The sequence below is a fragment of the Pistacia vera genome, unplaced genomic scaffold, assembly GCF_008641045.1.
Source record: "Pistacia vera cultivar Batoury unplaced genomic scaffold, PisVer_v2 Contig783, whole genome shotgun sequence".
Classification (NCBI taxonomy): domain Eukaryota; kingdom Viridiplantae; phylum Streptophyta; class Magnoliopsida; order Sapindales; family Anacardiaceae; genus Pistacia; species Pistacia vera.
In genome coordinates this window covers 235,845-337,200 of record NW_022196649.1, presented here as the reverse complement: position 1 = coordinate 337,200, position 101,356 = coordinate 235,845, and the positions used below count along the sequence as shown (strand labels likewise).

The following is a 101,356-nucleotide window of genomic DNA, read 5'->3' as shown; positions in this document are numbered from 1 at the left end:
GTCTCGTCCGGTTTATATCCCTAAAATCTTTTAATAGTTTATTATGGGCCTTTCGGACTTTCAGCCGAACCGGTTCTACATTGTATTGGCTTGAAATTACGGGTACATTTGTTTCCCTATTTTTGTCCTATCTTATTCCTGTCATTTTTAAAATACACGTTTGTTTGCTTATTCTGAAAATACTATTATATTTTATTCAATTAATTTTTAAACCCCTTAAGTTTGTTAATTTATCTAAACACCCCCAAAAAAAATTTAGAACTGACAAAAACACCCCCACCCACCTACATTTATCAGATTCCGGCCACCACCACCTAAAGGTGGCCAAAATCTAGTATAATGACTCAATATCGATTGGATCTGATCGGTAGTACGTTGATATAGCCTTTTCCGGTCAAATCCACCATGGATCTAGCCCTAGTCATCAACAATGGCCAAGATATGGTCATCGTTAACCATTTACAATGGCCAAGATATGGTCATCGTTGACCATCAACAACGGTCATACCTTTAGCTATCGTTAACGACCAAACGCGGCTAGATCTAGCCATAGATCTAGCCTTTTTCAACTAGATCCACGGTGAATCTGGCTGAAAAAGGTCATCTCGATGCACAACCGACCAGATTCAGCCAGTCATGTGCCAATACGGCGACTCTGGCCACTCTCCGATGATAGTGGTCAACTGCCAGTATTTAATGAGTGGGTGGGTGGGGGTATTTTTATAATTTTTAATGTTTTATTACAGGGGTGTTTGATAAATTAACAAACCTAGGGAGGTGTTTTTGTTAATTTTCAAATCCTACCTGATTATTACCACCTAACTCTTACTTTTTCAAAAATACTAAAATAAACGCACCCACAACGTCATGGAAAATAGGTGGGTCTATATATAATTTCGGGATGAGGAAGTCATTTTAGCCCTGAGGATTTTATTCATCTTCTTCTTCAATATTTTTTCTTTAAAGCTTTTTATTTGCGGCTATAAACAATTGAATATAAATTTAAATCAATCAGAATTAGCAATAAAGCATAAAATCAAATCAATCAATATCGTCATCATATAATTATGAATTAATTTATTCACCTCAAAACTCTTACAGCCAAATAATCAAAATTAGTAATAAAGCATAAAATCAAAACAATCAATATCGTCGCCATACAATTATGAATTAATTTATTCACCTCAAAACTCTTACAGCCAAGTAATTACTTTTAAATCCATCGTGGCCAATATCACAAATTTTCATTAAAAAAATTTGTGATACCCAAACCTCAAAACTTTTACAATCAAATAATCAATTTTAAATATCATATTGACAAAAGAAAATTTTGGTTTCATTCTCAATAAAACAAAACACCTGTATCACAAATTCTCATTAAGGAAATTAATGATAGCTGGTTTGGTTGATTTGGTCTCATGATTTATTATTAATTCTAATTAATTTTAATTTACTTTTAATTTGATAATTACAAATACAAAGCTCTGAAGTAAAGGTATGGAATAAAAAACAAAACAAAAAACAAAAAAAAAAAAATTATTACAATTATATCCTCACCTAAAGTTGAAGATGGGGGGCTAAAGACAAAATTTGTGGGGACTAAAAATCACTTCTCTTTAGGATGAGATATTTTGACTTAAAATTTTTACGCAAACTTTCAAGCGTGAATTCAATATTGTTTAATAGTATAGGAGTTGCTAATATGAGAAAGAAAATAACGTACCTTAAAATCTCTTCTTATATCTATTGGGTTGCAAAATATCTATTGCTAGGAATTTTTGTCTCAATTTAAGTTAAAATTTTAAATTAAAAGATATTATCCCTATTGAATTTATTAACGTTTAATGGAATCCAAAGTACAAAGAAAACTTTGTAGAAACCCCCAAAAAAATAAATCAATGGGGTGTGTACTTAGAAGAACTATACCCCAGAGGTCAAAGTAGGTCGACTGTAGAAAGTAAAAACTATGAGGCCTTCAAGTTCTAAGGCACTGGTTGGGCCTGTTGATTTTGGGCTTACCTCTGAATGTCCAGTAGTTGATGATATTAGGACATCTCCAACCCAATGCCATGGTGTGGAAAATGTGCTCCAACCCAACACTAAAAACTACACTAAATTGGTGTAAGTAAACAGTATAACGCCAAATTTGGTGTAACATGTTCATCCATACTAATTTGGTGTGACACTATTCATCTACTATAAAATATATTGTATTTTCTTATTTTTGTTATTTGTATTTATGTTAATTTGATTATTATTTATATTAGTATTTATAATGATAAATTAACAATAATTATATAATTAAAAAAATGATGAAAAATTAAAAACAAAATTTTATTCAATACAAATATTAAACTACAATAACTCAAAATAAGAATTAACACTAATTTAAAAACCAAATTGGTGAAATAGATTAATTTTATTAAATTAGTATAATTTTTAAACTAATTATTATTTAATAAAAATATCATTTCTAATATTTAATTAATATATACAAAAATAATTAGTGAAATATATTAATTGTTGATTATTAATAAAAGAAAAAAATATATTCATTTTTGTGTAATATTTGGTGCAATGAATTGGAGATGTAAAAGTGAAATACACTAAAAATTATACCAATTTGATATGAAACTTGCACCAATTTGATGTTTGTGGTAGGAGATGGTCTTCCGGGGAAGAAATTTGATAATTAATGTTAAATCATTATTATAAAAATGTAGAAGAAAAACATAAATGCTTTTTATTATAGTTATAATATAAGAGGTGGATCGATTGGTGATGTAGCAGTTATTATTTATTTCAAGAGTAAACAACATTTTCCCACCCAAGGTTTGGCGAATCCACAGTTCCCACCCCTAGTTTCATGAATTGCAATTCTCACCCTTAAATTAACACACTTACTTTTAACTTAAAATAACCTCTATATCTCAAATTTCTCTCAAATAACCCATAGAGGATCCCGGCCAAGCCAAGAATTTAGCCTGATTCTGGCACCATTGGACCTCCCCGACACCATCATCAACATCCCCTCATCCTCCTCACCAAAACCCCTAACTTTTTCACCCAATTATATATCGGCGAGGTGCCAGAATTTGGTTAGAAATGTGTGACAAAATGCAAAAACCTAAGGGAGAGGCGGCAGCGATAGATGGGCAATTGCGGTTGACAATGTTGGGGTTTTGATGGGGGAAGCAAGTGGTGTTGGGGGTAGTTTCCAATGCTGGGACCCACCAGAATTTGGATGAAACATCGACTGAAACTAAGAGCATTGGTCGACGATTGAGGGGTTCAATCAAGCTGGGAGGTTAGGGGTTTTGATGTGATGGTTGAGGGGATTGTAATGGTAGTGTGGGGAGAGGTCGAATGCACTGGGAATAGGTTAGAATGGCCTAAAATCGTCGGTGGGGTAAATTTGAGAAGTCAACGTTATTTTGAAATGTTCCAGTGGAGTGAATTTGAGAAGTAAAGGATTATTTTAAAATTTTATTTTTAAAATGACTATTTTACCTTTTTAACTGTTAGATTAAACAGTTATCTGTTAATTTAAGGGTGGGAATCTGTAATTTATGAAACTAGGGGTGGAAACTTGTTGATTCGCCAAACCTTGGGTGGGAAAAGTTGTTTACTCTTTATTTCAAATACGCTAACACGTGATATTCAGAGTCAATTAAATTTGTAGGGTAGGGTGTTCTGTTTCTTCTGCTCAGTGGGGACCATCACCATGGCCATTGACTAATCACATTTTCACACCTACTCCTCAAGGGCATGTGCATCAAATTTAAGGTACCCCTTTACCCCTTCCCTTCCCTAACAATACCTCCATTATTGCACTTTCAATTTTTTTTCCGTAAAAATAAAAAAAAATATATAGATTAAAAAATAACTAAATTAATTTGATTTAAATAAAATGAAATTCAGGTTGCAAAATAGATATACTAATATGTAGGCGTAGTTTCATGATTTTTATTACCACAAAATTATTTCCAAGATATTTTATCCTATCATTTCTTTTACTTTATATTTCAAATTTTTACAAAAACAAATATGTTTTGAAAATAATTTTAAAAATATAAAGAGAATAAATTCTTTCAATTAGTGTAAATTATATTAAAAAAATCAAGAGTAAAGCTTCAATCCAGAATAGTGAAATAGGTTGTACAAGTAATAATAACAAAGTTGAAGTATAAAGTTATTTAGATGTAGAAAATGTATTTAGAGGGGTTTATAGCAATTTCCTCCTTTAATTTGAGGAAGGAAATAAGCACCCAACTTGGTTCTCCAAAGTCACAAACACACCCAAAGGTTAACACAATTTCAAACTTTGTTTTCATAAGATTTTAATTTCCTTTGTCTTTTATAATTCTCTCTCTTATTTTATTTTATTCAATTTTAATTTATTTTTTATATAATAAAGCCTAAATCTCATATCCAAGAATCTTCTCCTTCCCCAACTCCCATGAAATGCTTTGATGGAGAAATTGTGTGACGGTGATTGGTTTTCAACGGTGTGGATTGTACACGGTCACAAATAGCTGCATTGAACCTAAATGAAAGTTTTATTTTAATTTTAGTTTATTATATAAAAATAAATAATAATTTAAATATTTTTATTTTTATTTTAATTATAACTTATTATATAAAAATCTTTTAATAATATTACTATTTATATAGTTAAAATAAAAATTAAGAATATTATAATTAGAAATAATAAAGGAATGAATTTCACTTACTTCTAACGATGGACAAATACAATGCGGTTCGATTTTTAGTAGAATCAATACATACCGCACCAAAAAAATTGTACAAAAAACCGTACTATAACCTATTGTGTAAGTTTAATAATTGAACTATATGGAATTGAAAAAATTGGCATAGTATGGTTCAGTTTATTGGTTTTTTTATTAGGGTTTTTGGATATTTTCAAATGATTTTTATGATATTTTATAAGGGGTTTCATAACATTTTCTGGGTTTATTGGATATATTTAAAAAAAAATAAAAAATAAAAAGATAAACGGCTTGGTACGAACACGATATCCAAGTATTCGAGAATCACACTGTATTGTATGGTTTCGTGGTTTTTTTTGTCAACCCTTACTTACTTCTAGTAATATTTTTGGGTGTATACGGAGTTATTCAAAATCTTGAGGAGGAAATTGAGAGAGGTAGGGTGTAATGTGTGCATTAATTGGTCAACGTAAAATCAGTAGCCTGTAAATACCCCTTTGTCCATTGCGCATGCTTCATCTTTTCTTTTGATGAATGATGATTGTCAGAACTTCGTTTTCTGTGGCTTTAACCCTCCATCTCCATGTCTTCCCCTGAGCAACGTCTCTCTATTGTCTAATCAAATTTGAGAAGAATATAATTTAACCCATTTAATTGAATTAATGAATGAATATTTACTTTTTAGGTATTGGATTCTATTATAACATGATGGATGAAAATGAAATGCCGCAATCAAAAACATAAAACACGACAAAATATCACATCTCCAACTTTCTTAATGGTTAGAGAATAGTCCATGTCCCCATTATGAATTGCTTCATATTTTCTTGTATAAGTTCAAGTGTTTGGCCACCAATTATCGATCCTCTCACTATAATTGGAAAAGGGTTTTTAAGATTTCATCTATTCTATTCAACTTACCCAACTTTGTTGTATATATCCTCACCACGTTTCATGGCTTTACCTTTTATTTAGTAAAATCAAATTCTTTAGCTTTATAAACAATTCAATTGGGTTTTTTGGATTAACATATGGGAAGATGATTATTATGATTAGTGATAAAAATTTCCAAACATGAAATAATATTGTTTTAGATTTCCATGGGTGAGCAAAGATAATCACGAGTTTAAAGTATTGGGACTGGGAGATATCTTAAGAAGAAACAGAATGAAAAAGGTTGCATAGTAGACTACTTTTTATCCCTTTTGACAATCTTTTCTTTCAATCTACTCATTCACTTTTGCCATTTAATTAACATAAACTTGGTAATTAACATTTAATTGGATTATTTAAATAGGAGAAAAAACATGGCGTGTCGCCGCAATGTTTAGACCACGACCACGTGGAAACTGAGAGAAAGCATGATTAAAATTTTATTGAATAAGCAACCTGTTAATTAAGTTCCTGCAAAATTAAGTTAAGTTTAATTGTCAATTTTTAATGATTCATTAATTGGGTGCTAAAAACATGTTTATCTCACAGAAATTAAAGCTTAGCTTAGCTGTCTTAATTGATCATCTCCAAGACTATTCTAATCTAATTTCTTCATTTTTGAATCTTTATATTATATAGTGGAATTTTTAAATATTATCATCTCTCTTTCTATTTTAAATCTTTTTATTATGAAAATAATTGTTAACATGTCTCCTTAACTAACGCAACATCTTATTCTCATTAACATATAAAACATTTTTATTATTATAAAATTTAAGTTAAAAGCATTGACCCTCTCAAATATAATAGAATGACAAAATTCCTCCTATAATTTTCAAAATCGAGAGAAATACCAAATTACTCTTCTTCCATTTATCTTAACACCTGGAAAATTTATGTATCTCCAAAAACTGAAGGCTAGTTTTATTATTTAATCAAATCTCAGTATTTGAATGATTAGGTAGACAAGAAAGATACTGGAAAATTTGATTGCAGACGATGAGATGAGGTGTCCTTTGTTTTCCAGGTTAGTGAGGGAAGCAAAGTCAGTGATTTCAATGGGGGAATATATTCTTTGATCATTTTTTTTTTTTTTTTTTACTGCTAATAAATTACACACTCAACCTAACCCCAGATTAAACAAACACTTTGAGGTGGCATTCTTTTGGCTCACTATTTTTCTCCCATTAGAAGATAAATACAGTTAAAACTCTCCACTTAAATAAACCCTACTCTCTCCAAATCCTTTTCTATGTTTTTATATATAAGCCCATGGACTTAACTGATAACATCAACACCACCAACACCATCACAAACCCACATACAGAAACTCAGTCCCCACCATCCAAGTCTTTGTCTTTCACCAACGCCTCATTTCTTCAACCTCAAATGGTGGTTTCCTACAAAGAATGTCTCAAAAATCATGCTGCAAGTCTAGGGGGTCATGCTCTTGATGGCTGTGGTGAGTTCATGCCATCTCCCACAGCCAACTCCACCGATCCCTCCTCCCTCAAATGCGCTGCCTGCGGCTGCCATCGGAACTTCCACCGCCGTGACCCGTATGATCCCACCTTCCCCCACTCGTTGCTTCCACCACCGCTGCCTCCAGCATCAGGCGTTGCGCTTCCGAGGAGCTTAAGTCCGAGCACGGACCCGAGCACGGCGCCGAGTCCGGACACAAACTCACCTCAACAACAGGTGACATCACCGGCTCCCTGTTCTTACTACTCATCAGCACCCCACATGCTGTTGGCTCTGAGCACGGCGTATTCTGGGCCGTCCGATGATCACTACCCTCACCACCAGGGGTTCAATCTAAAGATGGAGAACGTTAACACAAGTGGAAGAAAGAGATCAAGAACCAAGTTTTCTAAAGAGCAGAAGGAAAAGATGTTTGCTTTTGCAGAGAAACTGGGGTGGAGGATGAACAGAGGCGAAGAAAGATTAACGCAGGAGTTTTGCAGTGAAGTTGGTGTGAGTAGACGTGTGTTCAAGGTTTGGATGCACAACAACAAGCAGGCTTTTGGGAAGAAAGGATTGGATTTGAGTACTGAAATTAACAAGAAGAATGAGATTTGCGTCAATGGTTATGCAGAAAACGGCAACAATCAGCGTGAAGAAAATGCTTCTCCTCCGAAATCGGAAGAATGAAGATAGCAATTAAAGAAATTAATTTTACAACTGTTATTTGTTTAAGTAGGGCTAAGTAATTAATTAATGAGATAATTAACTTATTATATCTTGTATTTGTGTATAAATTTGACTGGTTTGCGTTTTGGTTAATAAAAATATTATCCAAATATCTAAAGAAAGATTCTTCAATCCCCATACTTGTTTGTCTAAGGGGTTATCAAAAATTGAGGGGGGTGTAAGATATGTCATGTGCAATTCTGACTCCATTCATTAATAAAGAAGCAATACTAGTTCAACTTTTGCAGATATGTGCACCCTTGTCTCTTCTTGGGACCATGCCTCTGATACGGTCTATTGGATTTGGATTAAGCTTTAGAATTAGATTGGTTTGACAAATAATGAAGCTGTGAAGGGGTTTCTAATTGAGTATGTTATCTGAGTCTGAGCTTTAATGGCAAGAAATGAGTTTTGGGTAATCGAGGTTAGGTGACATAAGCAATGTGCAACCTTTCCCTATTTGGTCGGTAGATTAAAGCGGCAAGTTTTGTTTTTCTTATGCTTCTAATAATTTATTAGAAGTTTTTTGGCTTACTAATTCGCCACATGTCACTTCCATTTGCACTGTTATCTCTTTCTCTTAATAAATACCCATTTGAGCCCAAGTGAAGTCCAACATGGATTGGCCCAGTTTCTTGAATCAACATTCATTCACTATTAATTTAGTAAGAAGATTCGTATTACGTGAGGATCACTGAAAGAGAAAGCCAAATTACCAAATGATTTGTTAGATAGACTGGGGTGTTCTTGTTAGGCTTAGAAGAGTGATGGTGGGGGCAGAATAGATTTAAAATCTACCCACTCCATTCCTATAATGACTTGTCTTCTTTAATATAATAATAACATTGCATGGCCTATTTGGACTAGGAAACTTACCATCTATGGTTATTATTTTATTAATTTAGCGACTCTGGAAACCTTTCTGCTTTCCTTGAAATAAAAAATCAAAAGCTTCCATATCTAACAATTCAACAACGCAAAAATATAGCATTCCTTTGTGCAGTATGAAGCTTGAATTAAATGTTTATATTTATGATACAATTTGTAGATTATTAATTAAAGAAGATAATATATTGTAAGTGGTATATATAAAAATGAATGGACTAAAAACTAATCTCATCCGTTTACAAAATAGTCCAACAAAAGCAGAAGGGACAAGGCCATTAATAATGGAGGAGGAATAGATTAAATTATCATACCTTTTGCCAACACGTTCAATGGATGAAGACATCCTAATTAAGAACCCAGAACCGAAAATCAGAAAACTTGCATTACCCCCCACTTGTGTTTGAATTGCAAATATTCGGGTGGGCAATTTCATTTTCTTATCAAATTCTTACGTAATAGGAGAAACCATGATAATAATGATACTCAGGATTAATCCTGCAAGTAACCCTTGCCATGCAATTTCTGAAAGTATAAATAGATAACGTGTATCTTATCAAAGTCAGAGGTGAAAAGATGGTAAAAGCAATTTGTGTTGCTCTAATATATTACCAATAATACTACACTTACACCACTCCCTTACATTAATCTCTTACATCATGATGTGGCGGATGCTACCTTATCGTCACGTCATTTTCCCCAAAAATAAAAAAATTACAAACCTTAAATTTCAAATTTCACTCAACCCTAAATCAAACCCTAATCTCCACATTAATTTTCAAAAAATTTGCAAATCCTAAAGTTCAAATCTCCTTTTCTCTCTCTCTCAGCCTCTCTTGCCACCACTTGACTGCTCTTCACCCTTCAGCTCGTCCTCTCCCCTTTATCTTCATGGACTCTTGATTTATGCAGCCGCACTCGAGTTGCACATGCTTGATTGTTTGCATTTGGGATTTATAGGGTTTTCTTTATCCGCTAAGCAATGTTTTAAAACCCAGCCCAGACCGGCCGGTCAAATCGGTTCGACTAGGACCCGGCTGGTGAGCCAGGTTGGTTGGGGCAAAAAATCAGCACCTTCCATCTGCCCAATTACACCAATGATTGGACTGGCGCATTGTAGCAAATCGCCGGTCCAACCGTTTTTTTTCTTCAAAAAACTAGGTCTAATACAAATAAACCCTTTCATCCCCTAAACCCAAATTCTAGCAATTTCCCCCAATTTTTACGCCATTTCCCTTCACATTTGCTCTGAAAATCTTCCACCGTGACTCCCCTTCACCATTGATTTCCTCTCTTCACCGTGGACTTCCTCCTCTTCGTCGTCAACTGGTATTGAGACCCTCTTCCTCCCATTTGCGCGATCTCCTCTCTTCACCGTCAAGCTCCACCTTTTCGACGTTAGCTACAACTCATTTTCGCTAGGTACCATCGTCGGTGCTTCCTTTGTTCTCTACTCCCTGTTTACTTTAATTCACTATTGGTATGCATCTTCTTTTGTCAATCCATCATTTTGCGATTTTCTTTAGACAGTTTGACTTTGCCATTTCTTATGTTTACATAGTACACACACATGCCATGCAAGAATTAACCAAACATATTGAATCTCCTAATTGACTTAATTTAATATCTTCATTGAATAAGCATATATTCAAATCTCCTATTTCAATGTTTTAGGCAACAACAGAATTGATCAGCACGGTTCTGGCTATATAGGGTCAAATGTTGTTAGAAACTTTATAGTTATCTCTTCTAACATTATAAAACCTTTAATTTAATTTCAAAAGATATTTTCTTCTTTTATGCATATGATTTCTATAAATTCAGTAATAGAATATGTAAATTTTTGGTTTGTTATGTTGTTCGATTATTATCGACACTAACTTATTTGTGTAGCCAAGGTAGACATCAAGATTATTAAAGATAAAAAATGTCATCATTTGGGTCGTGTCAACAATCTTCTTCCATGGATGTTTCACAATCTTTTCGAGGAAGGAATGATATAGCATAGGGACATGTTAATGAGGGCATGGATGAAAATGGGAAGAAGATATTAACATGTCTTTACTGTGACAAGATAATCAAAGGTGGATGTATTTATTGAGTGAAACTTCATCTAGCGAGTATAAAGGGGGAAGTTGGAAAGTGCTCTAAAGTTCCTTTTGATGTTAAATTCAAGATTCAAGAAGTACTAAACGAAATTAGGGCAAAGAATAAACAAAAATTTGAACTTCGTAAGAATTTCAATCCTTATGGAGCTAGTGTACAACAATTTGACGGTGATATGTTAGATGAAGATCAAGATTATGAAGAGGTTTCTCCATTTCTAGCTCCAACTTCAACTTCAAGCACTAAGAGAAAAAAACCTATTAGCATTGGTGACTATTTTGCTCCAAGGACTAAGCCTGAGTCTCAGCCCTCAATTAAGAGTGGTTTAGTTGGAAAAGAAACTAAGTGGAGAGTGGACATGGCTGTTGCAAGGTTATTTTATGATTCTTGCATCTCAATCAATGTTATTAATTCAATTTATTTTCAGCCTGTGGTGGATGCTATAACTGCAATTGGTCCTGGGTATAAACTCTCAACTTATCATAGTTTGCGTGTAAATTTGTTGAGAGATGCTAAGAAAGAAGTGCAATTACTTGTTGATGGTTACAAGAAAACTTGGAAGGATGTTGGATGTAATTTAATGGCTGATGGTTAGACAGATAATTCACATAGGTCGCTGATTAATTTTCTAGTGTATTGTCCTAAAGGAGTGTGCTTTGTGAAATCAGTGGATGTTTTTGATGTTGAAAAGGATGCTGGAACATTGTTCAACTTGTTTGAGGAAATAGCTTTATGGGTTGGACCAAACAATATTGTCCATCTTGTCACTAATAATGGAGAAAATTATAAAGTTGTTGGAAGAATGTTGTGTGAAAAATATAACAGTATTACTTGGTCTCCCTATGCAACACATTGCATTAATTTGATGTTAAAAGACATAGTTGAGATGAATCACATAGTCAACCTTTCGAGATGTGCATCTGAGGTTACGAAGTTTGTGTATAATCATTCGTTTGTGCTAGCTTTGCTGAGGAAAAACCAGGTTATATACCTTTACCTCATATGTTTATAATTTACATTGTCAAGTCATATTATATATATACATTTTTTTTTTTTTTTATAATTTACTAAGTACTAACATCTATTATCTATCACTTGAATAGGCTTGGACAAAAATTATACGCCCAAGCACAACCCGTTTTGCCACAACTTTCATTGCATTGAGCAGCCTACATCAGGACAAACATGACTTGCAATCTACGGTGACAAATAAAGCTTTTGTGGAGTCTCAATATGCAAAAACTAAAAAAGGCAAAACATTTATTTCCATAATTCTAGATAACCGATTCTGGGATGACGTTGGTATAATTTCCAAAGTTGTGGGTCCATTGATGTATATGCTTCGGATTGTAGACTCAGATAAAAGGTCTTCAATAGGATATGTGTATGATGATATGTACAGAACGAGGATGTGGATCAAGAAGTTGTTTAAGAATTAAAAAAATTTGTACAAGCCTTATACAACAATTATTAAGATACACTAGGATAGGATGTTGTACCGTGGTATTCATGCAACAACATATTATTTGAATCCTGCTTTTAAATATGACGAAGATACTTTTTCCAAAAAACCAGAGGTCATGTATGGTTTCCTTGACACTATTGTGAGTAAAGCAAGTGTGTTCAAAATGAACAAGACAATGTTACTAGAGGAGAGTAGATTGTATCGAGACCATTTAGAAAGCTTTTCTCGTGCGCTTGCTCTTCAAACTTGCAAAACTACACGTCTTGGTATGAAATGGTTATTAACTTTTCAAGTCTAATTTTTCAGTTATGAAATTATGTTTATTTCTTATGTTTTATACTTTTATTCTCAATTAGATGAATGGTGGAGGACATTTGGGTTTAGTACTCCAAATTTGCAAAAGTTTGCAATCAAAATTCTAAGTCAAACTTCAGCCTCTTCGGGATGTGAGCGAAATTGGATTGTTTTTGAATGCATGCATACTAAAAAGAGGAACATAATGGAGCATCAACGGTTGAATGATCTGGTTTTCACTCATTAATTATAACTTGTGTTTGCAAAATAGGTATAAAGCCTTCATCATTTTTCTTATTAATTATTATCTCTTATTTTATTTTCATTGATGTCTTTATTGGTTATGATTTTAACATTTAATTCTGGTCTTTCAGGAGTTGTTACAAATATGATCCTATTGATTTTAAAAGTATTGATAAAACTTAATGTTGGATAGTTGATAAGGAAGAGGAGGTTGGTGAACTTAATTAAGATGAACTGGAACAATCATTATATGGAGAATGATCTATTCCTGTAGATGGTGGTGATTACTCTTCTTATTATGACTCAACAGATGCTTCAGAAGGTTGTTTCCAATTTTTTAAGCAATTTGAATTTGGTAGTAACTAGTTTAAATGGGAAGATTTAACTTATAGTTTTCCTTTTTTGTTGGAACTTTTTGTAGATGATGTTGCTGATGTTAATAATGATGATGATCATCTGTCAGATAGTGTGTGAATTGTGAAGTTCAATTGAGGATGGAATGATGGATTGAAGACCATTGGGTGAAGATCTTTTTTTGCTAGAATGTTGATCAATTATTATGTGATTTCTTCCTTAATTTTGTTATTTTGATTTGTAATTAGTTGTAATAGGGATTGTATTGATGTAATGATGTTTGATGATGCCTTGTTAAGGACTTTTTATTCAAGAATTTTTTATTTGATCTTGATTTATGGAATTTTGGACTCTGTGAATAGTAGTTTTGCTGACGTCAGCATGATGACATCACCGGTTGAACCGGTCAACCCGAGATCCGACCAGTTTGCCGAGTTTTACCTCGTGTTGGTTTTTAAAACATTGCCACTAAGTTTGAGGTAACGTCTCTTTTTATTCTATCATCATTATGATACACTCCATTTTTTATTACATAGCACTACTAGGAAAATACAACAAAGAAAAAAGAAGTCATAGATAATTAGTGTTTTTGTAGATATTATGCATTGTTTTGTCTTTTGAAACTACAAAAATAATACCTTGATTCACGTTATTTATTTTATTATTGTGAATGATATTGAGTTTATGATTTTATACTTCCTGCTTGTATTGAAAAACCACAAGAGCATATGGTTACATTATTAGTTAGTTTTACTGAAGTATAATTTTTTTTTTTTTTTTTTTTTTTTTTTTTTTTTTTGTAATTGTTTTGCAAATTATTAGGGATAGAGGCTTCTGTTTTTAGTTACCTAGGTTTACATTTGATTGAAAGAGGATTTTTGGTTAAGATTTTACCTAAGAAAATTATTTATGAGGTATCATGAAGGTTGAGATTGCGAGTGATCCTAGTGGGAAAGTCAATGGGGAAGAGGATGTTTTCAGTTATGATTTGAGGTTGGCAAGGTGATGGAAGAGAAGGCGAATTGCCTCTGAAAATTTTAGGCTCACTCGCTGTAGCCATAAGGCTTCAAAACAAATTGTTAACAGTGATATCAAAAACAACAAGAATAAAGGGTCTGTTGCAGAAGGATAGTAGTTGATCCAAATTATGAGGTGTTTCTAAATGATATGGTAATGTATATAATGATGTTGGGTGTGCAAATAATGTTAATGATGCTGATAAGGCCCGCTTGGCTCGACCGGTTGAATCGGTTCGACCGTGAACCAGCCTCTGAGTCAGGCCATGATGGCATAAAACCCGGAGGGGGGGGGGGGGGGATTTCACCTAAAATAGCTCGCGATTAGACTGAGGGCACTGTAGCAACCCGCCGATCCAACTAATTTTTAGGAAAAACCGGGTCAACCATTACCCCCCCTCTTTTATATACTAAAATCCGAGTTTTTCACCAATTTTCCCCAAATTCTTCATACCGTCGAATCCTAACCCATTTTTTCACTCTCCTATTTTCAATCTCTTCATTTCACCGTCAATCTCTTCATTTCATCTCTCTTAACTTTTTCATTTCCAATTTTCCACTTCAGCAACAGCCGACATCCTTGTTTCATCTTCGGCAACAGCTCCAATCACATCAAGTACCAATCAGTTTTTCATCTTTTTTCGATTGCTTTCATCTTCATTTCATGTCTCTGAACTTTTTCATTTCATATCTTCATTTGTGTATCAAGTAACACTTCATTGCATATCGTCACCTCTAGTCAACGCCAGGTACACTTTTTTAGCTCTCTCTTTCACATATGGTGGATGCTATAACTGCAATTGGTCTTGGGAATAAACTCCCAACTTATCATAGTTTGCGTGTAAATTTATTGAAGGATGCTAAGAAAGAAGTGCAATTACTTATTTATGGTTACGATAAAACTTGAGAGGATGTTGGATGTACATTAATGACTGATGGTTGGACATATAATTCACATAGGTCATTGATTAATTTTCTAGTGTACTACCCTAAAGGAGTTTGTTTTGTGAAGTTAGTAGATGCTTCAGATGTTGTAAAGGATCTCGCGACATTGTTAAGCTTATTTGAGGAAATAGCTTTATGGTTTAGACCAAGCAATATTGTCCATTTTGTCACTGACAATGGAGCAAACTATAAAAGTTGCTGGAAGAATGTTGTGTGAAAATTATAGCAATATTACTTGGTTGCCCTGTGCAACACATTGCATTAATTTGATGTTAAAAGACATAGCTGAGATGAATCACATAGTTAACCTTCTGACACATACATATGAGGTTACAAAGTTTGTGTATAATCATACATTTTTTATAGCTTTGCTGAGGAAAGTACAAGTTATATACCTTTACCTCATATGTTTTTAATTTACGTTGTCAAGTCATAATATAATATACATTTTTTTTTTTTTTTTTATAATTTACTAACATCTACTGTCTATCACTTGAGTAGGGTTGGATAGAAATTATACGCCCAAACGCAACCCTGTTTTGCTATAACTTTCATTGCATTGAGGAGCCTACATAAGCACAAACATGACTTGCAAGCTATCATGACAGATAGAGTTTTTGTAGAGTCTCGATATGCAAAAACTAATAAAGACAAAACATTTATTTCTATAATTCTAGATAACCAATTCTAGGATGATATGGGTACAATTTCAAAAGTTGTTAGTCCATTGATGTGTATGCTTCGGATTGTAAATTCAAATGAGAGACCTTCAGTAGGATATATGTATGATGGCATGCACAGAACAAGGATGGGGATCAAGAAGCTGTTTAAGAATAAAAAAAGTTTGTACTAACCTTATACAAGAATTATTAAGATATGTTGGGATAAGATGTTACGCCGTGATACTCATGTAGTAGCGTATTATTTGAATTATGCTTTTAAATATGACGAAACAACTTTTTCCTTCAAACCAGAGGTCATGTGTTGTTTCCTTGACACTATTGAGAGTAAAGCAAGTGCGTTCAAATTGAACAAGACAATTTTACTGGAAGAGGTTAGATTATATCGAGACCGTCAAGGAAGCGTTACTCATGAGCTTGTTCTTCAAACTTGCAAAACTACATGTGCTGGTATGTAATAGTTATTAAATTTTTAAGTTTCATTTTTGAGTAATGAAATTGTGTTTATTTCTTATGTTTTATTCTCAATTAGATAAATGGTGGAGGACATTTGTGTTTAGTGCTCCAAATTTGCAAAAGTTTGCAATTAAAATTCTAAGCCAAACTTCAACCTTTTCAGGATGTAAACGAAATTGGAGTGTTTTTTAACGCATACATACTAAAAAGAGGAACAGATTGGAGCATCAACAGTTGAATGATCTTCTTTTCATTCATTATAACTTACGTTTGCAAAATAGGTATAAAAGCCTTCATCATTTTTCTTATTAGCACTTATTTTATTTTCCTTGATGTCTTTATTGGTCATAATTTTAACATTTAATTATGGTCTTTCATGAGTTGTTACAAGAAAATTACTTTTGATCCTGTTGATTATGAAAGTATCGATAAAACTAAATCTTGGATAGTTGACGAAGAAGAGGAGATTGGTTAACTTAATTATGATGAATTGGAACAATCATTATATGAAGAAGGATCTATTCTTGTAAATGGTGGTGATCACTCTTCTTATTATGACTCAATAGATGCTTCAGAAGGTTGTTTCCAATTTTTTAAGCAATTTGAATTTGATAGCTAGTTTAAATTCAATTAGTTTAAAAAGGGAAGCTTTAAATTATGGTTTTAATATTTTATGGAATTTTTTGTAGATGATATTGATGTTGATAACGATGATGATCATATATCAAATGGTATGTGAAGTTCAATCGAGGACGGATTGAAGACCATTTTTTGCTAAAATGTTTATTAATTATTATGTGTTTTCTTTATGAATTTTGTTATTTTGATTTGTAATAAGTTATAACAAGGTTTGATGATGCTTTGTTAAGGAATTTTTTTAGGAATTTGGAATTTGGAATTATGGATCTTGGAATTTTTTTGCTTATGTCATCAACATGATGACATCACCGGTTGAACTAGCTCAACGAGTCAACCTGAAACCTGATCAGTTTGCCAAGTTCTAAAACCCGATCAGTTTTCCAAGTTTCAACCTAGGTTGGTTATTAAAACATTGCTCAAAATGTTTTTTTTTCTTTTTCCCCCTTTATTGACGAAGAGGCTGGTATCTATTTTTATATTTTACCGAAACATCCTTGTAATAGTTTTGCACATTTTATTTAATTAAACCATCATTGAAAGATCCTATAACTGGAACTGAACTGTCGGCATACTGGAAATGATGTAAATGCCAGGCTATTTTATAGCTTTTAAATGCAATGTCAAATTATAAGCCTCTTCAAATTTTAATTTCGTTGGGTATGCCGTACCTGCCTTGAATCATGTTTGTCTGTAACTTATGAATTTACTGCATGTTGATTTTCTGCTGATTAGTTATAGTATATTTAACCAAATTCTTTTTATGTTAGTTCCTATATTGCTTCAATTTGACTTTGGAAACAAGCTGTCGGTTGAAATTTTGTCTAAAGTTTTTGTTAAGCTAACTTCATTTTTTGGGTTATTATTGATGCTGCTTAAAGCGAAGTAGCAAAGTCAAAATTCTTCAGAAGGAGATAGTCATTTAACTGCTGAGATCACTGAACTAAAGAACCAGTTAGAGAAAAAAAAAAAAGCACTGCAACATTCGGAAAGCCTGAATCAAACACTGATATTTGAGTTTAAAGACTCCATGAGTAACCAACAGTTGCAAGATGCTCGCAAAGAATCGATCAGTAGTATTTCCAGTAGCATTTCTTTATGGCAAAACTTCAAAAGCCTTCTAACATAACAAACTATGAAGCTCTTTTGCAAGATGCATCTCAACAAAAGCGAAAGCAGGGAGCAAGAGAACTGCGTGGACGGACAGTAGTATTTCCAGTTGATTCTGATATCGCATCACATCTTGAGCTACACAATAGTAAGTTTATTAATATGCATTCATTTCTCTGGCTGTACTAATGCCAATCAGTTTCTAATTTTGATTAAATTGCAAATTTTAGGATGAACTCAACATTCAAGCCTTATCTTAATGTTAAACATTTTTCATCGTCCCCGTCTATTACTTCCTGCATTAGTCAATAACTCAATCAGAACAGGGCAAAAAAAATTATCATGTTTCTAAACAAAATCACGGTTTGAAGATGAACCATTCTGGAAGTCGGTTTTCTAATGAATATTATAATAATAATAATCATTTGACTCAATTAAGGCAATCGATTTCTGGATCCCAGTAGAAGTTATGTAATAATATTCAACTTAAGGTGAAGTTATATCTGTTGCTCCGGGGCACAAAATGAAGTTTAGAGAGACATGAATGGTGCATAGGTAAATATAAGAGTGGGTTCAACAAAACATATTCATCCACATGTCTAGCATATAAAACAGCCCCAGTGATCATCTACTTCTTGATATTTTCAAACAAAACTGAAGTTTCAGAAGGGTATGGATTAATAGGTTTATATACATACCTGCAGGTTGCCTTGGATGCTGACTCTCTTGAAAGGAGACCTGTGAGGATCCCCCATACGTTCTTCCCATGATGAACATAATTGAGCAGATTTTGCCTGCCAGTCTCCATCAGCGAACTTCAGTGAGCATGCATGTTGAAAAGATTTTATATCAATTTCACCCATTCTTTTAATCGCAAGTTTTGTGCGGCCATCAGACACATCTTGCAGAACCTGCATTGTCAAAATAAGGGAAGCATTCTCTGTAGCACCTTTGTATTTGCTTGCATAATTTGAAGATGGATTTCAGTAATGCAAAAGGTGAATGATAATTTAATTTCAATTTTAAACTATATGCAAAATATAATTTCTAAAATACACTAATTGATGCCTTCCCTGAGATGCATCTCGCAAAAGAGCTTCATAGTCTGTTATGTCAAAAGGTTTTTGAAGTTCTGCCATAAAGAAATACTACTGAAAATAGTACTGATCGGTTCTTTGTGAGTATCTTGCAGCTCTTGGTTACTCATGGAGTCTTTAAGTATCAGTCTTTGATTCAGGCTTTCCGAATGTTGCAGTGCGCCTTATTTTTTTTTTTTTCCTCTAACTGGTTCTTTAGTTCAGTGATCTCAGCAGTTAAATGACCATCTCCTTCTGAAGAATTTTGACTTTGCAACTTCACTTTAAGCTGCATCAATAATAACCCAAAAAATGAAGTTAGCTTAACAAAAACTTGTAAACAAAATTTAAACAGACAGCTTGTTTCCAAAGTCAAATTGAAGCAATATAGGAATTAACATAAGGAAAAGAATTTGGTTAAATATACTATAACTAATCAGCAGAAAATCAACATGCAGTAAATTCATAAGTTACATACAAACATGATTCAAGGCACATACCCAACAAAATTAAAATTTGAAGAGGCTTATAATTTGACAATGCATGTAAAATCTATAACGTAGCCTAGCATTTACATCAATTCCAGAATGCGAATGGTTCACATCCAGCTAGAGGATCTTTCAATAATGGTTTAATTAAATAAAATGTGCAAAACTATTACAAGGATGTTCCGGTAAAATATAAAAATAGATACCAACCTCTTCAATTTGATCCATTAAGCTTCTTTTCTCTGAATCTTTCTGGGCCAGCAATTCTTCAAATCCTTTGGTTCACTGCTCAAACTCTTTATGAAGATATCAAAATGTCAAAAAAAGAAAAAAAAGAAAAAAACATTTTGAGTGAAACATTGAAAACTTCATTTTACAAAATAGATTTAAATGCTAGACAACTTTTAGCTTCAATAATCAAAATCAAATCATTCATTCATTATTCATAAAAAATACTCGTACCTTGGCAGGTCTCCTTGTACTTCCGCTCCATCTTAAGCAACCGTATGTCCCTTGAAGAAACATGATCTTCAATATTTTCTTTATCCAATTGACTTCTCAAAATATTTTCAATTTCTATGTTCCCTTCACTTTGATGGTCTTCAAAATTCTCCACAACAAGCTCATTTCTAGAACCATTTTCTTCCTCATACCTTACAACTACTGAGGTCCCATTATTCGGAGCAAAATCAAGCATGTATGATTTCCCATCTTCTTTTAAATTATCTACGAACATCATATACTGAGAATCTAAAACCTCACCAACATCATCCTTATCAGCATCATTTACATTATTTGCACACCCAACATCACTATCTACATCAACATACTGTACCATATCATTTAGAAACACCTCATAATCTGAATCAACTACTACTCCTTCTGCAGCAGACCCATTATTCTTGTTGTTTTTGATATCACTGTTAACAGTTTGTTTTGAAGCCTTATGGCTACGGTAAGTAAACTTTTCAGAGGCAATGTGCCTTCTCTTGCATCGCCTTGCCAACCTCAAATCATAACTAAGAACACACTCTTCCTCATTGACTTTCCCACTGGAATCACTCGCCGTCTCAATCTTCGAAATCTTCATGATACCTCATAAACAAATCTCTTAGGTCAAATCTTATCCAAAAATCCTCCTTTAGTCAATGCAAACCCAGGTAACTAAAAACAGAAGCTTCTATCTCCAATAAACAATTACAACAAAACAAAAAAATTATACTTCAATAAAACTAACTAATAAGCAATCAAATATACAATATTATGGTCCGTGTGGTTGCTGAATACAAGCAGGAAATATAAAATCATAAACTCAATATCATTCACAGTAATAAAATAAATAGCCTGAATCAAGGTATTATTTTTGCTAGTCTTAAAAGACAAAACAATGCGTAGTATCTACAAAGCCACTAATTATATATTACTTCTTTTTTCTTTGTTGTATCAAAAATGAAGTGTTTCATGATGATGATAGGGTAAAAAGAGTCGTTACCTCAACCTTAGCGGATAAAAAAAAACCCTATAAATCCCAAATGCAGACAATCAAATCGAGCATGTGCAACTTGAGCGTTAAAGAACAATGATACTACCAATCAATGTTTTAATAACTGAACCGGTCAATGACTTGGTCAGGTGACCGGTTCAACCAATCTAACCATCGGGTCGGACCGATGACATCATCATGCTGACGTCAGCATAAGAAAAAAAATCCAGATTTCTTCAAAATTCATAAACATTATTTCATTCCATTTCTTATGGCTCTTTTTTATGGTTGATTGATTTTATATAAGCAGCTGCTGCTTGCAAGTGGCAACTCAAACTAATACACAAGGGAAAAAGGAAATGACACCCAACCATAACATTATTTCATTCCATTTCTTTAAGTGCAGTTGGATCTGTACATAGAGGTTGAAGGACAATCAGCATTACATAAGTAGAAACAAAGAGTGATAAAAAAAATTACAAAGTTACTTGCTAAACACTTAAAAGAATTCTCCTGGGACATGATATTTGGAGAGCTTCAACTTCAATAAAAAAATAATGAGCAGAAATCAAAATATCCTCCACATAACATCCCAACTACTCTAAATCACAACCTCATATTCAAGCAATACAAATCTAACCAAGTTATGATTGTTCACACTTTATCATAATCACTTCCATAAATTACCTCAGCCACCTCCTAAGGTCACTAGTAGAAGAAGGAGAAATTTCACTGCCAAGGTTCTCAGTATAACATGAAGAATAATTAGACTGTTGCTCCAACCCAAATTGTGATCCACTTACACTTTTAAAATCTAAGACGTCGCATGTAGCTGAGTTGCTTTTTTTACCACCTTTTTGCACAATTGTGCGAGCACTCGTGATTACAAGAATCTGGAAGCTGATTGAACCTTCCATTATTCTACTTTCTGCATAAAGCTTACCAAGCCTCTTCCCAAATACTTACTTTTAATTTAAACCATTATATAATTAACATGCATATGATTAATATATTCTTTTATTTTATGTTCTAGCACTAGTTAATGGCAAGTTGATTTGTAAGCTTCAGTACTTTCAAATCACACGTGCATATTCAATTATTGAAGAGAAGTTCATCAGAGTTTCTTTTTTTCTCTTATCTTTTAAACAACTTAAACAATTCTACCAGTATAATAATCATACTTTCGCTTGTAGTACTCTAGTAGATGACCTTTTTGTTTGTAGTTTTCTCTTTAAAACAAAAAGAGATCTCTAGAATCTGGGGTTTGCATCAAAAGAACCAAGTTGATGAAATGAAACAAAAGTATGTCTTGATCAACCTGTATTTCTTCAAAAAGAGATCTCTATAATCTGGTCAGATAATAGGGAAATATATATAAAATTTGGACTGTATTTCATCCTAGCCTCATCAGCCGGTCATCAAACAAATGATTACACACAAAGAAGCACATACACAGAGACAGGGAGCAATAGATCAGAACTGTAGTCTGAGAAAACAGCAGAATTGAGATACCATTTTTCTCATATTTCCAGCGTTTGCACAGTAATCATCAAGAATGAAAACTCAGCATACCTCTAGTTTTCTAAGGGACCCCGTGATTTCTTCAGATAATAAGACTTGAGTAGGAGCTGGCTTAAATCTGTAATAAAATTGCTCATTAATATATCGATTGTGATAAAAACTACCAAGAAATAGATATGGTTAAGTGAGACTAAAAAAATTGACTTGAAATAAAGCTTTAGTCCTTTCAGAAATATTAAAGGCTTTTAGCCTTTCTTGTAAGGTAAATCTAAATAAAATTATCAAACACATTAGTAACTGCAATTCCTCTGCTCTTCTTATAAATGTCTCCAAAACATTGAGAATGATGAGAAAACAAAAGCAGCAGGATTTTACAACATCATTCTTCTCAAAATGTTATTCCTTCTACAACTCTGAAAATAGCATTACATTAAGACTCACACAACTCAAACTTCCCAGATTTTCGATTTATGAACATTTCCAGGACTTCAACAATTAGTAGCACATCTATCTAAAGGCTTGAACAATAACCCAACAGAAGGCGTCTAATTTAGATGCAGCCAGCAAGAAGAAGATGAACGCATGCTGTAAAAAGTACTATCACAAACTTAGGGTTCGATTATCGATGAAGTGAAGATGAAATGAGACGGTTAACTCGTCGGACGGCGACTGCAGTGCTGCCGGTGGCGGTGGTCGATCGAAGAAAGCGACAGTGGAAGAGAGAAAATGTAGGTTAGGGTTCGATACTTCGATTGTCGAATGAAAATTGAAAATGGTAAAAGGCAGTTGTATTTAGATTTTTGAAGTCGGGAATAAGGGTTAACCCGGTTTTGGCAGAAGGCCGGCGGTTTGATACAGCAACACCGGTCCAACCACAGGTCAAAACAATAAAGCTACGGACACCGGAGTTTTTGCATCAAAAATGTGTACCGGCCTAAGTGTCTTGACTCACACCAGCAATCTAGACACGTGATTAAACAATAAATATTTTTCTAGTGAATGACCGTTCATCAAATATGGACGGTCGTTCACTTACATGGACTCCCGTCTATATTATATGAACGGGATCTATTTACTATGGACGTGTATCCCTAATTAAAAGACGCTCGTCCATGAATAAAAAATTCTTATAAAAATTAGGGACGACCCTTTCATAGGTTATGGACGGCTATCCCTAAATATAAGACGAACGTTCATATTTTAATAGACGTCCATCCATTAACAATTTTAAAAAAAAATTAAAAAATATTTAGGTACCACCGTTCATTCATTATGGATGGTCGTCCCTTCATTTTGGACGAACATCCGTAAGGCATAATGTAAATATAAAAATAAAATAAAAAATGGACGTCCGAATTCTATGGACTGACGTCCAGTTAATATGGATGGCCGTCCAAATTATATGGACGGCTGTCCAAAAAGCACATACTCAAAGCTCTTATTTCCAGTTGAACTTGCTTCTTCTTGGCTTTTGATAATTTAACCTTCTTCTGCAACAAGATTGTTGGACGGCTCTTTACTTCAACTTCTTCCCATGCTCTGTTTACAGCTGCTTATCCTCTTCTGTAGTAACTACAAAAGGACCTAACAAAGACTAAGACAGGGAACTAGTAAAGAGAAGGAAATCTTAATTGTAGAAGCTCAGAAAAAAGAGGAGAGTTCAATAATCAAGATAAGAAAACCTGCCATTCTGTGGTGAAGACCAAAGTCACAGCAGACGAAAGAGGTAGGTTCAACACTCGTCGTTTCGTTTAGCTTCTGGCTTGCTCTAGTACTTTCATTTGAGAAGACCTGCGCTTCACAACAGCTGTGACTTACGCTGGCTCAGATTAGTCGCACTCCCTACGCTCGCCTTGCCTGGGCCACCTGCCGCAAACCTCAGAGCTCTTTTTTTTTTTTTTTTCTTTCTGCTCGCTCTTCGAAATGCGATCACTACTAGTAGTTGTAGTCTCATGGAACGACTGATAGAACAGTATTGTTTTTCAATCAAAGAAGAATTGAAAGGAATCCATCCACTAAAAACTACTCCTCCTCCAAGAGTTTTTGGGTACAACAGAACGCTAGCCAACGTCAAGGCACCTGCAAAATTGTTCATATTATTGCACCAAAAATAGCAAAACCAGTAATGTCTTATTTATGTGTGTCTCTGTGAACGTCTGGAAGAAAGAGAGAGAGAGAGAGAGACCTCTTTAACTAAATCCACATACAAACACATTTTTTAGATATGTTCCAGCAACTACTTCCTTGTCTATCATTGCATGCACATTCTGAACCGCTTGGAGCACACTAGGTTCATCTTTCGGTGAATTCTGAGGGTCATAAACAAAAAACTCAAATGAATATCTGAACAAATTATCAGTATCCAATAGCGGATCAGACACTGGTCACGTTAAAGCTCTCTCCTCTAAGAAATTTCTAAGCATTTGCATGGGATAATATTCTCACTAAAGCATTTGCATGGGATAATATTCTCACTAAAGTTCTTTTTCCTGTTATAAATATATACAAATTTAGTTAAGTAGGAGCTTACCACAATACGTATAGTAATAGACACGGCATAAATCTGGAGGAAGAAAATGAAATTTAGTTTTTAACTCTGACTACTCAACATGATTCAGGAGTTAACTAGAATGGTAATTATGGTAAGGTTACCGTGTAGTTTTTCATTCTTTGGAAGATTGCACGACTTGTTAAGACGGCACTTATGATTACACATTTACACTCAACCCAGGTTCTGTTAGAACTATATCAGAAGCACTACGGGTGCATCTGTGGAATCTGCCACAGCGATTCCTATGTCAGCTTTCTTTAAGGCAGGAGCATCATTTACTCCATCACCAGTCATTCCACAGAAGTGCTTTCTAGCTTGTAATCTTTGACAATTTCGTATATATGTTCTGCAGATGAAAAATGTGGCATCAAAAATTTGATGGAAAATTGATATGAACTGTTGTACAACTTTACCAGTAAACTCACCAGGAAAGACACCAACAAAACCATCAGCTTTTTCAATGAGTTCATCAATCGGAAGCGCTGTATGTCCCTCTTCCTTATTCTCACTAAACCATCAGCTTGAGTTTTTTGTTTATGACCCTCAGAATTCACCGAAAGATGAACTTGGTGTGCTCAAAGCGGTTCAGAATGTGCATGCAATGATAGACAAGGAAGTAGCTACTGGAACAGATCCAAAAAATGTGTTTGTATGTGGATTTAGTCAAAGAGGTCTCTCTCTCTCTGTTTCTTCCAGACGTTCACAGAGACACACATAAATAAGACATTACTGGTTTTGCTACTTTTGGTGCAATAATATGAACAATTTTGCAGGTGCCTTGATGTTGGCTAGTGTTCTGTTGTACCCAAAAACTCTTGGAGGAGGAGTAGGTTTTAGTGGATGGATTCCTTTCAATTCTTCTTTGATTGAAAAACAATACTGTTCTGTCAGCCGTTCCATGAGACCACAACTACTAGTAGTGATCGCATTTCGAAGAGCGAGCATAAAGAAAAAAAAAAAGAGCTCTGAGGTATGCGGCAGGTGGCCCAGGCAAGGCGAGCGTAGGGAGTGCGACTGATCTGAGCCAGCGTAAGTCACAGCTGTTGGTGGCGAAGCGCAGGTCTTCTCAAATGAAAGTACTAGAGCAAGCCAGAAGCTAAACGAAACGACGAGTGTTGAACCTACCTCTTTCGTCTGCTGTGACTTTGGTCTTCACCACAGAATGGCAGGTTTTCTTATCTTGATTATTGAACTCTCCTCTTTTTTCTAAGCTTTTACAATTAAGATTTCCTTCTCTTTACCAGTTCCCTGTCTTAGTCTTTGTTAGGTCCTTTTGTAGTTACTACAGAAGAGGATAAGCAGCTGTAAACAGAGCATGGGAAGAAGTTGAAGTAAAGAGCCGTCCAACAATCTTGTTGCAGAAGAAGGTTAAATTATCAAAAGCGAAGAAGAAGCAAGTTCAACTGGAAATAAGAGCTCTGAGTATGTGCTTTTTGGACAGCCGTCCATATAATTTGGACGGCCGTCCATATTAACTGGACGCCAGTCCATAGAATTTGGACAGGCATCCATTGTTTTTTTTTTTTTTTTTTTTTTGATTTTTATATTTACATTATGGACATGCGTCCATTCCTTACGGACGTCTGTCCAAAATGAAGGGACGGCCATCTATAATGGATGAACGGCCGTCCCTAAATGTTTTTTAATCTTTTTTAAAAATTGTTGATGGACGAGCGTCCATTAAAATATGAACGCTCATCCTATATTTAGGGACAGCCGTCCATAACCTATGAACGACTGCCTTTAATTTTTATAAGAATTTTTTATTTATGGACGGGTGTCTTTTAAATAGGAACGTCTGTCCGTAGTAAATGGACCCCCGTCCATGTAATATGGATAGAAGTCCATGTAAGTGAACGGCCATCCATATTTGATGAACGGCTGTTTAATAGAAAAATATTTATTGTTTAATCACGCGTTTGGATTGCTAGTGTGAGTCAAGGGGACACGTAGGCCGTTACACATTTTTGGTGCAAAAACCCCGGTGTCCATAGCTTTATTGTAGGTCAAAATGGGTGAAAATGTTTTCGATTTTTCACCTTAACTGGCCCAACTCATTCTCGGTCTGACTAGTCTGAGTTAGGCCGAGTTTTAAATCATTGTTACCAATTACTCAAGCGTCGACTGCCACATCATGATGTAAGAAAGTGATATAGGGCAGTGACGTAAACATAATATTATTGATATATTACATAACAATAAACTACACTTACAACTTTTTTATACAACCTTGAGGTGGAAGCTTGCGATTGATCAGTTTGTATTTAGGCAAATGAGACCCATTGCAAGCTGACCAATTGCGAGTTATCACATCAGGGGTTGTATAAAAAAGTTGTATGAAAAGTTGTAAAGAGTAATGTCAGATTCACAAGTCAATCTCACAACCTATGATGTTGCAGCTTGTCATTGGTCAGCTCGCTAAATGGGTCATGTCTGCTTGTATAGGTCTTGCCTACCCATTTGCGAGCTAACCAATGACAAGATACCATGTCGGTTTTAATAACCAAATTTTCATACTTTGCATAGTATTTTAATAACCAACTCGAGGTAAAACGCGACAAGTGGTTGAGTCTAGGGTTGATCGATTTAACTAATTTGATCGGCATGTCAAACCGGTGTCCAAAGATTTGAAATTCAACAAAAACACCCTTAAATGTTCTATAAGTCCTTACATATTTGAAATCTTGTAAAAAAAACCCTAAACACCACTGTCGGCATTGACCACTGTTTTGAAACCTGAACCGGACTGATAAATCTGACTGGTTTGATCAGGAACCGACACCAACTCTGATCCGATCAACAATAAAACTCGATTATAGCCAAAAACTCACTTTCAAACTAGTAATAGACCGACGAAATAGTACTAAACGCTAGTTCGACAAACCCAATGGCTAAACCAGGTCACTTAACAGTTAATAAAAAATAAAAAATAAACCATTTCCAATATTAGATCTTCATTCTTCAATCGGGTTGTACTTCATCTTCCTTAACTCTAATTTCTTGAGTCATTATGTTCCGATATTAATTGTGGTTATTGGCAGGGGCGGACCTAGCCCCCTTGGTGGGTAGGCCACATTTAAAAAAAAAATTGTTTATATAGGCCCATAAAAAAATTTCTATTAATATATAACTACCTTCAGATTTAAACAAAAAATATATATATTATACATATATCCAGACTCATAAAAAACTTGCTATATATATATATATATTTCAGGCTTACATCATATTAAAAATTTAAAACTCTCTCCACTATTTTCTACGTCCATCTGTTTTTTATGATTTTATCCCTCAAATTTTTTACTCTCTCTTTCACTTTCTCTATGTTATTCGTTCTTAAAACTTTTAAAGACTGAAATTGTTGAAGCTTTCACTAATCAATGTGTCACAATTAGCTTTGTTTTCAGTTTTATCAGTTTTAGGTATGTGTATTGCTCATTTCATTTTAGTTTATTTTAGGGTTGAATCATGTTTATTTTTTGAAGGTTTTTTATTCTAATTTGATGGAAAAAGACATGGATCTTGTGAGTTTGTTTTGTGTTTTGTGTTTAAGAATGTTCTTGTTTTGCCAAATTAAACCTTAACTATATTTTACTGAATATTATTTTTCACCATTTACCCATCACTTTCCTACATTTCAAATGTCACCGTTTGACTGCTCAAAATTATTAAAAAAGTTTGAGTTATTATCTATGTTTATACTAAGAAAATTTTTCCTTTTTTTATTAATTCATATTAAAAGTTAAGGCAACGTTGACTTAATTTAAGTTTCGATTGACTTTAGCTTAGGCTAGGCCTGATCAAAGTCATGAAAATTTATATTATAATTTTTGAAAGTAAAAAAAAAAAAATAATAATAAAAAAAAAAAAGAGGAGAAATAAGAAATTTGTGTAGAACATTTTTGGTAGATTGTGATTGTTGTAAACTCTTTTAATTATATTGGATTTAAGTGGATCGTTAGATTCCCGTGGTCTTTTTATCTCTTTAATTGAACAAGTTTTTCCACGTAAAAATTTTCTTGTATTTCTTCGTGAATTGGATGTTATTCATAAATTTATTCAAGTAGTGAAGTATTATGTTATTACATTATTTTTTTTTAGATTATTAATATTGTATTATTTCCTTTGTTTAAGGTTTAGTAATTTCTTTAAAGTTTTCACTAGTTGTTTACAATGACGAAACCGCGGGCAAAAATCCTGGGTCGACCTCCGGTTACGGGTTAATGCTCGCCAATTGTGTCCGGTTGTTGCCATAAGTTTTCCTCCGCCAGCGCGTAAACCCACTTTCAATTCATAATCAAAAGCCTATTTATTAAAGTTATGATTTATCAGTCAAATTCAAAAATCTAAAACCACCTTTTCTTTAAATCTAGGCATTCAATAAGAGATTAAAGAACAAAATTTAAGGTTGTACCTCGAAGGTTTGTTGCTCCAACCACTCCTTGGTTGTTCTCCTCTTATCCAACCATTTTTGTTAATCTAGACATTAAAAAAAGCTATAAATAATCAAAATCCACCAAAAAACAAATAGAATCACACAAGTGTAAAACAAACATCAAAAACCACAATTAAACTAACATTTTTGTGAATGCAAAATAATGGAAATAAAAAAAGACTCAATCGAGAATAAAAGATCAACAAACAAACAAAACCCAGATCATAAAATTAAAAACCCATCATTGACCCACGAATCCAGAATCCCTCAGACTCAGAGTTTCTTTATGGATTTTGATCAATCGAATTCAAATTCCAAATAAAAGTGTCCCTTCCAGTCCATGCGTTGAAAAAAGAGGAGATTACTCAAAAGAACTCCATTAGACACAGCAATGGAGAGTGATATGTCTCTGTTCCTTTGAGTTCTGGTTCTTTAGGTTTTTGGTTTATTAGACAAAAAAGAAAAAAAAAATACCAAGGGAGTAGCGAAATTGAGACGGAAAGAGCGGATATATGTTATTGAATTTTTTATTTTAGGGTTGTGATGTCATGATGACATCATTAGTCTAACCCGCCGATCCAATCGATCTGATCACTCGACCCAAGACCTGGTCGCCTGACCGGATTGGGTTTTAGAACATTGGCGTCGACAATCCAGAGCAAATAAGGACTATTTCCAACAACGACAACACTTCTTATCACCATGAAAACACCCTCCTCAGTCTCTTAACCAAAACTCATCTCACCCCTCTCCTATTCAACTCGCCAATCATCTACAACAGCCCACTATTGTCGCCGATTTATTTTTGCGATTTTTGGTTTGATTCATTCACAAAAAATCACCTCCATCACCACTTTTGCATTCACCGACCATTCCTCTTCAAAACCCTCAACATCCTAGCCTTCAATTGTTCACCGATTGCCATCTTAATTTTTAGGGTTTTTGATGAATAGTAAAATTGATAACCCAACCCGGTAAAGGCCTCAAGTCTTGGTTGAACCGATTCAATTGGTCGGACCTCGTCTTAAAACATTGACTTTACATACACCATCATCATGAATTTAACAATATGTTGCCTCACGGAGATCTATCATAATCAAAAGAGCACTCAACACAAATATCTCAAAATTACTCACAATTCGGCTGTACTAATTCTCAACAATCCTATCAACTTATTTTTTAAAAATAAAATCACTCAAAATGAACCATAACTTAATTCATAAATCTCGTACCAAAAAAAAAAGAAAAAATCAGTAAACACATCCCCCCACACTAGCTGCATCCAAACTCAATCTAAGTGATTCACATACCTCGCAAGTCTCATGCTTATCATCACTCAAATTAATTCTTTTGAAGAAAGAAAAAGAGTCCAAGTAAAACAATAATAAAATATAAGCTCATTATAAATATAACTTACTCATGTCATATATTCAAAGTTGATAATTCAATTGGAACATCTACTATATTACAATTGGGGTCATCTGCAGTAACTTCTACTACATCACCACAAAACTCACAAGTAACACTAGGAGGGCACAAATGCAAGCAGTGATCGATTCTATTTTCCAGCCAAGCTAGTCTCCTCTCAAAACTCAAGACTCCGAAATGCATAATTCGAATGTCAACCTGGGCAACCCTTGCACAAGCACGAAGCAATATGTAATAATCTGCATGTGCAGCATATGTAAAGGCACCTTCATCCTTCTTCCTCACATAGTAAAGGTAATCGAGTCTCTTGAGTTTGACCCTTGGTGGAATATAACAAAACCTTTTCTCTTCCATATCTAATTTCAACCGTCTTATGGCTCTTTCTTTTAGAGTCTCTACTGAAGCTTTATCATTGGATTCTGAATTTGGATCTCCTTTTGAACTTTGCAAAGAGTTATCATCTGTTAAATCCTTCTGTGAATTATCATCTCCAAGAAAGGTTCCATAATGAGCAGCTGGTGTACCGTTACATCCTTTGTCTCTGGTTTTTTTGTTTTCCTTAAAGTGAATGTTGAGAGATCTATCATCCCTTGGTCTCTTTTGGTTAATAACAATATCAAATCTCATTCCAATGTCTTCTGCTGGCTGAGATTCCTGAAATCAACAAAAAATTTTACAAGTTTGCACACACATTTGATGGTTTTAGTTCACAACTTGAGAACTCCAAATGTTATACTAGCTGAAATCATTCACATTCACATTCCCATCCCCTTCCCAAGACGCCAAGACATGAGCCCACAGGATATTCCAAACATGATAGGCATGGGATAATGAAAGAACAAAAACCATATTACTTCTAGATTCAATTGAAACATCAATATAACATGGAATGCAACATATCCTCCAATAGAAGAAAAGGGGTCAATGTATGAAAGGCAGCACAAAGTAATAAAAAGATAACAATGTTTGATGCAGCTCAAACTTTTGCAAAGCCAGGGCAGCCATAATGTATGGGCTTCTGCTATGATTTCAATGATCCCAGCCATAATTTTTCAATTCAAGTACTTAGATATTTGTTAATTTTATGTGAAAATTCAAATTTAAAAAATATAGGAAACTTATCTTAAATGATACTCCAAGTTTCTAACTAAGTACGCTGTCAAGAAGCAAATCACCAATAATGTGTTTGAACATTATTCTTTCATCATCAGTTCTAACATATTTGAATAAACAGTTTCCAAGAGTTTTTTCAGATACACTTGTTCTTAAGTTCTGGAGAAATTTCAAAATCAGATTATGTTTCAGAGAGCTGCATACACTTGAAAAGGAAAAGTCGTGAGGCAAAAGAAGCCTATTTCTAACTTGGGAAAAAAATGTGCAGTAGATTAAACATTTAGCCAAATGTACACCAGAAAGATTTTCTCATCTTACCCATGCAGATGTGACTAACCCTGTGATTAAAATACTCCAAGATGACACAATATTTAATTCATCAACATACATCTGTGAAGTCATAGTTGATAACAGCATTAAGCTATAACTAACCATTTCATCCTGATAGAAATTCCAAAATTGCTCAATCATCCTTGTTTCCTCATGATCATCATGCGGTGGTTCTAGTCCAGCAAAGACAACATCCTTGCAATATTGCAGATATGTTGGCAAGTCCTTGGAATATTCTGCTCATACAAGGAAAAATAGTTACCAACTCTTCCTGCTTGTTCTTACAATTATCAAATAAAAGAAAGAAAAATTTAGAGCATCATATATTAAATTTTAGAAGGCAACAACCAGAATTTCATATGTTCAATTAAAACTATTTCAAAAGCAATACCATAGGTGTCAATGATATCATTATATCTAGCTTCCAGATTATAGAGAAGCTCTTCGGCATCCAATCCAGGTTCCTTAAACTGTGATGGACTCTTACTAGATTGTGCACCGGAATCATCAAAGGTGTTGGATGAAGAAACTGAATTGTCTTCAACATCTCTCCTTTGGAAATGACACTCAGGATCCATTTTTTCTCCAGGGATAGATGCTGAACAGGAAACATTACGACTGGACAGGCTCCTTTCCCATGCCCCAAAACCATTTATATTATAGAGAATTCTGATAGCTACAATCAGTATTGACATTACACAAACACGAGTAGGAAGCCTCAACTCATTTGTTGATAACCACAAATCTGGAGGCATTGACCACTCCTGTATTCTTAACGCATGAGGAAGAATCTTCTCTACAGGAAGAGATAACTTTTTGAGATAGCGGGAGGCAATGGCATAGAAGTTTATTGGAGGTAAATGTAAACCTATAGACTCAGCAATGGATGCAGCCAATGATTCCAACTTTTGTACAGCAACAGCTTTAGAAGGTCTAAACATATGACTAGTACTTATAGAACAGGCAACTGAAGGCTGCCCATATCGTTTTTCGATTTCAACAAAAGCAGCAAAATATGGAAGTTTTCCTTCAATTGACCACTTCACTATGTCTGTTGGCAAAACTGTTTCCCTTGCAACATGACAAGCTAAAAAAGATACAGCTAAAGAGCAAGATAATGGTATCTTCCGTCTCAACAACCTATACCATATCATTACTGCTCTCTGACCATGTAAGTTGTGAGGCTCTTGTCTATATTTCGCACGAAGTTTAAAATCTTCAGATTCTCCTGAATCAGTGGCAAAACATGTGTAATGATCAAGAAAATTAAAATAGAAGAAAAGCCATCATCTTAGTATCTAAACATATACAGTAAATCATATGTAAGACAGTGAACTATGAAGTCTTAAAAGAAGTTAACATATATAATGAATCACATGTAAGACTGTGAACTATAAAATCTCAAAATATATCAATCTTGTCATCTTTGACAACATGCTAAGAGCAAATGAAGAATGAGAGAGGGCTAAAGGGGATGGAAAGGAAAAAGAAATACAAGGACCAAGTACTCATCATTCTTCTCATTCATTTGATTGATAACGTCAAGAGAGATGAAAAGAAATGAACTTCTTTGTACATCATTGATTAGAGAGAGGTGATAAAAATCATTATATGTGTGTGAGTGTGTGTGTGTGATTTTACGAAAATAAAGAATAATTTACAAAATAAATTTCACCAATCCCGACCTTATGTATTAAATATTTTCAAAAATGTTATACGTTTCCCTGTTATTTTATCTTGTACATTTTTCAAATTCCTATTTTTTCCCTATCAAACAAATCATAGATCAAAGAAATCTTTAGTAGCTTTCCTGATCAACCTTCATAAGTCATGATGAAGACAACAAAATGGAGAAAAACAACAACAACAACAACAAAGAAGGCATTAGAACTCGCGGAATATAAATAAGCTATGGAAAAGTGTTATACCTTGTTTTTGACTCTCAGATTCATTAATTGCAATATCAGCCCAGTCTTCATGGAGAACTCCCGTTGATGCAAGAAACCTCAACCATATTGACCCAGCCACCCCGCAAATCAAAGGAGAAAGAGTAAACTTTTCCACCAAAGCCTCACATTGTAACTGAATCATCAACTGCACCCCCATGACATACTTCATCCTCACTTCAAAATGATAATCCTCATACCCTGCCTGACTCTCTCCTAGATCTGAACCCAAACCGAAATCCTCAGGCTCCGTGGGACCAACTCCATCCTCATAATACACCTCTTCTCTCTTAACTTTATAAATATTCTGAGGACCAGGAGTATTGTTATCGTCATTTGTGGTGGATTTTGGTTCTTCAAACAGCGGGGACCAGAAAGTTGACTGTTGTGAGAGGGGGACAAATTGAGTCACTGGCCGAGATTTGGCACCATGGCGGGTGTGGCTAGTCTGGTAAAGGGCAGTACCCGTGCCAGCACCGGTAGCCATGAAGTCCTCATCTGCAACACCAGTTTCTATGATGTCCTCAGCCTGGGCCCCACAATTCTGGCAGTAATAGTAGCCATCCAATCCATCCGCAAAGCCTACATTGCCACAAGTGTTGCATGTCAACTGAAGGGTCTCTCTACCCTCCATTGATTGATTGATGATCTAACAGTGATGCTAGTGCATGTGATGGGCTTTTTAACAGTCAGGTATTTTGATGAGGTTGCCAGTTGCTACTTTACATGAAAAAAATATTCTTAATTTCCTAAAAGATATAGAAAGGAAACCATCAGTAAGAAGAAATATATGAGCAAGGACAGTTGCAACTAAAATTGAATTATTTACATGGCATACAGCATATATGTGACATGATAACACGTCAAAATTCTAAGCAAAACTTCCTATTCTCAGGAAAGCGCAGTACACTTAAACAAGAAAACCAATGCATTACTAGCTGCAGAAGCCATTAGATATATAGAGTCAGAGGAACATCTCATAATTCAACAAAATAAAACAAGTTTCATAACTAATTGTGGGCCACAAGGGTAACTAGGCTTCTTATTGTTTCAGTGACAATATATGAATTAAGAATTAAATACAAACACAGTTTTGGACTGAACAGAACTGGAGTGATACTACAAAAGCTAAACAATATATTAAATTACAGATAGGAAAAACGGAGAAAAAGAATTGGAAGAGAGACTTTAAAGTAATGAGAAAGAATAAACGAGGAAATCTAATTTTAAAGCATTAACGCTTCTCATTCAGTGAAGCTTTGATAACAACATACAAATACAATAAATTACAATATGTAAATGATAAAGGATTACCGGCTGTAGTGAAGTGAAACAACTAAAGAGCAAGCGTTTGAAAAATACTCAAGTTTTGGCGGCGACCCGCGAGTCTATTCGGTTGCTTCTCTAAATTTAATTTTCTTTAGAGGGTATTGGTTTTTTCTAGTATCCTGGCCCCTGGGAGTAACTAAGTTTTCCAGGCCGGTTCAGGTTTAATCCGCATGTAAAACCTGGACTAACAAAGGCACCCAAGGGTTTTACCTTAACTCCGTTACGTCAGAATAAATCTTTAATATATAAAATAAAAATTAGAAAAAAGATTCCCATCCCACCCCACCAAAAATCACAACCAGAGCAGAGACATTACCAACGTATCCAGAAAAAGAAAACAGCACTGCACACAAAGTAACCCAGCACACCCATGCCTTCGATTAATCCACATAAGTAAGGAAAAACAAGAAACAAAAATAATAAAAAACTCACTCTTAACATCCTAACTCCAAACATGAAAATTTTCTCAAGTTTTCTGTCGATTTGTCAATTTTTGAGCAGCCAAGGAGCATAAGATCTCTAATGGATCTCCATCCAGAGATTATTCTTGGAAAACCCCGCAAGTTTCTGTAGTCCTTTAGATTTAATGGGTGAGAGTGTGGATGGGTGGTCGATTGATGGTTGTACCATGGCTATAGGTGGCGAAATACGATGCTGAATCGAGGAGGGTGGGTTGTGTTGGTGGCTGCAACGTGGCTGCGGGTGGCGGAATGGAAACGGTGGTGTCGGTTGAGGGGTGGGGTTCCCGGCGAATGAGAGGGAAGATTCGATGGAGTAAAAGGATGGGCATAATGAAGAAAGTTACTATTTTATCCCTCTGATTCTAACGCCAATATAACAGAGTTAGTGCAAAAAGATATTAGTGATGCGGTTTTAAAACTGGTGGGGGCAACCTTTTAAATATTGGCAGAACAGTATCTGAAATTCTGAATAATAGAAACTGAATAACAAATTTCCCCCTGAGGTATCGAAATTGACAAATTCCCCCAGGCTTTAGTGTGCCGTTAAGGAATCAACATTCATTTTACAAGATCTGGGGCCCTATGAACTTTACTCCCGAATATCGTTTTAAAAAAGAAAAAAATCAGTTTTTTTAATAAGTAAAGAGAATAAAAAAAAAAAAAAATCACGTTAGGAGAAGGAAAAAAATCAAGTTCAAGAGTAAAAATAAGAAAAAATCAATTTTCAAAAAAATGTTTTTCAAACCTAGACAATATGAGGGGTGGGCACAAGTTAGGACCCTGTCTCCAGGCGCGGCCCGTGAACCCAAGGGGATTTCCTGAGCCCAGCCCAGTCCTAGGACAGGATGTCAGGAAATCCCCAGGCTTGGCCCGCGGGGATGTGGTTACTGCCATCCCCGCCCTGAGTTTGGGGATTTTGTAGGGAAAATCCTACCAACAACATCCTCTGAAGGAACTTCAATTTCATTCAAGGTCGTAACAATCTTCTTCACTTCATCAGTTGTCCCATTCTGATACCAAATTATTAAACAAAGTCATTACTTCACTTTTGCAAAGACAATTTCATACTACTACTAGAATCCGAAACACTAAATCACTGATTGGATCTCATGAAATCTATTAATAAAAAATTGAATGAGTAAAGTAAACAAAGAGACTTGCGCACTTCCAGTTGCCGCCGACAAAGAACTTTCGCGCCATGTTTGTTTGATAAGCGATGAAATCGAGAGAAAATGGCGATTAAAAAACAGTGTGATCGAGCCTAGATTTTAGCGGCCTTTTATAGAGGTTTTGTCATGGAAAAAATGTTACTGACACCGACGCTTTGCATCGAATTTTTACACCGAACGACATATCTACTGAATCAGACGAGTCACGTATCACGTTAACAAATATTCTACGAATGAACGGTCGTCCATAAATATTAGACGACCATTCATTTGAAATGGATTTTCGTCCATATTATATGGACGAGAGTCCATATAATTTTAGATGAAATATTCATTTTTAAAATATAAAATTTTTAGATGAAATAAAAGACAAAAAAAATTTGATTTTAAGTAAAAGTATGGACGCCAATCCACTCATTTGGATGCATGTCCATGAGTGGATTGGCGTCCATTCTCAAATTTTTTTTTTTTAATTTTCAATTTTTTTTTTTAATTTATAAACAAAATGCAAAGCAAGAGAGAAATGAATGTAAAATTTTTGGATTGAGACAGAAATTGAATGTAAAATTTTTTAAAATAAACAATGGATAGACGTCCATCTAAAAGGGACGTGTGTCCATTGAATGTGAAATTTTTTTAAAATTTTTTGGACAGGCGACCATAGTAAATAGACACCCGTCCATATAAGATGGACGGGCGTCCATTATTTTTCTTTTAAAATTTTTTTAGTAAATGAACACCTGTCCATATAATATGAACGAGAGTCCATTAAATATGGACATGCATCCATAAATGTTAGACGACCATTCATTCACGAAAGACTCCAGCGTGATCGCGTCTGACTGGTTGTCATGTCCTTCAGTATAAAAATTTGGTATAAAATTTCAGTATCCGTACCATTACTCTTTGTCATATTGATGCATCAAGTTATTTTTTATTTATAAATGAACTAATAAAATCTTGATTTATTAAGAATTGGATGAGCTTTTTTTTATGGATTAGATCTGGTCGAGTTGGGTTCCCGATGGGACAGGGAAAATGCCCATCCCTAACGAACACAAAATCATTGCCATCATCCAAATTAACTCGCAAAGACGCCACCAAAGATTAAAACTTCAATCTTCTTAAAGAATTACATTATTTGATACAAATTATATTCAGCCATGTAATTTTATATGATCGTATCATACCAACATACTCGACCCATTCACCATCTCTAACAATAAATATATAATAAAGTGTTATACTAAACTTACCTTTTTTTTTTTTTTTTTCGGTTGTAAATCCTACTTTGGTGGTCCCTCTTTGTTTGGAATGATGCACACATTTGGGAAGACAGATAGTACAAGAATCTCGTAACAAACGCAAGGTATTACCACATTGGAGAATATATGATTTCATATATTCGTGGATTTTTTAGATTAATTGTAGATGTTTACACCTTGAACTGCTATTATGTCCACGCAAATATGCTAGTTCGGATTATTTAGATTTACATTTACATTAGAGAATAAATAGGTTATTATTATTCAGAGAAAAAAATATGAATTTTATTTTAATTTAATTTTAGTTTTAATTTCTTCTTAATTCTAAAATTGAAATTTTAAATTGAATTTTGTATGTTAACAGTAACTGATTTATTAAGTACTGTACAGTTTAGTTAGTTTGTTTAAACTGTAAAGTTAGTTACTGTTATTGTTAAGAGAGTTAGTTATAAGTTTGGTTAGTTATTAACTAGAGTTAGTTAACTGCAATTTGTGAGTTAGTTTGCAAGTATAAAAGTAGTGTACAAATTGTATTTGTTGACCGATGAAACACACAAATGTTTCCCCAATTTTCTCTCCTCAACATGGTATCAAAGTAGGAGATTTCTTGCAAATTTTCTAGAAATTGGTTCGATTGAACCTCCATATTCTTCTGGTTCAGCTCGAAAAAGGCTCAAGACTCGTTAATTTGTTCAGCTTGAGCTGTAGACTTTGGAAGCTGAGCTCAGTCAGCTATGGCAGAAGAATTAGTTCTACCTTCGATTGACACAAATTCGCTCCTCTACGTTCATCCATCTAATACACCAAGGTTAGTATTAGTGTCAAAACAACTCACAGGAACAGAAAATTACGGTATTTGGAGCAGAGCTAGGACTGTTTCCTTATGTGCCAAAAACAAGCTAGGTTTTGTTACTGGAACTTACACAAAATCTTTAGTACATGCTCGTTTAGCTCCACAGTGGGAAAGGTGCAACTCCTTGGTTCTTATCGGGATTTTTAATTCAGTCTCTAGAGAAATATTCAACGAGATTGTGTATTCAACCAATGCTTCACAAGTCTGGCAGGATCTGAAAGAGTAATATCACAAAGTGAATGGCACTAGGGCTTTTGGTATCCATAGAGAAATTGTGAATCTTACACAGGGAACCAACACTGTGGCAATTTATTTTAACAAGCTTAAGTCGTTATGGGACGGATTGGATTCTTTGGTAAGCCTTCCTGCTCCAGATAGTGCTTCTACAAAGACATATCTTGAACACCTTAATCAACAAAAGTTAGTAGAATTTTTGATGGGTTTGAATGAGTCTTACTCTATGGTCAAAAGCCAAATTCTGTTGATGAATCCCCTGCCGAGTGTGAAACAAGCATATTCTGTAGTGAATCAAGATGAGAGCCAAAGGATTCTAGCTGGATTGAATAATAATGCAGATGTAACTACAACACTTTATGCTTAGAATGGTAAAAATCAGAATCTAGGGCAGAGATATAAGAGAAAGAAACCTTATATTGAATGTGATTATTGTCACCTACCTAGTCACAAACGTGAAAATTGTTACAAACTGAATGGTTATCCAGCAGATTACCAGTTTACAAAAGGAAAGGGGAACTCAAAATCCAAATACTCTGCAAATCTTGTGCAATCACAGGATACAGTTGCATCAATGACAGATGCAAAGTCTCCTAATATTCCAGTTGGACCTGTTTTCACATCGGAGCTATACAATCAAATTCTGGAGCTGCTAGGAAAAGAGAATGTAACCTCCACAAATCATTCAGTTGCAAACCTTGCAGGTATCTTTAATAGTACACATGATAATACATTGCCTGATTTAAATAAAAATGCTTGGATCATAGATACAAGGGCCACTGATCACATGACCTATGACCTTAGTATTCTGTAGTCTTCTATTGCCATAAAACCTTCTTCAAAATACATTGTAGGGTTACTTGATGGTACTAAGACTCATATTGCACATGTAGGTTATGCAATTTTGGACAATGGCATGCATCTCTCAAAAGTTTTGCATATACCAACTTTTAGACACAATTTGCTTTTAGTCTCCAAATTTACAGTTTCTAATAACTGTACTATCAATTTTTACCTTGATTTTTGTCTAATCCAGGACCTTTACAGTGGCAAATTCAAGGGGATTAGTAAACATAAACAAGGCCTATATTTCCTTTATCCAATTTCAAAAAAATCAATAATGTCAGTAGATGCTTCACATACAGTTGTTTGCAATATTTCAAACGGTCTTTGTTCAAATAATAATGTACCATGTCATTTTTAGTTGAATAAAGACTCTGAATTTCCTGGTACTTTTCTTGCTACAAATGTTTCTAATAGTGCTGATTTGTGGCACCAAAGGTTACGACATGTTCCTTATACAATATTACAGCATATGCATAAAGATTTTGATGTTTCTAATCCTCCTCACTGCACTATTTGTCCATTAGCTAAGCAAACCAAGGTTCCCTTCCATCATAGTAATTCAATTTCTACTTGCATCTTTGATTTGTTACATGTAGATGTTTGGGGTCCATATAGGATTCCAACACATGGAAATGCTAGGTATTTCCTTACTTTGGTTGATGATTATTCAAGAGTAACTTGGTTATTTCTCATGCAATACAAATCTGAAGTTTTCATTACCATTAAACATTTTATTACAATGATAGAAACTCAATACCATTGTACTCCAAAATGCTTAGAAGTGACAGTGGCCTTGAATTTTTTATTAAAGAATGTCATGATCTGTTTCTTAGTAAAGGTATTGTCCATCAAAGCTCATGTGCTTATTCCCCTCAACAAAATGAAGTTGTTGAGAGGAAACATAGACACATCATTACAGTAGCTAGGGCTTTGAAATTCCAGTCCAATATACCAAATCATTTGTGGGGATATTGTGCGCAAACAGTAGTTTACCTTATAAATAGGTTTCCTTCATTAGTTCTCAAAGGTATATCACCTTTTGAAAGATTTTTTGGTCACCCTCCTTCATTGGATGACATCAAGGTTTTTGGTTGTTTAGCTTATGCTACCATTCTCACCCCTAAGGACAAATTGTCACCTAGATCTACCCCTTGTGTCTTTTTGGGTTATTCTTTGACTCAAAAAGGATACTTTCTTTATGATCTTTCTTCTCATAAAGTTTTTGTCACTAGAGATGTTCTTTTTCATGAGGCCATTTTTCCTTTTACTTGGACTACATCTCGACAATCACCTTTTCCCTTTGATCCCGAATTTTTGGATATAAAGTTGCCTTCTACAATTATAGCCCTTACTGTCCCTTCATCAACTGATTTATTGCCTGTTGTCCGGAATGCAGAACCTACAGGACCTCCCTCTCCATCTATTAATTCATCTCCACCTCAACCTATCATTCCTCTTAGGAAATCCAGTAAAACCAAAAGGCCCCCTATCTGGACATCAGATTTTGTTTGTCCATCTATTTCTCTTTCCACTTCAACTTCAGCCAATTGAATCCCATATCCTATCTCTCATTTTGTATCTTATAGTCATATTTCACCAAGCTACCAAGCCTTCTTATCCCATCTCAATCTAGTAGAACCCTCTTCTTTCAATAAAGCTTCTCAAGACCCTAATTGGGTAACTGCCATGCAAAAAGAGATATAAGCTTTGGAATTAAATAAAACATGGTCCTTAGTTCCTTTACCGGTAAGACTCCAATTGGTTGTAAGTGGGTCTATAAACTCAAATATAATGTTGATGGTTCTTTGGAAAGATATAAGGCAAGATTGGTGGCAAAAGGGTACACTCAAAAGGCAGGTGTGGATTATGCAGAAACATTTTCTCTTGTTGTTAAAATGGTTACCATTAGGTCCATTTTATCACTTACTTTCATGTATAATTGGCCACTTTACCAAATGGATGTGGATAATGCATTTTTGCTAGGGGATTTACAAGAAAAGATTTATATGACTTTGACAACCAGGCTGCTAATCACATTACATCAAATCTCATCTTCCATGAGAGGGCTAAACATCGACATTGATTGCCACATTGTGAGAGAACAACTCAAACTGGGAGTCATTACCACTACCTATATTCCATCATCTAAACAGCCTGCAAACTTGCTCACTAAAGCTCTTGTTAGTCCACTGCATTCAAGATTGTTAAGCAACTTGGGTGTGCTTGACCTCTACCACCCTCCAACTTAAGGGGAGCGGGCGGGGGTGTAATAGCCGACATTGAGGTACATGATTTAAATTATGTTGTATAGCCCTTAGTTAAATTTTGTTAGAATTATTTTAAGAGAATTTGAAGAAAAATGCCTTAAATTTGCATTAAGGGTAAAATAGTCTTTTCACTCAAAATTAGTTGAAATTGTGGNTGAGACCATTTTTCCTTTTACTTGGCCTATATCTCCATAATCACCTTTTCCCTTTGATCTTGAATTTTTGGATATTGAGTTGCCTTCTACAACTACAGCCCCTACTGTCCCTTTATCAACCGATTTATTACATGTTGTCTAACATGCAGAATCTACAGGACCTCCCTCTCCATCTATTACTTCCTCTCCACCTCAACCTATCATTCCTCTTAGGCAATCCAGTCGAATTAAAAGGCCCCATATCTGGACATCAGATTTTGTTTGTCCATCTATTTCTCCTTCCACTTCAACTTCAGCAATTGCCTCCCATATCCTATCTTTAATTTTGTATCTTATAGTCATATTTCACCAAGCTACCAAGCCTTTTATCCCATCTCAATCTAGTAGAACCCTCTTCTTTCAATAACGCTTTTCAAGATCCTAATTGGGTAGCTGCCATGCAAAAGGAGATACAAGCCTTGGAATTAAATAAAACCTGGTCCTTAGTCCCTTTACCCCAAGGTAAGACTCCAATTAGTTGTAAGTGGGTCTATAAACTCAAATATAATGCTAATGGTTCCTTGAAAAGATATAAGGCAAGATTGGTGGCAAAGGGGTACACTTAAACAGCAGGTGTAGATTATGTAGAAACATTTTCTCCTATTGTTAAAATGGTTACCATTAGGTCTATTTTTTCACCCGCTTCCATGCATAATTGGCCACTTTACCAAATGGATATGGATAATGCATTTTTGCAAGGGGATTTACAAGAAGAGATTTATATGACTTTGCCTCAAGGTTTTGCAAAGTGGGGGTGGGGGTGGGGGTGGGGTGGGGCATCTTGGGGAGCAGCCTATAGTATGCAAGTTACACAAGTCTCTATATGGACTTAAACAAGCCTCTAGAGCCTAGAATTACAAGCTTACTCAAGCCTTACTTGTTGGAGGATTTACTCAATCTAAAGCTGATTATTCTTTGTTCATTAAGAGGATGCATTCTCATATTGTGCTAGTTTTAGTCTATGTAGATGACATTGTTCTTACAGGGGACAATATTGACATGACCAACTCCACCAAATAACTATTGCATTCTCATTTTAAACTCAAGGATTTGCGTGTTCTAAAATATTTCTTGGGTTTAGAGGTAGCCAGGTCATTCAAGGGTATTCACTTATGTCAAAGAAAGTATGCTTTGGAACTTATATCTGAATCAGGTCTGTCTGCCTCCAAGCCTTCTGTAGTTCCTATGGATTCTACTTTGAAACTTACATCAGTTGTTTGTGATGACCTTTTCCCTATTGGTTATGATCCCTCTCTTCCTAATCCGAGTGTTTATTAAAGGCTAGTGGGTAAGTTGTTGTACTTATGCATGACTAGACCAAACTTAAGTTTTTCTGTCAATCTCTTAAGTCAGTTTATGCATAGTCCCAAACATTCACATATGACTATAGCACTTAAAGTGGTGAAATATCTTAAGTCTGCTCCTGGTTTAGGTCTATTTTTTCCAACTGACAATCTTATGAATTTATCTGCCTTTTGTGACTCTGATTGGGGCTCATGTCTCATGACAAGAAAGTCAGTTACAGGGTACTGCATTTTTCTTGGCAAGTCTTTAATTTCATGGAAATCTAAAAGGCAAGCCATTATCTCTAAATCTTCATCAGAGGCAGAGTATAGAGCTATGCCTCCACTGTATGTGAGCTGCTTTGGTTAATTCAACTTTTTCAGGAACTTGGAATTACTAATTTGCTTCCTATACCTCTTCACTGTGACAACCAGACTGCTAATCACATTGTATCAAATCCCATCTTCCATGAGAGGACTAAACACATCGACATTGATTGCCACATTGTGAGAGAACAACTTAAACTGGGAGTCATTACCACTACCTATATTCCGTCATCTGATTAGCCTACAGACTTGCTCACTAAAGCTCTTGTTAGTCCACTGCATTCCAGATTGTTAAGCAAGTTGGGTGTGCTTGACCTTTACCACCCTCCAACTTGAGGGGGGGTGTTAACAGTAGCTGATTTATTAAGTACTATACAATTTAGTTAGTTTGTTTAAAATGTAAAGTTAGTTTCTGTTATTGTTAAGAGAGTTAGTTACAAGTTGGTTAGTTATTAACTAGAGTTAGTTAACTGCAGTTAGTAGCTTACTGAGTTAGTTTGCAAGTATAACAGCAATGTACAAATTGTATTTGATAACCCGATGAAATACACAATACTTTCCCCAAATTTCTCTCTTCAACAAAGATAGTATCACCGATTAATCCCACAAAATGAAAATGAAGAAATGATTCCATACTATCCCAGAGTGGGGAGGGCCAGAACTAAGTGGGAGCTAACCCGTGCTATACCCAAGTCAAATTTTTTTTAAAAATTCTTAGGGTAGGCTGAGTTTTGACATATATATTAGGTTTTAATTCACATTGAGCTTTTAATTATTATTATTATTTTTTTTTTAAGATTAGTATATTTTAAAAATATGGGCTACTAAAAGGATTTTGAACCGGACTAGTGTGATCATGTTTAAAGAGGTATAAGCCCGTTTGTTTGCTAATACAATTTAATAATACATAATCAATTTATTTCATGTATTTCTTTATCCATCATACATCAACATTTATTCGAAAAAAATTCTTCTATTTTATTATTCCATATCAAAGAATTCATACTTCTTAAGGGGTAATAGAAATTTATATTCCAAACCTTATTTGAAAAAAGATTCTTTTATTTCATCAATCCCTATTTAAAAAAATAAAATAAAAAAATTCTTTCTTTCTATTGTTCCTTAAGATAAAAGGATTTTTAATCACTTATCCCTCCTAGAAAATTAGTACATCTCTCGTAGCGCACAACTTAAATGAATTCTACTTCATTTGCATTACATTTCTCTTTACTTTTATTATTTTATAATTAGAATCTAAGAGTGATATATAAATGGATTTAATGTGTTTGGGAATACATCTCTGCTGCAAATGTTCCATTTAAAGTCAACATTCAGCTCATTAACGGATATCTATGATGATAAAGGAAATTTGATTAATTGGTTAGCTAATTAAGAGCCTTGTTTAATTAATTAGTCCGGAAGAATTTCTTTAAACTGTTGGAATTTTCAAGCAGGTTACTAAATTTATATTTGTTATAATCTGATTTGTGTATGATTGGTTCAAGTTTTTTGCTTATTAATTTTAAAAAAAGTCAATAAATGAATATATCCAAAAGAAAGAAAAGATGGAAATGATAGCATCATTTTATGTTATGTATGCAGCAATAGTTTTATAGTTACTATACCAACCGCAAAGACAAATAACGAAGTAAATGATATCATCATTTTACAGTACAATTTTTTGAACTGTCGTATATTCTATACAAAAATTTCACACTTCGAAAAATATTTTACATATTTGTTTTCCAAATTTCATGAGACCGAAAGGTCAAGGTAGTCAGTCAGCCTTTGGCTCCACCTTTGGCTAATAAAATATTAAATTAGTTATATATAATTTAATCTTTAATATTTATGGCAAAATATAACATTATTACAGTCTGAATGTGAAAATCAGGTTTTACCAACTTTAGGGGTATTATATGAATATCCATCTGCTAAATCTAACCATGAAGGACAAACGGCTAATAAATGGAGAAGGGTTTATAGCTATTTATTGGATGAGAGATAGTTTATTTGTCTAGGTACAGGTTATGGAGCAATTTTTCTAGAGAATATATAGGGAGAACTATTATATAATATTTATTACAATGAAAATTAGGGATTATTTAACAACAAGAGTTGGTTAATTATCCTGCTCTAGAAAATTCTAGAAAAAGGCCCTCCTTCTAGGATGCAAAAAGGGGAATTTTCTTAAATAACATTTTTCAAAATTATACTATAGAATCCTTAAAACTATTATTTTATATGAAAATGCAATAACTAATATAATTCATTAAAAGTTATTAGATCAAATCTTTGACTTTTAACTGAAAGCAATTTATCCTTATTAATAGCATAGTACACGTTTATAATCTTCAATGTGGCTTTAATTTACGTTTATAATTAACTATGTATTGAAATAACTTATATTTTCTTTTCCAAGATTTCATGAGAGCGAAAGCCCAAAGGAGTCAGTCAGCCTTTGGCTCCACCCTGGGTCAATAAAATATTAAATTATACCATTTTGTTACATAATTTAATTTGCTACATCAACTATCACGAAGAAAGAAAATGAAGAAAACGATATCATCATATTTACATTATGTTTGTTTTGATAATCATATATTCCATAAAGATTTTAAGATTTTTGAAAATATTTTAATTTTTTTTTTTTCCAAATTTTCAAGAAAGCGAAAGCCCAAGGGGGTCAGCCTTTGGCTCCACCTTTGGTGAATAAAATACTAAATTATACTATGTTCTTACATAATTTAATTTGCTACATGAATTGTCCCAAGGGAAGAAAACGAAAAAAAAAATGGTACAATCATATGAATAAATAAATAGTAAAAAAATAAAAAGAAAAAAGTTAAAAATAATACTACACCAACAACTTTCTCTCACAACCCTGACGTGGAACTCGCAATTGGTCAACTCGCAATTAATTATTAGAACCCATTATGAACTGACCAATTATAAGCTGCCAAGTCAGGGTTGTGAGAGAAAGTTTGTGAGAGAGAGAGAGTTGTTGGTGTAGTATTATTCAAAAGTTAAAGCATGCTGGCAAAGTTGCTGACCAACTATTTTTGGCGGTGGTTGGCTGTTGTTGCCAACGAATTTGCTGGTAGCGATTATATTCATTGATACAATAGTTGGTTTGAGGTGGGGTGTCAAACGAGCCGAGCCACTAAGCTCGAGCTCGAGCCGCTCGAATAAGGGAGTCATGCCAAGTTTGCTTAGCCCAAGCTCGGCTCATCGAGCTCTCGAGCTTTAGCAAGCTCGAAAGGGTCAAAATGATAGTTTTATAAGTTTTAGGGAGTACATGTATATGAAGTTATATAAAAGGTTTTGAAAATGACAAAGACACCCATGACCCATTTTCCCAAATCAAATAAAAGTGGAATTGCAAAATTAGATTGTAAAAAAGCCCTAAACCTAAATCAAGTCAAATTGAACTCTCTGCTAACGCCGACGACGCTCAATGTCGCCACCCCTTCACTCTGAACATTCTCGTTGATGTCTCCAGACTTCATTGGATTTTGGGCTCTCTCTGTGATTTCGTCACTTCGTCTCACTCAACTCACGGTATGAATGTCTCGATTTTTTATTTTGCTTAGTGAATGTTGGTTTCATGTGCTTGCTTTTTTGTATATGGACTATGGTTTTGTTTTAATACAAAAGACTAAACAAATAGTTGCTGCAAAATAGTTATTTATTTTGCGATTTTCTTCTTTTGCTTAGTGAATGCTGGTTTCAGTGAATAATGTTCTTTTTGGTTGAACAATAATGTAGATCAACTATGTAGAATTGTTATAAGAGGTATTAAAGCATAAAAATGGCTTTGATTTTCGGGTGAGCTACCGTGTTCATTTCAGATTATGATCATCATCAAAACAAAGTGGGGTTTTGCTAAAGATTACAACTAAGTTGAAGTGCAGGGCGTATTTGATCAAAATATATATAACAAATTGGCTTGTCATATGTTTGTTTTAGAAAGATACCATATGGGCTCGTGATAATACTTTCTATGAAGGATTGACCCAGCCCATCAAACATACGAAAAACAAAATCATAATATTTAAATGAGTAAACGACATATTCCCACCCAAGGTTTGATGAAATCCTAAGTTAGTATCATTGGTTTCATTTATTTCAAATTTTCACCCTTAAAGTGACGGAAAAACGTTTAATGTAACGGTAAAGGGGTAAATTGGTTATTTTACATTGGCAGCGCACGTTAGCAGACCACCGCTTCTAACAGTCCTCCAGCGCACATTAGTAGCCGCCGTTCTCGACGTTTTTCGCTTTTTTTCGGCGACTCTTCCATCCAAAATCACCCTTGTCACCACCAACCCTCATCCCCTCTACAAAACCATACCATTCACAACCTCTCATCACTTGCCGATCTCCAGCTGCGGCAACGAAAAACGGTCGATGAACACGAACTCTCGGCCTGCGAATGACGATGAAACGGTTGGTGGGGATATAGGTGTTTTATTGATTTGGGGACGGTGGTTGCATTGGTGGTGTCTAATTGGATTTTCACCGCCGGAAGCAACCGGAATCCGATGAAGAACACCAAAACCCTAAGCCTAATAGTGCCGACGATTAGAGACGTGAATGAGTCGGGAACCAGAGGGGTTTTGGACGACGGACTACGAGGAAGGTGATGGAGGTGACCAGGGGGTTCGACGTCGTCGGAAACAGCCCAGATCGGGCTGTTTCCGACGAGGGTGTATAGTGACCGAAGGTGTTTTTGATATAACTTGAAAATAAAATGGTAAGTTTTGTAATTCTACTAATTTAGGGGTTAAAACATAATTTATTAATTTAGGGTTAAGGGTATTATGATAATTGCACCCTCTAAACCCTAAAAATTCATAACACTGTTACTTTAAGGGTGGGAATCTAGAATAAATGAAACCAATGATACTAACTTGAGATTTCGTCGAACCTTGGGTGGGAATATGTCGTTTACTCTATTTAAATTAAAAAATAAAAAACTTATAAAAGTAAAAGCCGAGGCCAATCCCCTCCTACGTACTATCAGTACAAAAATTTCCTAAAATATTTTAGTGCATGTTTGGTTTAATATTTTTATCCATATTCTGGATCCTATTCTCCAAATAGCGTTTGGTACAATATTCTAAAAATATTACCCTATTTTTTAATTACATTTTAACCCCATAAAGTTATTAATTTCACTAAATACCCCCTAAAAAAAAGTTTAAAAATTAACAAAAACACCCCCATCAACCCAACTTGTCAGATTCCCGCAACCACCGTCGGTGATAGCCGGAATCTGTACAACGGCCTAACTTCCGACCAGAAATGGCCGGAAGTTCACCGCTGTGGCCTTTTCCGGCCAGATCCACCACGGATCTGGCCNTATTCAACAGAAGAATTTTCTCCTTAACGGAAGAATGTGATGTAAATCCACTGCTAATGAAAAAATGGCTTGCAATAGATATTAAATAAACTCTTTTTATTGTGCTCAGGGGGGCTTTTGACATTGAACTTACAGAAAGGATCCCTGGCTTTATAGGAAACTCTTCAAATATGAAAAAATTGTGAGAACACTATCCTAATTTTTTTTTTCTTCTTTCTATTTTGTGCTAAATCACTCTTGAGTTACTTTAGGTTAAAGCTTTTTAAATGACAATTACATTTTTTTCTTGTCATATATTTAGTTTGCAGCATCTGTAAATTATTTATTCCCTTTCTCTTTTTTATTTTAACCTCCATTGCTTTTTTGTTGTTAGCAAGTTTCTTCTTCTATAATTGTAAATTCTAATACTTTTTCTTTAGAGATTTGAGTTTCAACAATATAAGTGGATAGATTCCTATCTCACTTTTCAATTTGAGTTCGCTGGCTTACCTGTAACCTACCTTTTATAATTTGTTGCGGCTTTTACTTCCCACAGTCCATAGTGTACTCATTATAGTGAAACATGAATTGCTGGTTTTGTACTCAGGTTTCTTGGAAATAATAAGTTAAATGGTACCCTCCTTGCAGAGAAAAGTCCAAAACTTCTCAATATGTAAGTACTTTTGATGTATTTGTGTCGACCTCTTTACAGCATTCCCAAAATAGAATGCTCAACTAATTGTACCAATTGGAAAGGTGTGGTTACAGGTCAAGTTTTTCCAGCAACCCTAGATTGTAGCCAAAGTCACTCTAGTGAAAGGCTGAACTTGCATTCTTAATCTAGATTTTCAAGTGCATAGCTTCTCCTGGATTAAAGTGAATTACTTAGACTTGTGGGGTTCCTAGGAAAAAGAAATTGGGAAGTTGAGGTTTTAGATGGTTTCAAAAGCTTATAAAATAAAAAAATAAATAAAAACAGTGTGATTTCAATAATGCTTGAATTTTATACTCCCAAGTAGCTGCATTGTGTAGTTAACATTCTCCTCACCTGATGTTGGCAGAGACGTATCTTACAATAATCTATCCGGCAGCCTGCCTTCTTGGATTCAACAACAAAATTTACAACTATATGTCCTTAATTTTTTTAAACATACAACTTATTTAACATCTTTACCATACATTTCACATTTTCTTAGACAAGTTTTTACTTTCCAGTATAGTATTTACACAATGATGCGAACAACATTCAGAATGTTATTGGTGCAATGTGCAGTAACTTAGTGGCCAACAACTTCAACCTAGAAAGTTCTAATTCTAGCAGGTAATTCTCTTGTTCTGTGTTTAACATAGAAAGTTCTAATTCTAGCAGGTAATTCTCTTGTTCTGTGTTTTGTTAAAATGCTTGAGACTCTATAACAATATAGGAAATTAATAATAATGGATAATTTATGGAAATGGGTTCTTTAGTTGCTAGTTCCCGCTATCTAACATGATTTCTATGTTCCTCCCCTTTACTTCAATGTTCTCTTGTATGGGATGAACTGTCTCCAATGCAATTTTCCTTGCAATCGAGTTCTGGAATCTGTAAGTGCAACTTCTCCATTTTGTGGTTTCGAGAGTTTAGGGCTAAAATTTAGGTAGAGTAACAGCTATTTTAACGCTCGTCCCAAATTTAAATATTTAGTTAAAAACACTTCTAATAGCCATTCATCAACCCATAACATACATAACAAACACGTGATCTCTGTCCACACCAATATTTATTAAATACATCAATTCATACAACTTCAAATTAAGGATTATATATTTTCATAATATATCTATGCTCATGGCTTTGAATATGGTCCAACTAAGTAGATATTATCCTCTGGATTTAATCATTTGGATGTAGGCTTGCATGCGTTTGCTTTCGGGCTTCACATAACCCTCAAACACCCAAAATGAATCTACTTAGTTAGAAGGACCTAAGCCTTATAAATTGAATCCTAAACTCATTTGCTAGCAATATGGGATTAACAAACTCTTTACCTTATGGACCTCACATCCTCGTGAGGTTGTCACACTGCATTGTTGAGTTGCGAACCAACTTTGATATCAATTGTCAATCCAAAATCCAGCCAATTAAATATTGTCTAGCTCTAGTAAATTCTTGTATGACTATATTTTAACCCAACCCAGTTTTTCTACTATTTCTCTTTTTCTTTCCTTCTCCTCATTCTCTTCTTTTACTTATTTTCTTCTCACCCGTAGCTAACTCTTTGTAAGAACGAGAGAAAGCTTATCTGATGAAATATGAATGCCATGATTGTGGCTAATCACTAAGATTATGTCAATCACTTAAAATCACTAAATTAATCAATCAATACCTTAATAGTGTAATTACATTATTGTGATTGGCAATCATTGAAAACCACTCAACCAATCAATTCCTTAATTGAGTGTAATTACATTATTTTGTTTCCTTATTGGATAGTTAAACTTTTGTATAAATAGGGAATGTATTTACAATTCAAAATAATTCAATACAATACAATTTAATTCGTCTAAAGATATCTCTTGGGCCTGCTCCGACTTTCTTCAAATTGCCTATTTTGCCCCATGAATTCTGACTTGGTATCAGAGCATATGTCTTAGACATACTCCGACTCTCTTCAATTGTCTCTGTTGCCCTCTTAATTCTAACATGGTATCAGAGTTTCTAGGTTGAATTAGCTTTCGCTTAGCTAGCCTCTCTTTTTTGCCCCTACAATTCAAATAGATACTCGGTTAGCACAATATTCAGCTAGCCTCTATTTCCTTCCCTACAATTCAAACGGATACTTACTTAGATTTTCCAATGGCAAACAACCAAAGCTCAAACTCTGACATAATCACCAACATTTGCATCTTTTACACAAGCTTGTGGTTTATGACCACAAGCTTGATGGGGATGAAATATGAATGTCATAATTGTGGCTAATTACTAAGATTACACCAATAACCCAAAATCGCTCAATCAATCAATTCCCTGATTGAGTGTAATTACATTATTTTTGTTTTTTTATTGCATAGCTAAACTTTTGTATAAATAGGTAATATATTCAAAATTCAAAATAATTTAATATAATACAATTGAATTCATCTAAAGATATCTCTCAGGCCTACTCCCGGCTTTCTTCAAATTGTCTCTCTTTTCCTCTCAATTTTGACATTATCTTCTTTTCTTTTCCTTTCTATTTGGCTAAGATATAAGACACCAAGATTTTTCATTTTTTTTTTTTTTGTTGGCAATTAAACCCCCCTATATATGACCTATCTTCATTATTTCGTTTACTCACCTCACTCAAAATTATACCACCAACAAGAGCTATATTTTTAATGTATATACCCTGTGTAATACCCTTTCCTCAATGCTGAAAAAGGAAAGAGTATATATAAAATATAAATCACAATATTAATAATAAAGTAAAACATACTAAGTGGCTCGATAGTATAATCAAACTTGTAGGCATAGCAGCATATTCTTACATGTTTTACCTTGATAAAAGGTTTACATTGGTATCAGATTCGATGCTTGGGGCAATTAATTGTTCTAGTCAACAATACCTCCACGATATTGTTATGAGAGTGGACATTGAGCTTTGGTCCTGCTGCATACCTATTTGACAGAACAAATGATGGGAGGTTAGAATGTTGGAAGTCACTTCTAGGGCGGAGCAATAATAATACAGGATAGATAATTATGGTCTAGAAGTCCAAATACACACAACAGTCTGACTTTTCCAAAGTGCGCGAAGCTCTTCTTCTCTTAAGATACTATGGTTTAGGCCTCAAATGGCAAGTGGCACTGCAACTCTCCAGTTTGCATCAGTTGAATCATCTAAACTATTCTGATTGTGAGGCGGGTTTTTGCATATATATCTTCTAGGTATGTATGTACTTATTTAATTATTTTTTAGCCATATTCTGCCACTTACCCCTACATCACAATAGGTTTATGTTAAGTCAAGCAGGATGAATGACCTTCATTAATTACTTTTCATATCTTATCCTTTCAATTGTTATTGTTTATTGTTTCATTCCAACAATTAATCAGTTTTGCTAGGGAAAAAATCTTGTTGAAAAGATTTGATCTAACAAGAGCGGGTGCTCCTTGAAGAGAGTTTCAAAGAGAATATCCGGCTCTGTATCTCAAACTACATGAAAGTCCACTGTTTTGGGCTTGGGAAAGGGACCTGCTTGTTCCTGTCTGCATAATTATGGACCCTCTATTTCGGCATCAGGGCTACCCAGGTTCAATAAATAGCAACTTCCTTTTGTCCTTTTTTTTTCACTTTTGGTTGATTTCCTGAGCATTATTAGATGTTGAGGATAATAGTGAGATTTATACAGATTTTCAACCAATCCCAACACTTTGAGAGACCATAGAACATACAAAAGCGGGGGATGGATTGTTGTGTTGTTGTGTGGGTATTTCTGTTGTCATTGCAATTTTCTTTGTTGTCCGTAAGAAGAAGAAGGCCAACGATGGTGTATAAGGTGAAATCAAAAGAATCTTGCTAAATCACTTGACAGTCTTATCTTCATACTTACTAGCTATAAATTGTCGTTAGTCGCAGTCTGGTTCTTCCTTGTAAGTTAGTGTGCATCTCGGCCATTGTAGACCTTAATCCTTTTAATAATGTTTGAATAAGAGGTGAGTTTACAATAACTTCTCACGAGTAGAACCTGTGTGTCGCTCATGTACATAGAAGCTATTGTACATATAAAGACAATGTAAATTTTCCTAATGCTTGTTCAATTCATAAAGCAGATTTCCATTAGTAAGTTCTTAAATGCATTATAAGATAAGAACTTGGATTCTAGGATAAGAACTTGGATTCTAGGTTAATTAAAAGGAACAAAACTATGCCATCATTTTGAAACATATGGAACTCTTGGTCATTTTAGTTTTTTACCAATTTGCTTACCCTTCAGGCACAAAATTGTGTTACAATGCCACGACTAGACAATTGCATTTGTTATTTCTAGTATTTCACATGTTTGACTTGACAACCCCGCTAAAGTATTTAATTAGACAAGCAAGTTCTTGATAGGAAGCTAAGTTTGTTGTTGAATTTTCAGAGCTTCTTGGCATGGATGTTAGACCATACACTTTCAGTTATGTGGAACTATAGACTGCTACAGGTAGCTTCAGTTATGAAAATAAGCTTGGAGAGGGAGGACATGGACCAGTTTATAAGGTGAGTCATTGTTCTAGCCAGTGCCAAATTAGTGGTGAGCACATTTGGTGCCTTAAGATTAACTGTTTTTTCTAGAACTAACTATAGGTTTCAGCATTACTTTTTGTCCTAGATTAACTTGAAAAGACAATCTTTTTGGCTTTATATCAATAAATAGTCGGGCCATCTTTGAGTTCTATTCTCTTTGGTTCATTAAATAAAGACTAGATGTGGTATTTGGTCAATAATAAGCATATAAAATTGATCAATTGTTAACCGATTTTCTCACCATTTCAAGTTGAACTTTTTACACAATAGGGAACACTCATAGATGGAAGAGTAATTGCTACGAAGCAATTATCTGTAGCATCCCACCAAGGGAAAAGCCGGTTTGTTGCAGAAATTGCTACTATATCTGCTGTGTAGCACCATAACCTAGTAAAACTTCATGGATGTTGTTGTGATGAGAGACCACAACGAATCCTTGTTTATGAATATCTGCAAAACAATAGTGTTGATAAAGCATTATTTGGTATGTGAATAGCATATATGTAGTACTAAGTTTTTCTTAGGAGTCCTAGCATTATTTGTCATGTCAATAATAGTTTAAACTTTTGTGACTTTTGCGAAGCAGGAAAAGAAAGTTTGGACTGTGACTGGTCAACATGCTATGATATTTGTTTAGGAGTAGCAAGAGGTCTAGCTTATCTTCATGAGGAATCAAGGCTTTGAGTTATACATAGAGACGTGAAAGCCATTAATGTTCTACTTGATGATAATCTCATCCCCAAAATATCAGATTTTGGTTTGACCAAACTTTATGATGATAAGAAGACTCACATAAGCACTCGTGTTGCAGGCACAATGTAAGACTTTTAATTAACACTTGAATTTATTAAAATATGATGTTTTTACATTCATTAGATTACTGAAATGATTTTTGCCTCTATTGGATTGATGTAATGGATACGTTGCATCTGAGTATGCCATGCTTGGATATCTTACGAAGAAGACTGATGTATTTGCCTTTGGCATTGTGACTTTATAGGTTGTTAGTGGGAGGCCAAACTTGAATTCAAGCTTGGAAGAAGAGAAGATGTATCTTCTTGATGATTGGGTATGAATGACATTGCAGTACCATTTTTTTCTCCTTATATTATTTTCTAGTACTTGATAAACAAATTTTAAAGAACCAAACATACACACACACACACACACACACACACGCACACACTTTTCACGTTTCTTTCTATTTCTCCTTCTGATCCAATCACTCATATATCATAAACTTCTATCTTTCCTGCTAAATTCCTAGGCTTGGCACCTATACAAGAACAATCGCTAACTCGAGCTAGTGGACTCAAAATTGTCAGAATTCAGTGAGGAAGAAGTAAAAGGCCTGATAGGAGTAGCACTTTTGTGTACACAGACCTTGCCCTCCTCGAGGCCATCAATATCCCGCATGATTGTTATGCTTTGTGGAGATATGGAAGTGAGTACAATAAATTCTAAGCCTGGATACTTGACTGAATGGGCATTTAATGATGTGACCACCTTTGTTAGTGATGATATAAATGAAGAATGTGAAGATGCTAGCTATTACATCTCCTCAACAAGGTTACGAACAACGCATAAAACTCCAGAAATAAGTGCTAGTGAAGCCCTGCTCCATTGATCGGTTTTTCCTTTAGATTCCAGTTTTATTTCATGTTAGGTCAACAAAATTGTTATTCATAATGTTAAAAAATTTAAGACCAATAAACTCAAGTAAAAAAGGTATGGAATAGATCTTGAACTACTTACCTGTTAAACAAGCACAGGACTGAATCTTCACTAGGAAATGGAAATAGATTTTGAATTAGTTCTTCTTCAACAAGCACAGGGGCTAAGGTTTCACCAGAAAAATAAAAATAAAGGACTTCTCCATGACATTATTGGAAAGGGTAGATAACAAATTTGAAAGGAAAGGTGCCCGACTGGTTTATAAGCTTTAGCTTAGTAATATGGGACGCAATTGGGTTGTTAATACATCGTGTTTCTGTAACCGACAGCCACAATAGTCCATTCATTCAACTAGAATTCGTCTTTTCAAACAAGTTAGGAGCACTAATCACACATCCACTTGAAATGTTTTGAAACTTTAAATTCAATTCGGATGATTTGGGGATAATACCAATCAAATTTCAATGAGATTGTTTAAAACTTCAAATTTCAAGGTGTTACATTTTCTACTCGCTAATAAAAATGTAATACATGAAATCTAATTTCCAACGTCAAGCTATATATATATATAAAGGAGATGGTTTTAGGGGATTTTTCTTGTAAATATATCCTTTTGTGCGGTCTTTTTGCGGAAATTAATTTGTATGTATTGTTGTTGTTAAAGGTGGTCTATGTATCGGGAACTGAAACGCAGCAACAATTAATGGAGAAATTAAAATGCAAATCAGTACTTACCTATTTTGCCCTCGTTTTTTTATTTTGTTTGTTTTGAGTAATAACTGCTATTTTTCTGAGTCACTGTTGTTTGGCTCCTGAGAAAATTTTGCTAGGTGGTTGAAAAGAAGGGTAGAAAAGGAATTGAGTAAATAATCAAGTAATTTCTTATTTCTTATTTGGATAAATCTTCACACATATATACCCATTTTTTTTTTTTATTACTAAGTCTTAATGTGGAAAATATTTTATTTTCTTCTTTTTTTTATTTTTAATTTTTTGGGTGAAAATCTTCAATAAAATAGGTATATATGTGTTTGTCCAATAAGTACAAAACACATTAGCAACTTAGGTTTGTTATTACCAGACATGTAAAACGGCAAATAATAATTCTATCCATATAAAAGGTACATTTCAGATCGATAGATTTTCGGAACCACTAATAAGTCAAATACAGTAAAACCTCTCCATAATGATATTCTATATAGGAATAAACTCTACATAGTCATAAAAAATTATATTCTCAATTTGAGATAAATATAAATAGGAATAAACTTCACATTGTAATAAGTTATAATTTTTCTTATTCCCGTCTTAAGGAAAATTGCCTCCATATAGTAATAATTATTTGTATATTACAAAAAAAAATATGCCTATGTTACATTAAAATGTAAGATGAAATAAAAATATTATCCAAAGATGTTTGGGAGAATGGTTTATGCTTTAGAGTTGTACCACATCTTTTACATTGTAGGTACATTACTCACTAGCATAGACATTTTCTTGTTAAAGCTAAAATATTTCTAACTTCTCAAGCATGTTTAAGCTTTTTGGCACGAAAATTTTTGTATTTCTGTACTATCATCCTCATGATTATGTCATTTTCTCTTCTTGTCTAATTGAGCAAAGATTTCTTCTTCAATTAAAGCATACAACTTCTTGCCTCTTGGGGTGATTGAGAAAGATATTAATATTCATTCGATTATGTGTGAATTGTCGAATCTGATCACTCAATTCTACAATAACTCTTTGATGTTAGAGTGATGCCCTAGAGCCAATCAATTTTGTGGAATTGACTTTTGTAATAATGTTCATTAATCAATAATAAAGGCATTTTTTCTATATCGCGTAAATCATTATTATTGCAATTGTATTTATTATGTCCTTAGAATGGTAGAACCGTGACGAGGGTATCAAGTGTTTCAAATCTTGATAGTGAGAACCCTATGAGCACATATGGTGCCATTCTAGAAACGTCCGTAGCCCCATAATTATTCTGAAGTAAGGGCAACGATTACGGTAGCTATCATAGTGTTGAACGACCCTGTCGAAAGGCAGTGACTGACTCACCTTGTCAGGTTGTTCGGTGACAACCTGGTGCAACACATGGGTGCTTGTTGTAGGTGGATATACCGCAGCAAGTTCACTGGACTGACCCACCGAGGATTCCATATGGATGGTAACCCCATGTCTATGGAACAAATCCTCTAACGAATGGTGGTGCATGTGATCCTTAGACTGAGATCACCGGAGTGCCTTGTGCACCGATTGGTACAGTTTGATACTACCTAACCAGTTCTATTCAGAGCTGTCAGTACGGTGGTGATTGGCTATATCAAGAGTGTACAAGACTATGGTGGATTGACAAAGGATTCCACATCCGGGTACGGAGAAGTTATCTCACGGCGCAATTCAGATATGGCAATGACACTAAAACTGTGGCCACAGTGGGATTGATTTGTTGCTCATCCAGATTAATCGGGTCATGGGTCCAGAAACTGAATATATAATATCGAGAGTAACCGAAGGTTGACACTATTTCTATGCCTTCGTCTCGTCGAGATAACGTATGATGAAAATCGAATTGTACGGTAACCATATCGTTGACAGGTACTCTTTGCTGAATCCGAATCTATCGTGGCCATGATGCCTGCTAGGGCCAATCTTGGTCTGTGTATTAGTGAGAACTTATTGGTGTTAATCGCTATCTAACACTACCGGTATGATGGAGCCTATGGGTCGCACACATAGAAGATAATTTAGAGCCAAGAAGAAAAGAGCGTGTTTCGTCTTTTTAGGCGAAAGAGTATTTTGGTAATTTCACAGTGCAATATTTGCTGAGGTCTTTTATTAATTTATTAAAAAATTAAATAAGTGAATACAGTTAATGTGTTGTTCCACATATTTAATTAAATCATCATTATTGTAATGTAATTATATTAATTGATTTTAATTAAGATAATGATGAATTAATTAAAATATCAAATGGGTGTGTTTGGCACATGGTGTTTTGGGTTGGAGCCCAGCCCATTCCATGTGGAATAGGGCAACTTGGTTTGCCTATAAAAAGAATAGTGTGTTTTATTGATTTAATTGATTTTGCCTTTAGAAAAAGAAACACAACAGCCCCTTACACTCTCCCACGCCAATATCACTGTTTGATGATGAAAATCAACTTTTCTTTTGTTCTTCTTGATTTCTTAAGGCCAAGGAGGATCTAGCAATCCCTCCTTGGTTCTTGGTGGTTGTCTTCGTGTGGACTTCTTGGTTCGATCCTACACTTGGATCGGAGCAAACACATTCGAGAAAACATTGGTGAGCCCCAAACGTGGGTATAAATCAACCTTTGGATTTTATTTTCTGCAGATTCATATTATGCATAACTGTAAAATCGTGCCTTGATTTGGGTTCTAAGAACGATCCGTGGTTGTAAAATTTTTGTTTTTTTGCTGCGCAACCGGTCGTTTCCTACAGTGGTATCAGAGCCTAGGTACTAGATTTACAGTTTATGAATGGTTGATACATGTATTTGTTGATACATGCTGCCTTGATGAATCTGCCATGAAAAACCAGTTTTTGAAAAATCTGAAAAATCTGTAACCATATTGAATGAGTGATTCATGATAAACTGGTTTAATAATGTGTTGAATGTTATATTGGTTGGTTAATATCCTGGTTGAACGTATGTGCGTTGATTTGATTTGGATTCGTGTTTATACACAAAAAACTGCAAAAACGCGAACGTACGATTGGGGATTTCCAGTTTCGCCGCGGCGAGGAGCCTTCTGACAGTTTCGCCGCGGCGAGATAAAACCTTCGCCGCGGCGAATTCTGTGGCGCTAGACCTAATTTAAATCCTCGCCGCGGCGAAGTATGCAGCAAGGAAGTGCATACGTAGGTCCTCGCCGCAGCGAAGATAAAACCTTCGCCGCGGTGAAGGCTTATTTTTCCAATTCTGTATTTTTGCAAAGGACCAATCTGCAGTTTTTAATAACCTATAAAGCCAATATACATTCTGCCACATTTAGAGGGAATTAATTAATTACACACCCAATTCAAAAATGATTGTTTTGAAATATATGCTTTGTACTTGTTTGTATATTGCATGGGTGCGGTACATGACCTTAGACCTAAGGGTGAATGTTTTAATTTTTTGGGTATGTATGGCTGTAATATTTTAAATAGGGCCTGCGGTCCTGCCTTCCTCTCTTCTTAATGTACATTCTTTTCTCATCTCATCCCCCTCGATGTAAATCGAGGTTTCTAAATTTGTTGTGTAAATTAGTTTAATATTAATTTTATTGTATTTAATGATGTTTTGTAATGTACCTGGAGACGGAGCGAAGGACAAGGCAACTATACTTGAAGACTCAAGATATCTGTTACAAGATCCCTAGGTGACCCCCTGATCCCTCTAGGCTCGAAAGATCGTTTTTAGTTAGCCATGTACCGGACGTTTAATATTTTGTTTAGAATCATGCTAAGGTTGAATGTTGAATAACATGGCCAAACAATGTCATTCTAACAAAATAATAATCTGATAGACTTAAATAACAAACCCCTCAACTAAGTATATTAAGTCACGAATGCCTTCCATTACCATGGTTTTAATCAAACCACTGTTCGTCGAAACCTTGTTCGCCAAAGCGAAGGGTACACTTCTACCAGTGGGAGGTTAAAATTCATTGGAGTTTTCCTTATGGTGATGGGTCGACTTAAAATGACGGTTTTGCTTGTTCGCCAAGCGAAGGTTGATAAACGCCATAGGCATAGTAGAGCAGTACACATTATGTGTGCTGGTGACATGTAGTGTCCCCTCTACTGATACTGAGAATCACACTTGAGGACAATGGTTGAGCCATTGAATTGTGTGATTGGCTTGTTGGCTTTTCACATTTGACGTGATAGTGAGCTATCAATTTGTGGATTAAGTTTGTTGGCCTACCTATCAACCCTTTGGCTTGTTCGCCAAAGCGAAGGTTTGAAATGGGCAGGATGGGATCGCGGTCCACTAGGAAAGCCAACGGGCTTTCCCGAGTTAAGAGTAGGGCTATTGGTTAGTAAAATATGGGAGCACGTTTAATAAAAGACCTTATTAAATAATATGAACTTTATGATACTTTATCTTTTCTGCAATTGTAGATTCACCGAAAATGAGTATTATGCCTACGACCGATAATCGAAAAAAACAGGTTTGGATGGACAATTTCTCAGACTGTTATTCGTAATCTTCGGATTACTTAAGTCAGAAAAGAAATTGTATATCCTTGAAAAGCCATACATGGCTGAGCCTGATCTGATGCCATCCAGAAGTTAAGGAAACTTATCAAAAGTTCCTTGATGATGCTGATAGCGTCAAGCTTGATGTTAGCATCGATGACACCTATGCTGCAAAAGCAGCATGAGAATATGGATGTTTTCTTCCATAATTCTACACCTCAAGGAGCTTTTGAAACAATGCTCGACATGAGAGGTACAAGGTGTCAAAAGCACTGTTGGGGAGTCGTCTGACTGAGGGTGCCCAAGTTGGTCCCATGTGCTCAAGTGATCGAGCACATTGAGAGGCTTGAGACTTTGGGATGTGGCTTGGATGCAGAACTACAAATGATTAATTCTGCAATCCTTGCCTGACTCTTATGCTCCTTCATAATGAATTCAATATACACGATGGAGAAAACCCTGTCAGAACTTCTGAACATGCTGAGGACTACAGAGCAGGACTGAAAAAGTCCAAGCCTGTTTTACTGGTTGCTGCCATAGCAAAGGGTAATGGCAAGGGTAACGGCAAGGGTAACGGCAAGGTAAGCCCAAGGCCAAACCCCGCCAAGCCCAAGACAGTGTTGCTCTTGGCCTGAGAGTGGCATGAAAGGGCAAGTAGTCTGCTTCTTTTGTGCAAGCCTGGCCACTGGGAAACACTGCAAGGCTTTCCTCGCAAGCAAAAAGAAGTCAGAGGCTACGACTTCAGGTATTTTCATGATTGAGATTAACTTCTCTCCCTCAACATCTTGGTCATGACATGATGTGGTACTCACATTTTGTACTGATGTGCAGGACTAAGGCAGAGTAGAGTCTCGCAAGGAAGAGGTTGGACCTACAGTTGGAAATGGAGCACATGTGGCTGTTGCTGTAGGGACTTATTGTTTATCTTGCCTACGGCTTATTGTTGGAACTACATAACTGTTATCACGTACCTTCTATTTCTAGAAATATTATTTCAGTATCCTTTTGGATAATATGGGGTATCATTTTGAGATATCTAATGGATTTTTGTCTTTAGTTGAATGGTTTTCTATTTGGAATGCAAGGTTATATATGGATTATATGTTCTTGATTTAAACAATAAAGATTTCTCAATATTGAAACCAAGAAAGCTAAACATAGCGAACAAAACCAAACATATCTATGGCATTGTAATTGTGTCATGTTATAGACTCGCATTGCAAAACTTCAAAGGGATGAATTTTGGCCCTTTTGACTTCCATCATTTGAGGTATCGAGTCATGCCTTTTAGGCAGATGACCAAGTCTCTTTCAAGGACAAAGTGAAAAGGCTACGAACTGTTAGGCATCATCCATAGTGATGTATGTGGTCCACTAACGATTGAAGCCAGAGGTGGATATTCATACTTCTCACATTTACTGATGATTTCAGTAGATATGGTTATTCTACCTTATGAGACATAAATCTGAAGCCTTTGATAATTCAAGAATTCAGGAATGAAGTATAGAATATGTTGGGCAAAGTATTAAAGCTCTTCGGTCGATCGAGGAGTGAATACTTAAGCTCGGGGTTTTCTAGTACCTGAAGGAATGTGGGATAGTTATCACAACTCACCCTCCTTATACACCCCACACAATGAAGTGTCAGAAAGGAGGAATAGGACCTTACTTGACATGGTTAGGTCCATGATGAGTTTTAGTGATTTACCTGCATCGTTCTGGGGTTATGCCCTAGAGACTGCGACTCACGTTTTAAACCGTGTGCCGTCAAAGTCTGTAGATAAGACTCCATATGAGCTATGAGTGGGCGAAAGCCCAACTTGTCTTATCTAAGGATTTGGGGTTGCGAAGCTATGTTAAGAAATTGACTTCGAACAGCTGGGCCCAAAATCCTGTAAATGTATATTTGTGGGGTATCCAAAAGAGACCAAGGATACTATTTCTACCACCCAGAAGAGCGCAAAATTTTGTTTGCTCGATCTGGTGTCTTCCTAGAAGGACATTTTCTAAGAATACTAGTGGGAGAAAAGTAGAACTCGATGAAGTTCTAGACACAAGATATACTAGACAAGGACGGATGATGTACCACGGAAGTGGTTGAGCACTCATGAGGAGGTTACTCCACAAATTGTGGATCAAAGTGAACCACCTCAGGTAGCACAAGAGCTACGTAGATCTGGGAGAGTACCCCATGAGCCCGAGAGATACGGTTATCTCGTGACTCAACATGGTGACGTACTCTCTATCAAGACGATGAACCCAGAACCTCGAAGAGCTATATCGATCCAATTCCATTAAATGGCTTGAAGCCATGAAATCTGAGATGGACTCCATGTACCAGAACCAAGTGTGGTCTCTGGTGAACCACCTGAAGGGTAAACCTATAGGGTGTAAATGGGTCTTCAAGAAGAAGACTGACATGGATGGCAACGTGCATACTTATAAAGCACGGCTGGTTGCCAAAGGTTTCAAACAAATTCATGGCATGACTATGAAGAAACCTTTTCGCCGGTTGCCATGATTAATCCATCCGGATTATGCTTGCATTGCTGCATATCATGACTATGATATTGGCAAATGGATGTCAAAACTGCTTTCCTGAACGGAAACCTTGAGGAGGATTGTATATGACACAACCTGATGGTCGTTCTTGATAGTCAAGCTAATAAGGTAGCAAGTTGCAGAGATCCATTTATGGACTCAAGCAAGCTTCAAGGAGTTGGAACATTCGTTTTGATGAGGCCGTAAAAGAATTCGGTTTTATACAAAGAAATGAGCCCTGTGTTTACAAGAAAGTGAGTGGAGCGCAGTAGCATTCCTAGTGTTGTATGTCGATGACATACTTCTGATCGGGAATGATATACCGAACTTGCAGTCGGTAAAGACTTGTTATCCAAGTGCTTCTCCATGAAGACTTAGGGGAAGCAGCCTACATCCTGGTATAAAGTCTATCGTGATAGATCGCGTAGGTTGCTTGGCCTAAGTCAGAGTGCATATATTGACAAGTACTGAAACGATTCAGTTAGGAAGAATCCAAGAAAGGATTTCTTCCGATGTCACATGGGTTTTATCTCTCTAAGGAACTGTGTCCTAAAACACAAGATGAGTGAGATAGGTGAAGAGGATCCCATATGCATCAGCAATTGATCCATCTGTATGCCATGCTATGTACTCGGATTGATGTCCATGTGCTTTGAGCACTTGTAGTAGATATCAATCGGATCCAGGTGAGCGTCACTGGATGGCTGTCAAGATATTCTTAAGTACTTAAAGAGGACTAAGATATTCTTGGTTTATGGAGGGAAGATGAGCTCACTGTAAGAGATACAGTGATGCTAGTTTCCAAACGGACAAGACGATTATCGATCGCAATCAGGTTTGTATTTTGTCCAATGGCGATCTGAGCTGGAAGAGCTCCACAACACTGTAGCAGACTCTACAATGGAGGCTGAGTATATTGCATTGTCAGATGCGGCCAAGGAGGCAGTCTGGATTAAGAAGTTCGTCACTGAACTTGGTGTGTTCCTACGATTGTTGATCCTTAGACCATCTATTGTGACAACAATGGAGCAATTGCTCAAGCTAGGGAACCACGGTCTCATCAGAAGTCCAGACACATACTCAGACGACCATCTTATCGAGAGAAGGTGAGAGGAAAGACGTGCATATTAGTAAAGTGCATACTGACGACAATCTCGCAGATCCACTAACAAAGCCTCTGTCGCAGCAGAAGCATGAAAGGCACTTGAAATCATTTGGTATTAAATACATGAATGATTGGCTATAGTGCAAGTGGGAGATTGTTAGAGTAGATGCCCTAGAGCCAATCAATTATTGTGGAATTGACTCTTTGTAATATGTTCATTAATCAATAATAAAACATTTTATTCTATATCGCGTAAATCTTATTATTGCAATATGTATTGATATATGTCCTTAGAATGGTAGAACCGTGACAAGGGTATCAAGTGTTTCAAATCTTGATAGTGAGAACCCTATGAGCACATATGTGGCCATTCTAGAAACGTCCGTAGCCCCGTATTATTCTAAGTAAGGGCACAGAATATACGGTAAGGCTATCATAGTGTTAACGACCCTGTCGAAAGGCAGTGACTGATCTCACTTGTCAAGGTTGTTCGGACAACCTGGTGCAACACATGGGTGCTTGTTGTAGGCGGATATACCGCAGCAAGTCACTGGACTGACCCACCGAGGATTCCATATGGATGGTAACCCCAGTGTCTATGGAACAAATCCTCTAACGAATGGTGGTGCATGTGATCCTTAGACTTGAGATCACCGGAGTGCCTTGTGCACCGATTGGTACAGTTTGATACAGCCTAACGCAGTTCTATTCAGAGCTGTCAGTACGGTGGGGATTGGCTATATCAAGAGTGTATCAAACTATGGTGGATTGACAAATGATTCATCACTCCCGGGTACGGGAGAAGTTTCATCCGGCGCAATTCAGTATATGGCAATGACACTAAACTGGGCCACAGTGGGATTGAGTTGTTGCTCTATCCAGATTATAATCGGGTCAGGGTCCAGAAACTGAATATATATTATCGAGAGTAACCGAAGTTGACACTATTTCTATGCCTTCGCTCGTCGAGATAACGTATGATGAAAGGATCGAATTGTACGGTAACCATATCGTTGACAGGTAGCTACTTTGCTGAATCCGAATCTATCGGGTGGCCATGATGCCTTGCTAGGGGCCAATCTTGGTCTGTGTTATAGTGAGACGATTAATTGGTGTTAATCGCGATACTTACACTACCGGTATGATGATAGCCTATGGGTCACACACTAGAAGATATTTAAGAGCCAAGAAGAAAGAAGGCGTTTTCGTCTTTTTAGGCGAAGGGTATTTTGGTAATTTCACAGTGCAATTAAATTTGCTGAGGTCATTTTATTTAATTTATTAAAAAATTAAATAAGTGAAATTACGGTTAATGTGTGTTCGCACATATTTAATTAAATCACATTATTGTTAAATGTTAATTAAATATTTATTGATTTTAATTAAGATAATGATGATTAATTAAAATATCAAATTGGGAGTGTTTGGCAACATGGGTGTTTGGGTTGGAGCCCAAGCCCATTCCATGTGGGAATAGGGCAACTTGGTTTGCCTATAAAAAATAGTGTGTTTTATTGATTTAATTGATTTTTGCCTTTAGAAAAAGAAAACAACAACAGCCCCTTATACACTCTCCCACGCCAATATCACTGTTTGATTGAAAATCAAACTTTCTTTTGTTCTCTTGATTTCTTAAGGCCAAGGAGATCTAGCAAATCCCTTTTGGTTCTTGGTGGTTGTCTTCGTGTGGACTTCTTGGTTCGATCCACACTTGGATCGTAGCAAACACATTCAGAGACAACATTGGTGGAGCCTCCAAACGTGGGTCTAAATCTAAACCTTGGATTTATTTTTCTGCAGATTCATATTATGCATAAACTGTAAAACAGTGCCTTGATTTTGGGTTCTAAGGAACGATCCGTGGTTGTAAAATTTTTGTTTTTCCGCTGCGCAACCGGGTCGTTTCCTAACATTTGATTCTCCTCATCTACTTCATTTGTAACTTGCAATTCATCGACATTGGGGGTTCTAATTTTGTAATGCTTAAAACAATTGGCAATTGTTTGTGGCTTACATCAATTTGACCATGTAGCAACTGCATTTCCAATTTCATCAAAGACACTTATCTTGTTGGTTCTAAGACATGATCTTCTATCCGTTCAAAAGTAGACAATTGAAGCATTGAATTGAAATCCTAATACTATTAAAACATGAATTGAAATTCTAATATTTACAACCAAAACATGAATTATAAATAATAAATTTTGTAACTACACCTCTATTAAGTTATAACCTCCTCATAGTAATAAAATTAGTTAGTCCCCACCATTAGACCGCAGAGAGGTGTTAAAATTAGTTGATTTTATGAGTAATTTATAGTTTAGTTATAGTACAGTTCAACAGTTTGTTTAAATGTAAAGTTAGTTACTGTTATTGTTAAGGGAGTTAGTTACAAGTTTGGTTAGTTATTAACTAGAGTTAGTTAATTGTATTTAGTAGCTTACTAAATTAGTTTGCAAGTATAAAAGCATGTACAAATTGTATTTGTCGATTGATGAAATACAGATATGTTTCCCCAATTTTCTCTCTTTAAACTGGTATTAGAGTAGAAGATTTCTTGCAAATTTTCTGGAAATTGGTTCGATTGAACCTCCATATTCGTTGTTTAGCTCGAAAAAGGCTCAAGACCTCGTTAATTTGTTTAGCTTGAGCTGTAGATTTTGAAAGCTAAGCTCGGTCAGCTATGGCAGAAGAATCAGTTCTACCTTCGATTGACTCAAATTCGCCCCTCTACATTCATCCATCTGATACACCAGGGTCAGTATTAGTATCAGAACAGCCATAGAGCACAAAATTATAGTATTTGGAGCAGCTATGACTGTTTCTTTATGCCAAAAACAAGCTAGGTTTTGTTACGGAACTTGCACAAAATCTTTAGTACACTCTCGTTTAGCTCCATAGTGGGAAAGGTGTAACTCCTTGGTTCTTGCCTGAATCTTTAATTCAGTCTCAAAAGAAATATTAAATGGGATTGTGTATTCAACCAATGCTTCACAAGTCTGGCAAGATCTGAAAGAGCAATATCACAAAGTGAATGGCACTAGGGTTTTTGGTATCCATAGAGAAATTGTGAACTTACACAAGGAACCAACACTATGGCAATTTATTTAACAAGCTTAAGTCTTTATGGGACGAATTGGATTCTCTGGTAACCTTCCTGCTCCAGTAGTGCTTCTGCAAAGACATTTCTTGAACACCTTAATCAACAAAAGTTATTACAATTTTTGAGGGTTTGAAGGAGTCGTACTCTATGGTCAGAAGCCAATTTCGTTGATGAATCCCCTGCCAAGTGTGAAACACAGATTCCTAGTGAATCAAGATGAGACCCAAGGATTCTAGCTGGATTGAATACTAATGTAGATAACTACAACACTCTATGCTCAATGGTAAAAATCAAATCCAGGGTAGAGACTAAGGGAAAGAAACCTCATATTGAATGTGATTATTGTCACCTACCTTGTCACAAATGTGACAATTGTTACAAGTTGAATGTTATCCAGCAAATTACTAGTTTACAAAAGGAAAAGGGAACTCAAAATCCAAATTCTTGCTAATCAGGTGCAATCACAGGATTAGTTGCAGAAATGACAAACGCAAAGTCTCCTAATATTCCAGTGGGACCTATTTTCACATCGGAGTAGTATATCAGATTTTGGAGCTGCTAGGAAAAGAGAAAGTAACCTCCACAAATCATTTAGCTGCAAACTTTGCAGGTATCTTTAATAGTACACATGATATTAGTTGCCTGATTTAAATAAAAATGCTTGGATCATAGATACAAGGGCCATTGATCACATGAACTATGACCTTAATATTCGCTCTCTCTATTGCCATAAAACCTTCTTCATCCATTGTAAGGTTGCTTGATGGTACTAAAACTCATATTGCCATGTAGGTTCTATAATTTTGGACATGGCATGCATCCCTCAAAAGTTTTGCATATACCAACTTTTAGACACAATTTGCTTTCAATCTCCAAATTTACAACTTCTAATATTGTACTATCAATTTTTACCCTAATTTTTGTCCAATCTGGACCTTTACAGTGGCAATTGAAGGGATTGGTAAGCATAAGCAAGGCCTATATTTCCTTGATCCAATTTCAGAAAAATCAATAGTGTCAGTAGATACTTTGCTAAGCGTTTGCAATATTCAAAAGATTTTGTTCAAATAATAATGTACCCTATCATTTTTAGTTGAATAAAGACTTTGGATTTCCTAGTACTTTTCTTGTTGCAAATGTCTAATAGTGCTGAGTTGTGGCAGCAAAGGTTAAGACATGTTCCTTAACAATATTACAGCATATGCATAAGGATTTTGAGTTTCTAATCCTCCTCATTGCACTATTTTTCCATTAGCTAAGCAAACTAAGGTTCCCTTCCATCATAGTAATTCAATTTCTACTTGCATCTTTGATTTGTTACATGTAGATGTTTGGGGTCTATTGAATTCCAACACATGGAAATGCTACGTATTCCTTACTTTTGTTGATGATTATTCAAGAGTAACCTGTTATTCTCATGCAATACAAATTTGAAGTTTTCATTACCATTAAACATTTTATTAAAATGATAGAAACTCAATATCATTATACTCCGAAATGCATTAGAAGTGACAATGGCCTTGAATTTTTTTTTTTTAAAGAATGTCATGATCTGTTTCTTAGTAAAGGCATTGTCCATCAAAGCTCATGTAGTTATTCCCCTCAACAAAATAAGTTGTTGAGAGGAACATAGACACATCTTGCAGTAGTTAGGGCTTTGAAATTCTAGTCCAATATACCAAATCATTGGGGGGATATTGTGTGCAACAACAATTTGCCTTTAAATAGATTTCCTTCATTAGTTTCCAAAGGTATATCACGTTTTGAAAGATATTTGGTCACCCTCCTTCATTGGATCACATCAAGTTTTTTGGTTTTTTAGCTTAGCTACCTTCTCACCCCTATGGACAAATTGTCACCTAGATCTACCCCTTATGTCTTTTTGGGTTATTCTTGATACTTTCTTTATGATCTTTCTTCTCATAAATTTTTTGCACTAGAGATGTTCTTTTTCATGAACCATTTTTCCTTTACTTGGTTATATCTCCACAATCACCTTTTCCCTTTGATCTTGAATTTCTGGAATTGAGTTCCTTCTACAACTACAACCCTTATTGTCCCTTTATTAGATGATTTATTGCCTGTTGTCCAAAATGTAGAACCTACAGACCTCCTTCTCCATCTATTAATTCCTCTCCACCTCAACCTATCATTCATCTTAGGAAATCCTATAATAAGAGGCCCTTATCTGGACATCAGATTTTGTTTGTCCATCTATTTCTCCTTCCACTTAAACTTTAGCCAATTGTATCCCATATCCTATCTCTAATTTTGTATCTTATAGTCATATTTCACCAAGCTACCAAGCCTTCTTATCCCATCTCCATCTAGTAGAACCCTCTCTTTCAATAAAGCTTCTCACGACCCTAATTGGATAGCTGCCATGCAAAGGAGATACAAGCTTTGAATTATAAACCTGGTTAGTCCCTTTACCCCAAGGCAAGACTCCAATTGATTGTGTTGTGTCATAAACCAAATATATGTTTATGGTTCCTTGGAAATATAAGGCAAGGAAACTCAAAGGCAGGTGTGGATTATGTGAAACATTTTCTCCCATTGTTAAAATGGTTACCATTAGGTCTATTTTATCACTTGCTTCCATGCATAATTGGCCACTTACCAAATGGATGTGATAATGCATTTTTGCAAGGGGATTTACAAAGAGATTTATATGATTATGACTTTGCCTCAAGGTATTGCAAAAGAGGAGGAGGGGGGTGGTAGCTAGTGGGTAGCCTATAGTCCGCAAGTTACACATGTCTCTATATGGACTTAAACGGCATCTAGAGCCTGGAATTACAAGCTTACTCAAGCCTTACTTGCTGGACGATTTACTCAATCTAAAGTTGATTATTCTTTTTCATTAAGAGGATGGATTCTGATATTGTGCTGGTTTTAGTCTATGTAGATGACATTGTTCTCACTACACCAAACATCTATTGCATTCTCATTTTAAACTCAATGATTTGGGCATTCTGAAATATTTCTTGGGTTTAGAGGTACCAATCTCCAGGGGTATTCACTTATGTTAAAGAAAGTATGCTTTGGAGCTTTATCTGAATCAAGTTTGTCTGTTTCCAAGCCTTCTGTAGTTTCCTATGGATTCTACTTTGAAACTTACATCAGTTGCTTATGATGACCTTCCCTACTGGTCTTGATCCCCCTCTTCTTGATCTGAGTGTTTATCAAAGGTTGGTAGGTAAGTTGCGGTACTTATGCATGACAACCAGACTTAAGTTTTTCCTGTCAATCTCTTAAGTCAGTTTATGCATAGTCCCAAACAATCACATATGACTATGGCACTTAAAGTGGTGAAATATCTTAAGTCTGCTCCTAGTTTAGGTCTATTTTTTTCTAGCTGACAATCTTATGAATTTATCAGTATTTTGTCACTCTGATTGGGGATCATGTCTTAAGAAAGTCAGTTACATGGTACTGCATTTTTCTTGGAAAGTCTTTAATTTCATGGAAATCTAAAAGGTAGGCCACTATCTCTAAATCTTCATCAGAGGTAGAGTATAGAGCTATGGCCTCCATTGTATGTGAGCTGCTTTGGTTGATTCAACTTTTTCAAGAACTTGGATTTTCTGATTTGCTTCCTATACCTCTTCACTGTGACAACCAGGCTGCTAATCACATTGCATTGAATACCATCTTCCATGAGCAGACTAAACACATCGACATTGATTGCCACATTATGAGAGAACAACTCAAACTAGGAGTCATTACTATTGCCTATATTCCATCATCTGAACAACCTGCAAACTTGCTCACTGAAGCTCTTTTTAGTTCACTGCATTTTAGATTGTTAAGCAAGTTCGGTGTGCTTGACCTCTACCACCCTCCAACTTTTTTTTAAGGGGGGGGCGGTGGAGGAGGTGTTAACAGTAGCTAATTTATTAAGTACTGTAAAGTTCAGTAAGTTTGCTTAAATGTAAAGCTAGTTACTGTTATTGTTCAGAGAGTTAGTTATAAGTTTGGTTAGTTATTAACTAGAGTTAGTTAACTGCAGTTAGTAGCTTACTAAGTTAGTTTGCAAGTATAAAAGCAGTGTACAAATTGTATTTGTTGACTGATGAAATACAAATATGTTTTCCCAATTTTCTCTCTTCAATAAGAGGTTTAACTGTATATGATAAAAAAAAGTTTAGATCTATGTGAGTGATAAATTATGGCAATCGTTTAGCACATATATATATAGACATATTTATATATCATTGTCAAAAAGATAGATGTCAGATTTTAGATAGACAAATTCTATCAGATACGAGAAAAGATAGTACAAATTTGTGTGGATGATAGATTCTAGAAACCATTCAGTAGATGTACAAACAATTGTTGGTAGATTCTAGGAGCCATTCAGTAGATATACAAACTATAGATGATAAATTTATCGACAGAGAAGATGGTTGGTAAATGTTAAATAAACAAATTTTCAGACCCAAATATATGACAAGATAGTGCTTATGTGTGTAGGCAATAAATTTTAGGAGCCATTTAGATGGTAAATTACGATGGTTTGCTAGATTATAGATCAAGCTATACAGTGTCAAGTGTCAACAAATCATTGTAGAAAGTACAGAGAATGCAACGGCCAAGTAAACCGTACATGTTGGTCCTTGAGCTTGGTCGAAAGTTAAATTAGGAGGTGTTTGAAAGGGCGTTGATTTTGTTGGAGTTGTCGACTACTTCAGCATTAATGGGTAACGGAGACGCACTCGGGGGTCCCGCTGCTCGGTCAGCGGGCTGGTGCCCCGCTCCCCGGTGAGCGGGCGGGGGTCGCGGGGGCAGCGCCCCCGAGCCCGTAGGCGGTTTTGGGCTTTTCCATGTATAATCGCTGTAGGATTCCTTTTAAGTTATTAATTCCTTTTTGGGTTGGGCTTAGGAATAGGAATTCTTGTAAAACTAGGTTTAATCTCTTAAACCTAGTATATAATCATACTTTTCTCTTGTTATGGGTGAGAGAACAATTCATTCATTGTAAACGAGAGAAGTGAGGCATATTGCAATAATATTGACTCAGCTGGACGTAGCCTACATTGGGTGAACCAGGGTAAATCGCGCGTATTACATTCTTTGTTTACTGTTTGATTTGTTTAATTATTATTATTTTGTTCCTGTTGCTTCTCTATTTCGTTCAGATTTTCCCTTATCTAAAACATGTACTTACAAAGCTCAATGAGGAAAAGAAGCCAAAAAAAAAAGAAAAAAAGAAAAAAAAAGCGGAAGATGTGGCAGTTAATCAGCCTAATCCTAATGATTACATGCTTAATTCAGGGTTTATTTCCACCTAATAAATCATTAATAATCTCTTAAAAATCTGCCACCTAATTACATTAAGAATGGCTTTTACATAGATAAAATTAAAGAATCATAAAGGGCATGGACTCACTTTGCTACGCAAATGATAAACAATACATGGTTCCAAATTTTTAGTCTCTTTTTAACGTTTCATTGATATTTGTGGTATGATACGTTTTATTTTGAGTAATACTACTCATCTCAAATAAAATTCCAAATTTTTCATCTCAAATGATGTGTTGTCTCATGTGACGTTAACATATCATTTAACACTTCTACTCTTCATTTACACCTTAAAGCCACATGAGGGAACACAATCATAAAGGGCATGGATTCAATTTGCTGCACAATTAATTATGATTGTTGATAATTAACTCTCACTTTCGTTACATATTAAAAGATTTTAGAGATAGGATAATATGAGTAATGCTATATTTACACCACCTATTACATCATTTTCATTACACCATCACCATTTTACTAATAATTATTTTATTATAATATTAAAAATTCAAAATAATTAAAAATTTGTGTGGATGTTGGATATGTCACATCATGGTGTAATGAAAATGATGTAATGGGTGGTGTAAATGTAGCATTACTTAGGATAATATACCCTCGAATAGTTAATTGTGTTGGAGTTGTTGACCACTTCAAAAATAAGCAACCACGTAGACACATTCGAGGGTCTCGCTACCTGGTCAGTAGGCGGTTTGGGCCTTTTCAAGGAAGAGTCGTTGAAGGATTTCTATAAGTTTTAATTCATTATTGGGTTTGGGCTTAGGAATATGAATCCTTGTAAAAATAGGTTTAGTCTTTTAAACATAGTAGATACACATACTTTTCTCTTCTATGAGTGATAGTAAATCATAGGGCAAATTACATTCATTATAAATGAGAGAGGTGAGACAATATTGCAATAATATTGACTCTGTTGGATATAGTTTGTTAATTGAGTGAATCAAGGTAAAATTGTGTGTATTTTTTATTTCTCTTTACTGTTTGTGATTTGTGTGTTTACTGTTATTTTGGTTTAATATTTCTCTATTCTTTCAACTTGAGTACATGAGCATTTCATAAAATTGTAGGGTTTAGTGAGGATGACACTCAGATTTTTTATGTAACCCAATATGTGTAATGATAATTAGGCAGCCAAGGATTACTATCTTTTCTTAAAATATGTAAGATAATAATAATATTAAAAAATTTACTCCACTTATTAACTTCCTATGGGTTGAGCCGCTGAGTCCAACAATTTCTCATTATTTAAAAGAAATTAAAAAAGGTGTAATTTAATTATTCATTTTAAATATATAAATATAGAGTCAACAACTGTTGACTAGTGAAGTCAACTGGGACAAAGAGCAAGTCTTTGAGGCGTTATAATAACGACACAACATTAGAGCTGTTAATCAAGTTATGATTACACATTATTATTCTTGAAGAAACAAATATTAAACAAGAGTAACATTGGTTTTCTTGCACCTTCTTGTACTTGATGTAGCTCAAACTCACGCCCAAACCACTACAGCTCCTCATGAAGGTCTGCTTCGAAGTAAAGTTTTACTTATCTTCTTTTTATTATTTTAACTCTGAAAGATGCTTCACATTCAGACTATAACTCACTTCATTCTTCTAATTTTTTGAGTTGCTTCTCTCCTATAATAGTGGTAGCATTGAATATAATTTTTGAGAAATGGGGGATTTTTCATATCTGGTGAACTCTAAAACAATTACAGAGGACAAAAAATCCAACTATATAATAATCTATTGTCTCTACTTAGAACTTGTTATATAGATTGAATCGAACAACTTCACTTATTTTATAATTTTATTTTATTTATTTTCACCAACAAATTACTTTTTTTTTACAGAATAGGAAAACGGAAACACAATTAAAAAAAAAAAAAGGACTAGAAATGGAACAATATATTAAGATATTATCTCCACTTATAACTTCTTACATGGATAGCATCCAACAGCTTGTCATTCATTATTATGATGTTGAGAATATATTATTAAAATTCTATAGGAAAAAGATTATATTGTTTCCTTATAATTAGGCTCTCTTATTCCTAATTTCTTATTTTATTAGTTCTTAATTAAATTAAATTTCTCATTTTAAGTGTTTTCCATATTAGAATAAGATTTGTTTCAATTAATAGGTTTATTTCTTTCCTAATTAGATAATGATAACTCTAGTATAAATAAGAGTCTTTGTAACCTTGAAGGGGGAGCTTGATGAATTATTGAGAACCTTTTGTGGTTATTTTAAACAATCCAGTATTCGAATCTTGATACAATTCGATGGTGGTTATCGTATCACTTATCCAATATCTGAATCTTGATATAATTCAGTGGTGGCTTTTTTCGTATCATTTTGTTTCTTGCGTTTAGTCATTTCTAGATTGTTTCGGCATCATTTGGTATCAAAGCTTTAGGTTTGTTATTAATGGTTGAACATAATCGTGGTCGAGGTTAGTGGGGTCACGATAGGGGTCATGCAGGGCTCCTAGGGAAGATACGGCTGAGCATTAACATGACTGGTGAGAAGTAGAGATGGACACTTTGAGGAGGCAAGTTCAAGATCTCTAATGGGAGCTTGAGCAAATCGAGGCCCAGATAGAAGAAGACGAGGAAGAAGAGTTTCCCCTATAGAAGAAGATGAGGAAGATGAGTTTGAAGATATTTTTGGTGATGATGTTGAGATTAACAGTTGTAACCACTTGATTATTTTGATGATCATGGTGAGCTGCTGAAATTTGATGAAGAAATTATTGAAGAATCAATCTTTCAAAATTTGGGTCTTCACAAGGCTGCTTATGAAACAAGATCCTCTATCATTAATTGTGTTGTAGACTTGCATGATTATTATGACAAGATACGGTTACAAGAGATTTTGCTCTATGATTTTGTTTTCCATTATTGGGTTGATTGGATGGATATTGTTACAAAGGTAGGAAATTTTAAAATTCTTTGTGCATATTACCTAGAGATGAACGCAAATAAGTTTTGATTAATGCAAGTTGAAGATGAAGATATTCGTGCCAGAAATTCGAGAGCAAATTTCCAACTAGTGGGAGAGAATGATGCAGAGAATATATTATTGAAATTCTATAGGAAAAAGATTATATTATTTCGTTATATTTAGGCTTTCTGATTCCTAATTTCTTATTTTATTAGTTCCTAGTTAAATTAAATCTCTTGTTTTGGGTGTTTTTCATATTAGAATAAGATTTGTTTCAATTAATAGATTTATTCCTTTCCTAGTTGGTTAAGGATAATTCTAGTATAAATAAGGTCTTTGTAGTCTTTAAGGTGGAAGTTTAGTTTTTTTATTATTATATTTTAATGAATTATTGAGAAACTTGGGGGTTTTTAGTTTGTCAGTATCCGAATCTTAATACAATTTAATGATGTTATAATATCACAATCCACTATATGAATCTTGATATAATCCGGTGGTGGTTTTCTTCTATCAATTGTTGTTTTCGGGTTTCAGTCACCTCTCTGAATTGTTTCAACATCATATTCTAAAGAAAGAAAAAGGTGAATTTAACTATTAATATCGTTGGAAAATTTAACAATTAAAACTTAAATATAGAGTTAAAGTAATGTCTTTAAGGAAAAATTAATTAGGTTAATTACTTTCTCACCACTTTAAGAGTTAAGACTTCAACAAATTAAAGTAATTGACTTGAAAATTTGGGTTACTTTTCAAACATCTTTTAAGAAAAATGTTATTATCTTGTCGTGTTAGATGTGCTTGAGCTTGTTTTCTAAATAAAATAAAATGATTAACAAAATAGCATATTTATTTATAATATTTTTGTTGAATTGGTTAGATAAAATAGCCACTAATTGATTCGAAAGTCTACAACCTTCATTATGAGATATGTATATCACATGAGACAAAATATATTTACTCCACCTATGACTTCCTAAATGGGTTGAGATGGCGAGTCCAACAACTTTTCATTATTTCAAAGCAAAAAAAGTGTAATTTAATTATTCATATCCACGGAAAATTAAAAAATTAAAATTAAATATATAAATAAAGAGTCAAGTAACTGCTTTTTGATTATGGAAATGAAAAGGAAAGAAAAAATAACCAAAAGAATAAAAGATGGATAATATGTTTCCTTATGGAAGACAGGGTCAACTATTGTTGACAGAAACGAAGACCTATAAGTTTGATTTTATTATGTTCTCATTACTTTTAGACTTCAAAAAAAATAAAAAACTTGGAAAATTAGATTACTATACTACAACTTTAGAACAATGTTGATAATAAATATTTGATAAGACAAGATAAAATAGCTTTTAATTGATTTAATAGTCTAACATAACCCTTCATTTACGATATATGTATCACATGGGATCGAGAATAGGTCCAAAAGAAGTGGGTGCCACATTTTCCAGGGAGCTTAGATTTTTTCCAACAATGATTTGACGTGAAAAGTCGTCCTCAACTTGTAGAGATTTTTATTCTATTTCTTAACACAACCAATATGTTTTTGAAATGTGAATAAACCTGTACATATTAGTCATTACTGCTCCATTGTTTACATTTATCAATGGATATAAAAATGATTGATAAAAATTAAGTTTTATATATTATTTTATAATGTTTGCGTTAATTTAGATAAGAAAAAACTAAAAGTTAATTCTAAGGTCTAATTACAATTTACATATGAGTAATGATTCCTTAGTGNTTTGAACAACCCTTTTTTTTTTTTTTTTTTTTTTTTTATGATCAAAGATGTTCAGACTAAGTTACGTGTATCTCAACTAATTTCTTGAGTTTTGAAACTATTGTTTTAAAACTCAGACCAGAGGGCAAACCATTTTGCTGTCCGGGTCATGGGTCAATCGGTCCAGATGGTTAGACCGATGACATCAGCAATATTTTGTTTTAAAAAATTACATATTAACCCCTTAAATTTTAATATATTACAAAAATTCCCTTAAAGAGTTCAATTGGTCCCTAAAATTTTTATTTATTTCAAAAATGCCCCAATAAAATCACCAATTAATCCATAAACTTTTGATATATCTCAAAAATACCCCTATAAAATTACAATGTAACATTCATAATTTTAAAATATTTCAAAAAACCCCCTGAGACCTAAACCGGACCGGAGAAGCTGTCGGTTCCCGGTCCAACCGGTCTGACCGGTCGATCCGGTTTTTAAAACAGTGCTTGAAACTATCGACTGTATAAGAATTTTATTGACTATCTTAATTAATAACCGATAAAAAACTTGAAGTTAAGATCTTTTGAATAATACATCCAAGAATCTTTATCAAATCACTTGGGTAGTTTTACCTTAAATAAATGGAAAAGCTGGATCTGACCTTTTTCGGCCAGGTCCATTGTGGATTTGGCTAAAAAAGGCTAGATCGACGAATTATCGACCAGTTTTAGTCATTTCTACGTCGTTGTGACAGATTCTGGTAATCACTGATGGTGATTGTCGGAATCTGACAACTATGGATAAGTGGGGGTATTTTTGTTAATTTTTAAATTTTTTTTAAGGGTATTTAATTAAATTATTAAATTTAAGAGGTCTAAAAATAATTAAAAAAACAGAATAGTATTTTCCAAAGAGTTAGGTATTTTGAGAATACGATACGGAATAAGGTAAAAAAAAAAAAAAAAAAAAAAAAAAAGACAAACGCACCCTGTAATATATTTACTATAAGAAAGGAAGGAGACGACGCTTGTCATGAGTATAAATGTATAATTAGTCATAGACTGGATATTAATAACAGATATCATCAAACTATAACAAAACCTATATAAATTTTTCTTGTTCGTTTAAGATCAAAAATTTAAATTAAAAATAAAAAATAAAGAAAAAGGGGAGGTGGTCTATTATTTGATTGATTTCCCTTTCAGTTTAAATGTCATTCAAAAGTCTCTTTTGACCACCACCAGGAGGCAGGAGGCACTCTCTTCTCTCTTTCTTCCCTTCTTCCTCTCATCTGCTCCCTTCTTTCCTCTCTTCATTTTCAATTATTTCCATTCCTTCCTTCATAGATCATTTCTATTTATTGAATTTTTCTCATGGATTGCATCTCTGAGAATAACTTACAATCTCTCTGACTGCAAGGAATATAAAAGATGGGCCTCTGTCTTTCGGCAACCAAAGTGAGTGGCTCCAACAGCAACAACAACGTCAACCATCATCGGAAAGATAACACAAAAACAACAAATAATGAAGGAGGAATACGTCATGGAAAAGGAAGGAATGAAACAGCACAAAAACAACAACCACCACCGGTTAAGAATACTCAGCAGCTGAAGCATAAGAAAGACAAGGCCAATACCAAGAGACAAACTGGGGTGATCCCGTGTGGGAAGCGTACGGATTTCGGGTATGCTAAAGATTTTGATAAAAAGTACTCCATCGGAAAATTATTGGGACACGGACAGTTTGGATACACGTATGTTGCCACCGATAAGACCACTGGAGATCGTGTCGCCGTCAAGAAAATAGAGAAGAATAAGGTATGCTTGTCTTGTTTTATGAACTGGGTTTTACTTTGAGGGTGGGTCAATGTAATTAAATTTTGTTGCTTTTGTGGTCAAAAATAATCTTTGTTGATTGGATTTTCTCTCTGTATTCTATATTCTTTGTGTTAATGATGTTGATTCAATGGAAAATTGGAATTTTTTCTTTTCGGGTTTTGATTGGGTGCTGAAGGTTCTTATTAGGCATTGGATCTTTCGATAATGTTGATTCCATTTTGAGATCCTTAGCTTTCTTTTGCTTTTTATTGTAGATTCTCCACTTCATTAGTTTCTGTATTTTGTTAATATATCTTTTTAATTTTTATCGACATGTCTTTGCTTGAATATCAACCCATAAAATCGTGTTTGTTAGCACTACTATTGATTTCCTTTTGCGGATATAAATTATTGTTGTTAATTTTGTCAAAAATTAGATCATATTAAGAAACCTTCGGTCATGGGAAGATGCTTTACAGTTGTTACCCGTTGACCTCTGTAACTTGATTTGAACTTGATTTGATGGATTGTAAGTTTGTGCTCACTGCAGTTAAAGAGACTTGTTGGGTTGATTGTTGCTAGAATTAGTATGAAAATTTGTCTGCATGTATCAGTGAAGATATGCAATTATTATATTACAGAACTAACAGTTGTCAAGAATTTTCAAGTTTGGACATAATTTTGTGTTGATTTTGATGTTGTGCTGCAATATTTGACAAACTTAATTGTTAAGTTGCCCTTTTTCTGGCTGGAAGACATCAGTAAGAGAGGGAAGAAATTGCTATCTCACCTGTTAAGTGTCTCATTCGCTCAAATTTCTGCTTCCTTCTATCCAAAAGATATAATAAAAATTAAAATGTATTCATTATATTTTAGGTAGATAACTGTTGTGGAGAGAGCATACCCTGGCAACATGAGAGAAATATTTTCGATCTGTAATAAGTGTATATTAGACGGTATTATTATACTCAATGGCCCGCCTTAGTTTTTCTTCAACCTCTTTTCCCTATACCTATAAGGCCTGTTAGTTGAGAGTTGTTGATTTTTTTTCTGGTTTGGTGATATGTTTTTATTACATTTCAGAGTTGTGGATCATATATAGAAATAAACATCTAAGGTTTGAGTGGGTAGAGTTATAATTAAATATGATGGAATAAACATTATTTTGATTAGTGCTCATTTATTCATTTATTGCTATATAAATCTTTTTAAACGTTCTGCAAATTTTTACAAATCAAATCATTGGCTTTGGTGGCAGATGGTTCTTCCTATTTCTGTTGAGGATGTTAAGAGAGAGGTCAAGATTTTGCAGGCCCTCGCGGGCCATGAGAATGTAGTTCAGTTCCATAATGCATTTGAGGATGATTCTTATGTATATATTGTAATGGAGTAAGTTTTATATGTGAGCTTTTTTATTTCCCTGACTATTCCAGGGTTCATGTGTGCTATTTAAGCATTTGCATTATTCCTGAACTTCTTCCCTTTTCCAACTGTTTGACTGTTAATTTGTTGTGCTGTGCATTTCACTATGTTTCCTTTTTTATTTCTTGTCTGATCTTTATATTTTTCCGCAGCATTTCTTATTTAGTTTGCTATATACATCGCTTTTTCCCTTCTGATAAACAATTATCATGTTTCCATTTTGCTGTACTAAGTGAATTGCCTTTGATTAGGTTATGTGAGGGCGGTGAATTATTGGATAGGATATTGGCCAAGTAAGTATTCTTAGATCCTTGAAAAAAGTAAAAGTTTTGGCTGTCACTGCTACTAGGACTGCTTTTTACTGCAGTTGTTTACTTGGTTTTCTGCAATCAGGAAGGACAGCCGTTATTCAGAGAAAGATGCAGCAGTAATTGTCCGTCAGATGCTCAAAGTTGCAGCTGAGTGTCATTTACATGGTTTAGTACATCGCGACATGAAACCTGAGGTATATTCAAGTACTCTAGCATGGATAAAATATGAGGTTATATATCTGGGGTCATGTTCCTTGACATTAATTCCTTTATAATGTTTTGTTATTTGTAGAATTTTCTTTTTAAGTCTACCAAAGAGGACTCACCTTTGAAGGCTACAGATTTTGGTTTGTCAGACTTCATAAAACCAGGTGAGTGGAATTCAATCATTTCATACTTCCTCATGAGAGAATTGAATATTTTTTTATTCTACTGTGTGTTCCAAAAGTCAGTGGCAACTGATGCTTACTGGCTGTTGATGTTAATAACTGTTTTTATTGGGTCTGAATCGCATGTAATCCTGAAGGTTCCTATAAATTGCAGGGAAGAAGTTTCAAGATATAGTTGGCAGTGCCTACTATGTTGCTCCAGAAGTACTGAGACGGAAGTCAGGACCTGAATCAGATGTCTGGAGTATTGGTGTGATTACATACATTTTGCTCTGTGGGAGGCGACCTTTTTGGGACAAGACCGAGGATGGTATATTTAAGGAGGTGTAGCACAATTCTCAATTCTGTTTACTGATTCTGTTTTCTCTATCTTCCTTGACATTAGTCTGTGTAGTGTGTGGTGAATTTTGTGTTTACTTTTTGGTAGAGCAGTATCATTCACTATTACTCACATATGGATTTGCCTTGGATATTAACAGTTGATCTTATTGCAGAACCTCTTTGTGTCTTCTTTCAGGATATTCTGTTACTGTTTTTGCCACCTTAACAGAAAGAAACTGGACACCATTTTGGCCCTGCATTTCATTACATATATATGTGTGTGTTAAATTTTGTTAATATCTCCTTTTCCTGTGTGATGTAACTTGGCAAGAAATGTATATTCGTATTTTTTTTTTAAAATAAAAATTTCACTTGATTTGATCACTATATATCTTAGATGTATCGACATTTTATTTCCGTTGTTATTTTGCAGTCTAGTGTACTGAATATCTTATATCCACAGGTTTTAAGGAACAAGCCTGATTTTCGTCGCAAACCATGGCCAACTATAAGCAATAGTGCCAAAGATTTTGTAAAGAAGTTACTGGTGAAGGATCCTCGGGCAAGACTAACAGCTGCTCAGGCCCTATGTATGTGTATAACCATCGCTTGGAAAGAAAAAAATGATATTATAATGCATTACAAGCTGCTTATGGAAAAAAGAAAAAACAAAAAACAAAAACAAAAAAAGATGGCGTATTACAAACTGAAACATTGAGTGTCAAAATTACTGTTATAGGGCATACAAGAAAATTTCCTGTGGCCTTCTATTTTGTTTTATCAAATTCTCAAGTAGTGTTTTATTTGATTGGCAGCACATCCGTGGGTTAGAGAAGGAGGAGATGCATCTGAGATTCCTATTGATATATCTGTTTTGAATAACATGCGGCAATTTGTGAAGTACAGTCGTTTGAAACAATTTGCTCTAAGAGTAAGTCATTTTATTTTTAAATTGGAGCATTCTTTACAGCCGTAGGAAAGTAATGTTGTTGTTGATAATTTCTTTTTGATTAATTGATTGCCTTGCAGGCATTGGCAAGCACACTGGGTGAAGAGGAGCTATCTGATCTCCGGGATCAATTTGATGCAATTGATGTAGACAAAAATGGTTCTATTAGTCTTGAAGAGATGAGACAGGTCAACCCTTCCTGTCACTGTTACTGACAATCTCCTTAGTATATTCATTTCACAGAGAACATTTGTTCTCATGCATGCAGTCTTTTTCTTTTTCTTTTCCGCTGACAAGGATGGTTTCAGTGCAGGCCCTTGCGAAAGATCTTCCCTGGAAGTTGAAGGAATCACGTGTATTAGAGATTCTTCAAGCGGTGAGCACCTGTCCCACCTTTTCCTCTTGTGCAGTGGAGGGTTGATATTGAACTATCTGTTTCTCTGTTTCATTTTAGTGGAAGCGCTGTATTCTTTATTTTGTAGAATTTTTAAAATTTTTTTCAGTTCTCGCTATTAAAGTCTTCTTTGCTTACAAGCTCTCTTTTCTATTCAGCTCTGATAAAGTGCATTCTACAAATCAATCTACTTCCATTAGGTGAATACTGTTTTCTTTCTATACTATATTTTGACAGGATTGCTGATGTTTTTGATGCAGATTGACTGCAACACAGATGGGCTTGTGGATTTCACTGAATTTGTTGCAGCTACACTACATGTGCATCAGCTGGAGGAACACAACTCTGAGAAGTGGCATCAACGATCACAGGCTGCTTTTGAGAAATTTGACTTGGATAGAGATGGGTTTATAACACCTGAGGAACTTAGAATGGTGAGTTAAATTTATTGTCAATAAACGGTCACCCTCTTTACAATTGTCTTGTCCTGTCTGAAAATATCGTTAAGCTCATGACTTTTAAGTCTTTTTTTTTGTTTTTTTTGGTTGTTTCAGCATACGGGTTTAAAAGGTTCAATTGATCCACTTCTTGAGGAGGCAGATATCGACAAAGATGGGAGAATAAGCCTTTCAGAATTCCGTAGGCTTTTAAGAACTGCAAGCATTAGTTCACGTTATGTGGCTAGTAGCTCAACTGGTCTTCAGAATTCCACGGTGTTGTAAATGAAACTTGCAAGTTTTAGAATTGAGGGAAAGAAGAGAATATAGGGATGGAGCTCCTTTTTCAGATTTAATTTATTTCAAGATTGTAATCAAAATTAAAGAGGCCTGCTCCGTGATCTAATTTTCTTTTAGGCTATGCAAGGAACCCTATTTATTGAGACTCAAGTTTGAACGATGGGATTCAGTCTTTGGATGTATTCAGTATGTCTGCAACGAAGACTCGTCTGGATCAGATGGTGCTACCAGTGTGTGTACACATCTATTTGGAGTGTTGGGGTTTTATTGTTTGACCTACAAATGTACTGCGATTATAAAAGATGCATCAATGCAAATATGGTGCATTAGAATTCATTCATGTTTATGCATGTTTTTGAAAAAACATGTTTACTGTAGCAACATTTTGAAGTATGTTAGTGAGTTTAAACTTGTATCAAGAGCTTAGTATTGTAATGAGAAGATTACACTATGTGGTGGTTGAAGCCTGAAGGAAATTGCTTGTAACTTGAATCATGACTGTTGCATATATCCAAGGTAGGTTGCAGAATTGTGATTATTTTTTGTTGTTTTTGTTTTGGTAATCGAAACGTTCGGATCAGTTTGTGCGCACTTTAATACTCTACAAGCACAAAGGACTAAGTAAGTATAATATTATTGTGATAGATGGTTTCAAGTTTGAATCCAGGAACTTAAGAAAGGGAACAAACTTCTTTTATAGATCAACCCCTTGGGGTTAGAAGCTTAGAATTGTGATTATTTCAAAAGCTGGACGTCAAATGTGGACCTTCCAACCTCTCATGCCACACTCCACATTTCCATCCCAGAGTTGGAATGTGTTTAGGTATCAGTCAAAAGTGTTCAGGCGTTCAAGCGGACCCCCTATGGCTTGCTTGACTATTAGTTGTATCTAATAAATTCGGTAAACCGTCATTTATCAGACCCCTCACTTCCTTTATGCGAGTGAGATGGTACCTCTATGTCAACTCATAATTAAATAGTGCCCCCAGCCTCTTAGGTCTCATGCATTATTGCCAAAACTGGACTGCTATTCCTACCACAGTGGACAACATTTGTTTTATACATATATACCTTTCTTGATGTAATGGTTACCCCTTTTTCTTGCAATTTCCCATTATATTTTCTTAAATGATGACAATTCTGGTGGACTTAAATGTTGGGAAAGCAAGTTTTTGACAAGTGTGAGAAAACTCTTTTGATTTAGAATCTAGACTAATTTCATGTCGGCAAGACTCGATCATGCTGAGAATTTCCCTTTGCGTCTATCTATATATACACCAAATGATACGATATTGCCTAAACGACTTTTTCTCACTCAAATAATGGTTTAATGACATTTTCTCACTTGCATATTTATAAAATACTATTATCCAAATTTATATTTCGTTTTCGATTTCGGTATCGTTGCGACCTCACACCACCACGATTTTCTTCCTCGATCATTACTCACTAAAACATCTCAAACCCTACTCCAATTGATCTCGCCAATCGTTGGTAATCGAGCGATTAAGGTTTACATAGCCGCCCCTCTCAAGTAAAATTCTGATTAATTTCAACCACAAAAATCTAACATTCCACCACCAAAAGACTCATCGGCCTCTCCTTTTCAAAATCGAAAAATATGTTGGAGTTGTCAACCACTTCAACAATGATAGGCCAAAATTTTGTCGAGTCGGTCGTCATGCCACAAAATTAAACCTAAGTGTTGTAGTTAGCGATAAACATGGTTGAATCCATAAGGAGTAAGACTAACAACCTAGTGTATATTTGAGTTAAACAAAGGGAAATTGACAAATTGATTAATAAACAACTAAGTAAACTAACTAATAACAAGTAATTAAAACAGGCTAACTAAAATTTAATAATAAAGGCACTGCCCTTGCGGATTCGGTTCAATTTAAGGCTAACTCTCACAATTCCTCACCTCGCTTTTAGACTTCCTAAACCAATAAGGCTAGGCAAATCTCATAAAACGATTTTCCGGCAATCTAGGTATAATCTATCTTGTCTCTTTGTCGTCTTAGTTACAAATTGATTAGTTAAAGACTATTATCGATTAACCGAAAGCTCTAACAATTAAATACCACTAGTTGGTACAAAGCCAACAAATACAACCTATCAACTTTGTATCAACCAATTACATAATGAATGCATTTCTAGTAGAAATGATATTAAACGCTAATACAACTTGATTGCAATCAACTTTGAAGCAATTTAAAGCCATAATCAACATTCAATAATCTCAAACTGATATTCAATTGTGCAAAAAGTTGTATATCAACAAACGTTTTCTATGGACATGATCAATTCAACACGTCATGCATCACAATTATAATAAAGTATTGCAAACAAATTGAAATGAAAACAAATATAATATGAATATGAGAAACTTAACCAATTGTCTAATTGTTCGGGCTCAATCCAACTAGTCAAAAGCTGCCGTGAAGAATTGTGGTTGTTGATCGAGGTCTGGCCGTCACCGTAATGGGCAACCGGGAGCCAGTTGCCAACACCAAACCCCAACCCCAACCCCATTTTGGCCGCTGGCTGGGGATGCTTCACCTTCCCCCACGCTGGCCAAGTCCCCCTCACCTTCCCTCCATGTCGTGACGCCTTGTCTTCCATCATCAGCGACGTTTTGCCTTCCACCACTGTGACTCTTCATCTTTCAGCAAGATTTCTCCACTTTTTGACTACCCTTCGACTTCCCAAGTGCTAGTCATCCTTCCCTGATCCATCTTCCCCATCACTTGATTTACCTCCTAGCAGCGCAGATGCATTCGGGGGTCCCGCTAAAAGATTTCTTTAAGTTATTAATTCATTATTGGGTTTGGACTTAAGAATATAAATCCTTGTAATATTAAGTTTTAGTTTTTTAAACCTAGTTTATAAACATATATTTTTCTTGTATGAGTATGATAACAAATCATAGGGAAAATTACATTCATTGTAAACGAGAGAGGTGAGACAGTATTACAATAATATTAACTTTGCTAGATGTAGCTTGTTAATTGATCGAGTAAACCAGGGTAAATCGCACGTATTTATTCGTTCTCTTTACTATTTGTGATTTATGTGTGTCTATTGTTTTTGGTTTCATATTACTCTCTATTCTTTTATCAGGACCATTAAAAATACTTTGTATAATTATGATTTATGAATATGAATCTTTACCCTTTGATTTGTCTTCCATAGAAGCCTTCTTTTAAGTGAGAATCATAGACATCACGACAATAAAATACCCTATAGTAAAACCAAAATAACGTTTTTACACCATTATAAAGCCTACAAAGATTTGTTTTAGGACATTATTGCATGCATTCTGTTTTTCCCTTCAAACCAATAGAGGCATAAAGCATACTCATCAAATATCTATTGCAAATATATATATTTACATGCATCCTGTTTAAGTGCTATAAAATATTAATATTAATGTTATGACTGAGAAATCAAAGGCTGACGTGGAGTTGCGTGAAGAAACGTGGCCTGCTCCCGTCAGAGCGGTAAGTGCACATTAAGTCTGCCAAACGCCCTGGTGCTCCCACGTGTCCGCTAACCTGCCCCAAATCGCGTGAAATCGGCTTGGAAAATGGGTATTGGGACGTAAAATCAGATTAGGTCCTGACAAGCACACCAACCCAAGGATTTAGTGATGATTACGCACATTCAACTGGGTATAAGAAGAGGAAGACCCCTTCATTAAAGGGATTCGACAATTTTATACAAAAAACTCTCTCTTTCACGCTTTTGTATCTGTTTCCCAACCTTTTGTAAGTCAGTCCGCTGTCGCGACCTGACCCACACTATCAATATCAATACAAATCAGTAGACGTAGGACTTGCTACCTTAGCATCCGAACCACTTTAAAAACTCTTGTAGCATTTATTTCGTTTTCTATATTCATTATTACGTGTGCTTTTTGACCAATCAACGCTACGCACGTGATAATTAGTTGGTGCCAAAGTCCAGCATCAACAATTAACTTTCAGTGCTATACAATATTCTGGTGATCAAAGGTGAAGGAGCAAAAGGAGGTGATGATGAAGAGAATGTTCGAAGGTTCACGAGCAGAACCGATTTGCCTGAGAAGATGTACAGGACCGATCAGATCAAGGCGGAGATGAAGAACGGTGTGTTGAAGGTGGTGGTGCCGAAGGTTAAAGGAAGAGGAGAGGAGTGACAAGGTATCAAATGCTGTCTATTATAAGAGAGAGAGAGAGAGAGGTTGGTCAAGAGTAAATGTGCGAATCCCCTTAATGAGAGAGGAGCTCTCAACTTATAGTGGGATGCATTGAGGTAATAATCACTGAATCTGTAAGTTGGTGGGATGATCTGTGCAAATCCTTCTTTATGTCACATTATCCATCTTCTAGAGTAATTCACGTGATTTATTGCAAAGATTGGACACGCAGGATCATCACAACTCCTGGCTGGCTTGACGTGCACCCACTATTCTGACGGAAGCAAGCTGTGGGTGTAGCCATGATCACACGATGCGGCTACACCAGAATGCTAGTAAACTCTTCCCAAGGTCTGACCTTTCACACTTAACTGGACACCATGTCAGCCCTATTTCCCCAGCCATAACACTCTAAATTTTGGAAGAGCTCTCGTCTTTTTGGTTGCTTGGTTCCAAAGAGTTAAATGATTGTTCATCCCGCATATACAAAATATGCCATCATATATAAGGACCCCCAACAATTTCATATCGTGGATCCTGAAGATGGAAATTCTGAGATGATATGTCTATCAATGTTTCATCGAGAAACAGACGATACAAATCAACTGGATAGCTAAATTCATCTGTGTAATTTTCTAAACATATAAACAACAAGTAGACGGGTGTCATTATCGTTTTTGGGGTGTTTTGAAATGAAACCTGGAGTTTTAAATAAATCATACCAAGATTTACAAACGCACCTGAATCTTATTAGAGATTTTACTGGTAGTCCTGATAGAACTTCAATTGTAATATCCCTTGGAAAATCTTCATTGCTTGTCACCATTATCTCATACACTCGTATGTTTTGCTTAAATGTTCTATCTTTTATGTGGACATTTCCATTTCACAGTTCATATTGCATTGTGAAATCTGCAAAATGAAGAGGTTAGGGACGACAGTCAAGAAGGAGAAACAAAAATTAATTTCATTGTGAAATCTGCTCGTGAATATGTTAAAGATGGATACAGATTCTGCTTTAACAGAAGCTCTATATATCTGTAAAGATTTATCTGTGAACAATCATAAGTAAACTGCAATGGAGATTTTGATCTTGGAACTCAGATACATGACATACTGCAAATTAAATAGTGGATGGGCAATAATATCGAAAAACTTTACTAAAAATTATCACATCTTTTACATGGACGAGAGCATTTCCTTGTTCTTTGATTATTATTTTTTTTTTTCTAAATATGAAATTTAATAACATATTTAGAAGTAGCTAGAAATTTATCTAAGAGAAGCAAAATCAAACAATAATGTATTATTAAATAACAAGTATTAGAAATTTTCAACAATTTTAACATTCACTTATAATATTTAATTTAATATTTTATATATTTATAATTGTCTTTGACAGTGGCAGATCCAGGATTTTTGTCGGGGGAGGCCTCCGCAGCTCCGCCATTATTTGCCAAATAACTAGTGAAAACATTAAAAAATCACTAAACCTTAATTAAAAAAATAATACAATATTAAGAACTGAGAAAAAAGAATATACAATAACATAATATTTTTTTACTTGAATAAATCTATGAGAAGCAAAATTTTGAGTAAAAGTGTTGAGTAAACCTTGAACAAAACCTTCTTTTAATATTTTTAATTTTGGCTTTCAAATATTATAATATAAATTTTCATAGCGTTGATCAAACCTAGCCTAATTAAGCTAAAATTAACCAAAGCTTAAATCAAGTCAACGTTATGTTGACTTTTAATATGAATTAATAAAAAAAGAGAATTTTTTTTAGTATAAACATAGATAGTAACTCAAATTTCTTTAATAATTTTGAACAACTGAACGGTGAAGTTTAAAATGTGGAAAAGCGGTAGGTGAAGGGTGGAGAATAACTTTCTTTAAAATATAGTTAAGGTTTTAATTTGAGAAAGCAGATTCATTCTTAGACAGAAAATACAAAATAAACTCACAAGACTAATATCTTTTTCTCTCAAATTAGAATAATAAACCTCAAAAAAAAAAAAAAAATGATTCAATCCTTAAATAAACTAAATTGAAATGAATAATACACATACCTAAAATCAATAAAACAGAAAATGGAGCTAATTATGACACCTTGAGTAGTGAAAATTTAACAATTTCAGTCTTCAAAAATTTTAAGAACGAATAACATGAGAAAGAGAAAGAGAGAGTAAAGAATTTGGGGATAAAATCACAAAAAACAGGTAAAACTGTGTAAAAAAACACTGAAAAGAGTTTTAAACTTTTAATAAAATGTGGACTTGAAATATATATATATTAATAATAAGTTTTTTTCTAGACCTAGATATATAGTATGTATAATAGTTCTTATTTTTAAGAAATCTGAAGGTGAGTCTGGGTATATATTCCCTAGGCTTTGATATATTTTCATATAATATTTTGATTATATCGTACATATGATATATCTAATAAGATTGCCTCAATATTGGATGCAATACCTTAGAATAAACTCGAAAGCGTGGTTTGAGAATGTAGAGAAGTAAAAACTCATCTACTATTATAACTCGTTTATTTATTTATTTATTGTTATTGGAGTGTTTGGACCAATTTACGTATACATTGACTAATCCCCTGACGTCGAGCAAGACTTTTTGTTATGTCTGAGAAAGTAGGGCTGACGCCGAGCCTTGTCAGTAAGAGCGGTCAGAGCTTGAGAAGGTTTTACAACCGCTCAGATGCAGCCACATCGCGTGATGACGCGAGCAGCATGCTCCTGCCAATGCAATGGGTATGCGCCAGGTTGGTGAAAGGCTAGGAAAGGTCCACATGTCCAATCCCTACACAAGTCGAGGAAATCAATCAGGCAGGTGAGCAATGGGATGCGGAAAAGGATTTACACGGCATCTACGCCATTCACAGATTTAGTAATCACTACCCTGATTCATCCCACTATAAATAGAGGACCACTCTCTCGTTTGTGGGATGGGCTAATTTTTATTCTGAAATAGCACATTCTCTCTTTCTCTCTTGTATTCTCTAAGGTATAATTCAGGTCGCTGAATGCGACTTGACTTCATACATTAATACAATACCAGTGGACGTAGGATTTGCTCTTTGGACATCCGAACTACTTTAAACATTGTTCTTCACCCTTTATTCAATCAAATACCTTCATACTCACGTATGACTTCTGAGTCTGCTCAACATTTCTCACGTGTGAATAAATGGTATCAAAATCCAGTATCAACACTTTCAAAACAAGACAAACCCTATAATCCGTAGACATGAGACCAATGGCCTTTACCGCTCGGCCTACCCACTTTGGGTATTATAACTCATTGTTGCTCCAGGTACAACTATCCATGCACAACTCAATTTAGTACTACTACATAGAGGTGGGCAAGGGACCGGTCCCTTGCGGGCCCAAGCCTGGGCCCGTTTGGGACTGGTCCCAAATGGGACCAATCACTCATGGGCCTGGGATCGGTCCCAGGCCCATGAGGAAAACCAGGACCCGGACCAGGCCCTAGGCCTGGTCGAGACTGGTCCTATGGGCCCAAGACCGGTCCTAGGACCAGTCCCATGGGCCTTAGATAATTTCATTTTTCCCCTCAATTTTTTTATATTTTGGGGGCAAAACGAAAATTTATAGGGGGTTTTTAGTATTTTTTTAGGGGTAAAATTTATAAATTTTTTAGACTTGGAAGATTTTTTTTTTTTTATAAATTTTGTAAAATTTTATTTTAGCCCTCATAATTTATATTTATTTTAAAATTAATAGGGGGTTTTATGTAATTTGGCAAGAGACTACATTGAAAAAATACAAAAATTTTTAGGCCCGAGCCTGGGACCAGGAGGACCCAGTGGAGGGCCCGGGCCCTCTTCCTTAGGCCTGGTCCCGATTTGAGACCAAGTCTCCTAGGTTCGGTCCTCTCAAGGACCGATCCTAGGACCGGGTTTTAGTGCTGGGCTTTTGGGTCCGGTCCCAAATGCCCAGCTCTACTACTAAACATTCGAAACACATGAGAAGATCGTATATAAAGGAAAAACTCATCTATGACAGAAAGAGTACTACAGTCTTGAATTGATATAACTTTTCGACGGGGGAGTTTATTAAAAAGACATTTGAAGTTTACATTTAATTAAAAGGCTATCAAGTTTTAAAATGTTAACTAAATAGCCATATTATTGATTAAGGGTAATTAGTGCTTAATTAGATCTAATGTATCTTTTCAAAATTATCTAAATTTCCACAAACCCGAAATTGTTGCAAATAACCCAAAACCTTCTTCTTCCTCCCGCCATTAACGCATCTCTACCTCTGCATCTTCTTCTCTTCTTCTTGGCTTCGTCTACATCTCTCTCTCTGCATCTTCTTCTTCTTCCTTCTTCCTGTACCATCTCTTCTTTCTCCTCCTTCCTGTACACTCTTCTTCCTCATTCCTCTATTCTTCTTGTTCCTACCCATTAACACTTCTTCTTCCTCACCTTAACATCTCTCCAGCAAAGATCCCCCTCCTCCTCCTCCTCCGACATTTCGTCTAAGTATGTGTATCTCCTTTTACATTTTATATTTAGATTTACAAAGATTTAATAATGGATGGGTTTGGGTTTGATTTTGATTTAGTTGTTTAGGTTTGGGGTTTGTGTTGATGTAATGCAAGTTGAAAGGAGTGAAATTTGTTGAAAATTTGTTCGGGGTATTTATTCTGGGTATATATCGATTGTAGGTGGAGATGACTGAAAATGTTTCTGGGCACGATGGATCGCTTAAGCGATCTGGTAGGTCTGGTAATGCAGCAGATAGATTGCTTAAGCGATCAGTATGTGGCATAAGATCGCTTAAGCGATCTGGTTAAAGTCTGTTGTATGGAGCAGATCGCTTAAGCGATCAGTAAATGGCATAAGATTGCTTAAGCGATCATGGTTATTTATACTGGATCGCTTAGGCGATCAAGTGTTCGCTTAAGTGATCCAATAAAAACCATGATCGTTCAAGCGATCATCAGACCAAATATGCGAATGTGCAGATCTTTTTAAATATTTGAACCCTTAGTACAGCATTTAAAATATTGTTTTCTTGCATTACAGGTAGTTGGCTATTATTATACATGGGAAAAGTTATTTTGGGTTTTGAATATTTTGGTGAGTGGGTGGAGGAAGAAAGTAGGTGGAATGTTAGGAAGACAAAAGTTATACCAATTGCTGTGAGCACAGAGGTTAGTTTTGATGAGTTGATTGATGAAATATTAGAAAGGTAATTTGAGTTGCTCGCGTATTGATAGTTGTGAGTATGTTTTAAGCAGAGCTCCTGAAAATTATAAGTACCTCTCTGTCTGATAAGTCGGATGAAGTGTAAGTTATTTGATTGATATGGCGATAGTGGTTCGAGGGCCGTTTTAAGGGTTTCTTAGTTAGAAAAACCGTTGGAAGTTGGTTCCAAGGAAGGGGATAACGAGTGTAGGCGGAGATTTGCCTGGTTTAATTTGAACTACGAGGCCATTGATTTGTTGCTGAAAAATCAAGAGTAACGGGTGATTGGGTGGTGAGGAGGCACTATAGAAGAGGTTGGTGATGGGGGGGCAGAATGAAAATGTTGAGGAGGAGACCCCATAGATGTTCCCACAGATGTAGAATTCCTTTAATACAGATTATGCAGAAGGCGTAGATTGTGAGGAAGGAACACTATGCGTTATGCAGTTCAAAGGGGGCAATTGGAGGTAGTAGTGGATCAGCTCATGTCTTTACGAATGGATCGACTTGCGTATAGGGTATTTATTTGACAACAAAGAAGTGGTGAGGAAGCTAAAACTTGTTGCTGTGAAAGGTAATTTTGAGTTCATCACCAAAAGTCAAATTCATTGGCTGTGACGGTTGCATGTCGTGACCGAAAGTGCAAGTGGCAGGTTTATTGTAGAAGGTTGGCGGAGTCGAAAAAGTTTATTCTTAGCACATATACCCGTGAGCCAACTGGGTTTGGGACATATTTCAGGTGAGCATCGACAACGTCCGCTGATGTTATTGGACAATTTGTCAAAGGTCGGTTCGTCGAAGGAAAGGTCCATCTCCTAAAGACATTCACTTGTGCGCACAGAGTTGGGTGTGCTGTTAGTTACTGAAATGCTGGAAAGGTAGACAACTGCACAAGATTTTTGAGGGGCACCCGGAGCACAGGTACGCAGTATTAGAGCGTACCGTTATATGCTTAGTTGACAAACCAAGGTAGCAAGACGGCTTTGAAGTGGGACAGGAATAGATGTTTAAATATTTTTTTGTTGCTTATGGTGCTGCTATAAGGGGTTTTGTAAACATGGAAAGGTGTTGACTGTTGATGGTTGCTTTCTAACAGGAAAGTATGGAGGTACATGTTGGTGGCCACTACACAGGATAGCGAGAATCACACATATCCTGTTACATGGTGTGTGGCTGACTCTGAGAATGACGAGTCATGGACTTGGTTTTTCAGCAGTTACGTACGATAGTGCCTGACCAGTAACGAGTTTGCATATCTGATAGCACAACTCTATAAAGAAGGGATTGCCACTATTTAACGTCAAGCACATCACGGATTCTGATGAGGCACCTTGGTAGAACATAAAACAAAATTTTAAGTGTGCTGGCCTCCTTCAACATACTACATGCAGCAAAAGCTTATCGGTTGATGAGTTCGAGGAGCACTCCAGCAAATCCGAATCAAGATGTTAGAGTTGCTAAGTATCTTGAGCATGATGTTGGTTTCGAGAGATGTAGAGCTTACTTTCCTGGAAGAAGGTTTGATGTCATGACCACAACATAGCTGAGTCCATAAATTCGAAGTTGTTATAGAAAGAGAGTTTCCAATAGTTGCACTTTTTGATGCAATCCAAAGGACACTGTCGCTGGTTCCATGAGCGTCGTACAGATCAGATAATTTACTACAACCCTTGTTCCGTCAGCTGAAAAATATTGCGAAACATATGGAACTGTCAAATGCACTGTTGCCTATCCTCTTAATGCTCAAGAGTTTTACGGTCGCGCTATGGTCCGTGCCTCAGTTAACCTTGTTACAAAAACTTGCAGCTGTAAAGTGCTTACATTCACATTTACCTTGTCCTCATGCACTAGCAGCACTGAAACACCAACGGAAGCCGGATTTTGGTTCAATTTAACATGGAACTTTGCTCCCCTTTCTATATGACAAATCACCTGCTAGCATATTCAGAAAGCTATATCCTGGTGCCTCCGAAGAGGAGGGGTAGTGCCGCCAGAGGTGGCTGACATTATCCTCCAGCCACCATTGAAGAAGACACCAAAGGGAGAAAAAGGGTTAAGCTTATTCCATCAGCCTTTGAGGTTCCCCGGAAGATGAATAAGTGCTCAATTTGCAAGCAACCTGGTCACAAGAGAAGCAGTTGCCAGAAGTAATTATGTTCGATTCGAAGAAGATGAAATTATTGATGTTTTAAATTTTATTGTTACCTTTAATAATATCCTTTATATTGTGTATTCTTATTACATGGTCTAAATATTTGTTGGTGATTTTAGTTGGGAATTAGCTGTCAACTTGAGGAAAAAGTATGAATTAATACGTGTTGGTATTTTAGTTTGTCAAAATTCAGGAGAAAAGGTGCAAATGTTATATTGCCCATGATCGCTTAAGCGACTAAATGTAGCTTAAGCGACAAAGTGTTTTCGTAGAAGGATCGCTTAAGCGATACAGAGATCGCTTAAGCGATCGTGCACCTGGACTGATTGATTCTGCCCAGGTGCATGATCGCTTAATCGACCATGGGAAAAAGGCAATATTCGCTTAAGCGATATCACGGATTGCTTAAGCGATCATGCATCTGGGCAGATTTGCTTCTGCCAATCACATGAGCTTAAGCGATCCATTGTAGTTTTAAGCGATTCTTGTCAATGATTTTAATTTACAGATACACCCCCACCTACCCACGGTGCCAGATTCTTGCCATCGGAGCCAGAATCTGACCGAGAAGGCGTTACGATGCACAGTGGCGGATCTGACCGATAGGGCCTCTATATGGCCTTTCCGCCAGATCGACCACGGATTGGCCGGAAAGGCCAGACGACCACCAGAACTGGCCGTAGTGAACGAAAAATTCCAGAGCTTGCCGTCTGCGACAGCCAATAGGGCCGTCGTTGTCGGTCAACGATGGCAACATTTGGCCGTCGTGACTGTCAAAGTCGACATTTCATTGAAAGTCCATGACGGGAAGATTGGCCTTTTCCCGGCCACATTAGGTGGATCTGGCCGAAAGGTACAAACTGGCCATTACCGCCATTTTCGATCGTTCGTTGCTGTCGGCGGTAGCCAGAATCTGGGAAGTTGGGGGGTGTTTTTTGTTAATTTTTAAACTTTTTCTTGGTATTATGAAATTAATTCACTTAATGGGTCGAAAATTAATTAAAAATATACTAATATTCCAAATAATTAAGCAAACAATATAAAATATACTAACACTCAAATCGTACCCATATGTTTATATAAATGTAATAACGAACAGTTGCTCTGAACGAAGTAAACCCTAGTTGTTCATACTGACGTGTAAAAGAACTATATGTTTATATAATGTTATAACGGAACATGTGCACTAAACGATCACTTAAGCGATCTTTTCCGAGGCAGAATGACAACTGCCTGACTATGATCGCTTAAGCGACCCATTTATATCGCTTAGCGATTCTTCCTAAAAGACACATGGTCGCTTAAGCGTTTATGATCGCTTAAGCGATCTTTTCCGGGCAGAATGACATCTGCCCAGACTATGATCGCTTAAGCAGCCTTGCGTATCGCTTAAGCGATTCTTTCTAAAATGACCTCTGCCCAGACCTTGGTCGCTTAGCGATTTAAGATCGCTTAAACGATCTTTCTAGAAAAATTTTGGTCGTTTTAGAGAGATATGTGGAAACAAAAATATCTTATATGAACACACCATACATAGTAAATTGAAACTGCTGATGAATTATCTTATATGGACAAAAAAAAAATAATCCCAAATCAGATCCAATCTTTACAATGATCACACTATACATAGTAATATTTACAATTTCCTATACACGGCCTTTATAGTTTTGATGCCAAAGAGTTAGAACACATTGAATGGTATCAGGGCATCCATGCTTGAAAGATACCCACGACATCATTCTTCCCGATGCTTTCTGGCCTGCACTAGCATCCAACAATTCAAGATGATATCTACAAGGCGGCTAATATGGTGCCTCGGTTGACTTTCTGTGGAGATTGACCATTCCATCCTAGTGACCTGCAGTGTAAAACACCATAATATGAAAGGCATGAATTAGAAAATAGCCAAGCCATGAGAACAAATTAAATAAGCAGTTCTGACACACAAGTACACATCAAAACACCATTGAAAATGAACATGTATATACACCCTTATTGATATTTATAACGAGTATCACATAAAGTCAACTCAAAAAACCCAAGTATGAACATCAACATCACATAAACTACAAAATTCAGCGTCCAACTTTCATACCCTTTGATTGGGTTCTGGTCACTCAAAACAGATCCATCGGCCTATGGAAGCAGTCGCCAGCAAACGCTCCCGACAGTCTCTCATTATTTCATCATTCAAGCTATCCATCGGGCTGTTGGTCATGTCGAACTGAATAAATTTCAGGGCATATGCCCCACATTCAGCGCTACAATAGGAAGAAGACATTAGCATTATAATAAACCTATAGAACAATTGTATTATGTAAGTTAGTTTTAAACAAAATTTACCTTGACTCATTTATTGGGCAGGTACACGCCGAATTGGCCACTTTCTGTTAGTACCTGATCACCCAAGTGCCCAAACACCCGCTTCACGCAACAGTCGTGGAACAACCTGGACAGTGGCTCCAACTCGACCTCCAACTGCTTGTCTCGACAAATGTTGGGTTGCAGTCAAGGATCTTCAGACACCCCCTCTAGATGCGCAACGTGCTATCCAGTGCATCTGTTTGACGAGGATGATGCAGTACACTCTTTTAACAAAGGCCCAACGTGGCCATATTTGCCGATCCCCCCTTACGTACTGCATATCCTGTCATCAAACCGGAAATCATCAGGATGCAGTCCAACTGTTGTGCGGCCAATCGTTTTCGCTTCGGTCCTTTGGCTACACACTAGCAACGACATTTTTAATTAAAGACCGATATGCCGAAACAGCGTTTGCCCAACGCCACACATCGGTGATAGCACAATTGGGATACAACAGATCACCATCACTAGTCTGTCTGCCTCATCAGTGCCAATACTCATCGATGTGCTGCATCAAATAAAACAACAAGATAAGTATAAAAACACAGGCAAAAATAAGGAAAATTAAGTGAAAATAACTCACCGATTCCTCAACCACGTCCCCATCGTCAACAACTTCTGAACACCTTCCGGGGATAATCCCCTGTCTTACACTTTATATGGCCACACTTCCCGATCCATTGTAATAGGCATAAAAGAGTTTTTTCTTTTCCTCTATTGCCCTATACAAATCGCATTTGAGTCCAATTTCCTTCCCCACTTCCTCCCCCTTCCTCCATTTTTACATCCCCGCTTCCTTCCCTCCCAACTTCCCCTCCCCATTATCACCGCCCCACTTCCACCACCAACCTCCTCAACCTCCTCCATTTCTAGTTGTTCCTCCATTTGTTTCTTCATTTCTCTTCTTTACCTGTGTCACTACCATGTAAGGTGATTTCACAAACTTGCTCTTTTGGCTCTCTTTTCAAGCCAGTTTGCACTTCAACCGCCTTTAATTCTGCACCAACTTCCTCCTCCATTGTACCAACTTCGCCCTCCATTGTACCTACTTTCCCTCCCACCTTATCCACTTCTTCTCCACCATTTTCATTGTTTCTTCCATCTTCTCGAGCCTGGCATAAACGGCTGTTGTAAAACTCTCAAACAGCGCGTTTAGGTCAACAACCTCATTCTCCATACGCCGAGTCTCGGCAAAGCGGTACTTGTTGTACCGGTTTGCTGAGGCTACAACCTCTTCTCCCTCTTCTCCTCCTCATCCTCCCGCCCCCGAGCTTCATTATCCTCAGCATCAACGACATTGTCAAGCATGGCCCTGCAATTGCCATCACATGCTGACCCCTTTTAGGTCCCGCATCAGGTGGTCTATCTGTTCATCCCTTTCATCCTCCATTGCTCTAAAAGTGTGACATAGTCCTCTTCCGCTTCATCCCCAATAGCGGTCAAAAAGGGACGGACGACTCCCTGCAATAAGAAATAAAATCAATCAGATTGAAGCAAAATAAAAAGCAACTGCATATTCAAAGCTTAATCCTTCAATCTTACCCCAGCTGCTTGAATCTCAATCTCTATGGCCATATCCCATGGTACAGCTCTCGACATGCCACCGCAACATCCTGAAATTGCTGTTGCACATTCACATTGTTTCTCCTCCCCCCCGCCTTAGCGAGACAGGGATGGCCTCATACATCCAGCCTACATTGTAAAAAAACAGTCCATCATTATTCAAACACAATTTAAAAAATATAACAGAGAGCTATTAATATTTACCTGCATTGCCCATGGGAGCCAAACAAATTATACTGCTTGGTTTAGCCTTCCCGCCCCATTTGGCATGCTTTAACGCCATGTCTGGTTTTTCGGCTCTGGATGGTTCGCTCAAATTATCTGTCCCCACGATAAGAATTAAAGAACTCCAATCCTTACAAACAGCAACCAATCTTTCTCAACAGCTTTTGTTGAGTCACCAGCCAAAGATAGAATGTAAAACAATATCAAGCCACACTTTTATCTTCTCTGCATCGCTAAACCGAACTGTATATAGCCTCTTCTCTAAAACTTTTCCTGTAATAGACTTTGCCCCTTTCAAACCTTTTTACAAAGTTTATGGTTCCCGCACTCGTCCTTCACTGCGTCTGCCTCTGCCTTAGTTGACACTTTCCCCATCCTAAGCCCGTCACCAACGCATACTCCATCATACCAACCGTAGTGGCTTTCCCTC

The 101,356-nt window shown here is 35.5% G+C and overlaps 7 protein-coding genes and 2 long non-coding RNA genes across 11 annotated transcripts; 7 read left to right on the top strand and 2 right to left on the bottom strand.

Annotated features, from left to right (window-relative positions):
* The first annotated feature begins 6,854 nt into the window (after nucleotides 1-6,854).
* Nucleotides 6,855-8,049, top strand: LOC116116798 (zinc-finger homeodomain protein 11-like). Its single transcript, XM_031402852.1, has one exon. The coding sequence runs from the start codon at nucleotides 6,936-6,938 to the stop codon at nucleotides 7,812-7,814; it is 879 nt and encodes a 292-aa protein (XP_031258712.1). The 5' UTR covers nucleotides 6,855-6,935; the 3' UTR covers nucleotides 7,815-8,049.
* Nucleotides 8,050-11,019: 2,970 nt separating this feature from the next.
* On the top strand, nucleotides 11,020-12,283 carry LOC116116792. The gene is made up of 3 exons (XM_031402844.1): nucleotides 11,020-11,416; nucleotides 11,513-11,826; nucleotides 11,948-12,283. The coding sequence occupies exons 1-3, from the start codon at nucleotides 11,020-11,022 to the stop codon at nucleotides 12,281-12,283; spliced, it is 1,047 nt and encodes a 348-aa protein (XP_031258704.1).
* A 7,024-nt stretch (nucleotides 12,284-19,307) lies between these two features.
* On the bottom strand, nucleotides 19,308-20,794 carry LOC116116801. Its single transcript, XM_031402855.1, has 3 exons — nucleotides 20,070-20,794; nucleotides 19,818-19,903; nucleotides 19,308-19,408 (listed from the first exon to the last, which is right to left on the bottom strand). The coding sequence occupies exons 1-2, from the start codon at nucleotides 20,695-20,697 to the stop codon at nucleotides 19,890-19,892; spliced, it is 642 nt and encodes a 213-aa protein (XP_031258715.1). The 5' UTR covers nucleotides 20,698-20,794; the 3' UTR covers nucleotides 19,308-19,408; nucleotides 19,818-19,889.
* A 4,759-nt stretch (nucleotides 20,795-25,553) lies between these two features.
* On the top strand, nucleotides 25,554-26,180 carry LOC116116791 (probable carboxylesterase Os04g0669500). The gene is made up of 2 exons (XM_031402842.1): nucleotides 25,554-25,833; nucleotides 25,936-26,180. The coding sequence occupies exons 1-2, from the start codon at nucleotides 25,554-25,556 to the stop codon at nucleotides 26,178-26,180; spliced, it is 525 nt and encodes a 174-aa protein (XP_031258702.1).
* Nucleotides 26,181-31,019: 4,839 nt separating this feature from the next.
* On the bottom strand, nucleotides 31,020-36,371 carry LOC116116790 (TATA box-binding protein-associated factor RNA polymerase I subunit B-like). Its single transcript, XM_031402841.1, has 5 exons — nucleotides 36,176-36,371; nucleotides 34,397-35,163; nucleotides 32,860-33,696; nucleotides 32,571-32,704; nucleotides 31,020-31,679 (listed from the first exon to the last, which is right to left on the bottom strand). The coding sequence occupies exons 2-5, from the start codon at nucleotides 35,046-35,048 to the stop codon at nucleotides 31,020-31,022; spliced, it is 2,283 nt and encodes a 760-aa protein (XP_031258701.1). The 5' UTR covers nucleotides 35,049-35,163; nucleotides 36,176-36,371.
* Nucleotides 36,372-39,372: 3,001 nt separating this feature from the next.
* LOC116116789 lies at nucleotides 39,373-42,122 on the top strand. Its single transcript, XM_031402840.1, has 6 exons — nucleotides 39,373-39,693; nucleotides 39,781-40,068; nucleotides 40,285-40,429; nucleotides 40,580-40,723; nucleotides 41,168-41,252; nucleotides 41,405-42,122. The coding sequence occupies exons 1-6, from the start codon at nucleotides 39,373-39,375 to the stop codon at nucleotides 42,120-42,122; spliced, it is 1,701 nt and encodes a 566-aa protein (XP_031258700.1).
* A 7,994-nt stretch (nucleotides 42,123-50,116) lies between these two features.
* On the top strand, nucleotides 50,117-53,222 carry LOC116116805. Its single transcript, XR_004125865.1, has 3 exons — nucleotides 50,117-50,188; nucleotides 50,594-51,307; nucleotides 51,356-53,222. It is a non-coding gene; the product is annotated as an uncharacterized LOC116116805 (long non-coding RNA).
* Nucleotides 53,223-54,778: 1,556 nt separating this feature from the next.
* Nucleotides 54,779-57,036, top strand: LOC116116806. 3 transcript variants are annotated; one of them, XR_004125868.1, is made up of 5 exons: nucleotides 54,779-55,208; nucleotides 55,506-55,719; nucleotides 55,819-56,053; nucleotides 56,236-56,304; nucleotides 56,503-57,036. It is a non-coding gene; the product is annotated as an uncharacterized LOC116116806 (long non-coding RNA). The 3 variants fall into 3 exon arrangements; XR_004125866.1 differs by having other exon boundaries at nucleotides 54,781-55,208; nucleotides 55,822-56,053; nucleotides 56,503-57,034; XR_004125867.1 differs by lacking the exon at nucleotides 55,506-55,719 and having other exon boundaries at nucleotides 54,790-55,208; nucleotides 55,822-56,053; nucleotides 56,503-57,027.
* A 23,056-nt stretch (nucleotides 57,037-80,092) lies between these two features.
* On the top strand, nucleotides 80,093-85,685 carry LOC116116796 (calcium-dependent protein kinase 28-like). The gene is made up of 12 exons (XM_031402849.1): nucleotides 80,093-80,686; nucleotides 81,945-82,075; nucleotides 82,360-82,401; nucleotides 82,502-82,613; nucleotides 82,712-82,790; nucleotides 82,963-83,132; nucleotides 83,593-83,719; nucleotides 83,945-84,060; nucleotides 84,159-84,266; nucleotides 84,392-84,454; nucleotides 84,733-84,906; nucleotides 85,027-85,685. The coding sequence occupies exons 1-12, from the start codon at nucleotides 80,300-80,302 to the stop codon at nucleotides 85,192-85,194; spliced, it is 1,677 nt and encodes a 558-aa protein (XP_031258709.1). The 5' UTR covers nucleotides 80,093-80,299; the 3' UTR covers nucleotides 85,195-85,685.
* The last annotated feature ends 15,671 nt before the right edge of the window (nucleotides 85,686-101,356 follow it).

What these genes read in the sequence shown, in the direction of transcription:
- LOC116116789 (XM_031402840.1), top strand. Translation starts at nt 39,373, where the DNA reads ATGGCAGAAGAATTAGTTCTACCTTCGATTGACACAAATTCGCTCCTC. An exon ending in ATTCAACCAATGCTTCACAA is followed by an intron (nt 39,694 to 39,780) that starts GTCTGGCAGGAT and finishes AATCTTACACAG; the next exon opens with GGAACCAACACTGTGGCAAT. An exon ending in ATTTACAGTTTCTAATAACT is followed by an intron (nt 40,724 to 41,167) that starts GTACTATCAATT and finishes TGTTACATGTAG; the next exon opens with ATGTTTGGGGTCCATATAGG.
- LOC116116790 (XM_031402841.1), bottom strand. Translation starts at nt 35,048, where the DNA reads ATGGAGGGTAGAGAGACCCTTCAGTTGACATGCAACACTTGTGGCAAT. An exon ending in ATCTGAGAGTCAAAAACAAG is followed by an intron (nt 33,697 to 34,396) that starts GTATAACACTTT and finishes CCACTGATTCAG; the next exon opens with GAGAATCTGAAGATTTTAAA. An exon ending in ATTTCTATCAGGATGAAATG is followed by an intron (nt 31,680 to 32,570) that starts GTTAGTTATAGC and finishes TGTTGATTTCAG; the next exon opens with GAATCTCAGCCAGCAGAAGA.
- LOC116116798 (XM_031402852.1), top strand. Translation starts at nt 6,936, where the DNA reads ATGGACTTAACTGATAACATCAACACCACCAACACCATCACAAACCCA.
- LOC116116791 (XM_031402842.1), top strand. Translation starts at nt 25,554, where the DNA reads ATGAACTGTTGTACAACTTTACCAGTAAACTCACCAGGAAAGACACCA. An exon ending in ATGTGGATTTAGTCAAAGAG is followed by an intron (nt 25,834 to 25,935) that starts GTCTCTCTCTCT and finishes ACAATTTTGCAG; the next exon opens with GTGCCTTGATGTTGGCTAGT.
- LOC116116796 (XM_031402849.1), top strand. Translation starts at nt 80,300, where the DNA reads ATGGGCCTCTGTCTTTCGGCAACCAAAGTGAGTGGCTCCAACAGCAAC. An exon ending in AGGATGGTATATTTAAGGAG is followed by an intron (nt 83,133 to 83,592) that starts GTGTAGCACAAT and finishes TTATATCCACAG; the next exon opens with GTTTTAAGGAACAAGCCTGA. An exon ending in GTCTTGAAGAGATGAGACAG is followed by an intron (nt 84,267 to 84,391) that starts GTCAACCCTTCC and finishes GTTTCAGTGCAG; the next exon opens with GCCCTTGCGAAAGATCTTCC.
- LOC116116801 (XM_031402855.1), bottom strand. Translation starts at nt 20,697, where the DNA reads ATGAAGATTTCGAAGATTGAGACGGCGAGTGATTCCAGTGGGAAAGTC.
- LOC116116792 (XM_031402844.1), top strand. Translation starts at nt 11,020, where the DNA reads ATGTTAGATGAAGATCAAGATTATGAAGAGGTTTCTCCATTTCTAGCT. An exon ending in AACTTGGAAGGATGTTGGAT is followed by an intron (nt 11,417 to 11,512) that starts GTAATTTAATGG and finishes TTGTGAAATCAG; the next exon opens with TGGATGTTTTTGATGTTGAA. An exon ending in CTTTGCTGAGGAAAAACCAG is followed by an intron (nt 11,827 to 11,947) that starts GTTATATACCTT and finishes TCACTTGAATAG; the next exon opens with GCTTGGACAAAAATTATACG.